The 142,949-nt window shown below is 40.1% G+C and overlaps 9 protein-coding genes and 1 long non-coding RNA gene across 19 annotated transcripts; 6 read left to right on the top strand and 4 right to left on the bottom strand.

The window, feature by feature from the left end:
* Positions 1–43,355: 43,355 nt before the first annotated feature.
* syf2 (SYF2 pre-mRNA-splicing factor) lies at positions 43,356–48,449 on the top strand. Its single transcript, XM_058090969.2, has 7 exons — positions 43,356–43,434; positions 43,720–43,818; positions 44,327–44,452; positions 45,268–45,385; positions 45,983–46,073; positions 47,262–47,360; positions 48,132–48,449. The coding sequence occupies exons 1-7, from the start codon at positions 43,417–43,419 to the stop codon at positions 48,295–48,297; spliced, it is 717 nt and encodes a 238-aa protein (XP_057946952.1). The 5' UTR covers positions 43,356–43,416; the 3' UTR covers positions 48,298–48,449.
* A 1,040-nt stretch (positions 48,450–49,489) lies between these two features.
* Positions 49,490–52,219, bottom strand: rsrp1 (arginine/serine-rich protein 1). Of its 4 annotated transcripts, XM_078796017.1 has the most exons (6): positions 51,982–52,216; positions 51,303–51,675; positions 51,151–51,227; positions 50,909–51,078; positions 49,888–49,962; positions 49,490–49,815 (listed from the first exon to the last, which is right to left on the bottom strand). In XM_078796017.1, exons 2-6 carry the CDS (start codon positions 51,659–51,661, stop codon positions 49,657–49,659), a joined length of 840 nt encoding a protein of 279 aa, XP_078652143.1. In that variant the 5' UTR covers positions 51,662–51,675; positions 51,982–52,216; the 3' UTR covers positions 49,490–49,656. The 4 variants fall into 4 exon arrangements, 2 of the variants coding, with proteins under 2 accessions (XP_078652143.1, XP_057946951.2); XM_058090968.2 differs by having other exon boundaries at positions 51,151–51,675; positions 51,982–52,215; XR_013629735.1 differs by lacking the exons at positions 49,490–49,815; positions 49,888–49,962 and adding an exon at positions 49,969–50,281 and having other exon boundaries at positions 50,406–51,078; positions 51,151–51,675; positions 51,982–52,219.
* Positions 52,220–52,644: 425 nt separating this feature from the next.
* Positions 52,645–54,150, top strand: mgst3b (microsomal glutathione S-transferase 3b). Its single transcript, XM_058090970.2, has 4 exons — positions 52,645–52,870; positions 52,987–53,109; positions 53,325–53,397; positions 53,800–54,150. The coding sequence occupies exons 1-4, from the start codon at positions 52,745–52,747 to the stop codon at positions 53,898–53,900; spliced, it is 423 nt and encodes a 140-aa protein (XP_057946953.1). The 5' UTR covers positions 52,645–52,744; the 3' UTR covers positions 53,901–54,150.
* A 696-nt stretch (positions 54,151–54,846) lies between these two features.
* Positions 54,847–62,990, top strand: tmem50a (transmembrane protein 50A). 2 transcript variants are annotated; one of them, XM_058090554.2, is made up of 8 exons: positions 54,847–54,967; positions 55,388–55,491; positions 55,643–55,755; positions 56,412–56,479; positions 57,720–57,812; positions 61,436–61,495; positions 62,632–62,692; positions 62,781–62,990. In XM_058090554.2, the coding sequence occupies exons 2-8, from the start codon at positions 55,390–55,392 to the stop codon at positions 62,824–62,826; spliced, it is 543 nt and encodes a 180-aa protein (XP_057946537.1). In that variant the 5' UTR covers positions 54,847–54,967; positions 55,388–55,389; the 3' UTR covers positions 62,827–62,990. The 2 variants fall into 2 exon arrangements, with proteins under 2 accessions (XP_057946537.1, XP_078652295.1); XM_078796169.1 differs by lacking the exons at positions 54,847–54,967; positions 61,436–61,495 and having other exon boundaries at positions 55,077–55,491.
* A 797-nt stretch (positions 62,991–63,787) lies between these two features.
* Positions 63,788–68,733, bottom strand: rhd (Rh blood group, D antigen). The gene is made up of 10 exons (XM_058090553.2): positions 68,562–68,733; positions 66,497–66,683; positions 66,245–66,395; positions 66,022–66,169; positions 65,529–65,701; positions 65,307–65,444; positions 65,103–65,230; positions 64,955–65,034; positions 64,773–64,846; positions 63,788–64,143 (listed from the first exon to the last, which is right to left on the bottom strand). Exons 1-10 carry the CDS (start codon positions 68,581–68,583, stop codon positions 64,117–64,119), a joined length of 1,128 nt encoding a protein of 375 aa, XP_057946536.2. The 5' UTR covers positions 68,584–68,733; the 3' UTR covers positions 63,788–64,116.
* Positions 64,667–66,688, top strand: LOC144901724 (uncharacterized). Its single transcript, XR_013629793.1, has 3 exons — positions 64,667–65,047; positions 65,135–65,237; positions 66,098–66,688. It is a non-coding gene; the product is annotated as an uncharacterized LOC144901724 (long non-coding RNA).
* maco1b (macoilin 1b) lies at positions 68,077–79,980 on the top strand. 2 transcript variants are annotated; one of them, XM_058090550.2, is made up of 11 exons: positions 68,077–68,522; positions 70,115–70,256; positions 70,597–70,723; positions 71,650–71,773; positions 72,918–73,096; positions 73,341–73,893; positions 74,233–74,391; positions 74,571–74,753; positions 74,858–74,978; positions 76,285–76,459; positions 77,911–79,980. In XM_058090550.2, exons 1-11 carry the CDS (start codon positions 68,443–68,445, stop codon positions 78,111–78,113), a joined length of 2,046 nt encoding a protein of 681 aa, XP_057946533.2. In that variant the 5' UTR covers positions 68,077–68,442; the 3' UTR covers positions 78,114–79,980. The 2 variants fall into 2 exon arrangements, with proteins under 2 accessions (XP_057946533.2, XP_057946532.2); XM_058090549.2 differs by having other exon boundaries at positions 73,338–73,893.
* Positions 79,981–83,661: 3,681 nt separating this feature from the next.
* ldlrap1b (low density lipoprotein receptor adaptor protein 1b) lies at positions 83,662–106,622 on the top strand. 2 transcript variants are annotated; one of them, XM_058090539.2, is made up of 10 exons: positions 83,662–83,909; positions 92,634–92,776; positions 93,970–94,082; positions 96,287–96,401; positions 97,562–97,634; positions 100,066–100,161; positions 101,763–101,896; positions 102,282–102,316; positions 105,347–105,378; positions 105,695–106,622. In XM_058090539.2, the coding sequence occupies exons 1-10, from the start codon at positions 83,825–83,827 to the stop codon at positions 105,739–105,741; spliced, it is 873 nt and encodes a 290-aa protein (XP_057946522.2). In that variant the 5' UTR covers positions 83,662–83,824; the 3' UTR covers positions 105,742–106,622. The 2 variants fall into 2 exon arrangements, with proteins under 2 accessions (XP_057946522.2, XP_057946521.2); XM_058090538.2 differs by lacking the exon at positions 105,347–105,378 and having other exon boundaries at positions 83,665–83,909.
* A 783-nt stretch (positions 106,623–107,405) lies between these two features.
* On the bottom strand, positions 107,406–109,091 carry kop (askopos). Its single transcript, XM_078796356.1, has 5 exons — positions 108,672–109,091; positions 108,482–108,597; positions 108,126–108,226; positions 107,938–108,028; positions 107,406–107,849 (listed from the first exon to the last, which is right to left on the bottom strand). Exons 1-5 carry the CDS (start codon positions 109,041–109,043, stop codon positions 107,720–107,722), a joined length of 810 nt encoding a protein of 269 aa, XP_078652482.1. The 5' UTR covers positions 109,044–109,091; the 3' UTR covers positions 107,406–107,719.
* A 5,933-nt stretch (positions 109,092–115,024) lies between these two features.
* fndc5a (fibronectin type III domain containing 5a) lies at positions 115,025–142,675 on the bottom strand. Of its 4 annotated transcripts, none has more exons than XR_009132379.2 (6): positions 141,789–142,208; positions 123,348–123,463; positions 123,048–123,246; positions 119,243–119,332; positions 118,127–118,324; positions 115,025–116,451 (listed from the first exon to the last, which is right to left on the bottom strand). XR_009132379.2 is itself a non-coding variant. In XM_058090542.2 (6 exons), the coding sequence occupies exons 3-6, from the start codon at positions 123,229–123,231 to the stop codon at positions 116,404–116,406; spliced, it is 456 nt and encodes a 151-aa protein (XP_057946525.1). In that variant the 5' UTR covers positions 123,232–123,246; positions 123,348–123,463; positions 142,578–142,675; the 3' UTR covers positions 115,025–116,403. The 4 variants fall into 4 exon arrangements, 3 of the variants coding, with proteins under 3 accessions (XP_057946525.1, XP_057946523.1, XP_057946524.1); XM_058090542.2 differs by lacking the exon at positions 141,789–142,208 and adding an exon at positions 142,578–142,675 and having other exon boundaries at positions 118,191–118,324; XM_058090540.2 differs by having other exon boundaries at positions 118,191–118,324.
* Between the last annotated feature and the right edge of the window lie 274 nt (positions 142,676–142,949).

The raw sequence follows: 142,949 nt of genomic DNA, 5'->3' as shown, positions 1-142,949 counted from the left end.
GCATCTCAGAGCTACCACTTCAAAAGTTTATTCAATAACTGGACAGCTGTAATTATTGTAATGTGAGCGCAAAAACCACTGATGAAATGTGATGGTAACCATAAATTTCTCTGAAACATGCCTGGAATTAAAGCCAAGACACAAACATAGCAATGAAGTGAAATGTTCAGCTTATAAATCAAATAAAAGTTTGAAACATTGACATTGACTGTGCTATTATTCATTTTTTAACTATAAAAAAAACAAAATTGGAATCACATTGTAGGCCATTTCTCACTTTTACTTATTAAAATTAAAATTAAGCAACTAATAATAATCATTCATTCATTCATTTTCTACCGCTTTTTCCTCACGAGGGTCGCGGGGGGTGCTGGAGCCTATCCCAGCTGTCTTTGGGCTGGACTGGTCGCCAGCCAATCACAGGGCACATATAGACAAACAACCATTCACACTCACATTCATACCTATGGACAATTTGGAGTCGCTAATTAACCTAGCATGTTTTTGGAATGTGGGAGGAAACCGGAGTACCCAAACTCTACACAGAGATGGCCGAGGGTGGAATCGAACCCTGGTCCTCCAAGCTGTGCCGCCCATGCTAAACATGTTACATTGAATTGTCTGTGTTAAATTTTAATGCTAAATGTCCAATTTGGATAGAACTTGGAGAACCACTACAGCTTGAAAGTGGACAGACATTTCAGAATTTCACACAAATTTTGTCCCCTTTCTGTCAACTATTATGCTTTTTCCACTTTTCTGACCTATAAATGTTGTTATAATGTTGTATTATTGTGTTAAACAATGCCAAAGTTTCAGATAATGAGGTTTGCGTATTTGGAAGCAAGCCCTAAAAGAACTTAGGAATGGCTCAAAACGCTCGGTTTCAAAAGGCGTGGTAAAACTGTTCCATTGTGACATCACAGAGGGACGGACTTCCTTGTATGGTTTATAGTTTGGTCACACGCCTGAAGTGCTTCCTATCAGGTGAAGTTGTGTTGCTGCTGTTGTCGCTTCTTATTGCTTTTAGGTCTATCTTCTCTTTCTGTCTACACACACATTCTCCTACCAGGCCCCAGTCAGCGTAATCGCACCTCTTTTTTTCCTCTTTGTCTACCAAAATATTGCTTTTTGCGCCTTTGCCCCAGAGCCACACTACTTTTAGTTTATGCAATGCAAGATTCATTCAAGACAGAGTCATTGACTTACTTTTTTAGTGCACTGAGCAAAAAAACAAAACAAAACAACAATGGTTATAACACATTTAATACTGCACAATATGACCATAAAGTGCACCATGGCGCAAGGAACTGTTAAGGTCTTCTCAAGAGCCTCACCAGCGTTTGATTTCCTAAACAATACAGCTTAATAATATCCACTAATCGGTGAGTGATGGTGACTGATGGGGGCTCTACTGTCTGTCTGGCGCTGACACTAATGCACGCTCACTGTCTATGTATGACTGTTTATTATCTAATAAAGCATCAGGAAATAGGCTGATCAATATTGAATGATGTGTTGCTGTCTTTATGTATGAAGAAGAGAACTAAGCAAAACAAAGCTTGTCATCTTGAGATGGCGGACATTTTAAAAAGATAAATTGCTGTATTATCAAATCTATACCGTTTATTAGCTCTTATAAAGTTGGGTTCGGCAGCTATCCAGAAGTCCTTGTGAACACTTGAATAAATTAAAACAGGGAAGCATGTCTCCCTGTGCATGCGTGGGTTTTCTCCGGGTACTCCGGTTTCCTCCCACATTCCAAAAAAACATGCTAGGTTAATTGGCGACTCCAAATTGTCCATAGGTATGAATGTGAGTGTGAATGGTTGTTTGTCTATATGTTCCCTGTGATTAGCTGGCGACCAGTCCAGGGTGTACCCCACCTCTCGCTCGAAGACAGCTGGGATAGGCTCCAGCACCCCCCGCGACCCTCATGACGAAAAGCGTTAGAAAATGAATGAATGAATGAATGGCTTATTATTTCTATGATAATGGGTAATGTAAAAGTGACTATAGGGGTGCTAGTTCCTGTCAAGCGGGCTCTAATAATGTTTAAAAAATGTATTTAGAAGGTCATAAGTAGGTTTTCTATGCTGTAATTACAAAAATATTCCATTCATGAATAACCAATACTACTTCTACTTCTACTTCGATAAACGAGGGATTACTGTACTCGGGTAGTGGGTTTGAATTATTTCAGCACAACCTCTAACGATTATGGTAACAAGCATTTAATGGCTTAAACGTACATGTATTTTGATCTGTGGTAGGATCTGTGCGCTCTATTGCCATTCGCGTGGTAATAGAGGACCATTTCACATGGTCAACCGCTTTGATTCAAGCCAGTGAATGGTTCTTTTCAGCTGACACAGTCACTTTGAAAGAGCAAGCGACAGACATATATAAAAGCAGCTCTTCAGGTCTTAGAAAATATTTTGGGAAACCAAAATAACTCGCTTCTAATGAGTGAGAGAGAATGACACTGCTTTTTTTAATGTAACTACAAGCAGGCTATCGACCTGTGTTTGAAGGTCCTAAAATAGGGACCTTATGAATATGCAGTTCTGCACTCTTTGCTGTCTGATCGGTATTTGCTCAAGAAGGAGTTGTGATTGCCTCTAAAAGTAGCTGAGGTTTCCTCAGGTCTGGGACCGGTTGAACACCAGAAGTAGACGTCCCATCGTCTGCCCGTCTCTGTCAAAATATTTATTCAAAGCGTGAAGAGAGATACTTGTGCCCCTCTATGTGTGGGCACTACCTAGGATGCCTTGCAACCACACACTCAGCCGTCTCACCTTAGCAGGATGAGTCTCTGTCCATCCCTGTGCGTACATACACACACACACACACACACACACACCTAGCAGCAGCAGAATCCGACCACCCAAGCAAGTGAGGAACCATGAGAAGGCCACTTTATACTCCCAGACAGCCTGGGCCAACCACAGTGGCGCCCCTCTGACACCCATGTAGCCGCTATTACCCACAGAGCACGCGTGTGTGTGTACGCATTTAGGTCAGTACTCTTGCATTGAAAAATATGTCTGGGGTTTTGGATGAGGCTGTGACTCTTCTCTTTGTATTCCGCCAACCACAGGCTCCAACACATTTAACTGGGTTCAATTAGTTTAATTACGCTTCAACATCAGACGTTTTCATATTTTGTACCTGGAAAAGCTCAGTTGCATGTGTGAATGTCACGAGCTGCCGCAGTGATGATTTCGACCGTATCCTTGCTAATACTCATCAAGAGGATGCGTGAAGGGAGGAAGAATAAGAGGCTGGGTTGATCCAAGTGCCAACGTTTATCTTGTGTGTTTTGTGGCCGCGATGGTTTGGATAGGACTTGGATGGGACCGCCTCAGCTCTGTTGTATCTGTCTGAGTAGGAGAGGACAAAGTAGCAGCGTGTGTCAATGAATACTGGTTGCGATAAGTGATTGCGGCTGACAAACCAAATTCCTAAAGATTCCAGGCTGGAATTGAAGTGAAATTAAATAAATTAGCGGAGGAAATTTATCAAGCATTATGGTCTAATGCCTGGAACCACAATATTTGACAGATTTAACACAAATATTTTGGCAGCATTTTATTTGGTGTCATACGGTGTTGTATTTGGCAGCCATCATAGTTTTAGTCTTTTGCACAAAATGTCTTATATTTTAGTCATTTCTAAAGTTGATAGTTTTAGTCGAAAAATAACGTTTTAGTCTACTTTTAGTTGAAGAAAGAAAGCAAAAAAAACTTAAAGGAAAACTGCACTTTGTTTTTTATTTTCTACTTCCCCCTGGCCATAAGACTGTTGAACGCCAAATAAGCCCCTCTACCTGCCCACACGCACACGCAAAACTTTAAATTATTATTATTTATTGAAAAATATTTAAATTATTTGTGCTATTTACTGTTTACGCTGTACATTGTTGTTCATATTTGATGACATCTATTTATTGTCCACATAGTTATTATTATTATTATTTATTATTATACGGGAGCCAGGCAACTACATTTCGTTGGCAATTTCACTGCTGTGTTATTGTGCAATGACAATAAAGAAAGTCTATCTATATCTATCCATCCATCCATCCATCTATCTATCTATTTTGCCCATCACATACTGTATGTCTTTCTCTTTTCTGTCCATCCTAAAAATATCTAAAAAGATGCAGGTAAGAATGCACATAATGGGAAAGTAGTTCAAAACATAATTAAGGTATTTTTACTCACTTTTATCGTCTCATCTACGAGGTTACACTTTCTTCCTACAGCATTTCACAGCATCATATGCAAATGATATGCAAATTATACAACGCCGTCATGTAGCGAATTCTAGAACAACCAATAACTACTACACAAGCCAAGTATGTTGTTTATTTAGACACATGGGGAACAGCAACAAGTCTAAAATGCTACATTTCCCTCCATGTTTCCCTGCATGGTCAACAGTAACACACACATATGCTAATGAAGCTAATGATGCTAGCACTCAAAGCTAACTTTAGCCTGAAGCAAGCTAGCTAGCAAACTGGCTAGCACCAGGAGTTATGTATAAAAAAACGTTAAGCTTACAATGACTTTTACCGCAAGCCGATACTGTTAGATGCTTTGAATGAATGAAAAATATAGAATTATTAATGAATATTAGCAAATATATTGAAGAATGAAAATCAAAATATAGAACGCTATTGGGAATGAATGACAGTATAACAACCATAATAATGTAGTGATAGTAAAAAAAAAATTGTGAGAGAAATTACTAACATTGCCAAGAAATGACTATCTGAGAAATATTGATATTTTGATACAGCTATTTTTTTTTAAGTGATGAGCAGTCTTTAAGCAGTAACTGACGAGAATCAACCTGAACAGTCCAGTTGCGATCGATTCAATACCCTGAGAATGGGAAGCGTATAAAACAGCATGAACTTATCAAACATGGATATAATGTTATCAAAATGTTGTAAAATAAATCCTATTTATGATGAATTACAATTATTTCACTACATATACATTGGATTGTTTCCTGTAAGTTATGGCTTGACAAATTCCGTCTGATTACTGCATTTATTACTGAATGTATGATTTCATCTTAACTGGAGCTCAACAGTGAGCCTTTAGCGCTCGTCTTCTTTGAGCTGTGACATTCCTGCTGAGGGAGGAGAAGATGCAATCAAACTGCACCCACAAATCTGGAAAAGCATGAGTTATTTTTCTGTGATGCTTCTCCAGCCAAGCCTCCATCATGCCACACATGCTGTGGCAGCTGTTCCACCTTTGATAAATGACTCCCCAAATTGTCAATCATCTCTCCTGCCATCTTTTATTAAAGCTTGTTTTTACGTCCACCATGCTGGTTAGAGTTACTTATTGTGAGGTGATCTTCTGTCACAAGCTTGAGGTGGACGTTTTTATTTCTGCCTTAAAGGCTTTTGGATATTGAATATTACATGTACAATATAAAATATAATATTTTTGCCAGTTTTTCCTCTGGCGGCAGCATGCATTCTGTGAGGATTCGTGGGCCAAGAAGAAGGACCCATTCAGTTTTGGTGAGGATCCAAGAATATGTTTTGTTCATTCATTCATTCATTTTCTACCGCTTTTTCCTCACGAGGGTCGCGGGGGTGCTGGAGCCTATCCCAGCTGTCTTTGGGCGAGAGGCGGGGTACACCCTGGACTGGTCGCCAGCCAATCACAGGGCACATATAGACAAACAACCATTCACACTGGGCCGAGGGTGGAATTGAACCCTGGTCTCCTAGCTGTGAGGTCTGCGCGCTAACCACTATACCGCCGTGCCGTCCAATATGTTTTGTTGTTCTCCTTAATTCATTTGTCCACCATTACTGTATTTCCCCAGCCTACAGTACAGCAGGGGCGTTAGCAAACACAACAAATTAGAATTTGTGACAGGTACACCCTTGACTGGTTGCCAGCCAATCACAGGGCACATATAGACAAACAACCATTCACACTCACATTCATACCTACGGACAATTTGGAGTCGTCAATTAACCTAGCATGTTTTTGGAATGTGGGAGGAAACCGTAGAAAACCCACATATGGGATGAATATGCAAACATGGAGAATCAAACCCAGGTATTCCTGTTCTCCTGACTGTGTGGCCTACATGCTAATCACTTGTACACTATGCTAAAAGAACTACGCCTCTCATGACGCTGTAGTGAAATAAATGCTACAATCACACGTTTCAACACAAGGCTCATGCAGGGATTGTGTTTTGATCAACAAATTTTTTGTAACATTGATCAAATGTAAAAATTCATGTAAACATATGACATAATTTATTCCTATGGCAATATCTACTCAGACATTAGTTAGTTGTAGGTGAAATCCACACTAAAATAAATTCCCACTATTGCACTAAGGGACACACAACACAACAGAACAGCATTTTAAGTGGTTATGTAAAACCATGAATTAGTTCAGGTTAAACTGAAATGATGCTTTGTGCATAAAAGGTCACAAGATGAAGGAAAGGAAACAGTACATGGAAAATTCTAAAGCCTTCATAGAAATCATGTCACCATCCCACAGGATGATGAAACCACCAGTGTGAGCCGTTCAATTCAGCAACAGTGCGCTCCATTTATTTCCCCTCGCCTCTCTCTGATTGGGTGAAGGAGATCCGTGACCACTGAGCTGAGAGTTTCCCCTCCAGAACCCCCGATGACAGATCTAAAGGATCCATCCTTCTTGTTACAAATAACTTCCTCTGACATGTTTGGGCACGCTGACAATGTTTTGAATCAAAACAGCTTTCTGGATGGAATACAAGCTTTCAACCCCTAGGGTGGGCTACTTCTTTAACTGCTGCTTTTTTTACCAAGAGGAAGCAGAATCATCCAAAGCAAGGCCGACATAGTGAAGTGCCTTCAATAAAAGTGTGCCATACGTTCTTTGGTGTCCTCCTCTCTGCACACAGTGAGAGGAGGAAATAGAGTTGTGTCACATTGTTGTCACCGGTGATGGGAATTGGTACCAAAAAAGATCTCTCCTCAGATTATTTCGAATCTTCTAAATAAATTCATTCATTTTCTACCGCTTTTCCGCACAAGGGTCGCGGGGGGTGCTGGAGCCTATCCCAGCTGTCTTCGGGCGAGAGGCGGGGTACACCCTGGACTGGTCGCCAGCCAATCACAGGGCACATATAGACAAACAACCATTCACACTCACATTCATACCTATGGACAATTTGGAGTCGCCAATTAATCTAGCATGTTTTTGGAATGTGGGAGGAAACCGGAGTACCCGGAGAAAACCCACGCATGCACGGGGAGAACATGCAAACTCCACACAGAGATGGCCGAGGGTGGAAATGAACTCGGGTCTCCTAGCTGTGAGGCCTGCGTGCTAACCACTTGCACACCATGCAGCCCCATGCTTTAAATTAAACACATCTTAAATTACATGGATTTTTTTTTACATGATTGACAGAAATGAACTGCATTTTTTGTAATTTCATTTAATAGTTAAATGAGTACTATATATTAATTTAATAAAAATAACCATACATTGCAGTACGTGTGTCATGTATGTACAGTATGTTGGATAAAGGTCTACATTATAGCATAATGTTAAAGTAACACTGCAGGTGCACCGAATGGAGTGGGTGTGTGTATACGTATGTACATGACATGTACATACTGTACTATACCTGTACTGTATATTTACTACATGCCGCATATATTTACTACATACTACATACCGCCGTGCCGCCCTCAAGTATAATCAAGTATCGATATTCCTGCACAACTGTATAATGTATTCATATATACATGACAAGTCTGACTTTACCAGTTTTGTCGCGTCGAAATTGAGAGCCGGTATCCGCAGTTTTAGTCTGTATAGCCCGTTATTTAGTCGGCAGCGTGTGGAATCTAAACCAACTTTACTGCTTATTGCTACAACCTACACGTGTGAGGTATGATTTATTACCCTGCTATAAGTACTAAACTCATAAACAACACAGTAGCAGCTCAGTAGGTAGTGTTACCAGTCGGTAGTGGCTTGAGGGGTTGTGAGGCGCTGTGTTACTCCACCACCACTTCTGTTTATGTAACATGCATAATGCTTTGCAGCCTAGTCGCTATGGAGGAATAGTGTTTAGAAATCAGTATGTAAACAAAACTGTTCTGTGGTCATTATTGTTTTCTTACCAGAGGAATAGCATCCCGTTTAAAAATGTGTTTATACTGAACCTTACAGCCAAATGCTTGTTCCTTCGAAGAAGTCATCAGTAAAATGATCACTACAAACGACAACCTAGAGCAGGGGTGGGCAAACTTTTTGACTCGCGGGCCGCATTGATATGACAAAATTTACTGGGGGGGGCAGACTATATATTTTACACATAACAGTCCACCTGGTATTATTGTATCTGTAAAATTGTCATGCAATCTGCTATTATTATTTATTATTTTATATTTATATTTAAATATTTTAAAAATAATAAAATATTATAATAATTACAATAAAATTACAATAATAATTAGTATATTATTATTATGTAAAATATGCAAATATAACAATAATATTATATATAATTAATATAATAATTAGCATTAACATAATAATTATAATAATCATAATAGTTCTAATAATTATTATAATAATCTAATAATCTAATAATAATAATAATTATTATTATTATTATGTGCTTGTGTCCCTTTTTTCAGGAGCACTTTGTAAACAACAGACCATGTCAAAAAACGAAATTGATAAAACCATCAAAAGGTTGGCTCAGGCCATGATGCCAGGTTGTATGTTGAGTTTAAATGAAATATTTTGGAAAGATTGGGCGGGCCGTATTCAAACACTTGGCGGGCCGGATGTGGCCCCCGGGCCGTAGTTTGCCCACCCCTGACCTAGAGCATCACTTGGATTTTATGAACATCCAGCAGCACGACAATGTTTTGGCATACCGCTATTTTGATGAAAAATATACTGAACCAAGTTAACAAACTACTTAGGAAAAGTGTTTTAGCTGAAATATAAATGTCATTTTTTCAAATTTACCATTTGCTTTCAGAAATTACAAGCAATATCTAACATAAGCATTTAACCAAAGTTCATAAATCCTAGTAGAGCAGTACATTGTATCATTTGTAGTTTTCCCAGGTGTGTACAGGTGTGAACACTCAGCACGCATGTTTGGCATCCCAGCCACTTAAACCACATTCCCAGGTGAGCCATGGCCATGTTACGTTGGGAGTGGCAGCACATGATGTTATTTTTAAGTATTGGCAGAGACACTTTAACCTGTTCTCAAGAGCGAGAGAGTTATATGCTGTGCTAAGTAAATTCATTAGTGAAAAAAAATCCCCATATTTGTACGTTTTTTTTTTGGAGAAATATACTGTTGCTGTTTCCATGAAAATTATAATATCGCCTAAACACCAAAATCTTTCTAGAGTGTGTCGGTCCATATTTTGTCACTGCAACACTGGACGGGGTTTCTACTTGTATATGCAACTCAATTTATAAAGCCATCAGTAAAAGCAGCCTGACAATACCTTCTGTTTGTTCACATTTGGTCATGAGGAGTGGGTCAAAATACCTGTCAACAGGTGCAGGAGTCTCATTGGGAGTTACAGGAAGTGCTTGATTGCAGTATTTGCTTCGAAGTGTTGTGCAAAAAACTATTAGGTTAAGGGTTATTCAGGTCAGTTTTTTTCCATCACAATTCAAAAGCAGTTTACGCTTTCAAGTAAATTGACATTTAAAAAAATATGCAGATAAAATAACATGACTGTAGACCAGTGATTCTCAACTGCCGGACCTCGTCGTAGAGACGTTTTCAGTAGGTCACAGGATCTTTGCTAAAAAAAAAATAATAATGTAATGACCCGATGTTTGTGAATGCTCCTCTGTGCTGTTCACATTTTTATGGCCGACTTGGTCAAGCATATAGGGAGGGAAGGACATTCAATGTGCCAGATAGCTACATACATACCTGCAGCAGAACAGCACGGCATAAAGTGAAAGCTCATGGTTTGTTACATGGGGGAATGTCGCCCAAAATCAGGACTACCAGGTATGGTAAGACGGTACCAATTGGATCTAGTCACAGAGGAAATGGTCCTCCTATCATTATTATTATTATTAAACTCAACAAGGACTTGAATTGGAGCAACTAGACTCACTTGATTTTTGACATCTTGTTTCACATCACATCCTGGGTTGTTTGGTCTGATTCAACTCTCCAGATTATATAAAATCTAAAATTTTGTTGAAATATTTTTTACATTTGAGGATAAAAACTTAACTAATTTGCACAACCACAAATTGTAAATTGAGGCAGTTGTAAACATTCATTCAGTCATTCATTCATTTTCTACCGCTTTTCCGCAGGGCAAGAGGCGGGGTACACCCTCCACTGGTCGCCAGCCAATCACAGGGCACATATAGACAAACAACCATTCACACTCACATTCATACGTATGGACAATTTGGAGTGGCCAATTAACCTAGCATGTTTTTGGAATGTGGGAGGAAACCGGAGTACCCGGAGAAAACCCACACATGCACGGGGAGAACATGCAAACTCCACACAGAGATGGCCGAGGGTGGAATTGAACCATGGTGAGGTCTGTGCGCTAACCACTCGACCACCGTGCAGCCCCAGTTGCAAACAGTTCCTTTAAATTTAGTCCACAATTTGAGTCACTGCTTGGTATTGAAGGGTGATGGTGGGTCCCTCAGCCAAACAAGTTAGGAATCACCGGTCTGGAGGCCTTTAATAATACTTAAAAATGTGTTTATGGCATAGGTTTTCTATGCCACAGCTATAAAAAATATTCCTATTATTAACTTGATGTAAATTTTGTAAACAAAAAAGTTAGTTATCGGTTTGAATCATTTTGGACAGTAACCATCGTGGCCCAGGGAACAGTCCATTTGCGCCAGTCCTCAGTGAAATTCTTTCTACCTTACGTTTTTTTTTTTTCCCCTCTCCTGCTCCTTTGGGGCAAGTCTTCCTGATCAGGCAATCGGAACACTGGAATGCTCCCCTCAAGTGCCTAATCAGAGGAGATGGTGAAATCAATGAAGTGGATGGATGCTAACAGGAATTTGAAATGAACACCGGTCCCGAAGATCAATGAGTATCTTCGCCTGTTTGTGTTTATTTGTGAGAGTGTGAGGGGCTGAAGAGATTCGACCTTGCTGGTTTGATCCGACGGCTATTTATAACGGACAGAGAAGGAAGAGGGGAGCATCTCAAAGGGTGTTAATTCGATGTCCAAAGCTCGCCAAAGGAGTCATCCACCATCTATGTTATATAAAAAGAAATTGAGCCCATACAATCAATCACAGACATAAAGATTGATTTTGTCTACAACTGCTATGTGGCAATTGTATGGGAAACCAAAAGCAATAGTTAAATTGATGGCATCACTATACAGGACAAACAGTCACCTTATCTGATGAATAAGCATAGAAAGAAACACACATGGATGAAAGGTGAAGAGTGCAGACATTAAGGAGTGAATTGGCACCATATCTTCACCATCTGGTCCCCATAACCTCTGCCATGAGTCCAATGATGTCACTCTGAGGGAAGATGGTACCAATTACAACAAGGACAAATGGGTTTTATGAAGAAGATAAAGTCATTTAGGCAGAAATCAAAAACATCAGTGTACCCTGAAAATCATATTCACAATTTTGAAAATTAGTTTCATTCTTTGCAGAAAAAAAATATCCAGAGTGAGACAAGCGATGTAGTGTCTTCTCTTGTTTCTCTATCAGAATTGGAGACGACTCAAGCGCTTTCCCAGAATCTGCCAAGGTGCAGCGAGAACAACGCTTCATCCATCACTGCAGCCAGCTCCATAGGCTTTTCATTTTTTCTTCAATGACCAGACCCATTAGGTTTTTCAAATTCATGTCCAACGCCTGCCATTTGGCTCCCAGACACCAAAACACTCATTCATTCTTCCTTGCCGTTTGTCTCTCTTTATCCGCCCCCGTGTCTCATTTATCTTTATTTCGTACTTTCTCCGTCCCGACCCTCTGACGCTCGATGACTTTTTCTCACTTCTAATGAGGAGTTTTGAAAATTATGATGTGATCCGCAAGGTCAAAGCTGCAAATCAAACACACATTTTGGAGCTCACCCAAGACAAAGGAGGAGAGGATGTGCACCTCTTCTAAAATAAAGCTGCAGTGTATACATCATGTATTCGTCTTCCAGTGAATATATATTATATATTTTGTTCTTTTTTTACTCTATTTAGTCTCAAGTAACCTGCATGTCCAACACCTGTCCCTCGGGACCATCTAACATTATCAAGTTAACAGCGGTAACCCGGCTTTTGGGATTAATATTTTCCAAAATGTCAGACGAAACCTGAAGCGCAAACCAAACCGATTTTTCCCATAAGAAGTCATCTAAATCAAATTAATCCAGACTGAAAACATTCATTCATTTTCAAGGGTCATGCTGGAGCCTATCCCAGCTGTCTTCAGACGAGAGGCGGGGTACACCCTGGACTGGTCGCCAGCCAATCACAAAACATGCAACTCCACACAGAGATGCCGGAGCGGGGTTCGAACCCGGGTCTCCTAGCTGCATGGCCTGTGGACTAACCACTTTCCACCGTGCAGTCACACTGAAAACAATTAGATTTTAAATACTTCAGATTGTAGAGACTTCTTCACATTGTTCACATGGACATAAATAGCAAATTAGTGCAACATATGCACAGCAGATATGTTTACGCTGGAGTCAACTATTTGAGTTGACTCAACAAAAGCAGTCAACCAAAAAAAAGAAAACTGCAAAAAAATAATTTGGCTGTATCGCATATCACATACTTAAATTATTACCAATGGTAATTATTACTATGGTAAATGAGATGTACTTTCAAGAAAACATGAACATATATTATTTTAACTGTGAACTGTGATTTTTGACTGAATTACTGTATTTAATAGGATCCCATACAGGCAATACTCTGAAAGCTCTCTCTGGTGCCAAATACAACTTCCTGTTTGCCTCACTTCTTGTCTTGGCCCTAACTGTCTTAACTGCCCTTTTGTGTTGTATACTGTGTACTATGAGTGGTGTACCGGCAAGGTGCCATCTTTATTGAATGGGCGAATGGAAGGGTTTGGTTTTCGGATTAAATCGACGGAGATCATTATTATTTTTTCATTTATCAATTAGTTTGGCATCTAATGTTGTAATTTTGGGGGGTATTATAATGTACAGTAAACCTCGGATATATCGGATTCAATTGTTCCCACTGGTTTTGTCTGATATAAGCGAAATCCGTTATATGCGTATACCGGAAAATGTCCGTTTTACGCCTATATCGGATTTATATCCGGTATATGAGTAAATCCAATTTTATCCGTTATAAAAAGGCACTTCCTTGACTATGTTTCCAATGTACCTGGACTGGGCAATGAAAAGAGACGTAAGGTAATGAGAATTTGACTTTATTGGACTCTGAGCATAACAAATTGTTAATTAAGCTAGGCCCTGTTACGCCCGTCAGGCCTACGTTATTTCCAATAGTGAGGTTACTGCTCACTGCTGTGCTAGTATTATTGACGTCACTCACTTTTATATTTGTCTTAAATCTGGAGCCAGGAGAAAGACATGATGCGGCCATCCGATATATGCGAGGGAAATTAGAACGGGACTGGAGATTTTGTCCGAAATAGGCGAAATCCGTTATAAAAAATCCGATATATGCAATGAATTTTTATTGGAAACGCATTACAGAAAAATCGGTTCTTTTTTATCTGTCCGTTGTGAGCGAATTTCCGATATATCCGAGTCCGATATATCCGAGGTTTACTGTATATTCAATCTCAAAGTGCCTGTTGATCGCTTTCCGGAAGAAGAGGGCACTGATGTAATATTTTTTTTTATCATTTGGCTAACTCAAATGGGAATCTTAGAGTCATCGTCAACAAATATAATGAATTGGTTATATTATGCTGAAGCAAAGTTATTGAAAAAAATCATTTTGCTGCCACTTTATAAAAGCGGCTGCAAAATTACACAACAATCATGAAAAAAATCCTGCAAAATCCCTGAGTGACTGTATATTGTTAGTTGTAGGGATGTTAAAGGGCAGCTTTGGCTCTTTCACCATATAGTTCTATCTTGCTAGGTGCTAGCATGCTACTTGTTAGCATTTTAGCTAATTTAGTCATGTATAAATACAAATACACACATGGCTTGATGCAAGGACAGCCTTGGCCATTTTGGTTCAAACCGCTATGTTGCTAGGTGCTAGCATGATAACTATTAGCATGTTAGCATTTGAGCTAATTTCTTCATGTCTAAAGGCAAATTCACTCATGGAATCATGTATAGACATGAGAGAACTGCCTTGCCACTTTCAGTACTTAAGGCTATCTGGCTAGGTGCTAACATGTTAATTGTTAGCATTTTAGCTAATATACTTATAAATATAAATACACACATGGCATGATATATGGACAGTATGGAACTGCCTTGGCACTTTGTGTTGTCTTGCTAGGTGCTACCATGCTAATTGTTAGCTTATTAGCATTTTGGCTTTTTTTACTCCTGTTTCAAGGCCTAGACACACATGACACGATGTAAGAACGCTTTAGGACAGTCTTGTTACTTTTGATGTTACAAAGCTAACTGTTAGCATTTTAGCTAATTTCTTCAGTTTGAAAGGCTAATACAGACATGGCATGATGCAGGGACATTAAAAGAGCCTTGGCACTTTTGCCATTCAGTGCCATTTTGCTGGGTGGTAGCACATTACCAGTTAGCATGTTAGCTTTTTTTGCTAAATTGCTCATGTCTACATTCGAACAAATGGCATTGCTCGGTGGCGTGGCACACCAGACACCGGGCCCGAGGTTCACAGCACAGGTTGCATGCTTAGTTTGTTTTGCAATGTTGATTAATTGTGGATTGATCAAATGACTGACTTGACTAGATAGTGACTATCCAGTGGGTACAAGTGTAAAACCTAAAACAAAATAAAACAACCTTTGAAGCAACATACTGTATATTTCTTCTTCATTCAGAGCATTTGGCCGTACTTCCACTCTAGGGCTTTGTTGTAAAACATTAGCGTTTTGGCGAATTCCGAATCATTAGACATGATTACAAATGTTTAGTTTGGGTTTTGCAGACACATTGATATGTTTTCATTGTTGTCATGCCAGACCAACATTCGTGGCCTTCCGTGTTAGACTGCTAATAGGACAGCATTAAAAATAAACACTGTGAGCATTCCTGTGTGTTGTGAATGTGGTATCATGTGCAGTCTGAGCCAGAAGCACGTATCGCCCTCAGCATGTCAACACTCAACAGTTAGGGTTCAGGGGTAGGAAAATTGATGAGGGGTCAGCAGCACGCAGATGGTTTATTTACTCACCTCTGACATTGGCAATTTGAAAGCAAGGGCTGACAAATGTTCCTGAACGGCCTCTTTGTCGATTTTGACTTTTTCACCTCTCTTATCCCTCCCTGCCACTCGTAACTCCAACCAGGAAGGAAACTGTTGTTGTGAAACACTCAGTCGTTTTTCCCTCTGTTCATCTTCTGTCAGTTCTGTTGGAAAAACAGAAGTAATGACCCGAGTCATTATGTACATTGTTCTATTTGGCATTCAAAGTGTTGTGGTGTGCTTGCAGGGCAACGATCATCCTACAAAATGTACAACACTCCATAGTACTTGAATGCTGGAATATATAGTAATCATATTTTTAATCACTATTAGAAATTAGAAGAAAGAATACAGTAATCTCTTGCCTCTTAATTAATAAATCATGCTCTTCCATGGTTGAATACAAATTATTAGTCAGAAATATGCACATTTTTACCTAAATTAATAGTTTTCAGTCATTATAAAAACGGAAACGGAAAATGTGTTTTGAGCCCATGTAACATTCTACACTGGTCACTAAGTGTCAGTAATCTTCCTGTAATGTTTACACAAGCACCGGATTTGATCACCAGAACAACATGCCTTTATTGCTGGTTGGGATAATCACGCAACAAGTACATTTAATCTCTTAAATGGCCTATTGTTGCTCAATTCTGAACCCCCGACGTCACGACATCAGCTCTTCTGGGAACACATTTACAACACACACACAAGCATAATATGTGTGTAAGGGTTATTACCGGGTGTTATTTCATGCCTAGAGGGCTCAAATAATGTTAAAAAAAACATATTTAGAAGGTGGTAAACAGGTTTTCTTGTAGTAAAGAAATATTTCATGTATGAATAAGGAATTCTAATTCACAGAAATTCCGTAATCACAGTTGGGTGTAGAACCAATTTGCCGTGATAAATGAAGGTTTACTGAAGTGGAATATTATATTGTGATGTCTTGACTCAGTTGCATTCAAGCGCCACCAACAAGAAGCTCCTTTCGGAACACACACTGTCTCTTTCTCTAGTAGTTCTCAACAAGTTTAGCTGCGGCAACTGCCATCACCCCTCCATGACATGTTTCAACTCAAATTTCTCAAATATGTTATATTTAAAGGGAATGTTTGCAACACAACGTGAGCTGCTAGCAGTGAGTTGCTGTCACACTTTCTGCAGCGTAACACCACGTTACGTCTCTAAAGTCGCTCAAAAATACGGCACGCACCTCCAATGGTGTATTCACAGACATGGAATGAAAAATGGAATTTATTAAAGGCTTGTTGAGAAAGACCAATGAGCAGCGAGGGAGGAGGGCTGAAGACAGCCTCACAAATACCACCTCTGTACTTTACTACCACTGCTTTCCTAAATTCAAGCTTTATTCATCAAAATGTCGGAAATGAGGTTATATCCCAGAATGCACAACTTTGTTCATCAACTAATGTAACCACACGTATGTGCTTAGTACAACACGTCACACTGATTGGGGATTGAGGTGCATGTGAGGTGCATTCACAGACATGGGGTCACGACTGCCACGTTCTATGTGACAGTTTGGACTCTAAGTTGTGTTTGTTCCTTTTTTCTGGTTTCCATGCTCTTATTTTTGCCTAATTTCCTGTTTAGTTCTGTTTATTTCACACATATTCAGTTTTTTTTTACGTTTCTGTTTCTGCGCACCTGTTTCTAATTTGTGTTTAGTTCAGCTGGTGGCGTCTCGTTTTGTTGACGCATCGACCGTTTTTGCTTGCTGTACATTGTAGCCTGCTTTGCTCGTTTGTATCAAATGCCTCCGGTAAGTTTGACCCTTTTTTCTACTCTGCTTTTGAGTACAATCAAATACTTTTTGTCAAGTTCCCCAGGACAGGAATTGTCACTTCCCGTCCTGTGTTCTTGTTTTGTAATGCTACACTTCCTCTGGGTGTACGATGCAGCTGCTTAAACCCATTGGAAATATGTGAAGCTGTGTGAAATTATAATTAGTTGGTTGAGTGGTTATTGCGCAGGCCACACAGCTTGGAGACCAGGGTTCGATTCCCCACTCGGGCATTTCTGTGTGGAGTTTGCATGTTAATTGGCGACTCCAAATTGTCCATAGGTATGAATGTGAGTGTGAATGGTTGTTTGTCTATATGTGCCCTGTGATTGGCTGGCTCCAGCATACCCACAACCTATCGTGAGGATAAGCGGTCCAGAAAATGGATGGATGACATACTGTAATATGTCAGCATTATATATTGTTATTAATTTCTGAGCTTGAGAGCTGAAATTCTATTACCCTAACGAGTAAAAAGTTGACTTCTACAGTTGAATGTTTTGGCTAAATGATTTTTAAAGCCAGCTATTGCAGTGCATTCTGGAGCTTCAATTATTTGCATCATTGCAATTATTGTCACTATAGTGGTATTTGTTTGGGTGCTAACATTAAATATAACATGTGATTCTCTATATTTCCCTTTGAGCAAGGGAAAAGAGAGTAAATCTGTTCCTCCTCACTCACAGCTTTCTAAGGTGTTTCCATAAAGAGTGTAGTGAAAATGTTGCTTATTTCCACTTCACTCTAGGTAAATAAAAGGATAGACACATATTAAATCGTATTTTTAAAATTATATGATAATTAAACCAATTAGGAGTTGTTTATGGCCCTGTGCTCGGGCGCTGGCCACTTTAAGCAAAGACTGAACAAAGTGGAACTTGTTTGGCTGACATTTGAAGCGGTTTGACTGTTTGGAGGGTCCTGTTAAGGTGGACTTTTAAATAGCTGCTGCTTGAAGCTCAGTCCTGTGCTCTGCACTCAGCCCAATCTGTGAGCTCCTGGAAACCGGAGGGGAACATTATCAAATTAAAGACAAGAACACACTTCACCTTTTTAAAAAATGTGTTATTTTATTTTCTCAACCATAAAACTTTCACCCAAAGACATACTACTGTGTTCCAAGAATGTTGTATTGCCCATCAGGCATGTAGTAAATATACAGTACAGGTATAGTACAGTATGTACAATTGTACATAGTACATGTTATGTACATATACACTCACCCGCTCCATTAGATGCACCTGCAGTGTTACTTTAACATTATGCTGTAATGTGGACCTTTATCCAACATACTGTACATACGGTATGGTTATTTTTTATCAATATATAGTATTCATTTCACTGTTAAATGAAATTTAAAAAAATGCAGTTCATATCTGTCAATCATGTAAAAAAATCCATGTAATTTAAGATGTGTTTAATTTAAAGCACGGGGCTGCACGGCGGGCGAGTGGTTAGCATGCACGCCTCACAGCTAGGAGACCCGAGTTCATTTCCACCCTCGGCCATCTCTGTGTGGAGTTTGCATGTTCTCCTCGTGCATGCGTGGGTTTTCTCCGGGTACTCCGGTTTCCTCCCACATTCCAAAAACATGCTAGGTTAATTAACGACTCCAAATTGTCCATAGGTATGAATGTGAGTGTGAATGGTTGTTTGTCTATATGTGCCCTGTGATTGGCTGGCGACCAGTCCAGGGTGTACCCCGCCTCTCACCCAAAGACAGCTGGGATAGGCTCCAGCACCTCCCGCGACCCTAATGAGGATAAACGGTAGAACATGAATAAATAAACTTTGTAATACGTTTCAGACTTGAAGACTTGTGTCTGTAAGTAATGTGCAACTATAATTATATGATACCTGTGTGGATTTAGAAATGTTATATTTTAGACAACATTATTGTTGTATGTTTTTTTCCTTCAGGTTCGAATCTCAGTTCGGTCATCTCAGTGTCCATGCCTGGCTTCCTCCCAAATCCCCCCAAAATATACTAAGGTCAGGTTCATTAGAGACTTTACCTTGTCCTCATTGGTGCGAATGTGATTGGGAATTGTTGTTTGTCAGCTCACCTATGATCCTAATGAGGACATGTGGTATAATAATGTATGGGTGGCTGGATATGCCCAACTAAATTCATTTTCCTCTGTTCTATCAGTCTATCAATGCATCCCCTGTCTACATTTCAGGGAACACTTTCACAAACCACTGGTAAAAATGTTTGTCTCCAGTTAATGGTCTTCTGCTCACACATGAGACCAAACAGAACAAACAAAAAGCACTTATGTCAAACACATAGGAAAGAGAATGTTTTATTAACTCTGAATAAGCCCCACATCTATCATAAACACCTATATTACTGTAATGCTGTCATTAATACGAGCGCGAGGAAGCCTTTCAGCCTGATAAACAGCAAACAGCTCTCCATTTGCCTCCGACTAAAATCATTTAATGGCCGGATTGAATCAGGGAAATTAAATTGTTGTTTCAGCCCAGATGTATAAGCAGCTCAGGATGAGCCAATAGGAAAGGCCAAGGGCAAAGCCCCTAACTCAGGATAACTTCCCTAGTATGTGACCTGATTGACACTGGGGCAGAACTTTTCATTCATTCATTTATTTTCTACCGCTTTTCCTGTGCTGGAGCCTATCCCAGCTGTCTTTGGGCGAGAGGCGGGGCACACCCTGGACTGGTCGCCAGCCAATCACAGGGCACATATAGACAAACAACCATTCACACTCACATTCATACCTATGGACAATTTGGAGTCGTTAATTAACCTAGCATGTTTTTGGAATGTGGGAGGAAACCGGAGTACCCGGAGAAAACCCACGCATGCACGGGGAGAACATGCAAACTCCACACAGAGATGGCCGAGGGTGGAATTGAACCCTGGTCTCCTAGCTGTGAGGTCTGCGTGCTAACCACTAGACCGCCGTGCGGGGCAGAACTTTTCCACCTGTCAATTTGTTGAACTTTAATGGATGACATTTTAGATTCGCTCTTGAAAATAAAACCCGGTTTGAAGACATAAACACAAGGTTCAAGATCCTTAATGCGCGCCGGAGCGTGCACTCTCCAGTCTTGGTAAACCATTATCTTATTCATGTTTTACGTGCTACGCCTCAGCCCGGATCACACCTGAAATATGCGGTTGATATGAGGTGTGAGTGAGGTGTGTTGAGAGCAACATTAGCTGCAACCATGCTGCTCATGGCCAGCATGGAGTATTTTTAACTGTCCGCACTAAATGCCTCATTCAGCCTCGGGCATATCGAGCCCCCACCGTCTGCATAACCTCAACCAGAATATCTTCATGTGTGTGTGCACAGCACCACAGGAAGGCTTGCCAGGTATTTACACGGAAACACAGTTATACACATTTGAAAAAAAGATGTGCAGCAGGTATTTCTCCGTAATATACACTTTTTTTTTTTAACATATTTCCTTTACTTCCATTTGTTCTGCATTACAAAATGACACGGAAGTACAGTCATCCATGCAGTCATCCATTTTGTGACTTCAATCTATCATGTTTTTCAAAAATATGTTATTAAATCATGCTGTTTTGTAGTTGAATGCCACCATTCATTCATTGGAATGTATGTATATTTAAAGGAAAATTGCACTTTTTTTCAAATTTTGTCTATTATTCACAATAAAGAACACATATATCTATGCATTGTAGATAATTCATTCATTCATTCATTTTCTACTGCTTTTTCCTCATGAGGGTCGCGGGGGTGCTGGAGCCTATCCCAGCTGTCTTCGGGCGAGAGGCAAGGTACACCCTGGACTGGTCGCCAGCCAATCACAGGGCACATATAGACAAACAACCATTCACACTCACATTCATACCTATGGACAATTTGGAGTCACCAATTAACCTAGCATGTTTTTGGAATGTGGGAGGAAACCGGAGTACCCGGAGAAAACCCACGCGTGCACGGGGAGAACATGCAAACTCCACACAGAAATGGCCGAGCGTGGGAATTGAACCCTGGTCTCCTAGCTGTGAGGTCTGCGCGCTAACCACTAGACCGCCATTGTAGATAATGTATGAAGTAATTCATGTTGGGGTGACTCCGAACACACGGTTTGTAACACTGGCTCTCTTATATGGGTGCACACTGTAAGCCAAATATGCAATTCCTACTGAGGCAACCATCAGGCAGAAGTGGTTGGAGTTCCTGATTCCCTACCAGCAAAAAAAAATATTTTTATCTATCAATGGCATTTCACACCAGACTGTTTTGTGAACATGGACCAGAATGAAGCTGGACTAGCCGACAAACTGTTGTTGAAGCCTGACACCTTTCCTACATTACTTGGTCATGTCAAAGAGTCAGAAGAGCAAGCAGTGTTTATTTTGTGTAAGTAATGGAACAAAAGCAGCTGACTATGTAGCATTACAAGTGTGCATACAGGAAGCGGGGTGCTGGAGTCTGGAGTTGGTAATAACCATTTCCCAACACAATTTTTAAACACTGGTAATCCTGCAAAAAACATGTAATGACGACATAACACATTACCTAAAGCTAAAATGATAAAGCTACTTACCATTCAGTTGAAGTAAACCTCTTTTGTTGAGAAACTTCGGACTGTCCAGTCACTATTTTTGGATCCGATTCAGGATCCAACATATATGACTGTTAAAAGCGGACATTTTAAAAAGATAAATTGCTGTATTATCAAATCTATACCGTTTATTAGCTCTTATAAAGTTGGGTTCGGCAGCTATCCGGAAGTCCTTGTGAACACTTGAATCAATTAAAACAGACCGTTTTTGGAAGCATGTCTCCCCGTGCATGCGTGGGTTTTCTCCGGGTACTCCGGTTTCCTCCCACATTCCAAAAACATGCTAGGTTAATTGGCGACTCCAAATTGTCCATAGGTATGAATGTGAGTGTGAATGGTTGTTTGTCTATATGTGCCCTGTGATTGGCTGGCCACCAGTCCAGGGTGTACACCGCCTCTCGCCCGAAGACAGCTGGGATAAACTCCAGCACCCCCGCGACCATCGTGAGGAAAAAGCGGTAGAAAATGAATGAATGAATGAAATTGCTGTATTATCAAATCTATACGGTTTATTAGCTCTTATAAAGTTGGGTTCGGCAGCTATCCGGAAGTCCTTGTGAACACTTGAATCAATTAAAACAGACCGTTTTTGCGGGAAGCATGTCTCCCCGTGCATGCGTGGATTTTCTCCGGGTACTCCGGTTTCCTCCCACATTCCAAAAACATGCTAGGTTAATTGGCGACTCCAACTTGTCCATAGGTATGAATGTGAGTGTGAATGGTTGTTTGTCTATATGTGCCCTGTGATTGGCTGGCCACCAGTCCAGGGTGTATACCGCCTCTTGCCTGAAGACAGCTGGGATAGACTCCAGCACCCCCGCGACCATCGTGAGGAAAAAGCGGTAGAAAATGAATGAATGAATGAAATTGCTGTATTATCAAATCTATACGGTTTATTAGCTCTTATAAAGTTGGGTTCGGCAGCTATCCGGAAGTCCTTGTGAACACTTGAATCAATTAAAACAGACCGTTTTTGCGGGAAGCATGTCTCCCCGTGCATGCGTGGGTTTTCTCCGGGTACTCCGGTTTCCTCCCACATTCCAAAAACATGCTAGGTTAATTGGCTACTCCAAATTGTCCATAGGTATGAATGTGAGTGTGAATGGTTGTTTGTCTATATGTGCCCTGTGATTGGCTGGCCACCAGTCGAGGGTGTATACCGCCTCTTGCCTGAAGACAGCTGGGATAGACTCCAGCACCCCCCGCGACCCTCGAATGAATGAAAGAAATCCAAAGAAATACAGCTGGAACAGGTGCAGATTCTGTAAGATCTAGAAAGCTTTCTCTGCCAAAATTCAATACAAAGGGCCAAAAAATAGGTCCCCTTTAAAACAAGAAGGCTAGTGGTGTTCTACAACCATCACACAACACTGTATATAACATAAACACGGACATATTTGAAAATGCACACTTCCACTGTACAGGTTGTGATTTGGCCCGGGCCTGCGGAGTTTGTTGACGAGTTGAAGGAATGGAATGTCTAAGAAACTGTGCCCACACATCGAGCAGCCGCCCAAATGCTCAAATCGCCCTCCTCCAGCAGTTTTGCAGGAGGTGCAGCAAGGCAATAGCAGGAGAGGAATGCAGACAAATAACTTGAGAAACAATGCCGCTGCAATTAAGCACATAGTTTCGCTATGATCAACTCTTGGTGATGATGGGTGGCACAATTTGACAAGATGATGACTATCTCTGTGATGTAGCCACAGGGCAATCACTCCTGTGGATGAGACAGCTTTATTTAACTTTTAATGAATTACCGTCCTCTCTCAACCACCCACATGCAAGATTTGGAATCTGGACCAGGGGAGGTCTTGGTCTCCAGGGTGCATTTATTTGGCAGTAACTGCGAGTTTTCCCTCGGCTGCCAAAAGACTTCAGCTTTTCCTCGGGCATTGATGAAATTTGAAGGTGTTTCGGGTAACGGCTATTATTTTTCAACACCTACTGTTTGGGATATTTCAGTGTTGCATCACAGCCATGTGGTGGGGCCTATTTTCCTCTTGCCTTTAAGAGTTAATGAATGAAACGAGGGGAGCTTTTGGTGGGGCTCTTCTGTATTTTTAGGGCTGTGTGTCTGTGGTCTATCTGGCCCGGCCCATTCAAAGGAGCCATAGGAGGATATTTTTGGCCAGACTAAGTTCAGGCCCACACAGAATTGCTGACAGTTACAGTCAAAGAGGAAAGAGGGATGCTTTTCTTTTGGGGAGGAAACCAGATTATGAAGGCCCAATTTCAGCCAACAAAAAAAAACAAAAGAATTGGCAGATTAAATGTTTACATGTGTGAAAATGTGACATATTTCAACAAACATATGATATTGTGCACCGCTAGCCTCATTGTTTTCATAACCTCTTTCACAACAGGTTATTTTGAAATAGTTAAACAATAAATAGTTGGGCAGGTACAGTGAGCAGGATTAGACAGAAAAATATACATATATATGTATATACATATATATTAATTGATTCATTTTCTATGGCTTTTTCCTCACGAGGGTCGCGGGGATGCTGGAGCCTATCCCAGCTGTCTTCAGGTGAGAGGCGGGGTACACCCTGGACTGGTGGCCAGCCAATCACAGGGCACATATAGACAAACAACCATTCACACTCACATTCATACCTATGGACAATTTGGAGTAGCCAATTAACCTAGCATGTTTTTTGGAATGAGTGAGTACCCGGAGAAAACCCACGCATGTACGGGGAGAACATGCAAACTCCAAACTCGAGGGTGGAGGGTGGAATCGAACCCTGGTCCTCCTAGCTGTGAGGTCTGCGCACTAACCACTCGACGACCGTGCCGCCCTATTATTATTAGTCAAACATATTGCATCAGTAAAGCATTACAGTACCTTAGCTTGTAGTCCGACTTGACATAATGAAAACAAGTTCTCCTCCCATTTCTTGTGGAAGTGGTATGTTTTTGTCCTGTTAGTTTGTCCTTTTTCCCCACTGAGTTTCAATCCTATTCTTAGGTTTAGAAGAAATAAATATGACAGTACTGTCGGAATGTATGTCCATGTATGGAAGGTGTTTATTTCCTTTTGAAATGATGTTCCGTTAAAATTTGGTGAGATACAAGAGCAGATATAATGCAGTATATAATTTTATTTTTGCCAATTCCCATCACTATGATTGTTCGGAAAAGTTAAGTAGCCTACTAAAACATTGCTTAGTGACTTATAATTTTTCCACAGTATTTCAATTCATTGATACAGTAGAACCTTGGTTAGCGTACAACCCGGTTTTGGTTTACATTGAAAATCCATCCATCCTCACACAGTTATGGCACAAGTCTGCTTTTCTTTCTTTTCTTTCTGATCATGGCTGCTAAATATCATAAAATGGAGCCAAAGAAAGTCGCAAGTGCCAGCATGTTCATAAGGAAGGTGAGAAAAAAACTATTTTTTTTTCAGCCTGTAGTTGGATTAGTTCATATTAATAGTATTAAAAATGAAGGTTGTCTTATTTGTACAACTTACCAGATGCTATTTCAGTTGGCTCACTGATTGAGGCAATTTGCATGCACCATGTAATGTGGATACAGCTCTCCAGCTATGATTCCCTGTATTAATATTTAATTGCCATCAAAGTGTGTTTTCAAAGTATAGGGTGACACTGCAATCTCTCAGTCCAGTCACAATAGAGCTGATTCCGGAGCGGCTGAGGAGCGTAGTGTGGTTCCAAAGAGACGACTTCTCGGTCATCTAATCCCTCCCTCCTCCAGTGAGGACACCTGTAGAACGCTTCCACCAACAGTAAATCACGTGACCATTTCCTCACAAAGAAATCCTAATCCGTGGGACCAAGTGGCCTCCTCGGCTCAAGACGGATTGAAACCCGAGGCAACGGCATTAAGAATTAAAAATGCGAGAAAGCGGTCCCTGTGCGCGCCATGTTTTGTCATCAGTGTTCCATTAGTGTCACTTTATTCCGCACCTCCTCTCCTCCTCCCCTCGGTGTGTTTGAGTCAATATCGGGAATACGGGACGGTTTCTGGCCCAATGGTTACAATATACCTTCTTCACGCCTAAAGAGAGGACAAAGGTTATTAGGCTGAGAGGCTCAACCATTCCGAAAAATCTAATATTGAATGAGTGTCTCCACTCATCCACATGTCTTGCTGTCCACCTGTGTCTTATTGTCTTCCTCTTTTCATATAAAGTGTCTGTGATTCCCCGCTTTCTCTGCCAGTTTTAGTTGTTTTTCTTCTGATCAGCAGTTCCTTGTGAAAGCTTTGCTGTTAACTTTTGCATGTGCTGTGTTTTTTTGGGGGCCCTTAGCGTCTTTTGACTTGTTTTTGCACATTTTGTGTTCTCACCCTACAGCTCTTTCATTTCATTGGCCTGCTTATACATGTAAGGAGCCTGAAGAAAAGCACTTATCTCTTGTGTTGATCGAGTATTTGAGCTTATACTTGATATGCATAGCCATTTTATAACCAGGTCATGGGAGTTTGTGCGTGTAAGGTTTTTTACGGAGCTGAAAGGTTCCTTATTCTTGGAATAGCACCAGCAGCTGAGTACAACTGAAAAGAAAAAGTGTGGAACCAGACCGGCAAAGGTTACTTACTATATGGAGATCATAGCACAAAACCATAAGCCATAACCCAAAAGGGTCATAGACAATACCAAATAGATATTCTAGACAGAGAGATTCATTATTTTTTTTATTGCTCAAAAATATAACAGGAAAGCTTAGAAAAGAAAAACAACACAAGCAAAACACAAAATTTTGCCATAATTTTACAAGAATAAAGTCAAAATATTAAAGAAAATAGCTATGATCTAATGAAAAAATAATTATTTTGGGTGGAAAATAATGTTGTTTTTGTAGCATATAATAACTGTTTTTTAAAGTGCAAAAAGTTTAAATTTTTTGAAGTTTAGTTCGTGAAAATGGTTATAATGTTAGGAGAATGAAGTCAAAGTATTGTGGGAATAAAGTCGTAATTAAAAATATTAACAATTGAAAATTTTACAAGAATAAAGTCAAAATATTAAAGAAAATAGCCATCATCATAACGAAAAAATAATAATTTTACAAGAATGCCATTGTTAAATTTTGAGGGGAAACTAGTCCAGAGTGTACCCCGGCTCCTGCCCGAAGACAGCTGGGATAGGCTCCAGCACCCCCGCGACCCTCATGAGGATAAGCGGTAGAAAATGAATGAATGAATAATGTTGTTTTTGTAGCATATAATAAATGTTTTTAAAGTGCAAAAAGTTAACATTTTTGGAAGTTTAGGTTGTGAAAATGGTTATAATGTTGGGAGAATGAAGTCAAAGTATTGTGGGAATAAAGCCATATTTTTTTTTATTAACAATTAAAAATTTAAAAAAATGCTGTAATTATATGAGAATAAAGTCAAAATATTAAGAGAATAAAGTAAAACATTTGGCAATTTTAAATTTTAAGAAAAAATGAATAATATTATGAGAGAAAATAATGCCATTTTAGACTTGAAATACTAACAAAAAAATACATTATCTACATTATTATTACATTATTATAAGAAATAAGCCAAAGAAAATTTACCGCATGTTGTCATTTTTGGAAAATTAAGCTGGGGACAAAGTTATAAAGCAGGCAATCTTTCATACTAATAATACGCTTTTTCACCTATATCACAAAGCTGAGATGTAGTATAAATACAGCATAACTTCATAGCGTGTGGCCCCTGGTGGAAAAGGTTTGGACACTCCTGTATTATGCAAATGTATTGAATAAGTGTACGTATGTCTATGTCTTACCCACATAACACTGTGGGACAAATAAGTTAATTCTTCAGTTTCCAGGTTACCTCATTCCTCAATAGCTGTTTATATATCAGCCATCATTCAAAATATTTCCTGGAAGTAACCATAATTATATGCTTCAATGAAAATACATCACGCTTCCCAGTTTGTATGAAAGACTAAAGTGTAGGTCTGTCTGCACTGAAGAGGAACGTCAAGCTCTTTTTAGAGCCAGGTCACAAAGTGACTGAGGTGCAGGATGTTGCAGAGTTTTAATAGGAGGTGCATGAAACCTGTGAGATGGAGTAGTCTGACTTTTTTGTCCAATTCATAGGCTCCATCTCCCCACAACTCTGCAAAGGATAAATTAAAAAAATTAACGGATGTATGGACATAGAGTCATCCCCCTTTTAATTGGTTTCTGCAATAAAAATATGATTGAATATTTTCATCATTGGGACTTGTACCATTGTACCATTATTAGAGCCTCCAGACATGAAATAACACCCTTTTATAGTCACCTTACAATCTGAAGTGTTTTTTTAACGTAAGATTCAGTAGAAGTCCTTAATGGGTTGCTTCGGTTTGATGCCGCATAAAGTCACTCGAACACACAGACACAAAGACAGTGCTTCCTGAGCTTGTGCAACATCAATAAATACAGCAAAATAACATTAGCAAGACCTTCAACTATATAGACCAGGCTCTAATATGATAGAATTAGTATCTGTGTTTTAAGGTTTGGCCATTTAGGTGAAATTCTAAGCCGGGCAGGGAGTAATTTGGACACAGGGAAAATTGATTTTGACCATCAGCACTTTCTCATTTTCAAACAGCGCCTGCGGCTAAACGGGTTAGCCTGTTAAACACATTACACAGGTAGCTTCTCCTTTCCTCCCCAATGATTATGTGTCCGCCTTGAGCAATTGATATTTCTTGCAAATAAGAAAATTATCATATTCCATGACTGGAAAGAGAAATTAGGACCTGCTGTTACAGAATGGAGTGACAGAGACTGAGGTACGTTTTTCTTTTCTTTTTCGTTTCTGAGGGAGGGGTGTTCGTATCGGATATCTCGAGCTGCAATGAAACGGTGGTGCTGTCAGACCTCATCAATACAATTATACGATTATAACTGGGACAGAAGGAAGGATGTATCTCAGTGCTGAGACACATAAGAAAGCTGTAATTTCAGCACCAACACATAAATTGTGCTCATAAATCATAATTCTAGCCATGTTCCTCTCCGGAATGACTATTTTTTGCTGTGTCCCACAGACAAGAAAAGCATTTTGATTTATTTTTGAATAGTCTATTTTATCATGGAAGGAAGGAGTGTCTGGACTAATGCCCCAAAGAGGCAACAAGGCACCAGTTGCTAGCAATGAGGTGTGCGTCATTATGTGGTTTATTATCCAGCCATGTCAGAGGGGCCTTCCCTTGCAATGCTCCTACCCTGTGGCCCGAACGTCTGTCTGCAGACTCCATACTTGGAGCCCCTCGGCGGTCTAAGTGGAACCACATGGAGGAACCTGATAGTGGAGCTTGGCTTGGTAGAGCACTTAACTTGGGCAGTGTGGCAGACTTCTGAGATGGATGGTCACTTGCCACCAGACGTGACCCTTTTGCAATGCATGCTCTAATAATCATCCTTTACATGTTTGCTCACAGTTAGTTTGGATGGACACGCACGCTCTATCGCTTTGCACTCCTGCACGCAGCTCATCCATCCTACATGCTCTCAAGGGTTTTTGTGGCTGCGTTGCCCTCAGGAGTGGCCCGAGCGATAAGGAACATTTACTGTAGCGGCCGGTCGGCATGCGAACAACACCAAACACACTAATGAGAGTGAGACAAAGCCACAGGCCACAGACATCCAGTAAACAGCAGACCGCAGTCCACAAGATGTAAGCTCTCGCCTCCATTTCAATGAGCATTCAGGTATTGAACACAGTGGCACCACTAGTCGAGGTTGGGGTATTAGTATTCTCACTTGGGGGGTGGGGGGTGGTGGTGCTGTACAGGTATGTCAGTAGTGACTCTGTATTATTTGTTTTGGACAGTAAAACATCCACAGTCGAATGACTCAAAACTGGTAAAATTTCAATCTCAATCCACACAGGTATCATATAATTATAGTTGCACATTACTTACAGACACATAGTCTCCAAGTCTGAAATGTTTTACAAAGTTTGTAACATTCAATTTATGTGTTACAACAAGCTTAACTCAATTAATTATTGCCGCCACTCGTGCTTTAAATTATTCATTCATTCATTCATTTTCTACTGCTTATCCTCATTAGGGTCACGGGGGTGCTGGAGCCTATCTCAGCTGTCTTCGGGCGAGAGGCGGGGTACACCCTGGACTGGTTGCCAGCCAATCACAGGGCACATATAGACAAACAACCATTCACACTCACATTCATACCTATGGACAATTTGGAGTTGCCAATTAACCTAGCATGTTTTTGGAATGTGGGAGGAAACCGGAGTACCCGGAGAAAACCCACGCATGCACAGGGAGAACATGCAAACTCCACACAGAAATGGACGAGGGTGGAATCGAACTAGGGTCTCCTAGCTGTGTGGCCTTCGTGCCAACCACTCGTCAACCATGCAGCCCTACAGCGACATTGTTATTATTATTATTACTACTTACAGTATAACAGCTTATCAAACAACGTTACTGCCATATTGACACCTTGTCATACCGCACAGGCTAGCTACTCGCCACAGCGCACCAGCGCCTCACTCTCAATGTGTCAGGCCACCACCAAAAGCCGCTTTTACTGCTGTGTTTTTGTTTTGGAGTTTGTAAGTGTTCGTTTTTCATGTTTCTATGCAAGTTCCAGTAATGCCTAAAAGGACCAAAATACAGAAAAAATACTGTAAGTATGAAATGTTATCATGAATGTACCTGTTACTACATGGATACAGCATAAGAAATACATAAAATGCAAGGTTTCTATTGAAGCTATCTCCTGCTACTCAAAAAAACAAGTAAAATGCAATGCTATACAAAGTTGACGGCATAAGTAATTTTAGGTAAAATTTTACTTTTTTTTATTTTAGGTAATTTTTAAGTAAAATAAGTATTTTTTGATGATTTATTGATTACTTGTTGTTCATCCATCCTTTTTCTATACCGATTATCATCACTGGGGTCGTGGGCATGCTGGAGCCTATGCCAGCACACCCTGGACTGGTTGCCAGCCAATCACAGGGCACATATAGACAAACAACCATTCACACTCACATTCATACCTATGGACAATTTGGAGTCGCCAATTAACCTAGCATGTTTTTGGTGTGTGGGATAAATATGTGACATGGCCAAGAAAAATACGCAGTTATTTTATTGATTTACATTTCTTCTGCTGCTGTAATGAAATTTCATTTCAGTTGTGACAGTTGATAATGTGGAAGTTTTACCGGAATTTTAAGGAGACCATGACCAGTGTAACTTTCCTGGTATGTAGCCTACCTACGTGGTTGGTGCCCCATCATTCTTTTTCAACATCACTGTATACAGTAGAGGCAAATGGGCCAGCTCCTGTGGAATAACTGTGTCATTGGCGTGCTTGCATTCTCCCAACTCAATGCAATGACTGATATTTGATTGTTGAGTCAAGCAATAGGAATAATCCATCTCCCTCCTGTCTAATATGCTCTGCAGCCATGTGCTTCCAGTTAAGTTGGCCCTCAGTCCTGAGCAGAGGTTAAGTGAAACTACCTGCTGCTCTGTGTCGGGCGATTATTTGCTTTGTCCGCGGCACTGTCAGATCATAAAACACTTTCACCCTCCGTGCTTTCAAAGTCCCTGAGGTTCATTATTGTTTCGCCTGGACGTGTTGCTTTTTAAAGCCACCTTTTTAATGTTGTGCTGTGACAGCCGACTATGAGTTTATACTAACAGATGCCAATATATTTGCAAAAAGATAACTTATCACTTGCATTTATATAATAATAGTGACAGTAAATAATGAAAAGTGAGATTTCTGCAGGTAAATGGGACTCGACTGAAGAGCTGGCTTTGGTTTCCTGTTAATTAATGCGGCAGACGAAAGCCATGGCTACTCTCTGGTCTGATAATGCTACAAGCCATTCTGTGACCTCACTCATCCATATACAGAATTGTTGTGCTTTTTCATTTTTGAGGCATGCGTGTCCATTAGTGCATTAGTGAAGCCACCTTACTTTTTTTTTTTTCTTCCATGCCGCACACATGCAACAGGAGAAAAAGAGAGATCAAGGCTTTTTCACCCTCAATCAACTTGGAGAACAGGACCATTCAGAAAGGTTTCCAAAACCGCAGGTGATTCGTCAATGTCTTTCCTGTTAGACTTCATTTACAAGACTGAGAGATCTAAAGGTTATGTAGATCCTCCAAGATGAGCTCTAATCACTTGAGACTCCAGCTAGATCATTAAATACTGTAATATGGCTGTCATTGCACCGGTGCCAGCTCCAAATTTCTGCTCCCTTTAGCAGACGCCACTCATGGGGAAACACTGGCGCCTCCCATAGACTGTGATTAAAGCAAATGAATGAAATAAGATACGAGGAAATTGAAATGATTAGTTTTTATAGTAACCACGCCGACTGGCAAGGTCCCTGGGCTTCAGAACAGGAACAGCTGAGCCAATATAGCGACTGCATTGGACTGTAAATGAGGACAGACGAGCAGGCAGGGAGGGTACTGTATAATAGCAACAGCGCAACGTAAGACAAAAATTACATTGACTATGCATTCCAACCCGGGGGTTTCTCCATGAAATACAGTCAGCTTTCAAACACGGTTAAATTTCAGACGTATAGTCAGAAATTCCTAAACAATGTCTGGTTTTGATCACAGACATTGACATCTCTGTCACACAAGAATGTTATTCCCGGAAAAAACATTATTTTTACTTATATTTCAGTGTTTAAAACGTTTGAAATGAAGCAGAACTAGTGCTGCAGCCTTGACCTTTGACCACCCTTATAGTAAGAAAAAAGGAAGCCAAAGAACAGTGGAACCTTACGTCTTTTTCCAAAAGATATAATAAAAGTGAATTAATTTGTTCCAGGCTAAAATGTTTGCCGTCTAAACCAAAGCAAACTGTAAATAATGCTTTATTTATATACTCGAGAAAAATATGAACTTTTTTATGCTTCCATTTTTCATGAACTAAGCTCAAAGATCTCAATGTTTTTGTAGAACTATTTTTCACAAATCTATCAGAATCTGTGTCGGGGAATCCTAATTAATAATCCATCCATTTCACAGGTGTAACATAAGAAGATGCTGATTAGACAGCACAATTATTGCTGTCTATTAAAGAGTGTACAAAAACCAGTGGGTATTTGGTTTGACCCCCATTTGTCTGAAATGCCGTATTTTTGATGAGTATATTGGCCATGCCAAAACTGAGATGTTTTCAGCATCCAGGAATTGTGTACAGATCTGTGCATCATGGGGCCGTGCATTCAGGCATCCCGCCACGGTATCTCTGTGCATTCTGTGTGTGTTGACCATAACATACGCCCACCCATACCATAATTCCACCACCACTCTATCTCCATTGAGCATGTTTGGGATGCTGTGGATTGGCGGTACTTGAGGCAACTGGTGAAATGTTTTCACTTTCCCAGCATCTCATTCTTAGTTTGCACCCTCCGACATGGGTGTAAAAGGGACCCCCTTTAAGCAATCGGAGGCAATCAAACCCGAGCCTCCGAATTACAAGTGTCAGCCCCCAGTTGGACTCAAGCCTGTGAGTGGTGCAGTTCTATGTGTTCTATCGTCACCACTACTACGTCTGGTCTGGGTTCCCCCCCTCCAGGAGTCCCTCAGATAATGAGACACTCGGGAAAACCAAGGCTCCTGCTCACAGACGCAACATGAGGGCAACATGTATGAGAAATTCCCAACCGCAAATCCTGCACGCAGAACCAGAGTCTGGACAGCGATACTGTCGAATGGCAAATTACAGACAATGGTCAAAGTGAAATAGTGTGGTATGATTTGTAAACCATGAAGTAGCACATGTGTGAAACTATAAATATATCACAGTGAAGTGTTTCTCAAATCGTTTACATTGCCAAGGTTTTTACAATTTGACAGTTATAAAATGAAACACTGCTGGAGGAGTGACTCTGTAGGATTACATGTAATAGAAAATCATATTTTACATATTTTTTACAGTTAATAACCCCTCATCCCTTATGGAAAAAAATATATTGCAGTATATTGGCAAATAATAATAAATATAAATTATTATAAATAATATATTAATATATTAATATATTAATATAATAATAATAATAATAATAATAATAATAATAATAATAATAATAATAATAATAATAATAATAATAATAATAATTATAAATAAATAATAATGCAATGTATTAGGAAATATATTTCCATATATGGGTTCTTATGTTTATATTTTCCAATATATTGCAATATATGCATAGATCATATATGTGTATATATTGATACATATAAAAAATATCTTGCGATTAAGACCAAAAAAGGACTATATTTTTACATATATGAAATTGCATATAATTTGGGATATATAAACTCATATATTATATATTTGGATTTAATATATTTCAATATATTGAAAGCGGCAATCATTTGTATATTCTGCAATATATTGCCATATATTACATGAATATATAATATATTGTATAATATATGTACAAAAATATATTATTCCATGTATTTATAATATATAATGTATTGGAAAATATAATGGAAAAATAATATATTATAATATAATACAATATATTTTAAGTAATATATTGATAAATATATTTTCTTTTCATAAGAGATATGGGGCCCAGCCCGCTCATATGGCATAAGAAATAGTGCCGCGTGCACCAGTGGGCATTGTGGGATATGTTCCTTTCCACATTCTCTCGTCACCTGTTTCTTCTCTAGAAGCTGCAATAGACCACTGGGCCTCGGCACCTTTTCCACCTCACAGCATGCCTACAAAGGCACGGGCCTAGCAACAGTGTGGAGTCAGGCATGATGGGAAATAAGAGAAGACTTTTTATCACAAAGGAACAAAAGTGAACATGTGAAGCAACACGAGCCCTGCAAAAAGGCCTCCGGTGAGTCAAAACAGCTGCATGGATGTGTGTCTTGCTGTGAGACTTTGGGAGGGTGTGGATGTCATGGCTGATTGCCAAGTTGGAAGCTTCAGCGATTCGTAGTAGGGCACAAATTGTCACAAGCGCTAGTGGCCAGACTGAAACCACCATGACCATGGGGGGAAGTGACATCATTGGCAATGGTTTGGCACACAGCTATGATGGCATTATAATAGTGATGGCCTCACATCCAACATCCAAAAATTGGTTAACCACCGAGGAAAAGACACGGGGCCACAGTTAATGATGAGAGAAGACAGCTGGGATTCTCAGGTGAATACACGCATTTGTAGACAAGTACAAACACTCATGTACCAACCTTCGTTTTTGGACATTTTATGGTGACAATTACGGTGTTCAGTTATGGTGCCCTTTGTATTGAGTTGTGGACTCCCATAGAGCAGCTACACACGATAACCAGCAAAGAAAGCATTCTAGTTCTACCAGAATCTGCACCTATTCAGCTGTATTTCTTCGGATTTCATGGTTCCCGGGAAAACAGTCTATTTTAATGAATTACACCCACGGCCCACCTCCAAGCACACCCACTCTGCTGTGGTTGGTCCCACTGCCGAAACTTTCGGTTTGTGCCGCCAACTTTATAGGAGTTGATCAATACTTCCGACCCGGAAGTACAAACTGTACCGTCCGAAGTCTCTCAATAAAAGAGGTTACTTCAAAACGTCTCTCAATGGTAATTAGCTTGAGCATTTTAGCGTTAGCTTTTCTACAGCATCGGTAATGTGTTTTGAGGGACTACCAGTGTTTAAAGAAACTCAGGTAGAGCCACTAATTGTGGTGGGAGAAAGCTATTTTCTTTAAGAATTGTAAACAAATGTCGCTTTTTTTGCTAGCACATAAACAGTGGAGCAGTGCTAGGGGAGAGCAGATTGTTTATATATAAGGAAATCCGTCCCTCTGTGATGTCACAAAGGGGCAGTTTTGCCACGCCTTTTGAAACTGAGCATTTTGAGTCATCCAAAATGTCTTTCGGGGCTCACTTCTGAAAACAAATCTGAAACTTTGGCATCGTTTAACGCGAGAATAGTACATCTAACTACAAGTATAGGTCAAAGAAGTGGAAAAAGCATAACAGGTCCCCTTTAAAATAACTACACTGAAGGTTGTTTTCACTGTTTACTTCACTGGCTCCCACCAGCTGTAACACACAGAAAGGTCAGGACTATAGTGAATGTTATTTTTGGCCATTTCAAATGTATTGTAACTATATTATATATGATTGTAACTGTATTGTAACTACTTGAAATAGCCATTATAGGCTCGGGATGCTGAGGTACTTTTCAGTACATTCATCACTGCCGTTTTCAAACAAATTATTCTCTCCAAGCATCCTAAATGTGTGTTCATAAACAAGATTCAATATTATTGTGACCTCTGAGCTGAATTCAATAGATTCCTCCTCTTTTAGTTGCGCCTCCGCTGCAATCTGATCTTAAATTGCAGGCAACAACACGAGATGGGCAGACATCCTTCTCACTGGCGCAGCCCTTTCTAACTTCATCATAGGGGCTCAGCGGGCCCCGTGATGGGCCATCAGAGTCTGAAAACACCCTGGTCCATTACTCAGGCCGAGCAGCTAACCTGGAGGTGGAGCGTTCCCTCAGAGGCTTTTGGCTTTAATGGACTCTGCTAAACACATTTTCTCTGTATATTTCTTTTAGCATTGACCCCTATCTGGTTTCTACATGTTCAAGTTGCTGTTCTACATGTTCTACTTCATGTTTTTATGCTATATACTGTATGTATACATCCTCATTTTTCTATGCCACTTATCCTCAATGGGGGATATGCTGGAGCCTATCCCAGCTGTCTTCGGGCGAGAGTTTATTTTTGCTCTCCTGTTGCTGCTTGGTGGGATCACTGTCATCCCTCATTTGTTGTGGATAATTGGTTCCAGACCCAACTGTGATAAGTGAATTTCTGCAAAGTAGGAGTCCTTATAAATTGGATATTTGTTTGTACAGTTTTTTACATTATTAGAGCCCTCTAGACAAGAAAGAACACCCCTACCTTTATACTTGTACTTACCAATATAGTAGTAGGGGTATGCATTGGTAACACCACTTCCTGCAACAACAGGAATCTACCTAGTTTCACACAGGGGTCGTGTTAGGGGTCGCCAGATTCTTATTGTTAGCTAGCTCATATTAACTCATTTTCTCACACTAGAATGCACAAAAAAGGGACAGAAATATGTGTTCATGTTTCACACAAGTATTGTGAATGATGGGCAAAATTCCCCACAAAAAGTGCAATTGTCCGATAAGACTAACTTGTGTGTGTTGTGTTACCTAGGGTAGCTGAGTGGTGGGCACACAGGAAGTGACCTCATGGGTTCAGAGTTGAGTTTCAGCTTGGATAATACAGTGTGGAAAAACACAGGTATGGTTGCTAGAACTAATACAAAACAGATTAAAATATAAATACCAAAAAGATTTACATAATAAATTAGATTTTGGCGGCACGGCGGTCGAGTGGTTAGCGCGCAGACCTCACAGCTAGGAGACTCGGGTTCAATTCCACCCTCTGCCATCTCTGTGTGGAGTTTGCATGTTCTCCCTGTGCATGTGTGGGTTTTCCCCGGGTACTCCGGTTTCCTCCCACATTCCAAAAACATGCTAGGTTAATTGGCCACTCTAAATTGTCCATAGGTATGAATGTGAGTGTGAATGGTTGTTTGTCTAAATGATCTTGTCTGTGATTGGCTGGCGACCAGTCCAGGGTGTACCACGCCTCTCGCCCAAAGACAGCTGGGATAGGCTCCAGCACCCCCCACGACCCTTGTGAGGAAAAAAGCGGTACAAAATGAATGAATGAATGAATTAGATTTTCACAAATCCCAAATTATACTTAAATATAAAAAATAAGTACATTAAGACATTGAACTCCACCCTGGAAAATGTCTCAATTAAAATAATGTTATTAAAGGATATAAAAGCAATTTTCAACCCCTCAATGGCTCCAAAAGCCAACTCTCAAGTCATTTATCAGTAAGAGGTAACTTCACAGTGGTGTTATTGTTGACATTTGTTTCATATATCCAGCACTGGTTTCCATGTCATCATATTAAAAATCAAAATATCACCTTCAAATGATTGGGAACTGGCTGCAATTTGAAATGAATTGAACTACAATTTTGAACAAATTTTGTGGTTCTCACCAAAGCAAATTATTTGCTGGGAAAAGAATACACTTCCGTGTATCGGTTGTGAGTGCACTGTATCTGTTTGTAAGGTTTGTTTGTTTGTTTTTTTTTATCTGAAAACCAATACAGGGAGTCATATCAGGGACAAATCTGTGGAAGATGCCTGTGGCGGCTGTGTTGGCTCACACAGCTGCTTGTCCGGAGGCTTTTCTCTGTGATCCCAGACATTAACAACAGAATATTGTCTGTCCAAATGAGAACCTTACTCTCAGTCGATTGAACTCATTTAGCATTACACTTTTGGGCAGTGCTCAAGGGAAGACACTCATGCTGAACTTTTGTGGGTGCCATGGTGAATAGTTCACTGCTCAGAGCTTTCATCTCAGATAAGGGTTGTGACTTCTTTTTAGCTTGAGGAAACTAAGAAACATTTGCATTAGAAGGAATTTCATTCCATATTATAAGAAGTTTAATTTGGGAAAATATGAAGGAAAGGTCTCCCTCTTGTGGTTAACTTGAGATTTGACAGGCAGCAATGTCCTGAAAATTTTACTTTAAAAATACAATTTATGATCAGCTCATGTATTGGATCTAAATGGATGTGGAGGTGTGCCTAATGTTGTGGCCATAATTCTTCTTTCACAAACACTTATCCCTCACAGTCCCACTTGGCCCTCCCACTTATCAAAATCATTCAAACTTTTTTTATTGCTGTCCTAAGAGTTGATATTGTTGTTGCACTTTAATTTTCATCAGTAATTATGACCATAAAGTTGGTGGATCATTCCATTGGATGACAACTCAAGAGACATCTATGTGCCCGCAATGTATGAGCCATGGAGCTGCTCTCCCTGTGGTTGCTTCTAGTGGAAAACCCATAATGGACTTTAATTGGAAGTTTAATTGTGTGCGGTGAAGGAAAAGCATCTGCTACAAAACTGGTGGTATTTGAGTGCATACATGCATTTTTTTTTTTGTGGATTACTTGTAATAAGTGTAGTTCCTCACCAAGTCAGCTTTGCCTTTGAAATGTTTCATGCAGGCTAAAGAAGCGAGCACCATGTCGAATTAAAAGCATCATGACGTGTATAATATCGGCATTCTTTTAAGTTAATTTGTGAATCGGGAAGCCGCGTGCATTGGCGTTTGTGATGGCACAAAGATGTGTTTGGTGTGAGGGGTTTTATAGGGATACTTTCCTAAATAGCTCAGTGTTTGTTCCACTGATCCATGCCCTCTGGATATGTAGCCAAGCAGCAGCTCAAACATCAATAGGATGCATTTTGACTGCTGGGGTGACTGGCAATAATATACTGTGAGGAACTGTTCCAGATGAATTGTGTTTAATGACACATGACCATGGAAGAGAGTCCGGTTTCACTTTACAACGAATATATATCTCCACTAAAGTTTTGGCAGCTAGCCACTCCTAAATTGTATTATGTTAATCAGATGAATAACAAAGGACAACTGAATGTCTGAAAAGGATTTGTTTATATTTTCTACATTGCTATCATATGGTAAGCTTTTGTGATGGCATTGATTATGGCCCTAATCAACACAAAAAGCCAAAGAAAAAGCGGAGGCAAGCTTACGTAGCTAATCTATTAGATGTTAGCTGAACTGAAGTCGCACACAATATGCTGATTCATCTTTCTCTTTCGGCTTTTCGCTTCAAGGGTCTTCCATCACCACATCCATAAACCTCCTCTTTGGTCTTCCTCTACCTGGCAGCTCTAAATGCAGCATCCTTCTACCAATATATTCACTATATATTGTTCCTGATCCTATCCATCATGGTCACTCCCAATGAGAACCTCAGCATCCTCATCTCTGCTATCTACCGATGTTGGTTTATATTCTAATAAGGAATCAAATCAAATATGTGGATGCAGGATTATTTTCATTTTTTGTGTTTAAAATACCACATTTTCTGAATAACTCATTTAGGGATATGCAGGATGGAGCCAGCCTACATCAAATGTGGTGCCCTATAGGCAAGATTTTATATGGTGTCCCACTCCATTGCAGATTTAGGAATGCTTACAAAAGAAATTGAATCACATTGTTTTAACTGTTGAGTTGGAAGATAACTAATTTACGTGCTTACTGAATTATAAATTCTGAAAAATATGAAATACACTTTAAATACCCTTAAAAGTACTAAATTGTACAGTACAATAATCAATATTAGTATTCTAATAACCACACAGTTTTCACATGGTTTGAATCTCCATTGCACCTCTCTGTTCTCTCCGGGTATACTCCGGTATCCTCCCACGCTTGTTTGTCTACTGTAGGTATCCTGCAATTCAACTCTACTGCATGCCATTGTACTTACTTACTACACAGTACTTACATCAGTGTGTGTGTGTTTTCAAGCTTGCAGTGAGTGGATGGTGTGGACGTTGAGTATCCATGCAGTAGTAACCAAAGTATCTTTCTGCATTGCTTGTGGACTTCCCTGTAAAATCCATCATCTGGATGGCAGCATCTGTCGACCCAGCCTCTTAAAGTATGTTCCTTTCAGCATTCATGGCGCCCTCCCAGATGTGCTAGTTAGCATCACAGATGCTGTATAACTTTGTACTGGTAATATGATGTTCCTTTTCCTCTTTATCCTGGTGGAAGTAACACCCATTGATTTCCATGACAGACCACAGCGCTCTTTTCCATTTGTGGAAGTTGTGGATATTATTTCTGCTTTGCACGGTAGTGGCAAATGTTTAAGTTAGTGTTCTTGAGCCCAACATGCAACATCAATCTTAAGTATATTTGAGTGTTTTCAGGTCAATACAATTTTTTGATTTAACATTGGATATTTTGTCTCATGTTGTTTTCCAAAATGCAAATAATTGCAGACCTTATTTGTATTATGTTTTGTAGATGAAAATTCAATCGGGATCAAAGTTGTAGTATTTGGAGTCATTCCAAAAGGAAATGAAAGACGGTGTGGTTAAAGCAAAAAGCATCATTTAGTGGAGAAAACATGTTTCAGAGCTGCAGGAGAAGACCCGTTTAGAAGATGCGGAGGGGGGAGCAAGGAGATGGCAAAAGATGAAACAAGTCAAGTTGTCCCTGGTCTTGATCATGTTGGCACCAGTGGGGAACATTCTGGATGAGATGGAAAACAAGACGCCATCTTTATGTTCCATTTATGTCTGCTGTGCTTCAACCCAAGTCCCCGTTGACTCCCACACTCACGTTGACACATTCACACACACTCACAGAGCATGCTGGAGCTTGTGGTTCCACTCCAGTGACAACAGGCTGTAGTCAGGGTGGCGACGCTTCAGGAGCAGCTCCTCATCTTGGAGAAGCATGTTTGCCTTGGCCTTGAATTAATAACTTTTCATTTAGTGCGGAAATGACAGGAATAGTAATTAAGGAAATGGAATGATTTTATTGGCCATGATGTTTATATTAGCTTCCAGATGTGAAACAGCTGCTTGCGCCTTAAGCGGCCAACATTGCCCACCCCCCATGTACAATCTGGAGAAACCTTTATTAAGAGTAAGATAACAGTGCCAGTCAGATTTCTGGGAGTACAATAATATACGAACTTGCATTCTCACCATGTCCGAAACTCACTTCATATGACATCCACTTTGATTAACATGTGATGGCTATACGGCACCAGAAGGTCTGTTCTGTATTTATGAATGTGTCCCTCAAGTGTAATTTATTTGCAGATATAATGTTACTCTATTTCAGGCATGATTTGCTTGACTGGTTAAGTTAATATTGGAGAGTGGCTGTTCAGCGATTTTGGGTGGCCTCCCTGAGCACATATGAGATCCATATCGTACTGCACAAGTTGACGATATACTCAATGACAGAGACGGCATGACTGGGATCCTCATATTGTCTGGCACTGCGCCTCTATGCATTTTGATTTTATTTCATGTGTCATATGAATCACATATGCACAGTGCAAATCATTTCATATGTGTAACAAATATGATATTTAAATTCCTTTTGATTGTGTAAATGTTGAAATGAGAGTGTGAGAGTTTTAAGGGTGAGCTTGAGAACATTCACTGTGAAGTTAAATATTTGAAGATATATTAGGTGTATATATAAGGTATATATAAGGTGATATATAAGGTGTATGACATTAGCGATTGTCAATAATTGAACACAACCTGACATAAACATAATGTATCATGGATTCTGATTCCTGCTCAAAAATCCATCCATTAGGGTTTGGTGCTGGAGCGAGAGACAAGGTTCACCCTGGGTTGGTCACCAACCAATCATAAGGCACATATAAAAACGCAATCATTCATACCTATGGACAATTTAGAGTCGCCAATGAACTTAACATGTATGTTTTTTGGAATGTGGGAGGAAACTGGTGGTCTTCCTGATCATACTTTGTGGCCAACGTGCTAACCACTGGGCCACCATGCAGCCTGCTCAAAATGCAGTACTAATTAAATGTGCAGTGTGTTTAATTTCTCTGTTTTTAATGACTGGAAAAGCATTTTTTTATGTTTTCTCTTTTTCAAGACAATGGAACACGCATGTCCATTAGTGTTGCCAGTGATGGTTGTGATGTGCTCCCATCTGGTTTCCAGCAAAGATGCATCAATCTATTAACTTTGCCTGTGATCATGAGGATGCTTTAATCTAAGACAAAGCTCCATTTAATTACATCCTACAAAGGAGTTCTATTAGTGTAATGCAATCAAATACAGAGTGCATCCATTTGGTAAGTCAAATGTTTTGAACGTATTTGTTTTTTTTCTCAGCACATGGAATTATATTCTGGAGATAGTTTCATTAGTAAAATGATGAAAATTAATTTTCTGTTTTCAACACAGACTTTTCATGTAGCACGTGGCTGCATATTTGAGCTTTCATGCCTCCTTGCATAACCCCCAATAATACGAATGTCTGTCTTGTCTTTCCAGTTTTCATTAGTCAAGCTGTAATTTTCAAATTTTCTTTAATTATATTTTGAAAAGTGAATGATGGTCAAATGGTTGACACTCCTTACTTGTTCAGGCAGCGTGGCATCAACATGATAAGCGGTAGAAAGTGGATCGATGGATTTGTGTAAGCACAGAGGCATCATTGTGAGGAGACAAGATGCTTTGCAATTCTCCTCATGAATTCTACTCCTGATTTTACGATTTAATGGATGTATTGTAATGTATGCACAAAAAAGTTACTTTAAAATTTGTTTTAAACATGATAATTATTATAATCCATACATTTTCTATTCAGCTCATCCTCACTAGGGTCGTGGGTAATAATATAATTATTAATATTGACAATAATAATATTAATATGAATTAATATCAATATCACTGTTAATAATTATTATTAGATACATATTACACATCATTACAGTTCATCAAATCAGATAAAAATCTTAAATTAGTTTACAAAATAGCACATCATTAAATACAGTAAAAAATGTTTTGAAACAGACAGTATAAGTAAAGTATTTTACAGTTTTACAGTTTTTCACCATAGTGTACTGTCAAACGTTTAAAAAAAACCTGCGCAACATCCGCTCCATGTACGTAACTTCCGGTCGTTGTCCACCGTTTACTAGCAATGGCGTCCAGTACGGAGGTTTGTGTTTGTTTTCCGATTTTAATGTCAATTGACTCGAATTAGCTATGTTTTACTTGTGTGTTGCGCTTCAAATGTTTATATACTGTGCCTAATAGTGTATGAATTGAAACGCTCTGGCGTTGTACCGACATTGTTGTAAGGCTAATGTGAGCTAACGGCAGAGCATTACAATCCTCAAGACGCGTTCTGATTTTTGGTCGTGTTTGACTTGTTTTTGTTCAGGATTTGCCATTGTGTATGTTAGAGTTATTGGATTTACTAACTAAACGGTGTGGCTTCCAGGAGAAGAGTACACCCACCGAGCAGGAGCCGACTGAAAGTATCACGTCATCGAAGAGAGAGGAGAGACTACGTAAATTCCGAGAGTTGCATTTTAAACGGGTAAGATTTGGGTTTGTAATGATAGGTTTTGCCTGTTGTCAGCTATATGGAGGTGACTAACTTCTAAGTGTCCCTTCTGTGTCAATTAGCCATGTTAACAGGTTCTTCTAAATCGTGTATACCCATAGATTGTTCTCATTTCGACCGTGTTCTAGTATACCAGCACAAAAACAAAGACAGCCATGTCCAGACATGAGGTGAATTGAGGCCATTTGATGTCATGTTTACAATTTGCATAACGGACAGAATGAGAAGAAGCGCCTTGAACCAAGCTCCGGTCCAAATTTTTGGTGACAATGAGGGAGAGGGCACAGACCAGCATAGCCAGGCCTCCTCACCCGGGTGGGCAAGGCTCGCGTGAGGATGACATGTCGGCTGCCACGCTAACTAGCACCATGCAACATTTGCGCTTGTGTAATAAAATCATGGTTTGAAATTAGACCACATCTTTTTTTGTGCAACTGAACTATATGATGTCTTGACAGTTACTTTCTATTTACCTGTACAGAATGAAGCACGCAAGCTTAATCACCAGGAAGTTGTCGAGGAGGATAAGAGACTGAAACTCCCCTCCAACTGGGAGGCTAAAAAAGCCAGACTGGAGTGGGAAGTTGCTGAAGATGAAAGGAAACGGGTATGTACAGTTGTATGCAGAGTAAACATCTCTATGAAGCACTAAATGTTGCATGGTTATTTGTTCCCACAAGGTATAGGTGTATTGATGGCTTCAGTTCTGTCACATTTAATGTGGCCTGCGTTTCTCCTCCCAAAAACGACGCCATACTTTAGACACCGGTGCATGTTTTGCCAGCAAGGCGACTATGTCGAAGCCTTCTTGGCAATGTTGGTCAGGGGCTCAGTTGGATTATGAAGATTTTTTTTATTTTGTTTTTCTTTCAGACCTGTCTTGCACATCATTCCAGAGGTGTGGCTCACTCCTGCATGCATGCTCGGGGGTTGCTACACCTTTGTTGATTATTTAATTATTGCAGAAATGCTTGATGCAAGAAACACTCATGTGGGTTGAGCTGACAAACCTTTACTTAAAGTTGATTAAATGTATAATTACTACAACTTCTGCTCAGATATCAACAAGTTGCAAGCAGCTGTCTAACTCTGACTGGGGGAAAAACAGCCGCACATCACTTGCTTGTGCTGTGAACACAAAGTTGGATTGGATTGCCTGATGTGCATAAAGCACTTACTGTGTGCTTCCAATGATGCCTCTCGCACCGCCACTTCCATTATATTATCATAAAGCCTGTCACAATAATGGGTTTATCGAATAATTAAAAAAAGTACTTCCTGTTTCCCAGAGTGCTTTGCTGTACATTTTTTGTAATAGGTTGGAAAGCACATGGTTAGAGCTCACATAGTAGTTGGTTAATACAGTTAGATTTTTCTCTTTTCTTATGGTAGTTTTGTAAGTATTGTGACTTTGTTTTTCAGGAATGTGCTACAAGGGGTGAGGACTACAACAGAGTGAAACTCCTGGACATCACGGCTGATGATGCAGAGCGGTGGGAGAGAAAGAAAAAGAAGAAAAACCCTGACACCGGATTTGCAGGTTTGTATGCACTGGAGTCCACACAGATTCAGCTCTTTTTTTATTTTATTGTTGCGATTGGTACAGTATAGAGGAGTGATTCTCAGCTGGTGCGACTCAAAAGTGGGTCGCCAGTCTAACAGGAAAAAAAAGAAAATTGTAACGACTGCAATGTTTGTGAAAAGTTGATTTCTTGCACATTTTGGGCCCCGCAACGCCACTTGAGCATTTTAAGTCACCGCATTATCTTTCATTTTCATTTCAATGGTGCCTTTTGATCAGCTGTCGACACATGACACAGTGCTCTTCACTTAATTCATAAATAACCCAGTCTGTTAATGGTAAATACTGCTGAAGATAGCAGAAGAAGGCTTCAAATTGATCTGGTCACACATTGCTTTCCCCTGTTTACATTCACTCCTAATAGAGTTAGTGTTGCCACTATGATTTTAACATGCTTTAACGTTTGTCAGGAAGGGATATGGAACTTTAGTGATCTTCTTTTTTTAGGGTGTGTATCTACTAAAAGAGCTTTGTCTGTCAAATATGACTGCTATCTTCTTATCACAAGTTATCACCAAATATTCTCTCACACATCATCATCATATCCAAATCCAGGTTATGCTGAGGCACAATTCAGACAGTACCAGAGGCTCACCAAGCAGATCAGACCCGACATGCAAAACTATGAGAAACAGCGAGAAGAATGGTGAGTGTATTTTGGTTCATGTATTTGGTCAGAGGTACAGCATATGTGTGTCACGATATGACTCGGGTATAGACTGCTGCATGTATGGAAACTTACACATACAGGTCGTCCTCGGGTTACGTCATTCTAGCTTTTCAACACGGTTAGAGGATCACGGTGTGTCGCAGCCAACGCTGGGCAACAGTCGCCTGTATGGGCAGTAAATAACCCCATAAACTAATTGCATTACTCGGACTAGATGACTGCTCTCTCACCTGAAGCCCAGCTATGTGTTACCTGGAAGTTACTGACATTGAAAGTCTCCTTAAAGAAAGCGTCTCGTCCAAAGTAATAGATGTCTGGAAAAAGTAAGTAAAATAAGTTTTTGTCTAGGTGATTATTATGTGGGGGTTTTTTTCACATCAGATTAGCGGAGATTCAGCCAAATAGGGTGGGTGTTATTTTCTTAACTGCCCATTTTGGGGCAGGGGGCCTGGCAGTCAGGCCGGTGGAATTGCCCTAATGGTGCCCCTGGCCAACAGCACTCTTCATAAATAAATAGAAAAAGTTACAGTCAATCCATGAATACATGGATACAGTCACAATCACCTCTAGTATTGATTGGTTTCATTTACATTCAATTTAGGTGTATATTTGAATTGGATCAAAACTCAACTTGTATCAGTCGAGGAACAAAACGCATACGTAACCTGAGGATTTCCTGTACTTTTTTTTTTTTCTTTACAAATATCTGACAAGACCCACATAAATGATGTATGTGCCCATCTAGGCTGTAATAACCATGACTAGTCAAGCATAATCAATCACAAGGATTTGCTTGGTTTAATCATCCTGGTATTCACTCCATCACATGTGTACAAAGTACATTTTGTACATAAACTGTTGCACCCAAGTTTGCCCTAGGGATAGTTTCATCCAGACTGTACTGTAATTTAAAGATTTTAAGGTCTAGATCTACTTCATGCACATGAAGGTCAAACAAGTGCCTGCAGGTTTTTTTGCCCTTAAATGTTGCCGTATGCAGAACCGTGAATGATGCACCGACACATTTTGCCCCGGGCAACACTGTCATCTTTCCTCAGAATGACCAAGCTCACAGTAGTAGAATAGAGAAGCCATTTTTAAGTGTGGTAAAATGCTGATTGGTTATGGTAGGGCATTTATAATTTCTTTTGCCGTACTCCACAGTGGTGAGGACTTCCACCCCACAGCCAATAGCCTGATCCATGGCACGCATGTCCCGGCCCAGGAGAGCATTGACCGAATGGTGGAAGATGTCGAGAAACAGTAAGCCTCAGTCAAAAGGAGATGGCACTGGAATCACACACTTTCCCATCCCGCCCTTTCTCTTCAACACACCTTTGTGCTGAATGGTTATTGCTGCCTTCTGCCAGTCCTCTGAAATGATGGGAAAGTATTCTTTCTCCTCAGTGGAATGAATAGAATTAACTCAAGAATGTTCCCAAAGGCACCATGTATGCTTAGCCTGTGTGAATGTGGCTGCCTTATTCAATTCTAACACCCAAATAATCCAAATGGTTTTGATGAATTTCTCCCACACACAAACAAATCTCCTGCCGGCCACAAAATTAGACAGATCGGGGGAAAAAAGATTTATTACCAGATTTATTATTATAGAAGCGCACTACCCATAATTGGAACAGTTTTATGTTTTTGGCAAACTTTCACATTTTGTAGTTCAACCCATTTTTTTAATGATTAAGGGACTTTTTACCAAAGGGTTGATCTTCGATCAATTTATCGATGTTTACTAGAGAAGGTTGGAGTTGGCTTTCTTAATTGTAAAAAAAGTGCTTGTGTATTGGAATGCAACCTCTGTTAGCATACGTTTGGCCTACTTTTCTGTTGCAAACAGAAATTTTGCCTCAGTTCACGTAAATATCCCAGTTAGCGTACAATATGGTGTGCATGTTGTTGTGTTAGCATACGTTACTGCAGTACAAGATTGAAAGCTCACTGTATTTTCTTGGTTGGTGTTAGCCCAGTTTCATTGTCCTAATTATCAACCACTAAGCCGCTGTATTTGCATTTCTGCAGAATTGAGAAGCGGGCCAAATACAGCCGACGCAGGCCTTACAACGACGATGCAGATATTGACTACATTAACGAGAGGAACGCCAAATTCAACAAGAAGGCCGAACGCTTCTATGGCAAATACACGGCAGAGATCAAGCAGAACTTGGAGAGAGGCACTGCTGTCTGAGTTGTCCCATTTGTGGATGCGTTTCATTATAGGTCATGAAAATGAGTGGCTTATTACATGTGTTTTTATGTACAGTTTAAGAAGTCACTTCTCACCCTTACTTTTTAAATAAACCACTTCCAATGATCCATCAATGAAGAACACTAGTTATGCTTTGCGTGTCTCATGACAGCCCGCGTTTTCAATTGTGAGCGTGAGAATTAACTGCCATTAAGTGGCATCAAACCGCAGGGCTTGTTTGGCGGTAAATGTTCACTGATAAATATGTTTGATGTAAGCGCAGTGATAAGGAACAACAGGAGCGTAATTCAATTCATTATCATTCCTGTCTTGTCTAACTTGCCTCAAGCAGCAACATGAGCAAGAGGGCCTTGTGACTGAGGAGATAAAAGGAATGGCAAGTCATTCCCATGCCACATTGTCCCACTAAGGCTCTTACAGCAGTTAATTAATTTGAGCTGTTAACTACTTATCGGAATAATACTCAGTTTTACTTGTTATGATTGTGTAACAGTCAAAGTTGAATTTGAATTGCCATTCACATACAACTCACCGAAGAACACCCAATGAAGAAAAAACATGCAAGCATTTTAATATCAGTCATGTCAACACTGATCTGGTCTATACATGAGGTTGAAAGTTGACAACATCTATTGATATCAGTCAAAAGTGACTGCATGTGCCATTTGCAACTTCGTCATGTGGGCTGCCCAATATATTCTGTTAAAAGGGTTAACAGAAAGCAGTACTCATTGCCAATTGGATAAATAGCCTAGGGAAAAAATCCATATATGGTACAACAGCGACATTGTGTGGTCTTCATAAAAACTGCATTGGGTGATTTTGTGCACACTTGTCCACAGTAATATGAAAGTATTCTGATTGGATCACAATATCAAGAGAAAAAACAGTTACGGCTCTTGTCTGACCTTGTGAGGAAGACGTCATGCTTAATGCCATACAAGCAAGTCTGTAGCTAGATTGCATAGCATGGCTTCACATTATTATGCTTCCATTCCATATCCTGTATATTTACCAACAGTAGTAGTTGTAGCACACATTCCATTTTTTGGTCTGGCTTGAATATGAAATGACAGAATATTTATTTTTCATAATGGAATTAAGGTTTCCACGCACACCCTGCAATTTGCCATTTGGGAAACCCTAGTCTATGGAGCCAAGAAAGGACAGGTTTACTTTCATCACAAAATTTTATTGGAGCAACATAAACACAGAACCAAGGGAAAGAAATAATCCCACCTGAATGATTTCAACACTTCTTCCCACTTAAATCGTTTGGGGAAAAAAATCACTATAAACTGACTATGTACAGTACTTGCAGCATTGTTGATGCCCATCCTAATGTGTCTTCTTGCGTTTTTGTTTGCGTGCACTGGAGGACTGGCTGGACATGACTGGGATCCAGTGGCCATAGGGCCTGCTGCTTTCATAGCTGTCAACTCTGGTAGTTACCTCTGTACTAGATGGAGAGGTCGCTGTTGGCTTCGCCACACAGTTCTGGAAAAACAAGATCATTGAAATAAAAACACATTCAGAGAAATAAAACAAATACTGATTGTGGCCGCTTACATTGATGTTGAAGGTTATGGCTTTCAATTTTGGGGACATCTTCAGGCTGGTGGTAGTGGCTTCTGGATCATTGCTCTGTTTCATAAAGACAAAAGTAGCACAGCTAGTAAGACAGGAGAATTGGTGCTTCACTTTTGCATTGTATACTCATATTACTATGTTCTCATTTTACTGCTTTAGCACTTCTACTGCACAAAAACCACATGCATATTTATTTAGTCTCACAGTTGTCTGAGCCGATTCCTCGGCAAGCACCTCATGTACCAACTTATCTTTGGCATATGGAGAAGACTTCTTCATCGGGTTTTAGTTCTTGACAGGAATACTACATAGCACACTCCCGCACTCCATCAGCGAGTGGTGGATTCTGCTAAATAACGACGACCCATTTCAACTGCAAACCATAGATACATTTGTCATGTCAACACAGTACTGTCTGTAGTACGTAGCGCAACTGTCCTCAAATTGCGTGTGTACATTTCTATGTGTATCATTTACGTGTGTGTTCATCCATTTACAGTTTAAAGAACGCATTGTGTGCAGGACAAAAATCATCAGTCAACCTTTCACGCAAACTTATTGTCGTCACCCAAGTCACATGACAGCCTTTTAATCCCAGGTGCCGATGAGTGAAGAAGACCAGTGTCATGTTATCTACGAAGACAGGAATAAATACAGAAAGTATGTGCATTCCCTCAGGGTTCCAAAAGGTCAACACAAGACACAGGAAATACATCACAAACACGCACTTGTATTGACAGTTGTTTGTAAACATTTTGTCACCATGTGTGGAGCTTACTATTGTTTCAAATAGTTTTTATATCAAATTATCCACACGATCTTGAATATTACTATGCATTTACAACTCCATAATAGAACTGACATTGCCCCCATGTTTGGCTGATGCACCTACGTAATTTACTGCAATAATTTGCTATCAGAATGGTACTTACTCTCCCCGTTGGACACTGACCAAACCTAATCTTGGTAGTATGATGTGTATAGTGTACCAGACACCCACCTTTGATGACATCTTTTCAGGGTGTGGTCTCACCCATGGCTCTGGAGAGGCCAACGTCCATTCTGGCTCCTCTGTCAGAATTGGTTTCACACTCTCAGGAAGTTGCAGTTTCTCCACTCCCAGCAGCTTCATAGCATTGACTTTTGCCGTTTTCAGAAGTTCTCGTTTATCTGAGGGAGACAAAAAATACCGAAAATGTAATCGTGTTCATGTGTGCATGCAATTTTAATGATTTTATTTACCTTCCAAGCTCAAACTGACTGAACTTCCGGATGACCCAGAGGAGCTCCTGTAGGCTCTGGATGGCGATCTGGAAAACCTGTTAAATCGACTCTCAGCTGTACTGCGCCTCCTCCAACCCATTGAAGACTTGTAATAAGACCTGGAGCATGACCTGGAACTGGAGCGTCTACGGTACCTGCAGTACCTGTCTGGCGAGGGTGAGGGGCTGTAGGATCGAGACTGGGCCCTACAGCTGCGGGATGAGCGGTGGCGGTCATAATTGTATCTTTGATGGCTGCGGCAGTGGGAATGTCTATGACAACGAGGATGCGAGCGCGACCTGGAACGAGAGGAGGAACCACTGCTGGATGATGAAGACCTGTGCTGTCCCCTGTAGGTGTCACAGGTCGGGGAGGGTCTACTTTTATAACTGGAGTAGTGAGATGAAGGGCTACTCTGATCAGAACACCCACTGAGACCATCACTCTGGTCAACACCGGCCATTGGATCAGTCTCGTCTCCTTTGGTCATTGTCTTGGGACAAACTGAGGGAAGAATACAAAACATGTTACTGAGTGCTCCAAAGTAAAGTGCAAAAACAAGAAAATGTAACGCTGCGATTTGGAGGTTGATTGCGCAACCGTGTTTTGCCTTGTTGGTCACGTGCTAACACGTTACGTAATGACAACGTACTGGAAAATTCCACACGAGGCAGGCTAGCATGCTAGTTTTAGATGACATGTTTTCTCTCTCTATTCGAGCTATGTCGATTGATAACATCACAAGAACATTAAAACACGCATTTGGTACACATGGGTGACAAAGACAAACATAAAAAATGAGACTCTTACCAGATAAGCGAGCACTTGTGTTGAAACCGTATCTGGGGTAACGACGATATTAACCAGTACTATGCGGACACCTTTTGAAAAGTAACCAGCGAAAGATTTTTTTAGAAGGTATTGAAAATATCGTGGATAAACCGATCTATTTCCGCGACCGTTCACGTCTCTACTCTTCTGCTGTCGTCACTACAGTTCGAGCACAGGGCGTACAGTACCTCTCTTCTGGAAAATTCCACTCAGCTTCTTCTTCTTCTACTTTGTTAGTTGTATTTCTGCTTCTTCGACGCCCTCTACCGGCCTTTGTGAATTAACGCATTCTAAATATGTTATAAAAGATAAAAAAACACACAATCTAGTCAGCCATTCCGCAATATCACACATTTATTTCACAAGAGGACTTTTGTGAATATTGGCAGAAATAATAACAAATTCATAGAAAGCGCCGAACTGTGCAATGCAGTATGTACGGGGTAATTTGCATAAATTGCATATCTGCTATAAGAATATCCGGAATATAAACATCACATACCATGTATCAGCATTTTTAAATGACTTAAATGTTTCACTGGAAATCTCGCGATATGTCGTGGGCCTAACTTATGTAAAGAGTCTCGCGATGTTTTATTCATTATTTCCGTACAGTAATGGCAAGAAAGGTCTCGCGATATTTTACATAATAAATATCCGCGCAATCAACGCGCTGCGAGTCGGATTCTGCAAAGTGCAAACTTCCTTTCCTTCTGTAAAGGCCTAGAAATATCGACCAAAGATGGATATTCTGACTGTTTTGCCCTCAAATTTTGGGTATGTTATATTCACGTATCTGTACAGCTGGATTATGCTCGGGTATCTCGCTGTAAAAGTTGGAGCAGCAAGGAAGAAGTACAATGTTAAGGTAGGCTAATGTTTTGATATTACATTCAACACTATTTCTATTTTTACAGAAATAGTATGGGACAGTCACTGTGTTTATTTTCTGTATGTAATCGTTTCGTGTGTTATATTGTGCAGTATCCATCGATGTACAGTGACAAGGAGCAAGTATTCAACTGTATCCAGAGAGCACACCAGAATACCCTTGAGGTGTATCCTCAGTGGCTTGTTTTCCAGACCATCGCAGCCCTTGTCTACCCGGTATGTCATATATTTTATAATTTGTTCATAAGACCAGACGTATATGCATTGACAATGCTTTATTGACGCTTCCAGTTGCGTGGGAGTGGCCTTCTTGAACTTTGAAACAAATCCCCTTGATAATAAGAGTCAGCACCAAATGAAGTTGTCACAATGAGTTAGCACATTTTTCACTTTTTTTTTCTTAATCTCCCTTGTTCTTTGCCTCTTTGTAGTTATCAGCGTCAGTGCTGGGGGCCATTTGGGTGACCAGCAGGTTTTCCTATGCCTGGGGCTATTACACTGGAGGTAAGACTAGTATTTGCAATAAATCCATCCATCAATTATTTGCTGGTTATCCTCATTAAGGATTGCGGGTATGCTGGAGCCTATACCTTGTCGGCATTCAATTGCAGGGCACATATAGACAAACAATCTTTCACACTGACATTCACACCTAAGGACAAAAGGACCGTTTAGAGTCGACAATTAACCTAACATGTAACCAGCTGAACTTTGTTCAGTGATTGATAAAGTTTAGGTGTGGATACAGCCAGCTGAAAAATCCAAACTCTGCTTGTACAACAGATTGTTGCCTCTTGAGTACATTTGCATGATAGTTTAAAGGTACTGGCTTTCCACAGAAATCAATCTAACTTAAAGAAAGCAATATAATATGCAGTATTGTAACATACTTTTGTTTCATTGCAGATCCTGCCAAGAGGATGAATGGTGCCTATGGCTACATTGGATACTTCGGGGTCATCCTTCTTTCCATATCTGTTGCCTTGCAGTTGCTTGGCGTTTTTTAAGATCATTCTCATCTCTTACCATGTACTGTAACTGAAAATATCACTGATTTAATTTACCACTATTTTGCAATGTGACAGAGTTCCATTAGATTGCAACATTAATTCCAAACCTTTGCTACTACCAAATATGCTGTTGTGATATGCTATGTTTTATTGACTGATGACATAATGATTTTTTTATGTCATGTTTTCCTTGATATTCTCTTCACAAATATAAAATAAAACACAGTGCTTTGTTTGACCATTTTTACTTTGTGGTCCCATAGTGGTTCAGTCCCTGTGCACTAGGCTGTGTGTGTGTGTGTGGGGGGGGTGATTCAATACAAACTATTTCAGATTGGACCGATTTCCTGAATGCAGCTACCATTTGACAGGAAATTTTAGATGATTATATTTCACAGTAATTAATTTTATTTATTTACAAAAGTTAGACTGCAATTAGTGAACTTTTCTTAGCTCTTTTCAGATCAAATGCTCTCACTGCTGTGTGTCTGAACAGTGAAGGTCCAGCAAAATAAAAAAAATTACTGGTCGCCAGCCAATCCAGCAAAATAAAAAAAATTACTGGTCGCCAGCCAATCACAGGGCACATATAGACAAACAACCATTCACACTCACATTCATACCTATGGACAATTTGGAGTCGCCAATTGACCTACCACGTTTTTGGAATGTGGGAGGAAACCGGAGTACTGGAGTACCGGAGAAATACCTCGCATGCACGAGCACGCAAAAGCTTAATTTATTGCTTGATTAATTTATTATTGTCATGTTTTAATCTCGCGAGATTTTGTGATACCCCAGTTAAAGACCTAGTCGATGTCAAGCATTTTTTCCAAGTCGGTAGATAGAATAATAAGAATCTGACAAGTATCCCCGGCTGTCTTCCGTATATTCAAAACAAAGCCCATTTTGTCCCACAACCCTTGAAGGCACCACTATCAATAGCTGCTCAGTGTTCCTTTCAACAAATGGTGTGGGTGTACAGCGCATGCGCGTGACCGAGCTCAACGAAGCAAAGTCGGGCTGATCCAAGGGGTCCACATCAAAAATATCGAAAATAAGAGGTATTCGCACGTTTCAAAGCGATATTACGGCATATAACGTCACGAATGTAAATACGTGTTTTTAAAACCTGTCGTAAGGGTTTGTCATAATTGTCAGCTACGTCTTAGCAAATGGACACCATTGAGGAAACGTTTGCTCGTATCAAAGCGACGAACAAAAGAACCCTGCGTCGTCTGAATAGTTTATTGAAAATACTTTCTTTTTTTAAGGCTCGAAACACTTGTAGTCGTCTAAATGTGTCAGAGGTTTAAATTTCTGATTGACAATCCGGAATGACACTGTTGTTTGTCGGAAAATGGAGCATCATCCCTATGCTGTAGCAGTGTCATGCTAAGATTACTTTGTCGTATTGTACAAACTGTAATGCTTGTGTGTTCTTGTTGAATAGAAACGCTAACCAAGCTTACTTCCTCCCTCAGTCATGTCTGGGTTTCTGGATGGGATTCGATGCGGGGACTGCGAGTGCAGTGTGGACTGGGGCGAAAAAAGAAACTCAATCGCCTCCATAGCTGCTGGAGTTCTGGTATATTTTCTGGACACTATAATTCCGCTATCAATTGAACACAATGTTTATTTGTTTTTGGTGTTTTATGCAGTTGTGTAATATACTAATGTCCCATGTTTACATGTATGGATTTATGCTGTGCCAAAATATTGGTCTTGTCTCATTGCAGTTCTTTACTGGTTGGTGGATCATCATAGATGCAGCAGTGAAGTATCCGCAACAGGCAGAGTTCCCCCATGCTTATCACACATGTGGAGTCATCGCTACATTGGCTTTTCTCATGTAAGACTGGCTGAACACACTGCCAATGTATTACTTTGTGTTCTTTAATGTTTCGTATATGCATACCACACTGAGTTTATGAATTATGTTTCAGCATGATTTTAACTCCCATCTGTCCATTTTGTCCCCGTTAAGCCCAGACTTCCCAGTCCCTGGCCACTGCTTCCAGTTCCACCAGGAGTCACACCAAGGCATTCCCAGGCCTGCTGTGAGACATAATCCCTCCAGCTTGTCCTAGGTCTGCCTTGGGGCCGTCTCCCGGCTGGGCCTGCTGGGAATACCTCGTTTAGGGAGGAGTCTGGGAGGCATCTGAACTATCCTCCAACAAACAGACCCAAATTCAAAATTTCAACACCCTAAATAAAATCCCCATTAATCCAGATATAAATGCTCAACATTTCTGAAGCATTCAGTTCTCATGTGGCTTTCTCAAGGTCTTACACAGGAGGTGCACAAAGTCCACTTAGGTCAATCATGTGACATGTGATGGCAGACGAGACGTGTCCTGTTGCTACTAGTACATTGTTGAAATTTTAATCCCCAATACCTTTATTTAATAATTCCATGTGTCCACTTGTTAAGTGAAGCCACAAGTCAATAAGCAGTTGTCACTCATACAGTAATTTTAATGGAATTGTGTATTTTTTTCTGTTTAGGATAAACGCTGTGTCAAATGGCCAGGTGAGAGGTGACAGCTACAGTGAAGGCTGCATGGGACAGACAGGTATGAGAGACATGAGATAATATGCAATCTCAGGACATTTCACAAGGTACACCAAGTGTGGTGAAATCCAAGAGCTGCATCAAAAATATAATAGTACAAAGTTGCTTTTATTTCTAATAGTTCACGTAGCATTTGCTAATGTACAACTCTTTAAGCATGGTGGAGTACAGTACTTCCAACACTGCAAATGACTGCTTTGTATTGCAGTCATGCCCATAATGAAATAAAGAACCCAAGAGTATTTTCAAATGTGTAAAAGAGCGCATTGTATCCCTAAGCACGGAGTTGTCACCTACTAATGTGCAACGGGAAAGTTCACGTGCAATTACTAAAAATAGGAAAGATATGTAATTGGTGCCAGAGTAAACATTGCGGGTAAATTTGCATTAATTGACACGGACATTTATGTAATCTTCATTACTAGCAAGATCCGGTACTACTTTGTTATGACCAAATTCCCTCCACATTTAACAGCCAATCAAAAACTGTGGGTGAAACACTTTGCTCAGGATCACGTCACTCACAGGTGTAGCTGGTAACAGCCGCTTCCCCCCCCCCGTGTGCATGGCTTGCTGCTTGTTGGCAACTTTTTTTTGTTAGTATGCACTGTAAAAAATGTTCTCATTAAGAAAGCGAGGAAGTGTTTAATTTGTCATGCATTTACTCAACAAGCCGTCACGAGGGGCTTGCGGCTGGAGTGCACTTTCACATGTCCCGTGTGTGTGTGCACCACTGTGGAAGCCAGCCCCTGCCTGATGTGCCACAAAAACACAGCATAAATGAACATTTTGCCTAAACGTGACAACATAATGTACCAAAGACACTTGCTGGCCGTACGGACAATGCCCTATTAGTAATGTAATTGCATGTGACATGAAGTAGATTTGTACATGTGTGTACAGGATGTAGTATGCCAGGTTATGTATGATCCATTTATATTTGTGGACCGCAGTCCCAGGGAGATGTAGGCCATATGATGGCACGGTGCTTATATATATATATATATATGAGTGCTAGAGTGTTATTGTGTACGTTATTTTGAGTTTAATAACATCAAATTGTGTTAAATGTTTTCAACTAGAAGCACCCTTAAAGTAAACTATGGTGTTGGCTGAGGGTCAAACAGGACGTGTGCATGTCAATTGTGTTTGTGTTTCAAAAAACATGAAGTAGACTAATCTCATATTTATAACTTCATGCAACAGTCACCCAGAAGTCAAACCTTTATCGCTCTCTGCAGGCGCTCGTGTGTGGCTCTTCATTGGCTTCATGTTGGCTTTTGGCTCACTCATTGCTTCCATGTGGATCCTGTTTGGTGGTTTTGTCGTCCCCGGTAAGTCCTATTTTTGTCTGCTTGGCACATCTACAGTCATGGAAAAAAAAATATTGCACCACCCCTATTTTAATGCTTGCTAAAGGTACCTATGTTTGGACAAATTATGGTGACAACAAAAATAGCTCACAAACATTTTTTTGTCAGTACAATGCCATAGTTATTTATGTACAAACTTAACCGATTTTTGTTATCAAGAAATATATGGATGTTGCTGGATGGCAGCTCTTACTTAAACTCTTATGAGCTATAATCATATTTGTCTAAACAAACCTTTAGTTGTACCAGGCAATAAAACTGATCAATGAACTGAACAAACTGGGGTGATCTACCTTTTCCATGACTGTATTTGGCGGTACAGGGTTTCCGCAAGGATGTTTTGAAGCCGTGGTAGTGGTCGGCAATGCTGCTGCTGCTGCATCATTGTGGTAGAACTTTTTTTTTTTTAATACTCAAATTTACTGTGGTCAATAATGTCAACATTAGGGTTGTTTTCATTGGCCTGAACAACAAATGCATGAGTTAACTTTAAATAGCTTTCTCACTGCCTTTTCTTCCTGTCCTTATCTCAAGTGCCAACAGGGCAGACAGGTGATTTTGTTCATGTTTTACAAAAAAAGCATGTTTTATGTTTTCATATTTGACAATTTATTTCACATTAATTGTGGTCAATATGTAAATAAAGGGCTATACTTGTTAAGGCAGCTCTGTGTGTTCTGCTGAGTTTTTAGTGTTTAATAGTGCTTTAATTTATGACTTTTGTGGTTTTTTTTGTGCCATGCCGACCCCTTCAGCAAGTGTGCAGCTGTGGATGTTTATTTTGTTACGTTTGTAGTTTGCTCCATTCTTTACACTCGGGAGCAGCTGTTAGCTTCTTAGCACCCTTTTGCTAGGCGTAGCAATCGTAGATCCCCGCGGAGATACGGAGGACGGGACGCTGCATAGCGGGTGTGGAGGTTGGAGGCGAGTCCGAATTCTGAGAGGCGCTGGTTGAGATGAAATATTATAATTATTTTATTTTGAGGAAGTGATGGCCAATTTTAAAGTAACAAACCAAGAATCAAGTTTATTTGTAATTCTAAACATAAACTGTATTTTCTCTTTTTTTGTCTCGCCTACAATGTTATGCTTTTTTCCTTACAGCACCTGTTACAATGTCATATGCAAATGATATGTAGATTTTGCAGAGAAATTGGCAACAGTGCGTGTTGCCGGTTGCCTGTCAGTCGGCAGTTGTGACAGAGCAGAGTGAAATAATGTGGTATAGTGCCAGTGCCTAGGAAAATGTCCGGGAGTGGAATGGCAGAAAAGTGAGAGAAGAAAAGCAAATTAAAAGGATGTCAGATTTAGCAAAGGAATCAGCAGCCCAGCCTCTCCAAAAAGGTTAGCCCTTCCAGCTCGAAAAAAAGGTGTGCGTGTATATACATGGATATATGTATGTACAGCATATACGTATATTTATGTGTGAATACAGTATATGTGTATACAGTGAAGAAAATAAGTATTTGAACACCCTGCTATTTTGCTATTTCTCCCACTTAGAAATCATGGAGGGGTCTGAAATTTTCATCGTAGGTGCATGTCCACTGTGAGAGAGATAAACTAAAAAGAAAAATCCAGAAATCACAATGCATGATTTTTTAACAATTTATTTGTGTGATACAGCTGCAAATAAGTATTTGAACACCTGTGTATCATCTAGAATTCTGACCCTGAAAGACCTGTTAGTCTGCCCATTAGAAGTCCACCTGCACTCCATGTATCATCCTGAATCAGATGCACCTGTTTGAGGTCGTTAGCTGCATAAAGACACCTGTCCACCCCATACAATCAGTAAGACTTTAACTTGTAACATGGCGAAGACCAAAGAGCTGTCCAAAGACACCAGAGACAAAATTGTACACCTCCACAAGGCTGGAAAGGGCTACGGAGCAATTACCAAGCAGCTTGGTGAAAAAAGGTCCACTGTTGGAGCTATCATTAGAAAATGGAAGAAGCTAAACATGACGGTCAATCTCAATCGGAGTGGAGCCCCATGCAAGATATCACCTCGTGGGGTCTCAATGATTCTAAGAAAGGTGAGGAATCAGCCCAGAACTACACGACAGGACTTGGTCAATGACCTGAAAAGAGCTGGGACCACCGTTTCCAAGGTTACTGTAGGTAATACACTAAGACGTCATGATGTGAAATCATGCATGGCACGAAAGGTTCCCCTGCTTAAACCAGCACATGTCAAGGCCCGTCTTAAGTTTGCATATGACCATTTGGATGATACAGAGGAGTCATGGGAGAAAGTTTTATGGTCAGATGAGACCAAAATAGAACTTTTTGGTCATAATTCCAATAAGCGTGTTTGGAGGAAGAAGAATGAAGAGTACAATCCGAAGAACACCATCCCAACTGTGAAGCATGGGGGTGGTAGCATCATGCTTTGGGGGTGTTTTTCTGCACATGGGACAGGACGAGTGCACTGCATTAAAGAGAGGATGACTGGGGCCGTGTATTGTGAGATTTTGGGGAACAACCTCCTTCCCTCTGTGAGAGCATTGAAGATGGGTCGTGGCTGGGTCTTCCAACACGACAACGACCCGAAGCACACAGCCAGGAAAACCAAGGAGTGGCTCCGTAAGAAGCATATCAAGGTTCTAGCATGGCCCAGCCAGTCTCCAGACCTGAACCCAATCGAAAATCTTTGGAGGGAGCTCAAACTCCGTGTTTCTCAGCGACAGCCCAGAAACCTGACTGATCTAGAGAAGATCTGTGTGGAGGAGTGGGCCAAGATCCCTCCTGCAGTGTGTGCAAACCTGGTGAAAAACTACAGGAAACGTTTGACCTCTGTAATAGCAAACAAAGGCTACTGTACCAAATATTAACATTCATTTTCTCAGGTGTTCAAATACTTATTTGCAGCTGTATCACACAAATAAATTGTTAAAAAATCATGCATTGTGATTTCTGGATTTTTCTTTTTAGTTTATCTCTCTCACAGTGGACATGCACCTACGATGAAAATTTCAGACCCCTCCATGATTTCTAAGTGGGAGAAATAGCAAAATAGCAGGGTGTTCAAATACTTATTTTCTTCACTGTATATACATTTTTACCCCCGGTTTCCATGTGGTGTGTCCAACCTGCTTTGGCTTGGGTATCCTTCCAGCATTCCTCCTCTACACTGACCGGCACAAACCGGAAGTCCTGCAGATTCTGGAAGAACTACAATGCTTTGTGTGGTTGTTATTGTGTGTAGCTCAATACAAAGGCCTCAAAAATGAGCATAATAGTTCCACTTTAATGTAACAACCTTTTTAAAATTACAGTCAGACTGTAGCACATTTATGTTCTCTTGCATTAGTAAATTGCATTGTATATGCAAACTGTTGCACAGACAACTCACTAGCAGTAAATCTTACCAAATAAGCAGTAAATGTTGATAGTACTGAACAATAAGAAGCAAGACATTAGCATACCTTCAGAGATGGAATTATTTTTCATGGGGACCAGAATTCTTGGTTGTTGCACTTGAGTGTTTGCCCTTGTCTCACTCCCTTTAAACTTAATTTAATCAGAGTAGGAAAATATTTAGCATGTATTAAATCAGTTGTCCTTCCCCCATTTACCAGATTCAAACGAGTCAACAGACCAGCCTCCCACTAACGTTACCCTTCCAAGTACGATTGAAGGTGAGCAACACTGTTCAATGACATGTCTGTCAGTGACAGAAATTTGTTGTCTTAAAGTGAGGTCATGAACACTGATCTTAACTGAGGCAAATAAGGCCTGCGGTTCTTTGGATGATGAGTCTTTTGTGACCTCTTGGATTACACTTTTTATATATTTTTTTCTCCCTTTTATGAATTTAAAATTTAAAACTACATTTTGTGTTCATTTGTTTTGTCATTGACTAACATTACAATTTGTGTGTGACAGGCAAAAAAAAAGTACTCGTATGAAACCTATCCAAGTGTTACCATATAAAAATACACATTTTACGAGGTTTTCTCTGGGTGCTCTGGTTTCCTAAATTGTGAGTGAATGATTGTGCCCTACGATTGTCTGCCGACCAGTCCAGGGTGTACCCCACCTCTCACTCCAATTCAGCTGGGATAAGCTCCAGCATACTCCTGTGGTCCTCGTGAGGATAAGCGGGATAGAGAATGGATGAATAATAAAAAGTAATAAGTTGTCATAATTATCATAGCAAAACCAGCAACAGAACAAACAGCATTTTTCCACGTGATTCCATTTAAACTTTTGCCTTTGGTAGATTGTACTCTACTGTTCTTATTATGAGGGGCATATTAGGCTCATTTTTCAACCCTGTGTATTGAGTTGTGAACTCCTTTTGAGCAGCTACACATGATAACCAGCACAGAAAGTGTTTTAGGTCTTCCGGAATCTGCACCTAGTCAGCTGTATTTCTTTGGATTTTGTGGTTCCTGCGAAAACGGTCTGTTTTAATGTATTCCACCCACGGCCCACCTCCAGGCACGCACACTCCACTGTGTTTGGTCACACTCATGAGTTCTTAAAGGGATTTCAGGTTTGTGCCGCTGGCTGCGAACTGTATACGGGTTAAATTTTGACTTTTTAACTTTTCTTTTTTTAATCTTGTTTTTGTGTTCAAGACATAAGACTGTTGCATGGAACTCACTAGCACTTTTGCACTGAAATGAGACACCTAGTTACTAAGTATGGTAAAAACCATTTCATCCAGAATACATTTCATTTTTAGGGAATGAAAGGTATTTGTTTGCGTTCATTTGGAGTTATTTTAAAATGAATACTATATAAATGAATATCCTGTGTTCTTTTGCAGCAAAGCCTGTTGTGTACCCAGGGATAGCCATTTTCTTTCAGAATGCATTCATTTTTTTCGGGTAAGTGAACAGTTCTTTGTGACCATGTTTATTCTTGAGATATTGCATTTTGCCAAATAACATAACCTTTTTCTTTTTTTTTATTCAGGGGTTTGGTGTTCAAGTTTGGACGTACAGAGGATCTGTGGCAATAGCTGACTCCCAAGTGTATCTGTCCATCGTTAAAAAACAGCTATGTTGTATGAGACAGTATGCTCCCGGCTTCAGCAATTATTCATCGCTTTATACATTTTCTTTTTTAGAGTTCAGAATTTTCATATTTAATTTATGTTTTTTGTTGCCGTTTTAAAAAACTAAACTAAACTAAACCACAACCAAGCACAAATCAGACAGGTTGAATATTTTCAACTGTGAGACATTTTATATTGTGTGTCTGCACTGTGCAGCCGTGTTAAAATGGGATACAGCTTGTAACAGATGTGTAGGGGTGCTCCGATCTGGGGTTTATGCTGCTGATTGTGATACGTATACACGCATTTATTTAAAGGAACCATAAAATCACCTAATTTACATAACATAACATAACATAATTTACATTAAACATACTTACTTTTTCAAGACTGCATATATCACTCTTGAAACAGGATGAGATGCCTTCTTAAAGGAAACTTCAATGTCCGGCGGGGTGGAGAGCACTCTGTGAACCCGGTTTCGTCCTGGGTCATCTTGTCTGATGAGTTCTGTTATTTTTTGGGGTTATTAGCTTGGCTTCTGTTGCACAAATACAGGCGAGTGTCCACATGGCCATAAGCTGCCATTTGATGATCACACAGTGAGCCTCAAACTCGCTATACTCAAAAGTATTTAAAACTTTTTAACATGCTCGTATGAAAGCTTTTGTGGCATGTGTTGGCTGTTGAGTTCTACATGGCGGACATGAATGTGTTTGTCTGGCATGCCAAACAGCTGCCCAAGATGCAAGACACTATACACGCAGGGTTCGCTGCTGGCTGCAATAGTACTACCCATGGGCGTTGAATTTTTGGCACATGACTTTTCATGTAAATAGGCCGATGCTGATCGATCGGAGCATCCCTAGTGTTTAGGGAAATAATCCTGTATGTCCAAACCTCTTGTGTGCATGCATACTCTCAAACCTGTCAGGTCAGTTAGAAGATATTTGGGCAAATGTATAATATAATTGAGGGAATTGCCATGCAATGACATAATGTGTCATAAAATATCTATCTCTGAAATAACATCAAGTGAGCTCAGAATTTTGTCATACAGATTTATTAAATTATCCGTCTTACATTTTGAATTGAGGTACACAATTTTCACAACTGCCTGATATAATTCTTATGTACATCCAATCCCTTTAATCACTCGACCATGGCATAATTAAACATTTTGAGCAGGAAACAAGTCTTGCATTCATCATTTTATAAACATGGGGTGCATGTATATCCAGCGTCAACTTCAGATTACAGGCGCACTGCAAGATGGTCAAACTGCAAAACAGAATTGTGTTTATTTGATTGGTTTAACAATGTTAACAATAACAATGTCACTGTAGCTTTGTCGATATGAATGTCACATATGTGAATGGAACATTGTTGGCACTTTTTGGGGAGTATTTTTCAAACTGCTTCATGGTTCCCATACATGTAGTAATGTCAGACTATTACACAAAGCTGCTGGCCAACCAAAAGCATGTGTCATATTTTTTGTATCATTGTAGCTGATCCTGTGTTAAATGTTAAGTTGTCTTGTGAACTTGAGCATCAGCTGTTCCTGTAGTTTTTTTACCTACTGATGTCCTCTGTTTATACAATGGCCCAATGACTGGAAAATGTGTTATTCATATAGTATGGGCATGTCACTAATGTTGACAAGCAGACCACACCGCTATAAACGGTTTCCAATAGCCTGACACAACACTTAGGTATCGCTCGCTTCCCTTAAATGTGCCTGAGGTAGAGTGGCATTCATCATTTGGTTCTACAATGTTCCCGTTCACAATGAAGCCGTGATCAGCTTGAAATGTGGTCAAGGGACATCAACCAACTTCTGTGCCTTTCTGTGAAACCTGCTTATCACACCTTAGCTCAGGGGCTACTTCCATCTTGTTTCAGCTTACCTTCCAGTAAGCTTGATCATCAAAACATTTTTTGTCCTGCGGAGGTCTCCAAATATCCCATTTAAGTATTAGCCCTTTGAACACACACAGGGAGAAGTCAGATTTACTTGGGAATTCTTATGATCCTTTAGTGGCTCTACACAATTGTACATTGCTGTGCTGCAAAATTGTGATTATTGTACCTGTTATGATCCCCATGATCAGGCTGATACTTATGGTGATGAGGAGAGCGCAGATATGATACACGGCAAACCGAGTTGCTCTGCAAATGAAAGGTGACTTAATTAAACAGTGTTCGGTCATATATGTGGGGAAAATGTCCATGCGTACATTGTGTGATCATCACAGTGTTTGATCTGCAGGAGGAGGTGAGCCAGCCATCCTAGTAGTCCAGGGAGTCCATGTGTGCTCAGAACACTACACGTGTCATGACAGTCAAAGGCAAAGAGCATGTGGTTCTGGATGGTAAGTAATTATGTTCAGTAATTTGTACAAACTATTAGATAACTTAAATGCTATTGCAGTGATCACCACCTTGAAATACCGGAATCCAATAGTTGACACAACAGCTGCAGTCAGTCCAATTGTCATGGCTTCCCAAGGGTGTTGAATCTCTGATATGGGAACCCCAACAGCAACACCACCAGATAGTAAGCATGACAGCAAATGGGCCTAATGGGAGAGTGAAAAGCAAAGCTTAAGTTCCACATAATAAGTACCAAAAAAAATTCATTCTTATTGATGGCCTCAACATACTGGGTTAACCTTTCCCATGGGACTGGAGAGCACAGACATAGCAACAGATGCTACAGCACTGACAGCCAAGGCCAAGTAGGTGCTGCACACTGCTCTCAGCCTTCTCCCGGGAAAATGAATGTCCACGAGGATAGAGTTGAAACTGGGCCAAAACATCCAGAGAAACACAGTCCCTACAGAACCATGACAGGGATGTCGTTAGCTTGTCACACAGACTGTGAAAATGTTCCAAAGATGCCTCTCATCTGTTGAATAAGACCATTTATAGTTGTTTACATAGATACATGCACTTTAATGGAACTTATGCATTTTGCACTGTAACAATTGGAGGAGTAGGCTACCTTTAACTGATCGAAGACCACTTGAGACATGGGGTTGATCTTAAAGCACCATCCATCCACTTCTTATACAACGTTTGCTATTCAGGGTCAGCCACCCTGATCAGCTATGTGAACCACTACACTGTCAGTGCTTCTCATGAAGCAATACCCACCCAACATGGAGAACAATCCTGTTTTGCGGCTGAGTTTCTCCTTCTCATATCCCTGGTTTGATTCTTTCCGATACAGGACCCACGTCAGTACAAGCCCAAAGAAAGCTCCAAAGATGTGAAGCAGCATGATGATGTTCAAAGGCCGTACCTGTAATCACGAAACAACGCAAGATGGTTTACTGGGGTGTCCTTTCTGATTGGGAAATAAAAGATCATACCTTACCTTTAGCAGAGTCTGGAGGAGCCATCCATTCAGGACAAATCCAAATACCTCCAGTAGGGCCACAAGGACAAGGTGGACAGGATTGGTTTTGCCTTGCACCGCTCCAATAGAAATGAGAGCCGAGGCTGTGCACATCTCGGCAATCACCAAGCTTTGTGAAACAATCTTTGTGTCAACATGTATAGATCTAGAATATACTGTGCATATACTATACATTGTAACGCTAATTGTAGTTAAAATGTGATACCGTACCTTCTCATATCAACCCAGATCTTGCCTCTGTAATACCAGGACTCAATACCATTGAGTAGGAGTGCCCATTGGGTGGCTATGACTGCTACAAGAAGGTTGAATCCTGATCCACTGAAACCATACCGCACTAAAAAAGTGCTCAAGAAGCCAAACCCCAGAAAGACCACTACATTCAAATCCTGGAACACTGCAAAGGAGGATGGATACAGTTTTTGAAAATGTTTGATGAGTTGCCTCTCTGTTTTTTTATTAAGACTGTAAAGAAAGGGGTTTACGGTTTAGAATTTGATGCTCTTTTATAACGTCATTACGACCTAGAGAACAGCAGTACAATCCCAACAACATACTGTATGTATCTCCAACTCAAACATGTCTCTGGCCCGTTCATCCTGGTAACTACACTTCCTCATTCTCATTACAAAAAACGCGAGATGCATTCAGGGACACTCAGAACTTCACAAAAGCAGCTTTATAATGCGCTAGCGCGTGTGTGTGTGTTTATAGATAACAGGGAAAGAAAAACATGGAAGCACATATCACTTTGTAACTCCTATTTCGGATGTGCAATTTGCTACATTTAAGTGTGCTTGAAAATACACTGAATTAGTACTTTTATCTCGTATTACGTGATGTATTTGAACGCAATCCCTCATTGCTCACAATAACACAATTTAAAGTGTGACTCAAATGTTCTGCTACTATTAAAGAGGCAAGGGTTCGACAAATTGATTTTTAAACTTGTGTGTGACATATGTCAGACATATTTCATACTGGATGCCAACCCAACTCTGCAGCTTCGTATCAAGAGATTTCAATATTTATATATTGGTAATAACTATAAAAAATTTACATTTTCCTGTGAATGTCAGTTTCGAAAATTGTATTAATACAGGATTATAGTTATTTGTTACTCACACTTGCAATGACTTACTTACCAGGATAAAGGTTGCTGAATGTAATCCCAATTACATTGTTTTCTATCTCAACATAAAAATAATATATTACAATAAAGCCTGTCTGCAAGAGAAGCAGCAAAGGAGCCAAACGAGAGCGTAGACTTGGGGCGTATTGCGGAGCCATAGTAGATTATTTAGTCCCAACAGACGCATGTTTCACTCTGGTGATATGAAATGGGGCACAACCCACTGAGCAGCTCTTTATTATCATCTGCTACAAGAGGAGAGAAAACTTGGGGACAGATATGTTTTGTGCACCCTGTGTTACAGACTGGCGACCAATCCAGGGTGCAAAAATGACCCTAATGAGTATAATGACTATGAACTTAAAGCAACATCAACAGCAGCTTTTCACAAATGCACTGCATACAAAAATATGATTTTAACTATGACAAGTTTATTGCAGCCATTTTATCCACTTGAAATACCAATGAGCGTGTGTGGATCAGTAAATAAACACAGACTGCAAAACATTTTTTTTCAAGTGACAATATATGTTTTGTAGTTTTACAGCACAAGAATAATAACTAAACAAACCCCGCCTCCAAGAGCAACTGATTGGTCAGCGAGCAATGCCCGATTTGTCCACAAACAATGTGATTGGCTTCCCGGTGAGACGTTACACAGGCAACTGCTCCAGAGTCATGGTAGAGGGGAAGTGATCGAGCGGTCGCCTCGTAACATTAATGGCTCGCTTCGGTATCCGTCAACGAGAAAGGCCTCGACGAATGGATTGATTGGATATTCCCAACGTCTGGCAACAAGACACACGTAAAATACAGCGCGGCTTGCTCCCAGTGAGCCTGCGCTGAGAGCAAAAGAGGAGGTTCCCGAATAGAGCCCTTTATTTATTATTTCATTGTTTCCAGTCGGGAAAATAATTACAGCGACACATCCTACAGCACTTCATTTATTGACGTTGTCCGTATACACCAGAAAACTGGATAAGATTACAGTGCTTAGCCGAAGGCCAAAGCCAAGAGGAGGAGGATGAAGCGGCGCATTGCGGACTGCAGCAAACTCCGACGGCCGGTAAAACGGAACCGAATCACCGAGGGTATATACGGCAGGTAATGTATTATGGAGGTTGACGGGGATATCTTACTCACGACAGCAAATGGAACTCTCCATTTCGAACCCCAACGACTCTATAGCTGCAAAACAAGCACGTATCAAAAACGTTTATATTCATACAATCACACTGCTAGCGCTATCTAGCTTGTTAACACGGCTAACTAGCTGCTACTGGTAGCTCGGCGTATGGTACAAGTCTGTTTTTGTTGCACGTTAGCAACTAGCAATAGAGCTAGCTTACAGCGCTAGGCCACACAACAGTGATTTCAACATTGAACATTTGAACAATACCACAAATTATTTTGCACACATTATTAGGTAGTTGTGTATGCACTGTAGTACACCTTTGGCCATTACTTGATGAGCAGTGACAATGTATACTGTTAGCCTAGGCCCGTTGTCATCTACCAAGGATATATTATCCGCTTTGCTAAAGCATTTTATGGTAACTACAATCAACAGTTGTACACTTAATGTCAACTGACTAATAAAGGTTTCTTTATCCATTATGACAGTGAACATAACTACGATTCAAAATAAGTTTGTATGTTGTGCTCATAGTGGACAGTTGAGTTAAAACAACCCCGTGATTGGTTGCTCACTCCAGCCACACCTGACAGGTCTAACCCTGAGCCAAATGCTAAAGGGCAATAGCTATACACGTGGAATTATATCGTAGAGATGTAGGGCCGCCCTTGAATTACTGATAAGATGCACAGCCATAATACGCTCATTCTTTGTAGATCAAACAACTCCTGGGTTTTAAACTCAGGGTTTTCACACTTGTCATTTTTGGTCCTGTTAAAATGAACTAGAGTCCGTTTGCTCTATTAGTACAGTTTGTTTGGCAACACAGTCCAGGACTGAGACCACCTGAGAGAGCGTCTCAGTCTGTTTTTCAATGGAATCTAGTCTGAACGCACCAATATTCCAAAACACCAGACATGATGTCCTCAAATGCAACTTTAACCAAGCAATACATTGCAACACCCAACAAAAAGCTGAGTGATGAAACAGAAAAATATTCCAGGTAAATGTATTCTGAGGAGCATGACTACAGCAGTTAAACATACCAATCTTGTAAAGTGGTTGTGGTGCTCAACACAGTTTGGTAAAGTTGCCGGAAACGCATTTTCCCTGCAGCGCATCTCTGGGAACATATGTATATATCGTTTACTGTATATGCTCTTTGTTGCATCTCAGCCGGTAAAAATCTGCAATACAAAGTCCTATGATCGCATGTGACCTGGAAGAGGTCATATTGTTTAAGATGCGTGAGGTCATAGGACAATATACACGTCACATACTTCGTTCAGTTGAGGTGCCTTTACGCATATGATGAACTGAAAGCATTGTTTGGTCCGTTGGCAAAAAGAACAAGCGTGACCGCAAACCAGACCGCACTAAAGCAGCAGACGCCGTCATCATCATCATATTTGTCCAAATGAAGGTACCTTTACTTGTGCCAGGCATTAAAATGAACAACAAACTGAAGAAACAAGGGTGATCCAGCATACTTTGGGTGTTTTTTGGGTATTTTTGTTTAGTGTTTATTTTAATTACAAAGTATGTTGTCCCATTTTTGCAGTACTTTCCTGTACCTGAAATTCCTGGTGGTGTGGGCGTTGGTGCTGCTGGCTGACTTTGTGTTGGAGTTCAGGTTTGAGTACCTCTGGCCATTCTGGCTCTTCCTCCGGAGTGTGTACGACTCCTTTAGATACCAGGGGCTGGTGAGTGCATACCTATTAAACCTTTTTGCAAAGCTTGGCCTGGTAGATTGTAAACTAGGTTTCAAAAAGGTCTGAAGCATAACTATGTGATGTCAACAAACTGGTTTCAGTCCTTTCATGGCTGTTGTGCCTGCTTACTGTAGTGTTCCTCTTGTGACACAGACAGCCAGTAGCTTTAACAGGCGTTAAGTTAGTATGCACACAGCATGCATAGAAATTACTTGTAATCTCCCAGTAATGTAGAAAATATCAAAATAAAGTGACCATCATTCTGGAAAGCAGGAAAAAAAAAATCAACCAGTGTGCCTTTTAAACTTATAACCGCCTTTTCTCTCAACAGGCTTTCTCAGTATTCTTTGTGTTTGTGGCGCTTACTTCGGACTTCATTTGCCTCCTCTTCATCCCAGTACAATGGCTGTTTTTTGCTGCCAGTACTTATGTATGGGTGCAGTATGTCTGGCATACAGGTAATGCACATTCCCCTCTTTCAAGGTGCTCTTATGTTGTGCATACTGTGAATGACAAATGTGTATACACTCCTGATCAAAATTTTAAGACAAGTTGAAAAATTGCAAGAATTTACATTTTGTACTTGGATCTTAAAGATCCTAAGTAGAGCTTTAAAATGCCAAAAGTATTGGGAGTCACACAAGAAAGCAACCATTAATCTGAAATGGGCTGTTCAAGACCATAGTTTAAAAAACCTGAAATCCCGCTAAAATTGAAATACAATTTTGAAAAAAAGGACTCAGTAATGAGGAGCCGCACCATTCTCTTTCATCACCTCAAAAATTGGTTTGGACATGCTTGATGTCGTTCTCCAGGTGGTGATGATGGCTTTATGGAGGGCATCCATTGTCTGCTACTAACTGCCATTTTTGTAAACATCCCTTACCATTCACCCTCAAATGTTTTCAATTGGATTTAGGTCAGTGGAACACACAGGAAGGTCCAAAAGAGTGATGTTATTCCTCTGGAAGAAGGCATTGTGAACTGGAAGATTGTCCTGTTGAAAAACATTTTCCATTTTTAAGCTCTATTTTGAATCTCGTTAAGATCCAACAGTAAAAATGTAAATTTTAGCAATTTTTCAACTGGTCTTAAAATTTCACGTAGAGCTCATTCTGATGGAAAACCTGTAGTACTTGTCAAGGGAGGGACTTGGTCCTTGGTGCCTTTTATTGTCTGTTAATTCGTGCATGCTTGAAAGTGAGGAAGGGAATTAATTACTGTATGTGCCACAATCAAGTTTAATTACCCTCCCGTTATTGAAAATGAAATGTTTGGTCTCTTTCTTGTCAGATTGTCTTAACTCTAAAAACTTGTACACTATGTCAAGTGAACCTAATTTCAATTATATCCTATTTTAATGCTTACTCTTCTTCTTCTTCAGAGAGAGGAGTCTGTCTGCCCACAGTGTCACTATGGATACTCTTCGTGTACATAGAGGCAGCCATCAGATTCAAAGATCTGAAGAACTTTCATGTAGACTTGTGTCGCCCCTTTGCTGCACACTGGTGAGCTACTGCTCTATCATAACTGGCTTTTTGGCTTTGCATGACCTTAGTGGAGTCCAAGGTTGGTTGTTTTCTAATGTGGATGTGCGTACAACGTTGAGCAATGTCTTTAGGGTCAAATTTGTTACTTGACCCTGACAATCACTTTAGTTTTCCTAAGTGCACATACAGGGGACCATTATTTCTTCCCTTGCTGATTTTGTTCGTGTACCCCATTACAAAGACATGAATGTCCCATCACTTTTTATCATTGGTTTATTTTAAACATGTTTAATACTTAGTAATACTGAGTACATTTTGAGTAAATTTTCTAAATGTGCATCGCTTTTCACGCACTTACAATATTTTCATTTAATAATGCTATGTTAGAGTATTTTATAATTTACGATGTTTTAGTCTGCAAGGCATACGGTCAATAGCTATTCGTTAACACTGCAACATATTTAACACTGACATTTAAGACTTATTAGGTTATGATATTCATTCAATATGTCGAAATGTGCTTCAGTAGTTTTACTTACACGTACACATTAGTTTGATAGCTGCAAAGCCAGGTGGAATACACACTAAAGCCACACACTACAGGATGCAGAACTCTGCAAGGGTTGATGGTGCGAGCTATGCGGCAACAGTTAAGTTGCCCGACTTTTGGCAACACACCCCATGATCCTCATGACCCAGTTCCGACTATCAGTGAAAAATCTGTGGGTTTTTTTTCATACGGCGGTATACCTTGAAACCGCTAACCGACCCATTGGTACTGTTTCATTCAATGTGTTTGCAGTATATTTTCATTCGGTTAGAGCTACAAATCACTGCAGTGCATCATGTCCCTTGAAACGACAGCACCCTCTCTGGTTCCCCTTTCTGAAGACTGATCCATATACAGTATTTGAGCCTATTGACAATGTAAAGTCATTCTACCCTGGAAAAAGAACAGGTCCAATAAATCATTAAGGGCCTCAAAGTCATTTACACCCATGATGAGTGTTGGTAAAGTTCTCACAGTAACCATAGCGTATAGTTTATGCCTCTGGACTTTTAAGCTGTAGTTTTTCTTTTGGACTTTCTAACCATGTCTCCTTTCATTAAAACAACTCACTTTTAAAAATAGTTCTTAATGACTGTCTTTGTGTTTTTGTAGTATTGGCTATCCAGTGGTGACACTGGGCTTTGGCTTTAAGAGCTATGTAAGCTACAAGATGCGCCTCCGGAAACAGAAGGAGGTACAGAAGGAGAATGAGTTTTACATGCAGCTCCTGCAGCAGGCTCTGCCTCCAGAGCAACAGATGCTACAAAGGCAGGAACGAGAAGCAGAAGAAGGTAAGATTGAAGCATGTGTGAGATGTAATTGTCGATTCTCAATCGCAAATCTGAGTGCTGTTGTCCAATTTAAAATCTCTTGTAATATACCTGTAGCTTGCAATGTTTTTTTTTTGTTTGTTGATTCCATTCCTTGTGTCCATTTCATTCATATCTTAACAGTTGTAATTACAGAAACAAGTAAAGTTTGTGTTTAATATTTCAAGAGATATGCATCTTAATAATCTTTGTATTCTTACAGCAGCAGCTAAAGGAATATCTGAAATGGACACACCTCCAGTGTCACAGAACGGCGCCCCTGCCAATAAAAAGACCTCAGCGCCTCTGCCAGAGTTAGAGTATAGAGAAAAAGGGAAAGAGGGGAAGGGTGGTGGGGAGGCTAAAAAGCAGCACAACAGCAACACCATCCTGCCATCATCAGTGGACTCTAAACTCCAAGAGATGGAGTACATGGAGAACCATATGAACAGCAAAAGACTGACCACAGAACTGGGCAGCACAGAAAACCTGTTGCTTAAAGAGGACAACAATTCCTCTTGCTCGTCCTCTTCTTCCTCTTCCTCCTCCTCAAAAAATTACAAAAACAGCAATGCCACAGCGCTCAACTCCTCGCCCCGTGGCCACAGTGCGACAAATGGCAGTGTGCCGTCTTCTGCGCCTTCCTCTTCTTCCACAGGGAAGAACGAGAAGAAGCACAAGTTATCAGTGGGGAAGGGGACGTCAGGTGGCTCCAACAGGGACCCCACAGACAACTGTATCCCCAACAACCAGCTTAGCAAGCCAGAAGCACTTGTTAGGTAAGTGTTCACCCGCAACACTTTTCACAGTGTGTGGGTGTTATTCCAGATACATTGTGTGTGTGAAGTTTCTTTAATTGTGACTTTTACCACTCTGTCCAGTCCAATATCAAATCTTTGATATGTACATATATTGCCCATAATTTTGAACAAAACATATTATTACCCAACATGATTATTTGAGTTCTCTTGTTGCTGCTTTTTCATTAAACATAAGTTGATAAGATGTAAAGTAACTTAGGGGGTTCCCTTGCTGCTGTGGATTGTGCATGTGTGACAATTTTGGCATGTGCGCACGTCTTAATGTCGCTCCTCTCTTCATGCTCCTATCTGGGACAGATTGGAGCAGGACGTGAAGAAGCTGAAGGCGGACCTGCAGGCGAGCCGGCAGGTCGAACAGGACCTTCGCAGCCAGATTGGCTCACTGGGCAGTGCTGAGCGCTCAATACGTACTGAGCTGGGCCAATTGCGCCAAGAGAATGAGCTTCTGCAGAACAAGTGAGTGGTTTAAGTAATTCAGCAGGTCCCAGCAAGGTTAGACTTGTGAAGCTTTTGGTTTAGGATCATTAGCGGAAAGTGTATAAATAAACACGAGAGGAAAGAGCAGAAAATCATCACATTGACACTTTCTTCTATATTTCCCTCATTAATAACACGTACTGTATATGCACCCTCAGGCTTCATAATGCTGTGCAGGCAAAGCAAAAGGACAAGCAGGCTGTGGGACAACTGGAGAAGAGGCTCAAAGCTGAGCAGGAAGCTCGAGCCACTGCAGAGAAACAGCTCACAGATGAAAAGAAGCGCAAAAAGCTTGAGGAGGCAACAGCAGCCAGGGCAGTAGCACTAGCTGCTGCTTCCAGGTAGCTCAACGTCTGCATTTATTTGGTTCTGGGAACTGCTATTCATTAGGTGCTATTCATTATCAGATGCGTATATAAAAATGAGGTGTCTGTCTGTCTTTCAGAGGGGAGTGCACAGACACGCTGCGAAGGCGGATAACAGAATTAGAATCAGAGTGCAAGAAACTAACCCTGGACAACAAGTTAAAGGAGGACCAGATTAGGGAGCTCGACTTGAAAGTCCAGGTAATAAAAATTTGTGGTTGTTTGTGTTGATTGTCAGAATGCACAATCAGGAGAGATGTTTTTGCCTTTCTAGATTTTTTTTCTTTTTGTGTGGAGTTTGCTCATAAGAGTTTCTTCCCACAGTCTAAAAACATGTCAGGTTAATTTGGAAACTCTAAATTGTTTTCTATATTTGATTGGCTGGTGATCAGTCCGGAGTGTACCCTGCCTTTATAGGGTCGTGCCCTGAATAACGATTGACCAAATTTGCAGTCATGGAAATTGAGTGTCGGTTAAGTTATCCTGGAAAAGAATTCCTCCACCCCTTGCCTTGTGAGTGAATGTGAAAGGGTTAGAGGTTATGCGCATGCATGCCTGTCACTTTACCCGGCGTAGCGTCCCATGTGACGATGTTGCTAGATTTTGCATCCTTTTAGACCCAAAGGTAGCAGGTGTTTCACTCATTTATTCACAGGCTCATCTATGTACTTTGTTGAGTGACTAAAACTCCTGTTCGTGTGTCACAGTAAATGTGTTCCCTATGGGTCTTTACGGATGGGCGGACAGGATATGAAGTCGGATGTTAAGGCCTGCAGCCTGTGTGAATATGTTATTATTGTGCCTGTTGAGATCATTTGAACCAGCAAATAATGCCTCTTCTGGTGCTTGTGTCACTGAACAAGTACTGACACATGGTGGCCAATGAAGAATACTACATTCATAATTAGAATGTTTCTTCAGACTTGTATTTGTATTATAGTTTGTTTGGTTAGATCATTTAGTCATGCATATGCTTGAAAATGCTTACTTTAGGTCAAGAATGTAGGTACATTTTGCTTAAATATGCATTTTTTTTTACTAGTAGACCATATTCAACCACAAAGTGGCTATCATTTATTAAGTTTTGAAAAACTGCAATGAAGTGAGGTCTGGATGCTTCATAATGTAGCGAGGGACAACTGTAGTAGCTACCACATGAACCTGTGCCAACACATTTTGTGCAATACTGATCAAGTGAAGACAATCTATAAAGAACTGTAATAGACACCAGAATGACGTGTGTGTATCTTCTATAATCTTGTCCTTCATTAATTTTTATTAGTCCTTGAAACAGCATATTCATATTGTACTTCAGTGGTGCACATAGTTGTATCACTTAAGATGATAGATGACATTTATTTATTTAAATTTTGAATAGAAACCCAATGCACTATCCCAAGTTACAAAACAATTTGGCATTGCGAACCAACATTGCCACCGTGCTACGTAAAACCTGCATGAAAAGATTATCCTCCTAACTCTGACTGAACATCTTCTCACTTTTTAGGAGCTTCATAAATACAAGGAGAATGAAAAAGACACAGAAGTGCTGATGTCAGCTCTGTCAGCCATGCAGGACAAGACCCAGCACTTGGAAAACAGCCTCAGTGCAGAGACCAGGATCAAACTGGACCTCTTCTCTGCACTGGGGGATGCCAAGAGACAGCTCGAGATTGCGCAAGGTCTGTATCTTCATCAAAATGTTTGAATTGTGTTTAGGCTTGGTTCCCCAGTTTAGGGGACATAAATGTTAAGGCCCTTTGTTTTACATATCTTGTATTAAATGTTGCAATAGTAGAAATTTTTACACTTTCACTAAGGGTGTCCTGATCCTATATTAATATAGGATATCAGGCCGATATCAGAAAAGGAACGAGTATGGGGTTATATTGGCCTCCAGCTAGAATTTCTGATGTTGGCACTCCAATACAAGTTGTCCATTCCAGACTCTGCCCCAGCACGTCTATCCATCAGCAGCCGGATAGAGCCCACATGATCACAACCACAGTATATAAACATGTTAACATAATACCAAGGAGTAGGAGTGATGTCGGCCGTGTGTCGGCCAGGTGCATCATACTCCCACAGCATGACATGTCATTAGCTATAACTGGTTTCAACTTTTTAATTTAGCACCTCTAGCTGTATTATGCCTAGCCTCAAGGGGTGTCACAAGATGAGACACGGGATAGGGTTTACAAGAACGAGGTGAGACAAGATTTTTACATTTTTAAAATTTTAAAGAAAAAAAATAAAACACATGACAATATATTGCAATGCACAAATTAAATTTAAACTGTGTTACCTTGCATTGTAACTCAGGAGGCTGCAATCTGGGTGTATGCTATCGGCTCCGCTACCACCCACTGCCTGAGGCCTTGTCCAAATAGGAACTTTATTTTATTTGTGTATGTGTGTCATTTTGGGAGTATACGACAGAAAAAGATGTTGTTTATAAACATAAACAATGAGCCGACATTTTGAGATTTTCCCACTCTGGAAGTTTTCCAAAACAATATTTTTTCAGGGTACTCAGAATGCCTCTTCCTTGTGGATGAGAGACTGAAACAATAAAATTACTTTGCGGTATTGACCTCAAAATGTTTCTGTGCGCGTAGCGCTGAGAAGAGGGCTCACTCCGTTCGTGCCGTTGTTCAATTGAACAAATGTGCCAATGCACTGTTTGGAGGAAAACAGACACATATATGCGGCAACACTTTGAAGCCGGTAAAATTATTGAATTCATTTTCTTTTTTTTGGGTGATTAATGAATGTATGTATTATCCTCTCAGGCCTCGTACACGCAAAAATGTTTTTCCCACTTAAAAAAAAAAAGTGATATATTGTGAGACTCCTACTAGCCGCCACGCCAATGTGGCTTTAACTATACCCTGGATCAGTATCAGACTTATTTGGGACATCCCTAATCGGCGCAAGAATTTGAGGCTATATATGGTAGGTGATGGATACAAGCGTGGCATCCTAGAAGAAATGAGAAAAAGGGCCCCACTGAATTGGGACAGCCTTTATGTAGTGTTTATCTCAGCTGTGGAATGTATCCCCTGAATTGGGACACTGTAATAGTTTCAGCGCTGCCTTGTTTATGGACTCACTTGTTGGTATCTGTTCTCAGGTCAGATTCTTCAGAAAGACCAAGAAATAAAAGATCTGAAGCAGAAGATAGCCGAAGTAATGGCTGTCATGCCCAGCATCTCATACACAACCGACACCAGCAGCATGACCCCGGTGGCCCCCCACTACTCCTCTAAGTTCATGGACACCAACCCCTCTGGTCTGGACCCCAATGCCTCAGTTTACCAGCCCCTCAAAAAGTGACCGCTTGATGCTATCTCCCCTCCATTCGCCCTTCTTTTTTTTCTTCATTTTGTGGGGGGGGGGGGATCCCGGACCGTCTTCTTTCAATCTGCTCGGCATGTCTGCGGCTGAGAATCTTGGGTCTTTCTTTTTTCTCCTCGCCAGGTCAGAAGGATGTTGTATTGTGTGTAGTTAAAACAAAAGACAAAAAAATAATTAAACCAGACACATCAATTAGGAAGTCCCATTTTTTACCCCCTCCCCCATGAGTGTTTAGTAAAACCTCACAGATCCGGGGATGTATTGCTGTACATCAAGAGTGTTGCTCTCAGCTCTCATCACCATTGCAACCCCTGGCAACCAATAAGCTGCACTTTGGTCCTTGGGAGTAACTGCTTTATGATTTAGGAGTGGAGAAGAAAATTCCCCTTAAACCATGAAACAGACACCAAGCTTATACCCCACAGATTGTTTTTCTCCCAATGTAATAAGGAAACATTTGTACAATCAGAGGAATGTAGTGCAACATTAGCACAGACCCACTGAGTTGTATTTAATTTATTATTTTAATATACAATCAGACACCGAGTAAACCCTGCTCTCTGTTGCGTTCGGGGTTTTTAAGCTGTATGGCGTGATTTTGTCTAGTGATTTTTTTTTTTTTTTAAGATTCTGGTGTTCAACAAGCTGGATGTGATCAGAAAGCTTGACATAGGCAGAAGCAGGCCCATATAAATAAAATACAGGCAGACATTAAATTTTGAACTGGTACACAAAAAATATATATATATATATCGTATATAAATGTTTTCTGTGCTGTATTTTCAGAGTGAACTTTGAGTTAAAAAGAGTGCAGGATAAGTTGGTCAATATTTCGCATAGTATTTCGGCTGTTCTCATGATGAAGGACATATTGAGTTTAATAAGGAATCTAATTCAAATTGCCCTTTAGAATTGAAACTAATGCAAGAAGGATAATTTGGGGTTGGGGGGTCCCATTCAGGACCTTGTGTTGGATGTCAAACTCACTCTTGAGCACTTAAAGGTTTATTCCTTTGTCCTGAAATAATGATTTCAGTTCCAAAACAAAAAGTCCTGGTCATTCTGCTCGGTTTACGCAGACCGGTATCTGGTTCATCACACAGCTTAGCTGCTGTTGGAACTCCTCCTAAACTGTGTTTAGTTGCTGCCTATATTTCTTTTTCAATTTCCAATTGAAGCTTGCACTGCAGAAAACATATTTGAAAGGGAAAAACAAAAATGGACCATGCAATGTGAAATAAGAGAGCTCTGAGAATGCCAAATCTTTAACTGCATTTAATTGATCCTCCTCTTCAGTTTGTGTGCCAAGAATACAAATCTAGTTTTTTTTTCCAGTAGTGCATTGGAGAATGTACTGCAAATACATTGGCTGAATCACATTGAATATTTCTGTTGTGACCTGTTTGGACTTTGTGAGTAGTTGTCAGCAAAAAGGTCTTGGACATCTCATTTCTTCTCATGAATGTTACAGTATTTGCAACTGGGTTTCCAAGTAGTTTTCTTTCTGGGTTTATTTTCCTGCAGGAAGCAACTGGCTTGAGTCTGATAAGGTTTCACCATCATCTGAAATGGTCATTGTTGTGTGTGTGTGTGTGTGTGGTTTTCACCTTCTGTGTATGGAGAGGTTTTTTTTCTGCTTGATTGCTGTTATTGGCTCTTGAACCAAGTGTTGTGAAAATAACAGTCTAGCTGGTTGTTGGTCAACTGATTGTTGAAAGTATAGAAAAGTGTTTTGTTTTTTTTGTTTTCTATGCCCAGTCACGCTCTTCCCCTCCAGGTCTGACCTTGGCTGCGCTCTCGCTCTGTGAGGTTTACAAGGAATAAACTTTTTTTTTTTCTTGCAGAATGACCGTCTTTGATTATTGCTTTGAGTGGATAGCCAAAGTGATGCCATGCTAGCGGTTTGAAATTGACTAGCACCCTGAATTGATTAAATGTAATCAATGACTGTACTTAATTAGGCAATTGTGTAAAACAATGTTACAGCACATCATTTAAAAAAGACTGTATTACAATATTTTACATTTACTGTATAGCTACACCCAAAAAGATGGCCCAAATGTTGAGTTGCAGTACATTTTTATTTGGAATGGGTACAGTATTGCTGGCTGGGAATGAATTTAAGAAGCTACATTGATTAGGTACATTGATCTTATTGCTCAAATGTAGGAATTTTGGACTACTCAAAAGGATCCTGCAGGCAGGTTGTAACAATCTGGAGCCTTCTAATCTAGAACTGGAATTTTGGACATGACCGACAAGGAAGCTTTTGTCAAAATGTAAAAACAATTAAATTACTATTGATACATTTTTATTATTTTGCCATTCATAATTTAACTTTGAGCTGCACGGTGAATGAGTGGGTTTTCTCCAGGTACTCCAGTTCCAAAAACATGCTAGTTTATTTGGTGACTCCAAATTGTCCATAGGTATGAATGTGAGTGTGAATGGTTGTTTGTCTATATGTGCCCTGTAATTGGCTGGCAACCAGTCCAGGGTGTACCCCACCTCTCGCCCGAAGACAGCTGGGATAGGCTCCAGCATACCCCTGCAATCCTAATGCAAAGTACAGTTGTGTACAGTGCATAGCTGTGGAAATCTATATTTTAGGGTGCAGTAACATGCCACAACCACTAGAAGGCACTCCATGCAAAAGTTCACATCCACACAGACCTGAAGTCTACAGTGATTTTGAAGTACAACATGCAATTTTTTTTTTTTTGGGGGGGGGTGGATCCCAGATTCCCAGATTCCCAAGTGCCAGTTGGCATGTATTCTCTTTACTGCTGATGCACACGTTAATTACACATACTGTGGTGTCCAAATTGCACCCTGGGGGCCTTTTTTATTGGCCTGTGTAGAAATAAAACCCCAAATTGGGAAAATTACTCAAAAATGGAGGGAAATTACACAACAAAATAGCAGCGGGGGTCACTATACACAGAATGCTAACTACAATCATGTTCTCATAAAAGGACTGCAACAATCACACGGCAAACTTGGCACACTAGTTAACATACAGGAAGCCAAAAATATACAACAATTAATATATTAATACAGATCATCAAACAAATGTAAATATTAGATGTAATATTAACAATACAGCTGAACCAAAACAGTTTTCAATAAATTAAACTTATTAAGAGAGAAGAAAAAACTTGGCCTTGTGTGAAAAAAGTCAACTTACAGTAATAACGGGTTGGGTTATCCTTAGCAGAAACAACAACTACCGAATTTTGTCTGACTCATTTTTACCAGCATGAACCGCCTTTTTAGGGTCATGCCACAGCATCTCAATAGGATTCAGGTCAGGACTTGACTAGGCCACTCCAAAATCTTCATTTTGTTTTTCTTCGTCCATTCAGAGGTGGACTTGTTGTTGCAGAACCCAAGTTGGTTTCAGCTCGAGGTCACAAACAGATCTCCTTCAGGAATTTTCTTGGTGAACAGCAGAATTCATGGTTCCTTACCACGGCAAGTCTTCCAGATCCTGAAACGGCAAAACAACTCTTGACCTTAACTGAGTCAAGTGAGGCTTTTGGTTCTTTGCATGATGTTGTGGGGTCTTTTGTGACCTCTTGGGGTCATCGCTGCACTTTTAGGGTAATTATTGGGAAGGATCACCATTCTTCCATGTTTTCACCATTTGCGGATAATGGCTCTCACTGTGGTTTGCAAATTGTGAGTCCCAAAGCTTTAAAAAGGCTTTATAACCTTTTCCTGACTGATTAATCTCAATTAATCACACTTAAGTTGTGTTTTTACAGGGAGCACAATCACTTTTTTCACACAGGGCCATGTAGGTTTGGATTTTCTCCCCTTAATAATAATATTTATTATGCATTTTGTGTATAGTTGTGTTGTCATTGACAAATTAAATTTGTTTGATCTGAAATATTTAAGTGTGACAAACATGCAAACAAGTAAGAAATCAGGAAGAGACTTTTATACAATATACACTGTGTGTGTATATATATATATATATATATATATATATCACCATTTTTAGCCTTTCTACAAAATTATATACAAAGATCAAATTTAAATTAAGATATAACCACATGAAAAAGGAGCCCACAGGTGCCACACATTCCGATTTTACTGATTACTCACCTGATGAATGTTGATGTGATAAGGACCCAGTTTCAATGCCTGAAAGAAACATTTACTCAGCACTTTGTCACATTGCAGGTTTTGCCAAATAGTCTTGATAAACCGGTACAGCGAAGGAGCAAATCAGGGTAAATCTCCTCAGTAATTTGTAGTACATTCACAGCTACTTACACTAAGCATTTAGTATTGCACTGTTTGAATAAGTAGTACTTATGATGCATCTCAAAGCTGCATCATAACGTTCCATTTTTAAGGAGTTATTCATTCATATTTTATTGCTTCTTATTGTTACTGCATCAAATACACACTATTTCAACAGCATTGTAGTTGTACCCTCATGCTCATGTAGTAATGATTGTCTATAATTGTTTCTTCTGAATGAAGCCATTCTTGCACTTAGTCACTGCCACCAGAGCTTGAGAATAGAGATTGTGAGATTGTTATGTAACACTGTAAATCCCTGGGGACGTCTTAGCCTGTTGCACTTTTGTATCTGAGCTTGTCAGACTCTCTGAAATCCTGTCTTGCTAGATTTTTTTTTCAAAGCCAGAGTGATTCATTTACTGGCTTTGATTTACTATTTCAAAAGGTTTACTGATGAAGAAAATGTCATGTTTTCCAACCACCATTGAATCCACCCAATCTAAACCAATGTTTTTTTTAATATATATTTATTATCACTGTATATTTAAAACTGCACTAACCTTAATCATATTTAGTTTAATTTATCAGCACATTTAATTTATTATTCTAAAATGTACACAAATGATGCTGAATTTATTTGTACCAAGGCCCACATACTAAAAAATCTTTTGTAAAAACAAAATGAATATGACCATAAAACAAGTATGGTGTGTTCAATGACCACTGAACAAAGTGTGAGATCTCAGCGCTTCACAGAAAAATCCAAAGTATCAGTGAAACTTGAAGACGTAAACATTTAAAATGGTGTGCTGTATATTTTACTTGTATTAGCACATATTTATAGGTTAATGGTGACTCTGTGGAATAAACTGACTTTTTTGGGAGAAAAAAAATATGTGTGCAGGTTAAGACATAAGCTTTGTGCTATTTATACTTATTAATATCAACTGATTTTATATATTTTTTTATATGTTTTTTTAATATTTTTAATATTTTATATTTTAACTGATTTTTAAAAATATATTTTATATTTTAACTGATTTAAAAAAAAATATTTCATATTAAAAAATGAGTTTTTTGTTCAACTTGTTGTCTACGTACTATATGCCATGGGCCACACTTTGGACACCCTTGCATTAGCGTACAAGTACACTAAATGACTTCTATGCACGATCTAAAGCACCGCCCGCCGGGGATGCTAGCGTCACTACAACGACCGCTCCTCTCACGTTTTTCCACAGCCGGGCGTCACGATCAGGTCAATTTACACACGTAACACCGCCCAGGGGGCAGAGCATGTTGATCTGCCATCTGTCCAACAACCGCTCGGAAGGAAGGTACAAAAACAGATGACAAAAGTTAAAGAGGAGGAGCGCCGTTTCGACACACTGTGTGAGGCTTGACAGGGGTTTTGCCCCACTTGACACCGCGACATGGACGCTTTGAAATCCGCTGGAAGAGCCATAATACGAAGCCCCAGCATCGCCAAACAGTCGTGGGGAGGCGGTAGACATAAAAGTAAGTACATGTAATGTCTACTAGGCGTCTGTTCCTTAACAGAAGGCGCTAGCATGTGCTAACATGGCTTCGCCGAGCTAGCAGCAGAGGGACAACCGGCGCGTATCTTAAAATCGCCAGCTGCACTTGTTGGCACAAGTTAAAAGTCAACCTGGTTGGTGTTTGACAAAGCAGCTAACTGCAACAAACAAGAGTGGACTTGAGTGGGCAATTAAAGTCTTGTTATGCTTTTGAACTTGACAGCACCTCGTAGTTCGATAATGGACATCCGTTGAGTGGGGAGAAGCAAGTTGACACTAGCCGTGCCCTTCCTAATAATGTCTCACGGGTGGTCGAGTATGCTTTACTGTTTGTCCACATGGGTGCGTGGAACAAATCTCTCGGAGCTAAAAACCCGGTATTTGCCTGCCACGTCACGTATGAGCTTTACAACAGAGGTACCGGCTGGGAAATGAGTGGCCGTATTTCTGGCATGGCCGTACAATCCTAGCAACCCACTGTTGCTAGGCGATTCACCATGTAAAACAAAAATGAGTCAAATGAATGATCTTTCAACAAAGGATCTTTTTTTAGAACTTTGACTTTTCATTATCGCAAAAGCTACTTCACCTGTAGACGGTTATGACTCCATGACTTGGATCCTGCATCCTTTTTATACAGTATTTGCTCACACAAAGGGGGGGGGGGGGGTGTCCCATGCCTGACCTCTACCCTACACACACAATGGTGCACTTGGCAGCAAGATGTCAGACAGTGTAATCAATGCTTTTGTGTGGAATTCTCTCCAGTGGTCAGACGCTTCAGAAACAATCCAAAACACCATAAAAGAAATGCAATTGTAAAATTCTGAATCTTAAAAATGTTGCAATCAAATTAATGGCAAAAAAAGCAAAAACAAACGTGAGAGAAATTCTGAAAGTTGATGCAACATAATAGAAGTTGACCAACCAGGAGAGCATTTTTTTGGTTTTGGATCATTTCTGTGTTTGGATGATGATGCTGCGTGTTTGCCCCTGTTGACTACTGCACAGTACTCCTCCCTGGGGGGGGAATGATGCATGCTTCAGTGGGGATCATCCACATCTAACCGGGCAGCGGTCAGAGAGCTTGGGGACCAACAAATGACTGAAGCTGCAATGCTTTAGCGGCACCACAAGAACTGTGACTCAACTGGCCTTCAGGCTAAAACAGTACTAAAATATCGATTTTTGGCTACAATTTATGCTGTTGCATAAACTTCCCAGGGCTCTACATTAAAAACCAAAATAACTTGCCCATAGGGAATCCTTAAGGTGAGAACTACTTGCCCGAACTTGCCCCATGTAAAATGAAAAGACTGCCATAATGATATCATGTAATTTTTTGTGGCATCACATGAGAATCTCAAATAAATAAAATAATAAAATAAATAATACCTTACACCTCGTAGTCGTAGTAAGCAGTGATATTTATAAGTTGTGCACCACAATGAAACATTATTGAATAGACACATTTGTGTACTAGTAAAGTGTTTTTAATCAAAAAAAAAATGCTCAATGGTCAAACAATAATTTGTGAAGCAAAGGTGCGAAAAATCCACAGAGAAATGGAACCGCTAGATTTTGTAGCTTGTGCAAAATCAGCACTTGGTATTGGATCTAATCGGTGGTGTTTCATTGTGACCACTTCAAATTGTCACAGCAATGTGATTCACTCACCTGTGCCATCGTTTGATTTGCTGCCGCTAATAAAATACTTGTTTAGGAGGCACTGGTTCATCACTTTTTGCTGTTTCCTTCAGAATTAGACGATGTTGGCAGCGACGCCATGATTGATGTTTTCGTAGTCAAACGATCGCTGATTGGTTGATCGCGAACAACGGGTGTGGGTACAACGCGGACTGTGGATTACGAACCGTGGTCTAAATAAACGATTCTGATTGGTCCATTGCAAGGATTGCTTTGCAAATTACCACCGGAATTACGCAGTCCGTGTTTTACCAACACCCAACAAGAACCGCTTTAAAAAAAAACTCTTGGCAGTATGGCATGCCAAAGTACACTTGCCCGACGGGAATATCACTGATTAGATTTACTTGCCCGAATTTTGTTTTAACTTGCCCCGGGCCATCGGTACATCGTTATTGTCGAGCCCTGCTTCCAAAGCTTTCATGATATTAATTTAAAATACAACAAATATTTGTGAAATTTTGTATGTGGGTGAGGACTTGATTTTGGGACCAAACATAATTTAAACTTGGAATCTTATATTTAGAACTACCTTCAGGTGATGTATTAATATATACATACAGCTTTCGTCTTGCATCATCTGTTATTTGGAGCAACGTCTTGAACTTAGGAGTATTATTGCTCTCCCCCATGTGTGGGCCTGGCTGGCCTTGCCCAAGGAGAAAAATCCCTTTGCTGGTGTGCAGGAGGTGTGTGGAGTTGCATTCTTTGTTTTCCACTGTTAGAGTTGTATTTTAGCAGCTTCCACTTTTGTTTTAATCAAACTGTCTATTTCTTGTACATGACTATTCCCATGTCAGTCTTGTGTCGCTTTGTGGGAAAGAATGCGACAACTACAGTATGTCATTTCCTGTCTTTTTTCAAACCGTTCATTTGGGTTTTGGCATTCTGCTGAGTTTACATTTTTGTCCTTCCCTGCTCTGCACTTATTGCTACCAGTTTTTTTCTAATGGTCAGGAGGATCTTTTTAGACGCTGCATATTGTGCTGTACTGAAATGAGTGGGAGACAGCAAAGCGAGCGTGTTACCTTGGTCAAGGATGAAGCTGGTTTGTCAATATTGAAATCAGGATATTTGCTCCACAGACTCCAGCAGATGGGTGACGAGGCGGGAGTGTGAGTGGAACCCATTTCAACAGCATCACGTTTAACACGTGCTGTAGACGTGTGATGGTGTTGACACTTTGACGACACTCGGAATTAATACTGTTTGGCGTGGCAAATGACTTACTTTTTACTGATTATATAGCTTTTTAAGAGTGAGAGAACCTGAAACTCATACAACTTAATAACTGCACAGGCAGTCTTTTAAGTAAGTGTGGTCGATGCAATAACAAACGTGTTGAGTTGGTGTGCGTGGGCACACTTTACACCCTAAGATTTGTTTCACTTGTGTAAGTGACTCAGTGTTGGCCCCATCCATGAGTGCTTGGAGGGGGGGCACATGTTGCCTTTTTGGGATGTGCCCGGCTGGGTCCCATGGGTGCAGGCCCGACCACCAGATGCTTGCCATATCCCCGTTGTATCGTCAGCAGCTTTGGTGTGCTTTTGTCATCGCGGAATTCCTGGCCCAACTTTGTTTGTGTTATGTTGAAGTATTTATTATATGAAGATACGGTATGTGGGTTCACCACTTGTCCCTTAGTGCCTTTTGTCCAACCTGTTAGTCAACCTCGTGGTACCTGAGGAGGTGGGGGTGTCTGGTGGATCCATTGGAGATTCTGATTAAGTTGATGAAGCAATCTCCTGGTCATCTTAACAGGTCCTCTGAAAATATTACCCAATGAACGCAAAAGACTATTAAACTGCATACCGTGCTTTGTTTGGTTTGCACTCTAGAGTGCCGTCCTACATTCAGTTGCACTGTATTCGTGTAAAATAAGATGAAATACTGCAGCATGCAGTTTGACTGTTGAATATGTTGCCTCCATCTCCCTGTAAAGCGGTTAGCAGTGCTACTTGGCCCCACTGCAGTGCGGGCTCCTCGGCCGTCCCAGCTAGCGGTTGGAGAGGGCATTTCTCTAAAATACGTCTACGTAATCCACGTTGCTTGCCTGTTGTCATATATTAACTAGTGTTCACCTCACTGCACATTTTGAGGCTGGATTGTAAGAAAGTTGACTGTATAAGACACAGTCAGCATACAGATACATGTGCCGCCATCTTGCACTGACGTCACGTCGATACGAGGCATTGGCCGGTATGTGATAACCTTGGGCAAAAATGTCATGGTATCATAATTACACCTTTGAAATTATCGAAAAGAATAAATTTTTAAACAATATCTTAGAATATGATTGAAGTGGAACATGTATTTAAACATGTATTTAAAATAAATATACAAAGTAACAGAATTATTTCTAACTGAATAATAAATACAGCTTTTAATGCCGTCTACTCTGGCTAATACTGCAACTCAAGTCACAACACCATAAACATTTACTTAAAAAAAGTAAAATGCAAATAAATTAAAACAAGTGACTTCAGGGCACAACATTAATAATTATAATAAAAGTTTTTGTTTTGAAGCAGTTGGATTCTGTATTTGCTGAGTTGGGATTAATTTGCTTGTGTGGTGACCCCGGGTTTCTGTTTCTGTTTCTGTTCTGGTTTCATAACCATGATTCTTGTTGAGTACATTCTGGCCTCAGATGGTCATCAGCGATAATCCTTGACTGGCAGGACCACTCATTCCACTTGGCTCCCTCTCCACATTGCCGTTTTGGAGAGGGTTTAACAGACTCTGAGAAACACATGTCGCAGTGTTTTGACATAAACTTTGCTTGTAAGACTTTCTTCCTCTGTAAATCCTTTTTTACTAATCTGAAATCGTTTAGGAGTCAACCTAGCCATAGCCATTGAATACTTTCCTTTTATTTGGGGACATTTCTCCACTTGAACATGTCAGGACATACCAATCCTGCTGCGATAATGGATGAAACTAGAGGAGCATTTGGGTGCCTGAGGATACAGGCTGTTAGCCATAACTGGTCTCCACTGGCTGTGTGTCTTACTTACTTTGTATTGATTGTTCTGTCAGCTAGTCTGCCTGTAATCTTCTGTAGTAATGTTCTGTTTTTCTCACAGAAAGCCACACACCCGAGCTTTAAATAGTTTTGTAAAACATTTCCTGTATCCGTTCCTTAGCAACTATCAATGAACAATAGTATCGGGTCATCCGTTGTACAAGCCAAGTCCAGTGACAGGTGCCCCACGTGTTAACGATACAACTTTTTCACTTTTGCAGTTGTGAATAGTGAACAATACTGATATCGACATGAATCATTCATACTTAAACTACTTATTTTGTAGTGTGGAATGTTAGAAAAAGCTTGATTAAGTGATACTACTTGGAGAACAATAATCAGCAACAGGAGGTATGAGGGAAACCAGACCCATTTACTTTTTAGCTAATGACTTCTTCTTGTACCCTTGGAGTTTCCCATGTTTCGAAAACCGCAATGACTTTGGTCTTGTTAAACTTCCTCGGTTATGTTCCACCACAGCAAAACTTGTGCATGACAAGCTTTGCACTTTGCTGCAATATCGTTTTTTTCGGACATAACGAAAAATCACTGATATTCTCCTCCACGTCACTCCTACATTGGCACATGTTGTTACGATCATATGGCCTCTATCTAGCCGCTGTTGGATAGACTGGAATCAGTCTGGAATCAACTACTTGTGTCGTAGTGCCAATATTAGAGATTTTAGATGCAGGCTGGCATAATCTGATACTCATTTTATTGCCTAATATCCGATATAAATATACTATATAAATATATATATACTATATAAATAACACACTTCTCTCTTTGACTAATATCCTCAACAACTAATGCTTGTCATTTGCGATATGCACTGGAATCAGCACATGATGATACAATACATACAATGAGTTGGTTAGAGCCACAGATTAGGCTGCAATGGAAGTCGAAGATGTTGCATAATGAAATAATTTTTCCACAGTCTCTAAAATAATTTAATGCTATGTCTGTTTGCGCCTCCAGGTATCTTTCTTTGTCTGAGTCGGCAGTTTCTAAATTAACCTGCTATCCCAATTGGGATCTAATAATGCCATTTCACAGTTGAAGCTGGTTGCTGATCCCGAAATAACATGAAGAAACTACTCTAACTAATCAAGTACTGGATCTAACCTAAAACAAGAAGAAAACCAAATCAAACCTAATAAACAATTATATTAGATTGAAAAAGATGAGGTCAATGTGCTGTGATTCTCGTTGACGAGTGCCAGTACGGCACTACATGCACTAAGCACTCAGAAGCACCTTTCAAATCTTAACAAGGCAATCTGTCACTATTACAGGTGTAGCTCCTGGAGACTGCTGGAGCTTTTGCCACAAAGGATAGGATAGGATTTATTTACATGCTGTTTTTTAGTAGCTTACTAATGTGCTCTTAGCTCTGGTGACTTGATTGTGTATCATTTGTCAATAAGAGCCTGAACATATTTTGATTGATGTTGCTGGAGGTTTTGGCACATTATGAACGTAACTTTTGCCCTACTGCTGGACATCCCATAGTAATAACTGTATTAGTTACAAAGCGTAACCTGTTTATCTGCTATTTAACTCTAGTGGAATTCAACTGTCCCGTCAATTACATTTTTGGAAGGCTGCAGTTAGATTACTGCTTTGAATGTTTTGGCCCAATTTAATTGTAAATGAAACATTTTGTAATTCCCCTCACCTTGTCTGTCCCCAGCTGCTTGTTCTTCTTGTTTTATGACTCATTTCCATCATTGGAATGAGGCATAACAAAGTATTTCATGCCACTCTTCTGCAGCATTTGTTACCACATTACTATGGATTATTTACACAAAATGCGCAGTGTACTTAGCATCTCCAGAACATTTCTGATCCACAGTTTGTGGGATTAGGAATTAGGGTTTTCAAGTCCAAAGTCCACCGTATTCAACTAACAGCCGTTGCTGCAGATATGATTGGTTACATTTCAACATAACTGTAAATAATCCCTACTCAATGGTCAGTTTGGTTGTTTTCACAGGGGGTTCCTGTGTGTTATACTTGAATAACATTGACAAAGTAAAAGGAAGCTTTAGTGCTGGAAAAACACAACCACCTCAAGGCATGGACCGTGTATTGTTATTGTGTAAGTGCTATAGAAAATGGATGGATGGAACAATTAATCGATGAATTGATGATCCATTATGCAAGTAATTGACAACTCTTTTGGTATAATATTAATCATTTTATGATTTTAAAATGAAAACATCTGATTTCAGCCTCTCAAATTTGAATTAAAAAAATTCTTTAGTTGACTAATTCGTGAAAGCAGACCTGTTTTGACTTGGGAAAACAGTAATCAGCATTTTTGTCTCTTTTCTCATATCTTGTGGACCATACGACTAATTGTGTTTGGTTCAGATTGATTTGGTCTGTGCACGGCCTAACCGATTAATTGAAACGACACGTTTCTAATTAATCAACTCCAGAAAATAATTGTTAGTTGCAGCCCAAATGGAAGTAACACATTAATTTATTTGGTTCCATGAAGATTTGATCTGTTAAATATTTTCCATTCCACCACCTCATTACAATGTTATGCATAAGTGAGTCTTTGTTGTGTATGTGGTGCCTTTTTAATTGTGTGCAGAGTTGGTGTGAACTGGGCAATTGTAAGCAGGATCAAGGCTTTGCCAGGACTGCAAAGTTGGTTGCCAATATGAGACCACTCAAACCAACGATTTTGACAAAATGATTCTTAAATGAAAACTACATTTAAAGCAGCTGGCATCCTATCCTATTCTCTAAAGGCAATCCGCACCCATTGAGCAAATATCATTGCCCATTACAAGTTGTTTTTAAATTCAAGGCGGCATCACCCATGCGAGCCGTGCTCACTGGCCAGGCAGCCACAGCTCCAGCACAGCCAGTAAGCCTTTGAAGTTTGCACTAATCAGCATCAGTGCTGCAGTGAGATGCAGTGGAAGGCCTGGATGGGGGTTGGTTGTGTAAATGCAAATGTGACCAATACGAACATAGATTATTACCATTCCATACAAAGGAGCTTGCTGGGTTTATGCTCCAGTCTAAAAATAGCACATTTTCCATCACATTTCAAAGTAATGTAAGTACTGTACAGTGTTTAATTTTCATTTTATTCAATTTGGACTAAATTGTTTGCAATCTCCTGGCAGTGTGTGTGTGTACAGCAGTGGAAACTCCTGGCACTTGACTCGTTCCTTTTGTTCATTCATTCATGCGCTGTTACCTTCATTATAACACTTATCTTCGTCTGGGTTGCAGGAAAGTAAGAATGTAGCCATGCTGACATTGAATGAGAGAATGGCTCCTGAAATTGAGGAACAACCGTATATGAGTTTTAAATTATTTTATGCATCAAAATGTGTTTGTTGCTAACATTTTTGAGAATCAACTGCTGATGACATCACGTACGGGTGACACAGCTGACTTCCAGTCCCGGTTAGCATTTTGTTAGTGAGCTAAGGATGCTAACAGGAGGTTTTGTCATAAAAATACAATACTTTTTTTTAAAGCACATTACACATGATGGTTAATCCACTCACTGCCTTTGTGTCCACTTTGTGTCACATAAAAAGTCGGCATGGTTATGTGGAAGTAAAATACAGAACATAATTATGGTTCCCCCGACATTTCTTTGCAGCATTAGGGTTGGTTAAGCAGTATGGTTCCAAAGTCACTGAATGTTGGATGCATGGTAGGGCAGAAATTGGTGACTGATTTTATTTTGCGAACCTTCACTTTGCCTGAAAGTTTCAGTTCAAATAGACCATAACAAGCACACGTGATGACATTGACAGTCCTCTCAAATGTTCTTGTGTTGAGTCAGCCATCAGTTGATTGAGAGAAGTCTCTGCAGTGCACAGTCTCAGTGTTGTGACTCTAAAACAGGGCACCCCTCCCAGGCTGACTTGGAGTACAGTGTGGAAAGTGTCTCTGAGCGTGTATCTCATCAACATTTCTTATTTGCAGAGCTTCCTGAAAATTGGACAGACACGAGGGAAACCCTTCTGGAGGGCATGGTGTTCCAGCTCAAGTACCTGGGGGTCACAATGGTTGAGCAACCCAAAGGAGAAGAGCTGTCTGCTGCTGCTGTCAAGAGAATAGTGGCAACAGTGAGATACCAAACACACAAATACATATCTATAATTCCAAAATATATAGAGTAAGCATAAGAACATGATTGAATAGCATTCAAAATCGTGGGACAATGTTGAATGTTCTCTTGCTTGTGTGGTTTTTCTCCCACATTCCCAAAACATGCATGTTAGGTTAATTGGTGACTCCAAATTGTCCATATGTAGGTATGAATGTGAGTGTGAATGGTTGTTTTTCTATATAATCCAGGTTGTACTTGGGATCGGGGTACACCCTGGGATAGGCTCCGACATACCCGCAACCCGAGTGAGGATAAGCGGCATAGAAAATGAATGGAGGGATGGATGTTTTTCTCCTGCTCCCGACTGTTTGCTTGCTCTTGACCCCCCCTCGACACCCCCCGAGGTTCAGGCTGACATTTAAATGAGAATGCAATTAGTTTGGACATTTGTTCAGTATATGGCTCAGACAGCTTTATCATGCTAGAAAAGGCTTACTGTTATTGGATCTGGCAGCTCGGGGGGATAATTTAGTTAGCACTGAAACAATGGTAGAACTTAGGACTTGGAGATTTATGGCGAGAGGAAGGAAGAGGAGGCTTTTAATCTTCTCACCCCCCACAGTGAATGCACCCCAATGCAGGTCTACTAAATGGGATAATTTGTTTTTAGTGAATCGAACCATAAAGTACCAATAGAATAATCCTAATATTGTGCCCCTCCCAGACATGTATACCGATAACTTCCTGTGCTGCAAACAATACCAATTTTCGTAATCGATTATTGTACTGATTTGTATTTTTTTGAGTAATCTGAAAAAAAAAATAGCTTGGTTAAAGAGCAATAATAAATTCACTGGAATTTATAAGTGAGCTCAGGGGAAGTTATGACCAGCCATTTACAGCATGTTACAGAAAAGGAGCGCTTGATTTGCTCATACAAACCCACCTGCAGTAGAATCTTGCCTCATTTGAGCTGTTTTTTTAATTGCTTATATATTTGTTTTGATATGCCGTCATAACTCCTCATGTGGGCCTGCACCCCTAATAAATACCACAGTGTGAATCTAAGCGTTTTTATACCAATGCATACATGTTTCCTTTTTAAATGTATCTCTCATGTTAGATCTTCTTAAATTGTGGAAGTCTAATTTTATCTGACTGTCTCGCTATAAAGTACATATTGTTTATACCCGTTTGTTCTTCATCCAGGCCAAAGCCAGTGGAAAAAAACTCCAGAAAGTCTCGCTAACAGTATCCCCTCGTGGAATCATCCTTTACGACAGTGCCTCCAACCAGCTGATAGAAAACATTTCCATTTACAGGTCAGTCACTTCTTGACATGTTTTGAATTCATGGTTCAGCTGGGCGGTCCTGGTTATTAAACACTGTCAGTCTCAATTTTATTTCTCAGACTAAAAGAATTTTTTAAATCACATGCCTATACCCATGCGTCACTGGATCGTTTTGAACTATCAATAGGTGTGGCTCTCAGTGCATTTGTGTGGATCTGTTAGCCGTATGTCTTGGGAGCCACACAACAGCTGTATGACTGAGCTTTAGAGCAGGTATGACTGATTGACAAGCTCACATCCTCTCACACCCAGGTGACACATAAGTTAAACATTCCTACACTTCTCACAGAAAACTCTTGCCTGCCTCAGCCTGCATGGCCTATGTTGGCCTTAAGGTGATGACTTGAAATTTTCTCCACATGTACAACATTATGATGTGGTATGGGTTATTTGTTTTGGACATAATTAACAAGTTACTCTAAATTCTGCACCATGAGATGCTACTTTTTTCACACATTTTGAACCCAGCGGCTTAATGATGTGGCTAATTTATGGCAAAAATAACTACAGTTTCCATGATCACATTAAGGAGCATCAAGCATTACAACAACAATTAGACAATTCTGTGTGTACGAGATTGGACCCAGTAAATTTACACATTAAAACAGATTTGAACATACTACTACTATAGCTAAGAAAAAACAAATCATTACAAGCTTGTCAACTCATTTAAAATCGATGTTGTCATTACTCAATATAGCAGTATGACTCTGTGTCACCTTACAAAGAAGGCTCTGTCCACCAGAGGGAGGTTGACATCATTGCAGCGCACTGGCAGGCACCAATGAATGAATGCTTTGCGTGGATGCAATGCATTACGGGGAAGAGTTTTTTTTTTTTTTTTTAAACTCGTATTGGTGCTTCCATTGTATTTTTCCTAGCTACCTTCAGTGTTAAGTTGCTGTGTGATGAGTTAATGTATATACCGGTATAGAGTCTTCCGGAGGACACACTACCCGCGTTCAAAATAAAAGCACCGTTTTATTATGTGATGTACTCTGGTGTATATGTACAACACGAATTAAACCATCACCAAAATTGTATGCATAGTTTCAACATGGTTGTATGGTTACAGTTACTGTTTCGCTACATGGCTGGGCCAAACACAGTTGTGCAGTCATTACCACTGCAAACTTCAACCACCATATTAACTTATCGTTAAACTAATAACTCTCTGGCTATTAAAATTTTAACGTAGTAGTAGTGTCGTGTCAAGGTTGTTTATTTACATAATAGTTGTATTGCATTATACAAGTATATATTATACAGGTATACCTAATGTATTGCATTAGGTATACCTTCTTCAGGTATACCTAATGTTGTATGTCACTTTGGGTGTAATTGAGAGAAAGCTTTCCCATCTGATTTATTATGTCTCAGAGTAATTGTAGCTCCATTCATGATGGTGTTAATGCCTCAGCTTTACACCATTTATCTATATTAAATCTGCTCTCTGCAGTGTTGGGATTTATCCAAGTAACATTTCACTCTGAAAGGAGGACCGAGACAGAATGGCAAAACATCATTTCAGTCAGCCTTGACAACAGTTATGCTCATCAACCTGCCATTTTTTTATTGCTTGTTAAATATTATCTTCATTTTCCAAGTATTTTACTTCTTTCTGTTTTTTTTAGTGGAAGTGGAAGTCACCTTAGGTGGCTTTTTCATGTATTCTGCCATGTCCTCAACACTGTGAAAACATAAAGGAGCTTGTATCTCCCTTGCCCATCTCCATTCTCCTCCCTAGATATAGTCTAAGAAGATGGATGATCAGTAAAGGAAATGGATTTGACTAGACACCCCATTTTCAAATACCCTCAATTACAAACATTTGCTGTTAAATATCTCTGTTGAAAGTATTAGGCTTCTGCAATCATTAAACTGCTCCAAACCTTTTCTCTTTTGGTCTTAATGATTTACTATGTCTGGACCATTATAAGATAAGTATGTTTGTCATCAATGTACATTGACGTTCACAGCACAGACAAAGGACGCATTCATTACACAATTTCCTTTTATTGTTTTAAGTCTCCTCATCAAGATTTACAACACAGGTCGAAGGAAGTTTTTGGGAGTTTTTGTTTAGTAACATTAGATGAAAATTTGGATGAAGTTACTTTAGGTTTTTGTCAGTGCATCATGGCTTTCTAAAATGTAATTTTTTTGTTTTTCAGAATTTCTTATTGCACAGCAGACAAAATGCACGATAAAGTATTTGCCTACATCGTCCAGAGCCAGCATAACGAGACTCTTGAGTGTCATGCCTTCCTCTGCACAAAGAGAAAAGTGGTAAGCAATTCAGACATTGTTTATTCCTTTTATGGAAGGCAATCACATCCATTGCTTTTGCGGAGGCTCCTTTTGTTAAAAAAAAACCAACATGCATATTGTTGTTCAGATTCTTCACAAGAACCACACTCTTTTTGAAACGCTTTAGGCATTAAGTCAGGAGAAAGATGAGTAGGGAGAACATGAAGGGAAGATAGGTTGTCATCATTTCCTCCTTCCCTTGAGGTTTCCCTAGCAAGTGAGCCACACCCTCCTCTTCCTTCCCCTCACTAAATTAGCTCTTGTCGAAATGCCACGTAGCTTTCCATCTATATAAACAACAGGTCTTGGTGACTCGTCTTCCTTCTTGAAAGGAAGTTTGTATTTTTCTTTTATCGGTCACTTCCTCTTTTACTCAATCCATAGCTCTCTACCTAAATATCCTTTCCATACGACATACATAAGAGCCTAGGGCAGGGGTAGGAAACCCATGGCACTTTTGATGACTGCATCCGGCTCCAGACATGTCTTAACAGGATTTGAATTTGACATTTTCAAGTAAAACATTATAGAAAACACAGTGTTAAAAATAATGTTCAATATATAAAACTTTCTTATGCATCCATCCATTTTCTACTGCATTGTGGGTGGCCAGAGCCAAAACTCGATTATTACAGGATAAAGCAGTAACCTACTCGGGTCATTGATGGGTCAAGAAGTAAACGCCCCTTCTTTTAATCAAATAGTCAGCTCGCTAAATCTGCAGAGCCAACCCTATATGACAACAAAGATGGTAAAAAGAAAGGAAGATACAGAGTACGGTGCAAAACCATGCAGCACCAGACAGAAGTTGTATTACTGGTAAGAAGTATTTTATTTATTATTAGATAGCTTCAGTATAAGAACATTAGAATTAAAAATAAGGAATTAATTCAGAGGCTTATTATATTCTAAAATTGTTGGTCTTGCTTAATAATGCACACTTTTAGAATTATTTAATGTTAATATTTAAAATATCATCTAGCCCTAATGGAAATATAATTTTAAAATATGTAGCGTTCATGGTCCTCCTAGCCAAAATGGTTCCCGACCCCTGGCCGAGAGAGTTAGGAGTTATTATACAGTAGTTATCATTTGTCTTCCTTTAATCATTTCCCTCTGTCTGTGCTTCATCCCAACAGGCGCAGGCGGTAACCCTAACAGTGGCTCAGGCTTTCAGAGTTGCGTTTGAATTCTGGCAGGCTGCCAAGGAAGGTACGCATGGTTGCCCCCGACCACAAGAGGAGTGTGATGCATGAGTGGACACGCCCCTCATATCCATTCCTTCCCCTACTTTGGTTATACTTTTCCTTAATCATATGCATTCTTTTTTTTTTCTCCCATTGTATGCTCATACTACCAGGTTTCATACTGGCAACGTGGAGCACCTACACTCAATCAAAATCAATCACAGTCTATGGGCGTATAGAACATTTCAGAGGCACAAAATATTAGAACAGCTCTAGTTCAAAAACAATACAAACTACAACCACATACACATATTGTTATGTGTACCTCTTTGACAATATCAATCATTTGCATTGTGGCAAAACAAACATAACACTCAATGTTGACTGATCCAGCAATTTGATATTCTACGAGGGGACTAATCATAATCCACAAACACAAAGCAGTTCCTCTTTATGTTCAAATTATGTTGTTTAAAGTCTATTCAGAGTATCAACCGGGGGGGAATGGTAGGAAAGCGCTAAGGTTATAGCCTCAGGCGCAGAGGTGGTTAGACTATTGTAAATCTGCCGTGCTGCCTTTCCGCTGAGAATATAAATCAGCTGATGATTTGTCGTCATTGTTTATTTATAGTTTTTGTTTTTGTTGGCCAAATCATCCAACCTTTTCAGACCACATCAAGAGCACAGGCGTGTGTGCAGGCACCGCTGTGGACACAGCAGACAATCAAATTGCTGTGTAAGGAGGGTCTCTCTCTCTCACTCACACACACACACACACAGCTTGTTCTTTTCACACAGCTCAGCAGAACATTCATCTAATTTACTGCATATGTGACTTCATTTTAGATGATTGGTGGCAAGGAAGGTATCATATTTGTATCACTGCTTCTTGCCATGTTAGTCTTTTGTGTGTGTTGCCTCCAAGGGTACCTTGTGAATTAAGTGAGTTATTTTCATGAAGAGGAGATAGATGGAGATAAGGAAGGGGGGAGAGCGGAGAAGGGTGGGTGTGTTGGTATAGTGAATCTGAAAGGAAATATGCTACTGATACTAACTTGTCTCATCTGAAGGCCCATTCATTCTTTTCCAATGCCTCTTGGGGTGTGCTGGAGCCTATCCTAGCTAATGCACATATGTTCACCTTTGGGAAATTTAGTCTCCAGTTAATGGAGGAAACATGCAGGTTTTTGGAATGTGGGAGGAAACTGGAATACATTGAGAAAACACACGCATGAGCACGACATGCAACCTCCACCCGGAGATACCCAAAGGCAATTCAACCAGAGATATTCTTGATTTCATGACTGTGACCATTGTGCGGCCCTCATCGGAAGGCAATCTTATTTATTCAGCCCTTTAGGAGACCACTTTTCAACCCTGCTGTCGTTTTCTACTTTGCGGACTAGAAGTCTGTGTCATGTGGATACATCACCATTTTGGAGATTGCTGTCATTTTCTCAAGATGGAAAGGGTGCAAGTGTCTCACCTTTTTTGTAAGCCTTTTCCTAAGCATACCCACTCTTAGCAAATATTAAAGAGAAATTGATGCTTACTGGTAGTTGGGTGTGGAAGGGAGAATATATGTTTTTAAAAATAATATATTTAGTGTGTTCCACTTGAATCAATTTCATTGAAGTTTCAAGGCAGCTGAGGGTTTGAACAGGATAAGGCTTTCTATAGAAGAAACACAGTAGGCAGGCAAAGACTTCCACCACCCACAGTGGTTCTGCGGAGTCGACCACATTCTCCTGACCCACATTCCTCTGCATATTACAGCTCCAGTCTTCTTCAAAACATATGTGCATTTATAGAATATTGAAGAAAATGACGTGTACTGACTCTTAACAGGCATAATCTTCAGATGGAGTTCTGTTTGTTGCAATCAAATCACAACCAGGACCTCCGAGGACAGATCGGTCAGGCTGCTTAGTCTCATGGAACAAGGAGTAGAATGCAGCCATGTTTTATTTTATTGTACTAGCTGAGAAAACACTACTACTATTGTTAATCTATTTTAGCATCTTAGAAGTCTGACTAAGCATGGTGATACCGCTAGCACGATTGCTTTAACCTGTCAGGCTGCGTAAGTCCAGAGATTGGTGTATGCTTGTGGTATATTTTGTGAGGATGGGCACAGTTGTAAAGAGACTACTTTCTGGGATCCAAAAATACTATTCCAGTGAATCTGTTGCTGTGATGCACATAGCAGATTAGAAAAATAGGAAAAAGCGCTGACAATGGGGGTGATTGCCAATTTCATTTCAGCTCAATAATTATGCAAACCCTATCTCCCGATTATTCCTACTGATTTGTTTAACTGTTTTATACGAATATTTGGCGCATTTATTTTTCAGCGGCTGGCTGAATTGAGTCACAAGGGTAATCACTGTATTGTTACAGCTCTCCTGCATGTCTTTGTCCTCACCCTTTGGACACTTGTGTTTCCACCCACACAGAGAAGGAGAAGCGAGTGAAATCTGGTTCAGATGGTGAAGGAGCCAACAGCTCCCATTCAGACAGCTCAGCAAGCCTTGGCAGCCTGAAGGGAGGAGGTCAGTCCTGTCACCTAACATCATGCTGCCTTTCAAAATGAGTATTCAGCCGCTTGTCAACGGTTGGCTTACACTGAGGCTGGAGGTCAGCTGACAGCCTGTGTCTTCTTTCTCCTCAGCTTCATTGTAATGTGCTGAAAATCACAACCGATTTAAATGTGCTTTTATAATAAAACGCTGTTATGATTCATTCATGTGGAAAAATACAATATGACAGCATACACTTGTTTATAAATCGCAGAAGTAGCTTATGCTCTTTGTGTCACATTGTTCAAACTGATCCCTCAAACCACCCCGCAATGATTCCACTATCTGTGCCTTCTAAACAGGAAGTTGTTGACATCTCATTGAGCTAGACATCCTTGAAGGCATCATTAGCTGTGGGTATTGTCGAGGCTGAGATGAGGCGCACCCGGCTGCCAGTGGCACAATGGCCACACAGCCATTCCGCTGAGTGTGTTTGTGCATGCCCTTTTGCTGTCACACTCTCCACATCAAATGCTCACATTTTTCCTGATTCATTTAATGATGGAGGGCGTGGAGATATGTGAAAGCATTATCTTTGTAACTCTCCCTCCAGCAGCATGGCCCACAGCTACAAAGAAAAAAAAATCCATCCTGATGCTGTTCTTGGGCTGTGCCACTGAAGGCGTCAAAATGAAGAAAGCTTAGAGGAATTATGGGGTAAAAGGGGCATTTGGATTCTACTTTATGGCTCTGAGTAGACTATGTGCCATTGGGATACCAGTGCAAAATATTATTGTACTGTAAATACAATTGGCATAATTACATGGTGTAAGCCTTTGTGCGCCTTAAATGGCAGAGACACATTGGAGCCATCACAAGGTTATATTTATGCACCCTTTACTTGGCCAGATCCTACGACATGCCACTGAGTCAGGGAGACTCGGGATTAGTGACGCCGTTAGTGGTGAGTCAGCTTTATCCATGAGACGTGACACTGTACTCTCTCCCAGCACCTTAACAGTTGCTGAGTGTTTTTTTTATCTGCAACTCACTTCTACTATAACAAATATAAGATCCATCATCATCCAAAGTGTCATTTATGTGACTACTTGAAAGTCTGTGCTGACAAAAGAGACAGTTTGATGTGAATTGCATTGCCAGGCAATGCAATTCTCTTTTTATTAAATGGCTAGGTCAGGAGAAGGTCATTTAAGGATATTGAGTTTTGACGTTGGGAGTTTGGCTTCGCAGTAGTCCACAATGTTTGCGTTAGAGACAGCGTGGAGTTTTTAGTGTTCTCGATGGACTTCATTAACTGAAAGAGCAGTCTGAAATTAGGGTTGACACACATTAATCACCAGGGAAAGCCATTATTCGCATATCTCGTTACAGGTCATGGTGTCAACTTGGTGTAGTGAGGTTATTACAACGTCACATAATGCCCAGATGGCAGCCTCAATGAGATGCATTTAGGTGCTTAATAAGGAGAAGTGAAATTTAACATGTGGCATCACTGGGGTTTTGAATAGATGCTGCTGTTATTGTTGCAGATGCAATTATGCATATATAGTATATGTAAAAAATACCTAGTAAATGTGTACAATTATTATTATTTTTTTGTGTTTGTTTTTTAGATGTAGCTACAACAAAACTCCTGGATTTGGCGGAAGGGGCTGACGTAGCTTTGGTCCACTCAGGAACAATAGAAAATGAATCAAATCCCTTCATGGTGCATAATCGTGCAGCTGAGAACAACAATACCGTTTGGGTAAGAAAAGAGTGGGCTGGTCAGTAAGTTTCAGCTGCAAAGGCTTGATTAGATGAAAAAACAGGAATCGCATGTTTGGATGATTGATTATGCAACTCTGCACCTGTACGGGGCCAACAATTCCTTGTTAGTAGAACCTTGTTAATCGTTAATATACAGTTTCAGAGGGAGAGAATAGATGTCACTCACTTATGGCTCTTCAGTTACTTTTCAGTTGAGAATAGACAGAAATGGAAAGTTAGTGCATGCCAGGGAGTAGCCTGAACTCTTAACCACATAACTCATGCCTACTTTGTGTCAGTGGACTGAGTGGTAAGATAATACAGTAGGTGTAGGTAGACATTGTTACTATGGCTTAGAATTGAACCATTTTTGTATCCTACAGGAACTCGAGGACGGTCTGGATGAGGCTTTCTCAAGGTAAGCCGATATGTTATTGTTAGCGGTTGCATAGATGTTGCCTATCTGACTCCCACCAACAGGCACGGCATGAAGGCCCCCCCGACACACTTGACACCTTCCCTAAATCATGCTGCCTTTGTATGCTGAAGGATGTATAGCACAAACTCACCAGAAAGTAACGTAAAAAATACACAGTAGTAGTGTTAATCTATATGTGTTGTATGTATACAGTAATCTCTTGTTTATTGCAATTAATTGGTTCCAGACCACACTGTGAAAAATTTCCATGAAGTAGCCTTATTTACAAATGGAAGACTTAGAGTTAGAGTACCTGTTTCCAACATTAATTAATACGACATAATTAAAGCTCTCTAGACATGAAATGACACCCCTACAGCTACCCTTACACTGATATTACCCAATATAGTAGACATAACAGAAAATAAGACATATTAGACCTACTCGGATTCTAAGATTGGAGAATGTATTTACTGTGGTAGCTATTTGTTCTTCTAAATCAGTTTACTATGTGATGCAGTGCAGTGTTGAATCAACAATAATTATGAATTGTGGTGAAATCAGTCAAACATTGTAATTGTGCGTCTTGTGCTTTGAGGGGTTAGCATGTTGGTCACACAGTCGGGGAGATGGGGAAGACCTGGGTTCGAATCTTCGCTTGGGCATCTCTGTGTGGAGTTTGCATGTTTTTCCCGTGCACTTTCTACACGTACTCCGATTTCTTCCCACATTCCAAAACATGCTTGTTAGGTTAATTGGTGACTCTAAATTGTCCATAGGTGTGAGTGTGAATGGTTGTTTGTCTATATGTGCCCTGTGATTGGCTAGCGACCAGTCCAGAGTGTACCCCGCCCAAAGACAGCTGGGATAGGCTCCAGCATATACCCATGAGCCTAGTGAAGATAAGCGGTATAGAAAATGGATAGATGGATGAATGGAAGATCTTGTGCCTTACAGTTGATGTTTGAAGTTCTTCTGCCATCTAGTGGTTGTTGTTTTAAGTGCATTGTGTTGAACTGAATTCAGATACAATATCATTTTTGATGTGTATTAGGTTGATTAGCATTTCTCAAGCTTGCATTCACCATGCATAGTGTCTCAGTACAACTGACCAATTTAGTATGTATCATTAGCGCTATCACATGTGTCGGTGTGATCAGCTGCTCTTGCATGGTTCATTTGTTAATAGCTGTTTATTCTTAACCACCATGAAGACTCATTGAGGCCTCATTAGTGCATGAATTTCCCCTGGGTGTTTTGCTTTTATTTGGTGAAGGGGGAGAGGCTCCTCATTTTGCGCAATGACACATTTAGAGGCCTATTTTTTTTTTTTGCTTTGTTATGATGTGATTGTCTCCACACACTGTAATTACGCTGCAACATTGTACATCTCCTACACTGCATTTAATGAGGATGCTCCTGGTATCAGCACACTTGGATCTATTCTCAAATTGAAGGTTGCTTTAGAGCCAGGTTGGTGGTTTTGTCTATCAGCATAAGGTGGTTGAAGTGGCAGCAGAGATTATGCCCCCCCCAACAATTGACATGTTGGACAAACATATACTGTGCTACAAACATATATTGCTTAATGATACGTTATCCTAAGCATCATAGTGTATATGTCATGGCTTCATCACACTCAAATGTATTAACTATACACTTTGTATACACATCTGTATTGTCTTTCTATTGTTTTGTGGTTTTATATGACCACGGACGTGGAGTGGAATTTATTATGCCTTCCTTATAAAGGGGACTGCACTGCCCTCTACTGCCTAGATAGTGTCCATCCATTCATTTTCTATACCACTTATCCTCAGGATAAGGGTCATGGGTATGCTGGAGCACATGCTATTACATAGGCTCTATCCGGCTAGCTGCCCTGGCATGTCTGTCCTGCTTGATAGACATGCTGGGGCGGAGTCTATAATGGACTAATACTATCTGAGCCAACATGAGAGATTTTAGATGCAGGCCAATATAATCCCATACTTGTTTTTTTTTTAATTTTTTTTTTTACTGATATCGACTCGATATCCAATGGGCGACAAGATTGGGACACTCCTAATCTTTATCCTTAATGATGATGATAATAATAATAATAATAATAATAATCGAGTGGTTAGCGCGCAGACCTCACAGTTAGGAGACCAGGGTTCAATTCCACCCTCGGCCATCTCTGTGTGGAGTTTGCATGTTCTCCCCATGCATGCGTGGGTTTTTTCCGGGTACTCCGGTTTCCTCCCACATTCCAAAAACATGCTAGGTTAATTGGCGACTCCAAATTGTCCATAGGTATGAATGTGAGTGTGAATGGTTGTTTGTCTATATGTGTATATGACTGGCGACTAGTCCAGGGTGTACCCTGCCTCTCACCCAAAGACAGCTGGGATAGGCTCCAGCACCCCTGCGACCCACATGAGGAAAAGCGGTAGAAAATGAATGAATGAATGAATGAATGAATGTATAGCGCTTTTCAGAGTACTCAAATACGCTTTACAGTAGAGAAAAAGAAATTAAAATATAGTTGAGTAAAAATTAAGTAAAAGATGCATTAAAATACAATATCCATACATTCATTCAGAGCTAAAAACAAGGCTAAAAGCGGGGCGGGGCGCAGTCAGGTATAAAAAGTTAGACATTAAAAACTGATTTAAACAGGTGGGTTTTGAGTTGTTTTTGAAAGTGGGATGGTCGGGGCAAGCACAGAGTGAATGGGGAAAAGAGTTCCAGAGGGTGGGGGCAGCAATGGAGAAGGCTCTATCTCCCCAGGTTCGGAGCTTGGTCTTACAGGGGAGTGCGAAGGAGCGAAGGTCACAATTGTTGAGACCATTTTCATGACTCCCATATAGAATGGCATATTTTCCCTGTTGTGAACTTGACCATGTCCATTTGTCTGTGGAAATGTTTTCAATAACAATCAGTTATTATGCCTCACACAGTGGCTTTTAAAGTGGGTTACTGCACATGCGTGTATTTAGAAAAGATTTAAACTCTCACCTGACTTGCTATGTTTGACCACTCCCCCAGCCGCAGTCTGGATAGCTTTGAATCCTGCTCAGGTAACAATGTCATGCACTGAATGTAGTGGCAATCACCTCATTGTCCTTCTTCATCTGTCTGGATAGTCATGTGACCACATCCATTGCTATACGTTTTCCTTCAAGGACAAAGCAAAAACCATAGTTGGAGGTAGAGATGTAGAAGGGAAAGGTTTCATTTGGAATTGACCCATCATCATGTGTGGTTTCTCATCTAGATTTTTGAGGAGTCATTGAGTTTATAATTCATCTTTTATCAATGTGTGTTCATAAATGTGCATTATGATTCTTACAATGTCCCAGTCTCATCTTGTCTCTCCGTGTTGTGTCCCTACAGACTCGCTGAGTCTCGCACTAACCCCCAGGTCCTGGACATTGGGGTAAACCCTCAGGATTTTACCACTGACGAGTGCCTGTCCCCAGGCAAATGGGACCAAGAGGACACAGACTTTCCAGCACAAAAAGACTCACTGGGGTTCTAAATAAAAGCCTCCCCTCAGATACCCGACCGCCAAGGGGGAAAAATAACAAGGAATGCCGGCAGGTTCTCCGCCCGCACCCTGAAGCTCGGTGACGTCCTCTGATTGGCTCAGACTGGCGTTTCTCAGGTGCTTCTGCATCTACACAACCAGAGAAGGTTGACATGAGCAGGCTTCGCACTCAACAAGCCAAAGCAATATAAACCACTTTACCACTTTACCACTTTATCAGTACAAGATCATGCACCAAGTCACCATTTGTTTGTTACAGTCAGTATATTGGTTTTGGTCTCTCAGCACCTCCTTAGCCAGTCACTGCATGTATTGTGCTTGTTACGTTTCATTGTTTTACACCATGTTGGAATGGAATATGTGTATTTGATAGAAATTATGGCATGGCAACTATAACTTTTACCACAAAAGGTCATGATCAACAAGGGTGCTGTCACTATTAAGGATGGAGATGTTTAGTCTGATTGGAGAGGGAGACAGATTGATTTCACTGGTGAATATCACCAAAGCACCAAAACTCACCTGTATTGGGCAAAACTAGTTACCTGTGTGCTCCAAGGCTCCTCCTGCCTGTCGTAGGGCAATACAAGCTTTAAGGAAAAGTGTGTATGTGTGGGTCAAAGTGTGTGTGTGTGTGTGTGTGCTTGAAAGACAAGACAATCCTTTTTTTTTTTTTTTGGTCCCAAATGCAAAATCTATTTTTGCACTGTGCATGTATCCATGTTTAAAAGCACATACAGTGTTGTCTAAGGGAATTAAATGTCACAGTAATTATTTGTGTAAGAAATGCTTCTTCATTAATCTACAGTGGATTAACCTTTTCTGCATTATAAAAATATGATGCATTTAGTGACTTAACTTTGAAATTAAGTCTATAAATAAAGTGTACCACAAAGACAAAGTTGTGCAAAAACAACAAAATAAAAGTCAAAGCCACTTTATTAAAATAAAACATCCAAAGTGGGTAAGTGTAACCACTGTTTGAATAAAGTGCTGCATTGACTTTAGGATATTTTAAAATATCCCCGTGTTTTCACACTTTTTGTTTCATGTATGAAATTAATTCACATTAATTTTATTTGCTTATGTATATCTGTTCTTGTTGTAAACTACATTTTAGATCAAATCGTGAATTTTTTTTGAACAAATATCTTTTTATTTTATGCTGAATGCTTAATTTGTTTGACCATGTCCAGAAAGTTTAACTTCATGTGGTTTCTATTGCTATATTAAGTTGTGTATATATATATATATATTTTTATGTTTCTTCCAGCACATCGTACAAAGAGGTCGCTTCCAAGGAAATATTTTGTAATATCCCGTGAGGAAGAGTAACAAAGCATTGTAATAATTAAAACAAACTTTGTATTCATAAAGTCATAGTGTATTATTATTCAGCAATGGTTTAAAAAAGGTCACAACGTGAAGTAATTTTTTTTTGGTTGGCAAATAAATATGTAGAAAGCAAATACAATTGTTTTACTTGACAGTTTTAACCACTGGATTGTACAAATTCAGATGTACTGTAAAACCAAAAGGTCAAGGAATTCAAAATGATTTCAGTTCAGTTATTTATTTCAAGTCCAACAAGTAAAATAGAAATTCTTCTGCATTCAACAAAAACCAAACATTTTAATGACTTGGTTTGAAATGACAATTTCTTGTTGGGTGCTATTTAGTGGAATTTCAAATTCAACTATAGCAAACATTATTTCTTTGTCACATGCAATATAAAGTCTTCTAACTATATTTAAACTCAAACAACAATACACTGCACACATTTAGAATAGAAAAATAGTGCAAACATATAAAAAAGTGCAAACATAACAGCTTATAACTGGAACAATAAAAAAAAAAAGGGCTGGTGTCAGTTAGGGAAATGTACTTCTTTCAAACACTTTCGGCACCTTGTCAAAGCGCTTGTGTGTTAAGGAGTTTTTGGCCTGCCACTTGTGGAGGGTCATTTTTGGTACGACTTTCCCCAAACGTGCTTGGTAGTTCCTGAAAAAAAAAAAACACACCCAAAAGCTTTATGGTTCACATTGTGCAACCTCTTAAAAGTTGAGAGAAAGAAGGCAAAAAATTGCACCTGCATGTTAGGTCGCAGGGATGTCGCCATCGTCTCCCGGAAGAATCACGTCCGACTTGTGCCATCAGGTTCCACAGTTCACCAACAGCATCTTGAGAAATATAGCAATAATCAGAAGTCAGTAGTGCATAGATTTCCGCTATTATGCACCCTACGTTGAGACTGGAGTAGAGAGGTCATGGGAGTACCTGGAGCAGCACCTGAACCCTCATTGATGTGTCTCAGGACTGACTGGACATATATTCCTTTCTCTCTCTCCCAATCCTCCACAGTGTTGAAAACCACTGGCCTACAAAAAACATCAATGACGGCTTAGCGGGAATTTTATTCACCCATCCATGCATTTTCTATAGGTATGCTGGGGCCTATCCCAACTTAAGTTTACAGTTAACACCGCATCAAACTGGTAAATTATTTAGATGCATAACATACTCCACTTCATTAGATTGTGCAGATTTTCTCTTAATATTGCGGCCAACCATTGTAACCAAAGGAATGTGGGTGTGGCTCTACCCGAGGGAAATGCTGTCCCAACGGTACCAACCTCCTGGATGTGATGTAAACTTGTCCCGTACTTCTTTCTGAGTCAGACTTGGTGGAAGTTGCAGCTTGTCTAACACTGGGGTTGTCCTGATGAGGAATCTGCACCACTGATTTCACCTAAAAAAATTTTTTATTTAAAATGCATAATGTGAACACTGATCATCAATACACCAGGGTCCTCTACTGCTTACCTGAACTTGGAAACTGGTGTCCGTATCAAGTGTACTGCCCTCTTGAAATGATTGGGTCTCATTTGGCATCACCTCTACTACCGACCGATTCCCAATAGCCTCACCCTCATTCGTACATATAGATGATTCCATAATGGGGGGACCGATATTCAACACCTCCTCTACAAAGTCCCCTAATGGTTCCACAGGTGAATGCCATGACAACCCACTTAGAGTGGAGTCTTGTTCTTGCATTGCAAGAGAGAAACCGCATCCTTTCTGTGCAACCTGTGTTGGCTTCTGTAGCTCAGAAGCAAACTGGAGATTATCTTCAGCCACCTTTAAAGGTGGACTGGAGGTAGGTGGGGTCCGCATTGAGGGAGTGAGGCACATGGACAAATATCCGTTATCCTCATCCTTATGTTTTACATTCGGAGTACAAGTGTCATCAGCATCAGTGGCAGGTTGCTGTTGTAAGTTTTCATCCTTAAACATGCAAGGATCAATCCCCTTGTGATCACATCGCGTTGGGGTTGACTCACACGCAACATGTCCTGAGCTGCTTGGCGTTTTAGCCAACAATGCGGCCTGGGATAAGACTAAACGGGAGCGTTGTTTCACTGGAGATCTGCAAAACACGGAGGAGCAATCCGGCATCAACGCCTTTGGATTTAATTGTTTCTTGGCAGGAGTCTTGTAGCGTTTTTTCGGGTGGGAATCATCTAATTTCTGCTTTGTCGCACCACTGTCGACAAGCTCAAATTTATAATTAATGTATGGTTCAGGGAAATTGGAAAGGCTGCTTTTGCCAATGTTAATCCTTGAGTACATTGACAAAGGCTCAGGGTGTTCGTTTTTTTCCGGAATGATTGTGGCCTTCTTTTTCGATTGCATGTTTGTTTGTATTTAATCCATATCTGTTAAGAGAATAAAAGAAAAACATGATCAGGTAAAATGCAATTTCATTGTTTTTTGAAAGCTAAGGCATAATATGTGTAAATTTATAAAAAGGTACAGTGGTGCAAACATGCAGGATTTTTAATTGGAAGCATTTCCCCATTCCATCTGTTATATGGTGTTTGTGTGTTTTGATTTTTTGTTATTGCAAATAATTAAGACCAAATGAAATAGCGTATTGATAGAAAAATATATGCATGCTTTTGCACAAAAGCTAAATAACAAAACAATTTACTAGGGTTAAATCACAATTAATGCTGATAAAGCCATTGATCCAATGGGTTTGTATATCTGATATGGGGTAGTCCAAATTTAGTCCAACCGATAAAAGTAAAAGAAAAAAAAACAGCCACAACATTAGTACGATAGAAGTAATTTAAACGTAGAATAGTGCAGTTAGAATGTAAAATATTTTATTTCCAAACAATAAGTCAGAAGTTGGATTTCAAATGAAGTGCTTCAACAGCCAGGCGCGCGTTTGTGTTACCATTAGCTATCGAGCACCTAGCTAGGCGGCGTTAGCTCACACCAATTCATGACTAAAGACGAGCTTTGGTGCCAACAAGAAGACATTTGCGACATGAAAATAAACTTACCTGATGTTAGATACCCACAAACATTTAGCCAACTCAGTGGAAGGCACTTCGTCTCTAAAATACCCACGACGGCGACTTGTGCGGAACCACCCTGTTACTGCCAGGTACGTGGTATTCAAATGTTCAGAGGTGGGGTCGCTGTTGAGGTTCATGAGTTTAATTGCGATATTACCGTTACCGTTATTTGTAATACTCGGTTCTGCATTGACATTGTAGGAATGTGTCATAGGACGTTTTAATGAGCTAATAATTTGGTCAAAACTTAAAGGCAGCAAAACAAGCTAGAGAAGAAATCATTTTTGTGACAGCTGAGACCAACACTGCCATCTACTGGCCACTGTTTCCAACCCCTTCAGTAACAAAAGTAGCTATTGGCTGACCGAGAAGTAGCTAGATGTCGCCTACAAAAAAATAGACCTATAAATAAACGTGCCTGTTCGTTTGTTAATTTAAAATTCGGCATTACTTCATCAAAATAAAATTATTGTAATATTTTATCTTAGCTACTGCTTAGACAGCACAATAATTACACCCCCACTCGGGAATTATCGTACATACCCAATGTGATGTTGCCCGGGACCATCTACTACTATAAAATATTTGTCTATGGTATATGTTATATTTTGTAATATCTCACCAAGCAGAATAGCAGACCGCTGTGATCGAAACAAGACAAACCTTGCATTCATGAGGTAAAGGTAAACTAACTGCATTGTTAAAAAAAAAAGCTGCGAGTGGCAAAACAGCGCCCTCACCTGGCTGTTAAGAGACACGTAAGAAAATGCACAACATCAGGCCCAAGTGGAGGATGTACAATAGTAATCAAATGCACTACTCGCTACTTGTGTGTGTCGTGACATAGCATGATACCCTTCCTTGGGAAACCATTTCGTTATGTACTGTATGTTCTTTCAACAGCATCGCCTTTTGATCCAGGACATGACAGGCTTGCACATGTTAACTGCAGTGAACATATTCATCGATAGGGGGAGCTGTGAACCCATCTAATGCAGCTAACGTGACCTCTTACCAGGACTTGGGTGTAAAACCAATGATCTCTTCCTTATGGTGTCAGGCCAGCTCAGTGAAGCATGCTATGTTATGTATGAATATTTTATACGCTCTGTTTGACTTGACATGCTGTCTCATGTCGACCGACAAACACACCCGTAAATAAATAAATAAAACATAAACTCTCAATCATTACCAGCGTGTTTACAGATTTAATTCGGGTTCTCACATGAAACCGTACGCATGGAGGATCATCATTCTTAAGTATGTAATTGCACTGATAACTTCTGTTATTATTGCTGATGATAATGAAGTGACTTAAGATGATAAGGTACAGTTTTTAACCGGGCTATTAGTTGAGCTATTCTATGGTGTAGAGCTGCACACCACAACAATAAACATACCGTTCACTTAATAAGTCTCAAGCCATGACAATCAAAAGTATAGTAATCATCCATGTCTTTGTGTATATTTTTATACATACTGGATAATGCCAATTCTCATGTTGAGTGCCACTACAAACCTTTCATATACAATTAAAATGATGTTCATACAGTATTTTCTTCCTGTACATTGCCAAATGTGTTATATTTAATGTTATTTCCATTTTTCCAGAGCAAAAAGGCTGACCTACAAATGCAAAAATGCAGGTATGACCTCCATATGTATTTTTAATTTGTGTTTCTATAAAATAATCAGATATGCAATTTAATGTACATCTAGATATGAATGGCATAATGTAATGTTGTGTGATTTCTCCACAATTTAGGCATGTTAACTGTGTTGTGTTACCAGCCAAGTTATTTTCAGAGAGTTATTATTCACAGTAAAGAGTGCAGACATTCATTTGGAGAAAATATATTTTTTTATTTGAAGCAAACACAAGTAAGCATACACCATATACTTCATAAGTGAAGCTGTGTAACCTTGTGCATAATAGTTAATGAACCCATGCTAGCCCTCATTAAGCAATAACTGCTGTACACTGCATACAATCAATATAAACATGTTAGCACTAATAAAGCAGTCTTTTTTTTTTTTCTTAACCATGCGTTCTTGTCCAACCGTATTTCACAACTGAACCTGTCTCGGATCCACAGAAAATAATGTTCCATGAACTCATTTAGAGCAAGAAGCATGATAAACCACGGTGAGCCGTTTGCATTCAAAGCAAGTCCCAGCATCTTACGATGAACTTCCACCTGACTGAAGGGCGTTAATTAAATAGATACTTATTGAGTTCTGAAAGTACACATCATTATTGAATCTGGTTTAGGAAAATATTTATATAGAGCTGCGGTTAACCGGTGTTAATATACAGTGTGTACCCTGCTCTAGCCAAATACACCACTCAAAGATCTTCACACATATTGAATATAACTGAGCCATTTGTTTTCTTTAGCAGAGTCCATAAACAAATGTTGACACGGCACGACACCAGACTTGTGGCACCTTCATATAAATGTGTCATTTGTAACGCCACCCTGCAATGTGTCGATAAATGAAGCTACAGTTCACACCAAAATTATTGGCCAATTACTGGACAAGTTTGCTTTTTAATTTGTTGAATGATTAAGCGGCAGAAGATGAAACATGTCAATCAATATACAGTAATCCCTCAAGTAGGATTCCTTCTTTATGAATAGATTATTTTCAGAATTATAACACAAAAAAGTCCTTTTAAATACAGTTTTTAACATTATTAGAGCCCTATAGACATGAAGTAACACCCCTATAGTCACCTTCACCCAATGTAGTAGACATAATCAGAGTAAATAAGACATTTAAGACGTAAAGAAGACTTGTGCTCATTTGCGTTTCAATTATATTGTCTGGACGTGTGGACAGGAAGTGTGTTCCTGTGTGTTTCGAGCGGCAAATAGGAAGGGACGTTAGGGTTTTACAGTTGAGTTTCATCTTGCTGTGGGTTACGGCTGCAACAGTAGCCTGTGATTTTATTACATATTTGTTGGGGATTATTATACTATGTAAGATCATTCGAAACTGCAATTCAAGCCTGTTGTTCGGGCAATCAAGTCTGATGATTGTGTGTCTCACAGAACATTAGTGAGGAGAGTAGAATACTACGTCAATGTCTTTGAATGTGTCTTTAGAATGACATATATTTATATTTTAGTTCATTTAGACATGTTTATGCTTGAAAATGCTCAATTTATATCTAACATTATCTTAAAAATGCATTTTTTGAATCATAATAGCCTGTGCTCACGCATGAAACAGCATGAATATGAAAACCGTGGTTGAGAAAAGTTGCTAAATTCTAACCGCAAAGTGACAACTGTATAAGATTTCATGGAAATAATTCGCAATTTTCATAGTTTTTAAAAATATTTTGACATTTTTACCCCTGATTTCATTAGACAATTCCTTTACTTTTAAAGTATACATGTAGAATAGTGGGTCTTCATGTATTTAGAGAGATAATTAATACTTTATACTTAACTTTTTTGTCAAAATCTAAAAGTAATGAAAATTACAAAATAAATGCATATGAATTGAAGATTATTAAAAAACTACAAATAGTCCAAATAACACTAACTTGAATCCATCCGATCCCGATGGATGCTTATTGACGGATTGAATTGATTAGACTGGAGAAAAATGGATGCAGCATTCCACACTCTGTGTTCTCCACGGCAACCGCTGTCTCTATGAGTCAGTGCTTGTTGGAGTGCAGTACTAATCTTGCCACTCATATGAAGAATAGAAGAGGAGCTAACAAAAGGTTCCCACCACAGTTGACAACAGTAACTCTATTCAAGTTCTTCTTCTCCTGCAGCGTAAAATAACACTGACAAACCCTGCAGGGACCGCCTAAGTCGCTTTCCAATCTATGATGAAATTAGTAAAAGGTTTGAGTTAAGGGCTGAGAAGGTTGTTTGGTGACAATTTGGTGACATCCCATGAGCTTTACCCACTTGTTTACCACACTCCCTAGCTGGGAACCTTTTATTTAGTAATTGTTGCATGCACAGATATTCCTGTCTGTGACATACTGAGTCTCTACTGAAATAAGCTACATGGTTCATATAACATATTTGGATCAACTTTAGATAGTTTTTTTTTCTTATTTCACATTAACAACACAATGACAAAATATAACATAAACACATTACAGTCGATAAGTGCTTTGAAACAATACTTATTAGTAGGGAATGAGCAGTTAATGACACAAAATACTGGAATAGCACCCTCTAAGGTTACTTATTTACAGTATTCTGCAAAAGTTTTAGGCCACAAATTTTTTTTTAATTTTGAAAATACATAGTAGAAGAGGTGAGCAATTCCAAACTTAAATACTGAATAATCTAACGTTGGCCAAAGATTTTTGCACAATACTGTAGTCATACTTCGTAATGTATTTACATATTAAATATCTAAATATTACCCAGCCTGAATTTGCAGCTGCATGTCAATTTCTCTAGTTACTGTACAAAGTCATTCCATTATTTAATGAAAAGTATCATGATAACAGCTATAAATGTGACATAGAGCACATATATCCATATTATCAATAAATAAAGGTGATTTTTTTAAGGCAGGGCATTGGGATTAGCCCTCGGGTACTTGGATTGATGGATTTCATGATTAATTTTCACATTTTTTTTACTTAATATTTGAGTGTTGTGTTGTTAAGAGGATTCATAGCACACTTAGAATGCATAATCAGAAGAAATCAATTAGTATTTGGGGGATAATACATCATACAATAGCATTTTTAACATAACAGCCAATATACTGAGTGGCCGTCCAAAGTATGGGGTAATGTATGATATTTGAACAATGTGACCCCCCCCAAATATAAAAAATAGCTCCTATACATACTACAGAGGATATTGGCCATGTATGGGTCCATATAATGTACAGATAATACTGATACTGAGTTTCTACTCAATTTATAATCCAAATTAAAAATGATGCACTATATCTAACCTACATGGATAAATACTGACTTTGAATTAAAAAATACTCGTCAGAAGCCCTTCTGCCTTGAAGACATCTGTTGATAAGAAAACCTCAAAGCTGAACCCATACAATTTACACGAAATCAAATGTCTGAAAATGAGGCACATCATATTTCCTAAGTTAATCTGAACATTGGATGCCGAGAGGTGATGTTTGTGTGTTGTTTCTCTACAGAATGTGACCTCGTTGCACATGAAGTCCTCGTGTCAGGGCTGTTATTGCTTAAGGAATCTCCGCTAATGTTGCTACAAAGGCCACTTCTCTGTAGACACATCCAAAACCCCTTTTTAAAATATATATTATTTTTTTTTAAGATGAGGCACTCTGGGTCAAGTCCTTTTTGTTTTACCCAGAATGCTGAGAAATCCATCACCCTCAGAGAGAAATAAAAGACAGCTCATTCTGGATGTGGAATGTAAGGAATAGAATATATTACAACCATGAAAGAGAGTCAAAGTGGTGACGCTAAAAAAGCAAATGCCAGCCAATCGGACACCAAACTGAGCTGCTATGGCTCATTTTTAGAAATCGCTTCTAAATTTAACAGGTGGAGTCTGGATTCCCTGAGGGGGGAAACAAGCTCACCAGCCTGAAAATATTTCCCACAGGACGACAGAATTCTCTGCCTCGGTGGGGGTGTAAAAAGTACCAGAGCAACAGAAATGTACTGGCCGTACCTTCTGTAACAAAACTACAGTTCACCTTCACTCGTAAGAAACTTTGATTTAGAGCATGTTCGGACAAAACAACATCTAGAGGATGAGATTAAAATCACACCACAGAGGAATACTTACAAACAGTGGGTGTCACCCACAAATGTGCAAGCCAATCACGGCCCACTAAAAGACTGGAGCCAGACAAGAGTCGAGGGAGAGTGGATGAAAAGGTCTCTGGCTCTCCTTATCGACTTTGGTCCCTGGGGTTGGTTTATCAGCAGTCCGTCACACCGCCAGGACCATTTGGCACTCATTTCTGCCGCCCTCGTGGTACAGTGGTTCCGTTCAATCCTCTCCACTTTGGGATCTCCTATCAGAATGGCACTGGCCAAGTCATTCCTGATTCCCAGTGTGCCTGCAGACTTTGCTCCACTGGCAGGCCCACAGCAAAGGAGACGTAAGCGGCACATTCTTGGCAAGCAGATTTGCTTAACAGGACTTGCTTATTTGCCAGAACACAACGTCTTCAGCATATGGGGAAGACAGTCACACTTCGATGATGTTGACAGATGGCATCCTATTGTTCTTGGGGAACTGTGGGAGAATAGAAGATGTCAGGATTGAAGCTTCTGCAGCGTTCTGAAGAATAACATAATGAGCATGAGGATGCCTCTGTACTGTATTTATGCTGGAGATAACAATGAAAGGTCTTTGCATATGTTGTACAAATGACTATAGTATTGGCCTCTGCATTGATCACAAGAGCTGAATTGAGTGTGTTTGATCCTTCATACAGAAATTGTCAGTCATGCACAATGAAGTCAAATTTGAAGTCATGATTCAATTAAGCTTGAAGGTGATGTTCAAATGACACTTTAGGTGTTTGTCAATGTCAAGCATTTTTCTCGCTACTACTACCATGGTCCTTCATATTGTCTAGCAATCCCTTGTTTATCATGGCTAATTGCTTCCAGACCCAACCGAGGTAAATTAATTTCCGCAAAGTTATTCATAAATTAAATATTTTCATAGTTAGCGCATAGAAAAACCTGTTTACAATATTCTAATATTATTAGAGCACTGTAGAAATACAACAACACCCTTTAACACTCATTCATTCATTCATTTTCTACCGCTTATCCTCACAAGGGTTGCAGGGGTGCTGGAGCCTATCCCAGCCAATCACAGGGCACATATAGACAAACAACCATTCACACTCACATTCATACCTATGGACAATTTGGAGTCGCCAATTAACCTAGCATGTTTTTGGAATGTTGGAGGAAACCGGAGTGCCTGGAGAAAACCCACGCATGCACGGGGAGAACATGCAAACTCCACACAGAGATGCACAAAGGTGGAATCGAACTTGGGTCTCCTAGCTGTGTGGCCTGTAGAAATAGAACAACAACCTTTAACACTCATATTACCCTATATAGTAGATAAATTAAGTCATTTAAGACAAATGAGACTCATAAATGTGTTCTGGATGTCTTGATAGGAAGTGACGATGGGGATTCAGAGTTGAGTTTTAGCTGGAGTAAAGCCACAACTTTGGGCACGTTTGGGTTAAAAAAAAAAAACCCCGTCTTTGGTAGTGGTGAGCGGATCAATCCCATTATCAACTGCAGCAGTTTCATTCAAGATGCCCCCTCTCCCAACCACCACCACCTTCTCTAGTGTTTAATTTACCATCACGTGACTCAGCAGCGACAGGCAACCCAACACCACCCACTACTATCTACCAGCCTGGCTAGCAGGCAGGCAAGCCCACACATACCACAGAGAGAGCAGGAGAATGGCAGGAAAAAAGGGCTATAATAAGGGCTATAATAGTATAGTATAATCACAAAAAAGTAATAAAAATTCAGATTTAGATTTAGATTATAATAAAAGATAAGATAAACCCAGCTTAAGGAATAGTTAATTTTTACGTGATAAGTTTAATTTTGATCGCACAGCGGTCGTCCTTCGCCGCCTCAAAGTTTGAATTTTCCCCCCAAAAGCGGGTCTTTAAAAGTCGTGGAAAGACGAGAGACGAGTTGTCTTATATTTGTTATAGCCAGGTCAATATTGTATTATTTACATTTTTTAAGTGTCGATATAATAACTTTCTTATGACTTCAAAGTCCACCCTAATCTTACATTTTTGTATACTTGACAGAAACGTTGACAAATTATTTTGAGGGTTTGAGGAACCATACTTGACATTGAGAAACACTGCATGAGTGCACATGAATGAGATCTTGTAGCGACCGGCACCATTCACCTGCCCGGCGCCGTTGAGGGAGGGGGGAGGCACCTCGGGGGAAGAGGGGGTTGGTGGATTATACCTTACTGCGCAACAGCCCCCCTGTCGGGTGTTCAGGAGTGCTGCACTCCGAGGAGTTTTTGGCTTTGTCCTTGTTGTTGTTGGGTTCGTTGTCTTTGATGATGTCATACTGACGACAGAAGAGAGCGATCACGCCTGGAAAGAAGAGCATCAAGACACAAGATTAAGAAGGAATCGTGGAAAAAATTTCGATTTCTCTGGTTCAATTTATGCCATGTCCACAAGAACACTAAAATACCGGAACTAAAACACAAATATAAGGCATTCGGATGATGCATTCAATGACTTTGATAATATGTAGCATTTTACACTTTTCACTTGTGTTACTGTAAAATTCGATGAGACACACAGTATTATGGTAGAAATAATCCCTAATAAAAACACGGGCTACTGTTGTGGCCGTAACCCACGCCAAGCTGAACCCCCAACGTCACTTCCTGTCCACCTGTTTTGAAACCTGAAACCCAAGGTCTTGGAAAACTTCACCGTGGCTGGCATTTTTAAAGACAAACCAATCCAATCCAATTTAATCCACTTTATTTATATACCACATTTTATAAACAGAGTTTCCAAAGTGCTGCACAGACTAGTAAAATAAAAGTAATAATCCAAAACTAAAAGATCATTTAAGAAATAAAATAGTAAAATAGATATTAAAATATTAAAAACAAGAAACAAAGCAATAAAAGTATAAAAAATAAAAGTACAATAAAAACAAAGAACTAAAAGACACAGGACCATACAACTCACTCCGAGTTAAAAGCCAGAGTGGGTAAAAGTGGGTTTTAAGACAAGACTTAAAGCTTTCGATGTTGGGGGTCTTTTTTACTTGGGAGGGGAGAGAGTTCCATAGTTTGGGGCCAACCACAGAAAAGGCTCGGTCTCCCCTGGTCTTACAAACGCCTTTTTGTACGTGTATACGAAGACTTAAAACACACAGAATATATGCCTTCTTAAAATATGTTGTTCTTGTGGACATAGCTTCACAACCACCTTGTGCTCCAATCATTCCATCATTCAACTTTCTCGTATTTTACTGCATCTAATCCTCACCTGCCCACATGATGAGCACCACGACGATTATGATGAGCTCCCCCGCCCTCAGCTGATTGGTCTGACCTACTTCCTCCATCGTTACTTCGTCTGTGAGAGTCAAAAGGCAATTGTTCAGTTATTACTGAAATGGTTTGGCCCCGGTTAATTTCCCTTTACGAGTCAGTAGTATTTCAGTTTATGTGATAACGGACAATAACTGATGATGATGGCGAGGTGCACATTTATTGAACATATCAGCAAAATGTTTTTACTGCTTGATGACCGACGACTAATACGTACTCAGGTTGGAGGCAAATAGGTCAGCATATAGTGTTTAATCAGTACTGGTCTCCTGTGATACGAATCTGGATCTGGACTATGGTATTGTAATATGAAGCAGTGAGAAACAATGAATCAATAAGATAAAGATAACCCCAACTGGAGGGTAATGGTAATGGTAATGGTTTTATTTCATTTGAACATGCATCAGATGACAATTGAGTGCATCCCATAATCAGTTCACAGTTCCACATGTCCAAAAGGAGTAGGAAGAAGCAAAGCTTATTAAATCCTACCCCTCCATCTGGTACTTTTACAATCAGTAACTGTTACATTTGTTCACTTCCTGCTTTCCATAATACAGTTAAAGTTTTTTTTTTAAATAACGCATGATATGACCATACAATGACATAATGGTTACCATAGTAACTGTCAATATAGTGATATATATAGCACATCATGACTGGTTCAAGACTCTTCGTCCTTGTATTTAGCAAACATCAACTGCTTGTATTGTTTCTTGAATTGGCTCATCGTTGTGCATTGTTTGAGGTCCTTACTCAATCCATTCCATAGTTTGATTCCACATACTGAAATGCTATGGCTTTTTAACGTAGTCCTAGCATATAAGTGTTTAGTTCTTCCCTGAGATCATATTTCTCCTCTCTTGTAGAGAAGTATTGGATGACATTTTTAGGTAATTGGTTATTTTTAGCCTTATGCATTATTTTTTTTGTTTGGAAATTAACTATATCAGCAAGTTTAAGTATTTGTGATTTTAGAAATAAGGAGTTAGTATGTTCTCTGTAGGCGGCATTATGAATTATCCTTACTGACCTTTACAGTACATTTAGCGAGTGAAGATTGCTTTTATAGTTATTACCCCATATTTCCACACAATAAGTAAGATATGGTAGAACCAGAGAGCAATAAAGAGTGTGGAGTGATTTCTGATTGAGAACAAGTTTTGCTTTGTTCAATACTGAAATATTTCTGGCCATCTTATGTTGTATATTTGTAATATGAGGTTTCCAGCTCATATTTTCATCAGGGTTGTGGAATGTCGTGGAAGTCACAGACTTGATGTAATGTTCACCAGTGTGTAGGGAATCACATGCAGCAATCACATCGTTTTATTCGATGCACCGGGTGACATTTTGAGGCCCCGGTGTATGTGGTAGGCACCCCATGCTCCAGTAGCTTTTAGAAACAAGCGATTCTGCTGATTGATCGGTCTCTGTTGCCCAGTATTAACAAATCAAAGCACTACTACCCAGAGGGGGGGCCGAGGATCTTGAGGCGCTTGACTTTACTGGGCCAAACTGGTCCGAAGTATCACTACCATGGTCTGGGAGTGCACACCAGCAGCAGTGAGATAACTAATGCAAGATTACATAAAAACCTAATTTTAAAGATCATTCAAACGTCTACAAGAAAAGATTTAGATTTTACTTTTTTACCCGTATTGTTTTTTTCCACTGTCTATGAAACACACTAAAATGACTATTAAGCAATGCTCTTCTGAGCGGCCACTTACCGAACATCTGCTTAAACACTATAAGCACTTTAGACATCCTTCAGAAAGAAATCGTAATGAGACAGAGCGGTGCTGAAATGTGACGTGCAGGACGAATGAAGGATGATGAGTTGCAGACATGCTCTCTCCAGAGACACTTTGTGAAACGTGTGCAAGTATACGTGGGGAAGTATAGGGATAGATTAGTACGTCTATGCGAGGCGCACGGTGGACGAGTGGTTAGCATGTAAGCCGCATAGTCAGGTTCAATTCTCAATGTGGAGTTTTTTTTTTTTACTCCGGTTTCCTCCCACATTCCAAAAACATGCTAGGTTAATTGGCGACTCCAAATTGTCCATAGGTATGAATGTGAGTGTGAATGGTTGTTTGTCTATATGTGCCCTGTGATTGGCTGGCAACCAGTCCAGGGTGTACCCCGCCTCTCGCCCGAAGACAGCTGGGATAGGCTCCAGCATACCCGTGACCCTAGTGAGGATAAGCGGCATAGAAAATGGGTGCATGGATGCATCATAATGCAAAGGCGATTCATGTAAAAGATACACCTCACGTCTCACTACTTAACATTTTTAATTACCAAAACAAAAGAAATAACTATCAGCTCTCTACGTTCCAAAGCAAAGCAATAGATGTTGGGGCCTCCCTCATTCCCTGAAAAACTGATGTTGTGTGGTGTTTTCTAATCCGTCACCATGGGAACTAAAAATGTATTCATTTTGCCTTAACCATCACTGAAGTTAGCTTAGCAACCGTCCTAGAGGCTTCAGCTGCTTTATAAATGGTAATGGTTTTATTTCATTTGAACATGCATCAGATGACAATTGAGTGCATCCCATAATCAGTTCACAGTTCCACATGTCTAAAAGGAGTAGGAAGAAGCAAAGCTTATTAAATTCTACCCCTCCATCTGGTACTTTTACAATCAGTAAATGTTACATTTGTTCACTTCCTGCTTTCTTAATGTAGTTTAAGTTTTTGTTTATTTACTTATTTTTATTTATTTATTTTTTTGACACATACCGAAGTATGAGGTGACATGACCATACAATGACATAATGGGTACCATAGTAAGTGTCAATATAATGATATATAACATCAACTGCTTGTATTGTTTCTTGAATTGGCTCATCATTGTGCATTGTTTGATGGCCTTACTCAATCCATTCCATAGTTTGATTCCACATACTGAAATGCTATGGCTTTTTTAACGTAGTCCTAGCATATAAGTGTTTCAAATGTAGTTCTTCCCTGAGATCATATTGTTTTCGAGTCACTGTATATTTTTTTGTTCAGTTTTTGTCACTGTTTATTCAGCAAAAATGTCAAGAAGATGAGAATATAGCAGTACAGTAAACAAAACTTCATAAAAGGGAGAAAAAAAACACTTGTTCGTCCAGTTCAGCCTGTGCCACTATTGATTTTTGTAAATTTATTTCCTGCAGAAACGAGCCTCAGACAACACATCCAGAGGTAATTAGGGCTTCTGTTGTAGAAAGAGCATATCTTCAATCTTCTGTGGTGATGCTATTTATATTCTGCACATCTCCCACTTGCCTCTATAAACAAAGTTCAGACTCTCTGGCTGCACTTTCAGGGAAGTGTCTGAATTCAGCACAGTGTCTCACATGGGGAATGAGTCGGAATACTATAGATAAGGCTTCAGCCAAAAGCCCATCGATTTACCACCTCTTGCAGCTGTGACTTCCCCTGCTCGAAGACTGATAAATGCCCCCCTCCCACTTGCATTTTGGTTTACTGTGCAGTGGTGCTGAGTGCACGCAAGGTGAGGCCCGCAGCAGCATGTCAATACAGAATGAAGTATACACCCCTGTGGCCGTGTAGGAGCACTCTGTTGTGAAATTTCATTTCACGCTTTGTGTGCATATTGATTTTTATTGGTCCTTAGACAAAATCAGTCAAGAGATTGTCAAAAGGCCAAGTTCTTTCTGCGCATTCTGGCTTGAGAACAAATACAAAAACGTCACGTTAGCGTATTTTATGTGTGTTTACCTTTATTCTTAGAACCCTGAGTCTCGGCCTCCTTTGGCGTTCGGAAGCGTAATGGCTCGCTTTGTGGGCTCGTTCCAAACATGCTGATGGACTGGACATGGACGATGTAGTCTGTCTCTTCCTCTAAGTCCCATAATGCACAGGAGCGTGTGGTGGTGTTGACTTCCTGGATGAATCGTAGCATACGCACGTCTTTTTTCTGTGGATAAACAAGAGGTTGATTGGTGGTTGTTTGGTGTCCCAAACATGGCAGAACAAATTCATTAGTTTTTCTCTTGTTGATGTTGATGTGTTGATCACCTGCTGTGTAATGGCAAAGCCAATGACAGGATCTCCGTCTGGGATGTCCCATGTCACCACAGCAGAGTTGGCTTTCACCGCTTTGATGGTAACATTGACAGGAGGGGACAAGCTATCTGGAAACAGAGAAACCAAATTGTTACTTTTAATGTTGAAGGACACAATAAACAGGGGTGTCCAAATCCGATACTGATATTGGATATCCGTCCAATTTCCCCAAAACTATGAAGGCGAGGAAACAAACATCTGGTGTGAGAATACCGTATTTTACGGACTATAAGTCACACTTTTTTTCATAGGTTAGCTGTTCCTGCGACTTATAAATGAAAAGCTGTTTATGTTAGATAAACACTGGACACCTTTTCTGTTCATGTTTATTTTTTGTGTAACTGAATAACCATTGTGTTAGCATATCTTACACCTATTCAGCCTGTTCGCCATTCTTTTATTGTTAGAACTTGCCTTCCAAAGGGATGGAATGTCTGTTTTGGTCAAGTGGTTTGTAAAGTAAATTACCCAGGGGGCGACTTATGTATGTTTTTTTCTACCTAATTATGCATTTTTGGCCTTGTGCGACTTATACTCCGGAGCGACTTATCGTCCAGAAAATACGGTAAGTGTGAGAACCTCCCAAGAAATTCAAAATTCAAGTGTGATAAAGGACTAACCTAAATGAATTTATCCATAAGGGTGGATTGTGACTGAACGGAACACAGCATCCCTGGTATACCTATCCAATTTCTATACCGCTTTGTCACTAGGATCGTGGATATGCTGGAGCCTATCCTAGCTATTTTTGGGCAAGAAGTGGGGTACACCCTGGACTGGTCGCCAGCCAATCACAGGGCACATATAGATAAGCAACCATTCACGATCACATTCATACCTATGGACAGTTTTGAGACACCAACTAACCTAACATGTTTTTGGAATGTGGGAGGAAATCGGAGTACCCGGACAAAACTTTCATGATGCCATTGTGGCAGTAGACCTACCCAACACTGTAACTCAACAGCATCCTACTTTTGAAAAGTACACAGTACGTGTTAATTACTGACTGGCTGATGGCTGGTGAATATAGCTGTTTCATTTGCAATAACCTCTGCAGTCCATTTTTATTATGAATGCAAAAACCATAAGAAACCAAATGTATACATATTCATCTTTCTGATATGCATGTACAGTCTTCTATCATGCCTTGACATCTGTGACAGAAAAAATGTGGCAATATTCCCCATGGATCACATTGGTATGTGAACTGAATCGGTTACGGCTCCCAGAGAGTAATCGGGGTTTTCATGAGGATGCATGGCATGCCTCAGGGTGCAATTGAATTCTAATAACATTCTGAGCTGTCAGAGGTCTTGTGTGTTGACCGAAAGTGGTGATGTTTCGGTTGAAGAAAAGACAATAAAATCAAATGATGTGAAAATTTTATGTTTAGATCTACGGTAGAGAGCCATCTAATACGCTTTAAAGTATTAATAGTCCAATGATATTTGCAAGACTCTCAAAAAAACTGAACTTAATGTTGTGCTTATCATACGATTCCCGCATAATTCACTGGACAGGCAGGCAGGCTCATTCCTTCATGAGCTGTTCTTCTCATTCTCATGACAGGATGTTCATTCCAGTTGGCTGGAATGACGTCACCATGTAAGGTAGTCAATGTGCGTGGCAACGTCATTCACCGGTGATCACCACAAACATGGCAACTAACCAATATTCATTCATTCATTTTCTACCGCTTTTTCCTCACGAGGGTCGCGGGGGGTGCTGGAGACTATCCCAGCTGTCTTCGGGCGAGAGAGACGGGGTACACCCTGGACTGGTCGCCAGCCAATCACAAGGCACATATAGACAAACAACCATTCACACTCACATTCATACCTATGGACAATTTAACCTAGCATGTTTTTGGAATGTGGGAGGAAACCGGAGTACCCGGAGAAAACCCATGCTTGCAAAACTCCACACAGAGATGGTCGAGGGTGGAATTGAACCCTGGTCTCCTAGCTGTGAGGTCTGCGCGCTAACCACTCGACGGCCGTGCCACCCCTAACCAATATTAATATTTCAAATTATTTCTGCATGTAAAACTATAATTGTAAAACTATATATTTGTATTCACATCTTTGGCTTTTTTTAGTAGGATTTACATAATTTATATTTGCCAATTTCCCTGAGGGGAATTAAAAAAATATATATATATTTTGTCTGTCTGTATAGTAAAAAATCATTCAGTAACCGTCCGTTTTGGTGAGACTCAGATCGTCCATAACGGCTTAATAATGCTAACCAAGGTTCCAATGTATAAGATATTTAACAAGTTTTTTCGTCATTGAGGGGTGATGGTGTGTCCCAGTCAAACCAATTAAGAACCACTGTTGTAGCTGACACCATGTCGGAGCACATAATACTAATACTGCCCCGCTTTTTCTCATGTTTTAACTGTGTATTAACGAATGAATGTTGTATTTTAATGTCTCTTTTACTCTGTTTACTTGCTTTTATTCAACTCCATTCTTCTGTAAAGTGTCTTTGAGTATTTTGAAATGCACTATACAAATAAAATGTATTATTATTATTATTAAATAACGTATAATGGTTATGTAGAAACAGCTTTACTAAATGAATGATTTTCTCCAAGAGTGATACATACATATTTGGGCTTTATGACTGAGCGAGATCAACAGGAACAATAAGAAGTGGAGTGGCCACTTTCAATGATGTTACACTGTTGTCATGATGAGGATATAAACATAATGAGCCAGCTCAATGGGATATGGTTCAAGTTAATAAATGACACAGCCTGGTAATTAATGGACAGTTGCTGTAGATCATGAACTCACACACAAAGAAGCTTCGGCGATACTCCACGGTACCTGCTGTCGACACTGATAAATAGCTGGAATAAGAGACGGTGACAGAAAGGAGGCCGGCTGCATCTCTTTATCACAAGCCGTTATTGTGTGTAAAGTCATTTTACTTTTGCTCCCTCTAAACTATTTGTTTGTAATTTCCTCCGTCGTCTCCGAGGCGAAAGGTGCCGAATGAAAGTTAAGAGGTCACAAATCAAACTCATTATTCAGCTCTTTCATTCTCTCTATATTGTGCTCACATCTGAAAAACACACACAGTGAGCTAACCTTTTGAGTCCTCTAGGACTGCGATTCATACAGGGACCTTATGCGATATTAAAGGGCAGCTCTGTAATTGTACAATTACATCCAGCACATTTTTTTACCCCTTTTTTTCTCACCACAAACCAAAGCATGCATACGGCATGACCAACGTCCAAAGAATATTGTTGCTTGAAGCCTTTATAATATTTCTGTTGCAATATCTTGCCTAAATATTTTATTATGGATTTATTGGCCGGAGAAAGTGTTTCTCAGGTAAAAGACCACTGTGTCAATAACAAATATCAACAAATATATTTGTTCAACTACTATACCATTATACAACACAAGAAAAATAGAACTTATAGATGGTATTGATATTGATCTGATTATATTGATTTGTTATGTGTTTGTGTTTTGACCCCAAATTGATCCATCCATCCGTCTTCTATGCTGCTTATCCTCATTAGGGTTGCAGGGGTATGCTGGAGCCTATCCCAGCTGACTTTGGGCGAGAGATGGGGTACACCCTGGACTGGTCATCAGTCAATCACAGGGCACATATAGACAAACAACCATTCACACTCACATTCATACCTATGGACGATTTGGAGTACCCATGCATACACGGGGAGAACTCCACACAGAGATGCCAAGCGGAGAATCGAACCCAAGTCTTATATATTTATCCAATTATATAAAATATTTTCTTTGCACATCAACCACACAACGTTACTTTCAGAAAAAGAATGTCATACTAACATTAAAATATGGTGGTGGTAGTGTGATGGTCTAGGGCCGTTTTCCTGATTCAGGACCTGTAAGACGGTGGTAAATACAACCATGAATTCTGCTGTCTACCAAAAAAAAAAATCCATCTGTTTGTGACCTCAACCTGAAACCAACTTGCTAGTCCACCTCTGAATGGCTAAAGAAAAATAAAATGAAGACTTAGAAGAGGCGTGAATCCTATTGAGTTATCGGAAACACTTGATTGCAGTTGTTGCTGCTAGGAGCAACCCTGATTAGATTTAGGGGGGAAATCACAATTAAATTTTCACACAAGTCCATGCAAGTTTAGATGAATCTCTAGATCAGGGGTCTCAAACACGCGGCCCGTGGGCCAAATGTGGCCCGCAGGACACTAGTTTGAGGCCCCCGCCTTGATATGAAGGTTTAATGTTAGTGCGGCCCGCGCAAGTTTGATATGGATGCTGTATGGTATCATGTACCCAGAAAAAATTATTACGTTTGATTAATGTTCATGTTAAAGGTTAAATAACTGTTAATAGTTATCCTCCCTATCCGTGTGGAAGTGGTAAGTTTTTGGCTATTTAAGTTTAAAGGAAATAACTTGAAGGCTACCGTTTCGGTCGCTAGCTCTCTAGTTTGCGAGTTAGCATGTTTCTCAAGACCCTGCAGTTGCGCAATATGTTGTAAATAAAAAAAGTATAAATGTGACTATAGTCGTGTTTTGTCATATCTACAGGGCTCTAATAATGCTTTGTTCATTTTAATCTGAAAAAAATAATTTGTCTACCCACCAACTATATGTGGTTTCTTAAGTTTTTATTATTTGCCGTTTTATTATTATTATTAGATTTATTTATTACTGATTGATTGATTTTCTTTATTCTTGATTTGTCTATTTATTTTTCATCTTATTTTGTGCAGAAAAATAAAAAATAAGATATTTGAGAACAGTGGAATGTTTTATCAGAGCTTTTATTGTAGAAAATCGGAACCAAAGCACTGAAAAAGTTTGTATATTTTTCTGTTTTTAATAAATGCGTTTTTTTTTTTTTGGAAAACCTGATGCGGCCCAGCCTTGCCCAGACCCTAGCTCCAGTGGCCCCCAAGTGAATTGAGCTTGAGACCCGTGCTCTAGATTTTCATTTTCATTCAAAGTTTCATTCACCATCAATAACCGAGATCCTTGCAGAATCGTCGGATGCAACTCTCTTATTGGGCGAGATGGTTTTACGCTGTACATTGTTCATATTTGATGTCATCTATTTATTCTCCACATTGTTATTATTATTATGTATTATTATACGGGAGCCAGGCAACGACATTTTGTTGGCAATTTCACTGTTGTGTTATTGTGCAATGACAATATTTATTTAAAAACTGCATTTTGTGTTCAGTTCACTTTTCACTGTTTGATATGCAGCTCTCATGTTTAGTGGGATATAAAAACTGATGTGTCCCACACTAAGAAAAAGTGTGAACATATCAAAACAGTCTCTGTACTCTCTTGCACAGACGGATTGCTACTGGAAACTCGTACATTGTTCCAGGGCTATGTACTTTAGATAAGTTCAAGAAAAATGGTCTGAAATGTATGTGTTACTTCAGCACCGCTGATTCTGCTATAGTATATTTATCACTACAGACACCGTGCAGATATTTCATAGCCGTGGTTGTGCGCCTTGGATTGCTCAAATCTCAGTCAGCATTGGATCAATGAGTTCTGCAGACAACACCGCCATGCTGCACTAAGGTGGATAAACTATCCGCCCCTGCAGTCTCTCCACTACAACAGGCAGGGGATGGCAGCTTATAGCAAGTTAAGGATGACTTTTGGAGCTTTTAGTAGGTTCAAACTACACAATGAACACCCACAGACAAGACTGACAAAAATCTTATTTTTATAATCATATGATAGTACTTATTCTTGGCCTGAATCAAGCATAAAATAAAAACAGACACTAGACTCATCACTAAGGAGTCTACTCTACTACTTAAAACCTCCTACATTTCAATGGCATCTCAGCTTCTGTACATTGTGTTCCTGTCTTTGCTACCTTACCCTGAGAGACAATGAACACTTCCAGCGAGCACAGGCTTTAAATATTTACGTGACAGGAAAACGTCAGCCCTAATGAAACATCAGACACGCGTGTCTTTATAAACTGTCTCTCGGCGCAGTCCGCCTCACCATGAGATATGGGTGTGACTTTGAGCCATGTTGGGCGTCCTGGTGAGTGTGTGTTTGTTCATGATGGCAGCCTGTTGTCTATTCCACGCTGAGTGAAGTCAAGGGTGACAGCACTTCAATATGCCTACTCATTAGTGAACGACTGCGGTATGAAGGCATGGTGGAAAATTGTAAGGCAGGAGAGGAAGTTCTAACGTTCAAACATTGATGGTTTATGATTAAAAAAATGAACATTATCCTCATCTCAGGCGGCACGGCGGTCGAGTGGTTAGCGCGCAGACCTCACAGCTAGGAGACCAGGGTTCAATTCCACCCTCTGCCATCTCTGTGTGGAGTTTGCATGTTCTCCCCGTGCATGCGTGGGTTTTCTCCGGGTACTCCGGTTTCCTCCCACATTCCAAAAACATGCTAGGTTAATTGGCGACTCCAAATTGTCCATAGGTATGAATGTGAGTGTGAATGGTTGTTTGTCTATATGTGTCCTGTGATTGGCTGGCGACCAGTCCAGGGTGTACCCCGCCTCTCGCCCAAAGACAGCTGGGATAGGCTCCAGCACCCCCGCGACCCTCGTGAGGAAAAAGCGGTAGAAAATGAATGAATGAATCCTCATCTCTATGTCAATCACATGTAGCCTAGTTGTCGCTATTTTCGCTTCGACAGTGTATAAACGAAAAACTGTTGCTTCACATGACATTAGCCACGTTTACATGAGGAGTTTTTCTCTTTCCGAATGGAATCTTGGACTTTTCCGAAAGCAATGGTACACATGGAAAGGAATATTCCAATTGCATGTCTACATGCGCCGCTATAATCAACCAGAATAGTCAATGGGGCATGCGCAGTAAAGCGTAAACACCAACATCACGTGATACCGACTTCCTCGAGTTTTTCTTTCACTTGTTGTAATAACTCCGTATTGCCAGTTTTTCGTTTGTCCAGTCTTGAAATTTAGTTTGAATCAAAAACAAACTTTCCATTGCTCGCCTCCATTTTGTTAAATCAAAGAACGTCTCGAGTTGCGTGTTACGTCATATCTCAGCATTTGCTAAAAGAATGCACCCGGGAACAGGAAAAGATAAAGTTCAATCTTGCTAATATTTTATAATTAAGCTTGACATATGTTTTATATAGATATGTATTTTCTTTTTTTAATAAAACTGGGCTTGTGAATGGCGTATAGAAGGGTTTAGATTCTATTCCAGAGATGACGGTAATGCACACGAAAGCTGCTTGCCAACCGCCAATAAACAACAGAAGAAGAAAAACACCACGAAGAAGAACGCAGTCTGACAACTTTCCATTTGCGCGGGTACAAGATACCTCAATCGGATTGGGGAAAGGAATATTCCACCTCTGTGAATCCGATTATGTATTCATTCGGATTGGCACTTTTCTTTCGGAATGAGGCGTATACAAAGGTTAGATTCTTTCCGTTTGAGCAAATAACCCGAATGGAATTGGAATATTTGAGTCCATGTAAACGTGGCTATTGAATATTCAGCCAACAACACCCCAGAATGGCTTGCGTCTCGCTGCTAATGTCGGGGAATCACACAACAACACATTCAACAGTTCAATGCCTGGGCGGATCAAGCCTCCCCTTAGGCGAATGTATCCAGGTTGGAGCCATCTGTTGTTTTTAAGTGTCAAGATCACTTCGACTTCCCTTTCATCCTGTGGGCTTTAAATGTATTATTTATTTGATATTTCTTTGATGTTTTAAAGTGTTTTTTCAGTTTTCAGCGTCACTTACATGAATAGCGAGACATATCATATTGATTATTATAGACAGTAGTTGCAGTTTTATGTTATTATTGTTACTATTGGCAACCTTTCACAAGGATAATGGTTTATTTTTTCAGACATGGGCTAGTGGTTAGCGTGCAGACCTCACAGCTAGGAGACCAGGGTTCAATTCCACCCTCGGCCATCTCTGTGTGGAGTTTGCATGTTCTCCCCGTGCATGTGTGGATTTTCTCCGGGTACTCCGGTTTCCTCCCACATTCCAAAAACATGCTAGGTTAATTGGTGACTCCAAATTGTCCATAGGTATGAATGTGAGTGTGAATGGTTGTTTGTCTATATGTGCCCTGTGATTGGCTGGCGACCAGTCCAGGGTGTACCCCGCCTCTCGCCCGAAGACAGCTGGGATGGGCTCCAGCACCCCCCGCGACCCTCGTGAGGAAAAAGCGGTAGAAAATGAATGAATGAATGAATTTTGCAGTTGGTGCTCAGGGTCTTTGAATTTCCTCCTGCTTCCTTAAATCGCGTGCTTTATCTGAGATGTCATGCTATTTTGAAGCAGTAGTGCTCATACAGTGGAATACATGCGTCGATGTTTACATCCACCGCCATTGATTGCAGAAAATTGACCATCTTTTGCTATGTTGAGGCTACATCCATGTTGTCACCTGCCCTGGCATAAAACCCAGGTGTAACGTAAAGTCCGGTTCCATGGTTCATGAGTGTGCTTTGTGTCAATTTTATCCCCATTCTGTGATTCCCACACCTAACCAGATCCCATTTTGATTAGTGGCCATGTTCCTGAAGTCTAATTAACCCAGCAAGCATCTTCAATAAACTGTGTTCCTTAAGGCAATCCCTGATTACCTGATCTGCATACTGATTGTTAGAGGCCTTGAAATTCACCACAAGAATAAACCTCATACATGTGTACCATGGACAGTGTGCCACACAGTAATTCATGTAATATCATTTCCAATATGATGCTTATACATTGCTTCCAAGACAAGATTATAATGTGCAATGTACCTAACACTTTAGGCTCCGCAGGACTGAAAATGTTTTCATTCTAATACACATACGATAGTACTCGTAAAAGCTAGCAGGGTGGTTCCCCAGTGTCTATCATCCCTATGAGAAGATATTGCTGATTATTATAGCTCCACTACCCTTGGAAAAACATTATTCATAGTCATGGTGGTGCTGAACCCCAGGATGCTAATGAGTGAGCCTGCGAGGAAAACTGCCTCGTAGCTAGCTACATGTTGCCCAGCACATTCGAGGAAGGCACACGTCTCTAGTGTTTATATTTCACTTATGATATCTCCGTGCTAAAGCACCAATGTGCTTGGGTTCAGTACAATATGCAAATGTATTTGCATGTATTTTGGATTGATAATACTTGTGATGATCTGTGCTGTGCCTCTTTTTCTTGGGGTATGAACCACAGGTGTAGGGGACCGCACATGTGGAATTGGGAATTACCACTTCCACACAACACGTGGAATGGAGGAGACATGTAGACATGTGTCAGAAACAAAACATATCAAAACAGCAGCAAGAACCACTGAGAAATATGTGCAAGTCATAAAGACCTTGGTGAAATTAGAAGCAATAATTTAACACATGATAATTGTGAATGTTGTCTTATGACATAATAGGGCTGCTTATTTCCCCCGCTAACATGTTATTAAGTGTCAGAGGTGTGTGGGCTGGAGTTGCACTGTGCTCTTGCGGTTTACCTCACATTCAGGGTGGAAGGCCCGCTCCCTCATTCATACTTAATGTGCCATGATAGAACCATCAGGGTTTATGCTGACCTAGACTTTGCCTTCACCTGTGTCAGAGGAGACCTTGGCACATGAGCTCATCCTGGTGAACACATTGTACACTCGTATCGCACTCAGTAGATCACAAGAGACACTGTACAGCAGGAAAACAAGAGGCTATGAAAGGTAAAACATCAGGTCGACAATTTAGTTATCCTTAATGCATGCATGTCGTACATCCAATACAAGTATTGTGTTTTATCATTATGGATGCCTACGCCAACTGTTAGTCTCTCTGTGCTCCACCGGCTGGATGACAAGAGGGTTCACTTCACTGAAATGAACACAGAAGAAAGTGAGCAAGATGAGAAATCGCTCAACATGAATCACTCCCATAGTTTGTCTATAGCAGGGGTCTCAAACTCAATTTACCTGGGGGCCACTGGAGCTAGGGTCTGGGCAAGGTTTAAAAAAAAAAAACGCATTTATTTAAAAACAGAAAAATATACAAACTTTTTCAGTGCTTTGGTTCCGATTTTCTACAAGAAAAGCTCTGATAAAACATTCCACTGTTCTCAAATATCTTCATTTTTATTTTTCTGCACAAAATAAGATGAAAAAAAAAAACAAATCAAGAATAAAGAAAATCAATCAATCAGTAATAAATAAATATAATAATAATAATAAAACGGCAAATAATAAAAACTTAAGAAACCACATATAGTTGGTGGGTAGACAATTATTTTTTTCAGATTAAAATGAACAAAGCATTATTAGAGCCCTGTAGACATGACAAAACATGACTATAGTCACATTTATACTTTTTTTATTTACAACATATTGCGCAACTGCAGTGTCTTGAGACACATGCTAACTCGCAAACTAGAGAGCTAGCAACCTAAATGGTAGCCTCCAAGTTATTTCCTTTAAACTTAAATAGCCAAAAATTTACCACTTCCACACGGATAGGGAGGATAACTATCAATCAATTTAAGGCAATACTCTCAATAGACACGCATTCAAAAAGGGATGCACAATTTTTTTTTTCAAACCAATACCACTTCTCAAGACCAATACTCGATAACTTTTTCGATGTACTATTTTTTACATTTGTAGTTTGTGCACAACTGGAGGTAAGAACGACTTGACATGACATCCATCCATTTTCTATTCCGCTTATCCCCACTAGAGTCGCAGGGGATGCTGGAGCCTATCCCAGCTGTCTTTGCGCGAGAGGCGGGGTACACCCTGGACTGGTCGCCAGCCAATCACAGGGCACATATAGACAAACAACCATTCACACTCACATTCATACCTATGGACAATTTGGAGTCGCCAATTAACCTGGCATGTTTTTGGAATGTGGGAGGAAACCGGAGTACCTGGAGAACATGCAAATGTAGAATCAAACCCAGGTCTTCCCGATCTCCTGATTGTGCTAACCACTCATCCACAGTGCGGCCTCCATGACATCATTACTATTACCAAAACATTAAAAAAAATAGTGGCGGCTCAGTAGCACAAACCATGGCTCCAAAGGGTTTATGGCCACCAAAAGTTGGTATCTTCAGCGATGGTAAAGGGGCAATGTCAGGTAATCTCGCCTCATTGGGGTCCTCAGTTCATGGTTCAACCCCGAAGCAGCCACAGGGGTCCCATTTTTGTGTCCACTTTTGACTGATGAGTTTCCATTCAATTTCAGTACCTTTGAGTTATTGTGTTCCTTTGTGGAGAATAAGTTAGTTACTCATTGAATTTTTCACTCCCGCTGACCATAACAGTGCTGAGATGTGGAGAGTCTTTTCATCAGTATCCACATCCACATCCACTTTAATTAAATGTCAAAAGGCAGGGTGCGGAAAAAAGATGCAGCATTGTATGCACAGGGGGATGCAATCCAGCTAATACAAGCAGACAAAAGAGGACTGAGAGACTTGATTTGACAAGCTCGCTGTTAATGAAATCAACTCACAAATCAGGGGGAGAAGGCATTATTGCGGGATGGGGGCTGATGAAGCTTAAAGAGCTCACAGCCAGGCATAATGTTATGAATATGATATTAGCGACTAATAATACATTTTCCTGTCTTTCATTTCCCAACGACTTTATTTTTCCCCAGTGATTTCTGCAGCCTCGCAGGGGAGACTTTGGAATAGCTGCTATAGTAGCGCCTCCAGTATAGCTGCCTGAGTGCAATGTTGTCACATGCAGGTGGAGGGAGGGGAATATAAATAATTCTCTCGCTCTTGCTTGTCTCCGCGCTTTTGTCACAAGCCTTCTCTGCTGCCTCCTCGGCTTTGTTCAGCTCTCACTTCTGCACGTAATCATTTACTCTCACCCAGTCAATTCCTCTTCTCCGGTTATTCCCCTAAAAACGGAACACGCTGCGTGAATGACTGCTGGCCCTTGACTGAAGTCTGAAGCCTCCTACTACAAACCAGGCTTGTAGCTTCGGGCACAGAGATTTGTCATGTGGAGATGATAGACAGGTGACCACTATCATCACAGTTACACCAGTAGATACCGTTCAAAGGTTTTTCAATGGATCACACAAAACCATGAAAAACACAGAGAAGAACAAAGATGCTGCAGGTACTAACCTGGGGGGGGGGCACCTAATCAACCTCTGAAATACAGTGGAGCCCGAAAACAATGCATATTTTAACACTCAAAAGCAGACCACAAATTGGCGTTAGGTGAAAAAAAAACATAAAAGGGGGTAACTACTGAATTACATTAATATTTTTAGCATAATTAATGTACACAGAATCTGATTTAACTTTATTCCTATAAATTCCAACAACATATACAGTATGTATTTCCAACTTGCAAACACATCTCTGTGTCCGCTTTGGACACTCCAATACTCCACCGCACTACCATGGGGTTGCATTCACAGACACTGTGAACTTTGAGCATCAACAGCACAGGACGTCAACAACTGGATGTTCTAAATATCCATCCATTTTCTCTACCGCTTATCCTCACGAGGGTCGCGGGCATGCTGGAGCTTATCCAAGCTGTCATGGGTACACCCTGGACTGGTCGCCAGCCAATCACAGGGCCCATATAGACAAACAACCATTCACACTCACATTCACACCCCTGAACAATTAGCATGTTTTTGGAAAAAAAAAACATGCACGCACGGGGAGAACATGCAAATTCCACACAGAGATGCCCGAGGGTGAAATCAAACTCTAGTCTCCTCGCTGTGTGGCTTTAACGCTAACCACTCGAGCGCCATGCAGCCAAGAAACATGTTTTCAAACAGTCAATATAATCCTTCACAATGTATTGAAACCACTTCATACTTTTACATTTGCGTTTGCAAGCCGTGCTTTTGTAGTTTAATGTCATATAAAAGTATTGTAGCAGTCAGTGATTTGTTTTATACTTTTGGGGAGCAAAGCAGATGTAAAGCAGATGTCATTTATACACACATTAAAATGTTACCTGCTTCTAAAATGGAGAGACCAATGTATTTCAGGTATTTAGCGTGTGAAGCAGACATCATGCAGACATCACTTCTCCATCATGATGTACTAATCCTCATTATATTTGTTGTTTTTTTTTGTTTTTGTTTTTTACACATTAATTTAATTAATTAATTTAATCTAAGTTGGAGGAATCAATTTAAATTATATATCTCCCAATCAGCTCCTGGCCACAGTCCCATGGCAACACTTCTCAAGTTCCTGGTTTTCCTCAATATGGTTTTATTTCCTTTGTGGGTTGGAGAACCTGTGAGCAGGTCACTCGGAATTCTGCCTAGCATGTGGATATGGATGGGGGAAATTTGAATGGCACATAATACGGTTGAAGTGTGATTGCAATGCTGCGCTACTATTAAACAATTTAGCATTATAGAAAATACATTTTCAAACGTGTGCTATTGTTTAGCATTTAAACTTTCAGTTCATTTGGATCTGTTAATACATACAAATGTATATGTTTATGTCCTGTCAGTTATCTTTTTGCGACCCCATGTTTTAACTGTGTATTAACGAATGAATGTTGTATTTTAATGTATATTTTACTCTGTTTACTTGCTTTTATTCAACTCCATTCGTCTGTAAAGTGTCTTTGAGTATTTTGAAAAGCGCTATACAAATAAAAAAAAAGTATTATTATAAAATACAGCACAAATGGGCATACATAGCGGCAAATGGTGATTAATCGTGATTAATTACTTTGAAAACAGATTAATTTGATTAAAATTTGTAATCACTTGACAGCCCTAATAATGAAGATTTGCAATAATAATAACAGATTTATTTATTATTGATCCACTGCCACCCCCCCCCATAGGGGGTGTGGCTCACTGTCCTGCAAAACCGTTACCTACCTATATCCCATTTCAAATCCTATATATATATACGTACAGTACAGAGACACCAGTCTTTGATTCCTTGCACATTTGAGCACAAAGCAGTCTTCACTAAACACAAGGTCATCCCTTCATTCATCTGTTCCTCACAAAACCTCCAGTGAGCTCTCAAAGGAGAACTCAAGGAGGCTTTTTGAACTGAGGAGAATCGAGACAGCGCGCCAGACGAAAAGAGCAACCGTGTTGATATAAACGACTTGTGCTGGAATTTGAAAGGACGCCCGGGAAAATGGTCTCTCGTGTCAGTTGCGTTAATTCAGCTTGTCAGGTGCTAATTAAAATGCGCAGTGAAGTAAGATGATCTAAGTCGGGCTTCATTGAAAAACAGAGCCATTGGCCTTCGTTTGAATTCCATACGCTAAAAACTTCAATGCCTGGTTAATAGGAGTGCTTAGGTTTGCATCTTTGTATGTGAAGCTCATATATATTAGATCTTTCTTTTTGAATTTCAGACTAAATGAGAAAAAACTAGACTATAGACACAATTATGCACTGACATAGGTCTTTTCATAACAACAAAACATAACTAATGCAAATGACACAACACTCCATTATGCTCATAGATTTATTATACTGTACTGAGGTGTTCTTTGCTTTTGAAGGAGCTCTTTAACGATCCAATTTAACCATGACAGTGAACACTGTGTGCCAGATGTGGGAGAAAGTCAGTGTTTTTGCAAGTCTTAAGTAAAGACGTGTAAGTCCAAGCCAAGATAAGTCAGGTTGAGCTAAGTCCGAAGTCATAGGCTTGACATTTTCGAGTCCTTACAAGTCTTTACAATACCATAACCTCATCATTTGTGTATTCAAATTAAGTTCTCCTAGCATGTTGACACATGTCAGTGTTAATCAGTTTGGTACTCACAGAAACATGAGCCACTCCCTGCTTGTTTGTTCTGTACCCGGAGAAAACCCACCCATGCACGGGGAGTGCGTGTTTGACAAAATTAATCAGTAATATGTCCTGGTCTGGACCGAGACTGAGAGCCTGTCTTGATTATATATCATAATATATTTTCACGGCGGCACGGCGGGTGAGTGGTTAGCGCGCAGACCTCACAGCTAGGAGACCAGGGTTCGATTCCACCCTCGGCCATCTCTGTGTGGAGTTTGCATGTTCTCCCTGTGCATGCGTGAGTTTTCTCCGGGTATTCCGGTTTGCTCCCACATTCCAAAAACATGCTAGGTTAATTGGCGACTCCAAATTGTCCATAGGTATGAATGTGAGTGTGAATGGTTGTTTGTCTATATGTGCCCTGTGATTGGCTGGCCAGGGTGTACCCCGCCTCTTGCCCGAAGACAGCTGGGATAGGCTCCAGCACCCCCACGACCCTTGTGAGGAAAAGCGGAAGAAAATGAATGAATGAATGTTATATGTGGCGACCAGTTCAGGGTGTACCCTGCCCGAAGACAGCTGGGATAGGCTCCAGCACCCCCACGACCCTTGTGAGGAAAAACGGAAGAAAATGAATGAATGAATGTTATATGTGGCGACCAGTTCAGGGTGTACCCTGCCCGAAGACAGCTGGGATAGGCTCCAGCACCCCCACGACCCTTGTGAGGAAAAACGGAAGAAAATGAATGAATGAATGTTATATGTGGCGACCAGTTCAGGGTGTACCCTGCCCGAAGACAGCTGGGATAGGCTCCAGCACCCCAGTGACCCTCGTGAGGATAAGCGGTAGAAAATGAATGCATGTTATATGTGGGTATATCCAAAAAAAAAAATAATCACCAATTTTACGAAGCCAAGTATTTCTGGGCGTGCCTTAAATATTGACATTGCTTCTGATTGATGGTCATTGCTGCAAGGGGATGGACAACAACTCTTAGAAAACTTGGCTTCCACAGCTAAGACCAATAAATGTGGGTGGAACAGCACTTGACTCACTGTGAATTTATTACCTGAATGACTTTGGATCCCCAAGGTTCCAATCTTTTGACTTCTTGAAAGACTCGGCATCCGCCCATCCATACATCCATGTTCTATACTACTTGTCCTCATTACGGTCAGTCACACATACAGCCAGAGTCTCCAGTTTTTAGGATGTGTGAGAATGATCTTTCGATTGAGAAGTGAAAGACTCAGCATTCTAATTAAAAGCATCTCTCCGACAAAGCGGGAAACCAGAAGCACTTATGCATCAGTGCTCTATTTGTTAATTGATTAATTGATTTTCCCGTTTTTTTCTTTCCACTGCAAACCTGGAATTGATAAAAAACCCAAGGAAAATTGCCCATGAGGATTTATGGCCTCATTTAGACAAATGTGTTAAGGAGTCAATTTACATTTTAAATTGAAACATTACCTCTCCTTTCCCAGGTTCAACCAGCTGTTTATGAGTTACTATAAACACAGATGCAGTAAAGACGTCAGCATGATGTAAATTTTATATTCTCCCTCAGACTCACTCACTCTTGCCAGGCTGATACTCTGAGACTTGACATCAATGTCTCCCGGATTTTCTAGTGCTTTTCTTTTTACAAAATGTTTCATTTTAACATCTATTCCTGATAATGGCGAGATTTCAACACACTCAATGAATGATAACACACAGTAGGGTCTTCAACATTTACTGTCTGGACACATTCGATACTGTGAACCTGCAAACAGTGCAGCTTTAATTGGTTTCTAAAAAGATTACGAATACACTAGCAGCCTCTGCAGGTTTCCATATATCCCCAGTATATGATAAATAAGCACATTCATGAGCTGTTTTCTGTTACTAAACCTGCGCGCTTTAGGTGGACACACACTCAATCCACAAAGTGCAGCAAATGAATTTTTTTTACAAATAAAACATTAGCATAGATGTAAGCCGAATCGTTGATATAAGATTGAACAAACATAAGTACATAGTCTGTGTGTACTTTTAAAGCAACTAATGAAACATGATGTGTACAAATGCGGCAACAAAACAGCACGTCAACATCAAGTAGTAGTTCCACTCAATTCCGAGGACATGATTTGCGGTTGTATTTATCGTTTTTAGAACTATTCATGACTATGAAATCAGTTCTATCGATCAAATAACAATCGAACAAAAACAAAAAACACTTTTGTAGCAACATTTTTTGTGCATCACGCAGCAACATTTTAACCACTTCCACAATCTCATAACCTCTTTAAAAAAAAAATCCATCTATTTTCTATGCCGCTTATCCTGACTAGGGTACACTCTGGACTGGTCGCCAGCCAATCACAGTGTATCAAAATTGATAATGCTCAATGTTTATGATTGTGTACCTAGGACTCAAGCCAAAAATCAGTATGAGGATCAAAAAGATCCGCTGTGGCGACTCCGTAATCAGGGAAAAATCCAAAAGAAACAAACCTAGATTAAAATGACTCAGAGGTAAAGAAAATATTAAAACAGATTAATCGATGAAGAAAATAAGTTAGTTGCAGCCCTAACGTACTGTATGTACAGAACCATTGCTCCAGGGGTTTGAACATGGAGTGCATGGAGCTCCGGAAAACACACTTGACACTCATGTTTCAGTTCTAACATTTAACTGCGGATGAAGTCATGCGTCGTTTTTTTAAACACTTTCCAACCAAATCAATTTTCCTAGCAATTGGGTGTGTAATCTTACTTGATCCAGTGTGCACACTCAAGCTGAATGTAAACATACAGGCAGCCAATTAAAGCTTTGCTTAAGCTCTGTTTATCTTTTTTTTTCCCCTTGTCTTTGGGACACAAGGGCATTGCAGCATTTTGATAATTGCTGACATCCGGCATCGGGGTTTAAATTAAATATTGGTTGCATTGGAATTTGGTATTGTTCTTTTTTTCTACTCTTCGAAAGAATATATACTTTATTTATAATTGGTTCGTTGATTAGTATAATGAGAGAAATTGATTCCTTCTTCAACATTAATTATGAAAATATGACCACAGCATGAAATTGCATGATTGCATTGATGACCATATGAAACAGTGGATTTTTAGCAGGGAGAATGTTCAGCACTCTTAACGCTCCTAACACTACAGCAAGCATCAGTGATGTTGCCATGAAATTTAAACAACATCATGGGTAATTTATGTATGAATAGGTCTTTTGCACTCACTGGCAAAATTCATAATGTGCATTTATATGGAACTCTGGCACCCAGACAGCCCCATTCTATGACAGACAGCAACAGTTCAAATGTAACCTCATTCAAGTCAGTGAACCCAACGCATGTACAATCCTGTAAAGAATCATAATTCTGATTATTTTGGGGGGGTTAAAAACACGCGTGTTGTTCACGCAGACGCTATCCACAGGTTCCAGAGACAATGCCCATCGTGTCCAGTGTGCACAGCAATGCTCTCGTCGGTGCAAAATAATGTTTCAGCCATGCACATGCTTGCAGCTTCTACATATATGGCTCTTTTTAGTCACATAGTCAAACAGCATTCTGACACGGACGCAACTACACTTAAAAAAAAAATACCCGCTTCCCGAATACATATTCGAACATCAACTTACCCGCGGAGACTTGTGAGACGCCAAAACAGCTGACAACGAGCAGAATAAATCGCTCCATCTTTCTAACACTCGGACGACGTGAGGTCCCATTTACTCCTCCAACCGGGGATGCTGCGTTAACCACACGGCTGTCATGTCCGAGTCCGAGTCCGAGTCCGAGTCCGAGTGAGAAGCACGTCTGGACTGGAACACCGGTAGCTGCTTCCTTACTGAACAGCTTCCACTAATACGAATGGGCTTGTGTGTGTGTGTGTCTTCTCCGTGCACCAGCTGAGTTCCAAAAAGCCCCCTCGATCTCCACCTGATGATGATGCTGATGATGCTGGAGGCTGCCGCAGATCGACTGAAACGTGCTGGTGTTGTATATGAGAGCCTGCCTCTACACCACACAAGCTGTATTATACAGCAAGAGAACCACACAAAAAAATACACCTTACATCACTTTGACGCTTTTAAAAGCATCAAACCGGTGCCATTGCATTTGGAAGTAATTACAGATTTTGTGTAAAGATTGTAGAAGAAAGAGTGATGCTCTCTCATTCTCTTCCCTGATGATCTCTGAAACATTGCTGCCCACTCGCGCATTAAATATGCATACAGTAGCCCACGCAGTCCCCTGCAGCCCGGCTTTGAAAAGATTGTTTCCCCACTTTAACATCAAACACGTGCCTGTCCACTTCACCACTATGTTGACCCCCAACTTGTAACCTCCATGATCCAACAAGAACAAAACACATACAAGCACAAATGAGGCCTCTGCAGCATAAACGTAAAGTTTGCATACTGTACCTCAACTTCAGGTTCAACGCCTATTGTGTACCATCCTGGACTGCGTGTGTGTGTGTGTGTGTGTGTATAAGTGTGTGAGGAGTGGGGTTATCTGTACCCTGGGTGGTTCTCCAAGAAGTGTTTTTCACATGCTGCTGTGCACCTGAATTCATAGCCTGCTGCCTGTGACGTGCTACAGGAGAACGCTGTTAGTGCGCTGGTCCTGCTCTACCAGAGTTTGTATGTGCGTGTGTGTGTGTGTGTGTGTGTGTGTGTGTGTTGTGGCCATGGGCTGATATGAAATCCTGACAGTATCATCACCTTGGACTAAAACATTACGGTGTGACAGTTTCTCTCTATAGTATAATTACACTAATTTTGAAGTAAATATCT

Source organism: Doryrhamphus excisus, linkage group LG14 (genome assembly GCF_037039965.1).
Source record: "Doryrhamphus excisus strain RoL-2023G ecotype Guam linkage group LG14, RoL_Dexc_Guam_v1.1, whole genome shotgun sequence".
Taxonomy (NCBI): domain Eukaryota; kingdom Metazoa; phylum Chordata; class Actinopteri; order Syngnathiformes; family Syngnathidae; genus Doryrhamphus; species Doryrhamphus excisus.
This window is presented reverse-complemented; position numbering and strand designations above follow the sequence as displayed.

What these genes read in the sequence shown, in the direction of transcription:
- syf2 (XM_058090969.2), top strand. An exon ending in CTGAAGATGAAAGGAAACGG is followed by an intron (nt 44,453 to 45,267) that starts GTATGTACAGTT and finishes TTTGTTTTTCAG; the next exon opens with GAATGTGCTACAAGGGGTGA. An exon ending in GTGGAAGATGTCGAGAAACA is followed by an intron (nt 47,361 to 48,131) that starts GTAAGCCTCAGT and finishes GCATTTCTGCAG; the next exon opens with AATTGAGAAGCGGGCCAAAT.
- rsrp1 (XM_058090968.2), bottom strand. Translation starts at nt 51,661, where the DNA reads ATGACCAAAGGAGACGAGACTGATCCAATGGCCGGTGTTGACCAGAGT. An exon ending in AGTCAGTTTGAGCTTGGAAG is followed by an intron (nt 51,079 to 51,150) that starts GTAAATAAAATC and finishes TGTCTCCCTCAG; the next exon opens with ATAAACGAGAACTTCTGAAA. An exon ending in CTGAAAAGATGTCATCAAAG is followed by an intron (nt 49,963 to 50,908) that starts GTGGGTGTCTGG and finishes TTTATGAAACAG; the next exon opens with AGCAATGATCCAGAAGCCAC.
- mgst3b (XM_058090970.2), top strand. Translation starts at nt 52,745, where the DNA reads ATGGATATTCTGACTGTTTTGCCCTCAAATTTTGGGTATGTTATATTC. An exon ending in GGAAGAAGTACAATGTTAAG is followed by an intron (nt 52,871 to 52,986) that starts GTAGGCTAATGT and finishes TATATTGTGCAG; the next exon opens with TATCCATCGATGTACAGTGA. An exon ending in TCGCAGCCCTTGTCTACCCG is followed by an intron (nt 53,110 to 53,324) that starts GTATGTCATATA and finishes GCCTCTTTGTAG; the next exon opens with TTATCAGCGTCAGTGCTGGG.
- tmem50a (XM_058090554.2), top strand. Translation starts at nt 55,390, where the DNA reads ATGTCTGGGTTTCTGGATGGGATTCGATGCGGGGACTGCGAGTGCAGT. An exon ending in AGGCTGCATGGGACAGACAG is followed by an intron (nt 56,480 to 57,719) that starts GTATGAGAGACA and finishes CGCTCTCTGCAG; the next exon opens with GCGCTCGTGTGTGGCTCTTC. An exon ending in AATGCATTCATTTTTTTCGG is followed by an intron (nt 62,693 to 62,780) that starts GTAAGTGAACAG and finishes TTTTTTATTCAG; the next exon opens with GGGTTTGGTGTTCAAGTTTG.
- maco1b (XM_058090549.2), top strand. Translation starts at nt 68,443, where the DNA reads ATGAAGCGGCGCATTGCGGACTGCAGCAAACTCCGACGGCCGGTAAAA. An exon ending in ACCGAGGGTATATACGGCAG is followed by an intron (nt 68,523 to 70,114) that starts GTAATGTATTAT and finishes CCATTTTTGCAG; the next exon opens with TACTTTCCTGTACCTGAAAT. An exon ending in AGCTCGACTTGAAAGTCCAG is followed by an intron (nt 74,979 to 76,284) that starts GTAATAAAAATT and finishes CTCACTTTTTAG; the next exon opens with GAGCTTCATAAATACAAGGA.
- rhd (XM_058090553.2), bottom strand. Translation starts at nt 68,583, where the DNA reads ATGGAGAGTTCCATTTGCTGTC. An exon ending in ATCTGGGTTGATATGAGAAG is followed by an intron (nt 66,396 to 66,496) that starts GTACGGTATCAC and finishes TGTTTCACAAAG; the next exon opens with CTTGGTGATTGCCGAGATGT. An exon ending in CACTGTGATGATCACACAAT is followed by an intron (nt 65,035 to 65,102) that starts GTACGCATGGAC and finishes TTTCATTTGCAG; the next exon opens with AGCAACTCGGTTTGCCGTGT.
- ldlrap1b (XM_058090538.2), top strand. Translation starts at nt 83,825, where the DNA reads ATGGACGCTTTGAAATCCGCTGGAAGAGCCATAATACGAAGCCCCAGC. An exon ending in TCAAGAGAATAGTGGCAACA is followed by an intron (nt 92,777 to 93,969) that starts GTGAGATACCAA and finishes TTCTTCATCCAG; the next exon opens with GCCAAAGCCAGTGGAAAAAA. An exon ending in TGGCAGCCTGAAGGGAGGAG is followed by an intron (nt 100,162 to 101,762) that starts GTCAGTCCTGTC and finishes TTTGTTTTTTAG; the next exon opens with ATGTAGCTACAACAAAACTC.
- kop (XM_078796356.1), bottom strand. Translation starts at nt 109,043, where the DNA reads ATGTGCCTCACTCCCTCAATGCGGACCCCACCTACCTCCAGTCCACCT. An exon ending in GGGTTCAGGTGCTGCTCCAG is followed by an intron (nt 108,029 to 108,125) that starts GTACTCCCATGA and finishes ATATTTCTCAAG; the next exon opens with ATGCTGTTGGTGAACTGTGG. An exon ending in CCCTGCGACCTAACATGCAG is followed by an intron (nt 107,850 to 107,937) that starts GTGCAATTTTTT and finishes TTTTTTTTTCAG; the next exon opens with GAACTACCAAGCACGTTTGG.
- fndc5a (XM_058090540.2), bottom strand. Translation starts at nt 141,846, where the DNA reads ATGGAGCGATTTATTCTGCTCGTTGTCAGCTGTTTTGGCGTCTCACAA. An exon ending in CGTCTCACAAGTCTCCGCGG is followed by an intron (nt 123,464 to 141,788) that starts GTAAGTTGATGT and finishes CTCTGTTTCCAG; the next exon opens with ATAGCTTGTCCCCTCCTGTC. An exon ending in GCTTTGCCATTACACAGCAG is followed by an intron (nt 123,247 to 123,347) that starts GTGATCAACACA and finishes GTTTATCCACAG; the next exon opens with AAAAAAGACGTGCGTATGCT.